Source organism: Rhinolophus sinicus, chromosome 5 (assembly GCF_057876585.1).
Source record: "Rhinolophus sinicus isolate RSI-liver-muscle chromosome 5, RSI-T2T, whole genome shotgun sequence".
Lineage (NCBI taxonomy): Eukaryota > Metazoa > Chordata > Mammalia > Chiroptera > Rhinolophidae > Rhinolophus > Rhinolophus sinicus.
Window position 1 is genome coordinate 52,007,542 of NC_142505.1, and position 144,179 is coordinate 52,151,720.

General features: G+C 37.3%; 1 protein-coding gene and 1 pseudogene across 36 annotated transcripts; one reads left to right on the forward strand and one right to left on the reverse strand.

Moving 5' to 3' along the window:
* The first annotated feature begins 243 nt into the window (after positions 1-243).
* Positions 244-120,445, forward strand: SLMAP (sarcolemma associated protein). Of its 36 annotated transcripts, none has more exons than XM_074313170.2 (25): positions 244-379; positions 582-1,869; positions 46,742-46,812; positions 48,113-48,260; positions 58,147-58,219; positions 61,992-62,028; positions 63,739-63,801; positions 68,209-68,304; positions 68,563-68,634; positions 69,907-70,047; positions 70,996-71,133; positions 72,225-72,393; positions 72,481-72,531; positions 73,024-73,074; positions 77,405-77,467; positions 89,102-89,161; positions 94,629-94,709; positions 95,003-95,062; positions 103,408-103,530; positions 104,716-104,790; positions 107,025-107,345; positions 107,796-107,913; positions 110,908-111,079; positions 115,024-115,158; positions 118,559-120,445. In XM_074313170.2, the coding sequence occupies exons 5-25, from the start codon at positions 58,197-58,199 to the stop codon at positions 118,649-118,651; spliced, it is 2,142 nt and encodes a 713-aa protein (XP_074169271.1). In that variant the 5' UTR covers positions 244-379; positions 582-1,869; positions 46,742-46,812; positions 48,113-48,260; positions 58,147-58,196; the 3' UTR covers positions 118,652-120,445. The 36 variants fall into 36 exon arrangements, with proteins under 36 accessions (XP_074169271.1, XP_019579726.1, XP_074169253.1 ...); XM_019724167.3 differs by lacking the exon at positions 46,742-46,812 and adding an exon at positions 117,092-117,181 and having other exon boundaries at positions 48,113-48,266; XM_074313152.2 differs by lacking the exon at positions 46,742-46,812 and adding an exon at positions 117,092-117,181.
* Positions 24,910-25,686, reverse strand: LOC109443569 (pyruvate dehydrogenase E1 component subunit alpha, somatic form, mitochondrial pseudogene; annotated as a pseudogene).
* Positions 120,446-144,179: the final 23,734 nt, after the last annotated feature.

Here is a 144,179-nt window from a genome sequence, read left to right on the forward strand (position 1 = left end):
ACGAGGAAGGTAGTGAATAAAATGTAATAAAAGTTCGTACCGTATTACTAAGATGATAAAGTAGGAAGTTGGCACGCTTTGTTTATAAACCTGCAAAGAGTCAAAGTCCTTCTTGCCCTTAACCAAAATGACCGTAGAGGTCGTCCCATGGTTTGAAGCGTTCGGCCCTTAACTAAGATGGCTTCCGGAGACTAGTTGAAAATTAGCTTGCCCTCTTTCCTGCCCCTGACAAGCATGGCTTCGGCGGCGTCGATCACGTGACATCCCCGGACTACGGCGCGGGAGAGGGAATAGGAGGGCCCTTGAAGGGTGCGCGTTCCCGTGGCTGTGCACCCGGTAGGTTTCAGTCAGAGTCACTATGGCGGCCGGCGCTGGCAAGGTAAGCTGAGGCGGCGGCGCCGAGGGAGGCTAGACTTGTCGTGGCGTCTGGCCTTCAAATCCCCGCAGCCCGTCCGCGGAGAGGTCGGCCGAGGTTGCAGCCAGTCGTGGGGGTTTGGTGGGGGCCGGGTTGAGGAGCGCGAAAGCTGAGGCGGGCGGGCACCGGCGCCTGACGGCCGTTTGTTTTGATGTTTCCCTACCAGGTCGGAAAGTTTCCTGCCTCGTCTGGCATAGCCTGAGCGTGTCCCACCCGCCAAGAGTGGTGGAGGCTGCGGGCGGACTCAGCCCGGGGCCTCCAGGCCTCTCCCCCAACCTCCGGGCCAGCCTCCCTCCCCCACCTCCTCGTCCTCCGGGAGCTGCGGCTGCGGTCCCTGAGATGCGACCCTCGCGGGGGCGACCCTGAAAGGAGGCGGCCGGTGTGTTGAGCAGCAGCCAGGAGTCCAGGCGTCCAGGGACCAACTTCCTGCTAGCGGAGACCCCCGGGGTCGCGCCTCGCTCTGTCCGCACCGGCCTGCGGAGCCGGATCCCCGCCCTGGTCGCGGGGGACGCCCGCCAGGTGCCTGGGAGTCCCCACTTGGCCACTGCCCGCGCCCCCGCGGGTTCCTGCTCCTCGTGCCGAGGACCCCATCCACCGCCCCCTCGGCTTGTGCCGGCCGGGGTCCCCGTGCCACCTCCCGGCGGCCTCCGCGCGTCAGGGGCAATGCAGACTGTCCCGCTGGCGGTCTAGACCCCTCGCCGCCCCTCTCGCCCATCCACTTCCGAGGCCCTTGGGGACAGGCGGTGGCTACCCAGAGGTGCTCGGCTACACCTTCCTTCGCCCCGAAAGGACCTTCCTGGCCGCATCAAACCGACCCTTCCTTCATGCTGCAGTGCTGCAACGTTTCCGCCACCGAGGGGGAAAAACGGCCGCGATCCCAAACAAAACACAAGAATTGGTGTGTGACTCATCTGCTTGGATACCTCCAGTCCCCAAACTGTGTTCCAGGAGTTTTCTTGGCTGAAGCTGTCCGATGTTTGAGGCTTTTCTTCCCGAGGAAGATGATGGACTAAAAGCTGCCAGTTGGGGACTTTTTGTGAGCTGGCTGTTAGAAGAGGTGATGGGGCTTGCGCTGGCTTGTCTTCCTACTCAAGAGAAGAGTTGTTGATGTTCACTGGTTATGCTTAGACAATGCGCAGTTTGTTTTAATTTAAAATTTTGGGGGGGATAGGGGGCGAGGCTTGCGAAGGGCAGTCCGGATCCGGTGGAACTCCTCTTTATCCCTTGATAGGAGAGACACCCCCCGTCTGTCCTCGATGCCGTCAGCCTTGGCCATCTTCACTTGCCGTCCGAACTCTCACCCGTTTCAGGAGCGTCATGTCTACCTGGACGAACCCATTAAAATCGGCCGCTCAGTGGCCCGCTGTCGACCCGCGCAAAATAATGCTACCTTTGATTGCAAGGTGCTGTCAAGGAACCATGCTCTCGTCTGGTTTGATCACAAGACGGGCAAGGTAATGTCACCACATTGTCTAACAATCATTACTTTTTGTTTCTCTTTGCCCTTTCCTTATAATGTATGCGGGATCCCAGGGTTTGCACCCAGAGACTTTCAGCAAGGCCACAGAATCAACTTTTTGTATTTCTGGTTCTAGTGGAAATTTAATTGAGGTGGTTGAATGGAAAACAGAGAAGGTATTGTAATTAAATGCCTAGGGAGGGCGATGGCATCTTGATAATGTGGTCATTCCCAGTGAAATCCCAAACCCTAATTCGTTTCGGAAAACTAGATAGTGAAGCTTGGCTTCTTACTTTCAGTCTTTTTAGAAAGGTGAATTTGCAGTTCAGTGCTTGGTTAAGCTAGCAGCAGTTCCCAAAGCAATGCAGGGAATCTGTGGCCATTATTACACTGGGGCTCAAGTGTCTCAGCGGTGAGATGTAGTATACACATAGCTCTTAGTTGAGTTCAGATCAGGGCCTGTCTAGTAAGGACAATAGTTTGTGTAAAGTTAGTTTTTGAAAGATTTGATACGTATATGCCCATGAAGGGAGTAATTTCCAATTATCAAAGGCAATTTAGGCATGAATAATTACAACTATATTTTTAGAGTTTTGTTTGCAAGTTGAGGGAACATATATCTATTGCTTTTGGAAATCACTTTTTGATGTTCCCGGCAGCACTTATTTAAAAATACTGAATGCATTCTTCCAGAGGTGATATTTCAAAAGCAGTGTTAGAAATTAACTTATTTTCTGAAATTATATCCAGTTCTATCAATGAGTGCATTACCTAGATGCCATAGGATGAATTTAGTGCTCTTCACTTTGAATGTGACCATTTTTACTTTTATATGTTGGCACCCTAATTTGCCATACATGCGGGTGCTTGTATTTTAAGAATACAAGGAAAAAAATTAAGTTAAGACCCTTCCACTTTTTAAAACTCTTTATGTGTGTGAAGAATATACTGATCTCATCTTTGCTTAAACCTCGGGTTTTAGTTGAGCTACTGAATCAATTCCAACTTAGAGTAAGTTATGTAAGACTAATAAGAATATCTCGGATTTCACCTCCTGACTTTTTGCTCCCTCTTTTTGAGTTAAATGATTAAGTCTTTTTTAAAAGAAGAATTTAAGTCTTCAAGAGTAGTGTTTTGAAATGAAAGAAACCTGAAAGTAAGAAAGTAATACTGTGTTGTTACTGAATTAAGGAATTATTATATACATTTTTCAAAGAAAGGAGGAAAAGATTGCCCGAGTGCTGTGTGCTTGCATAATACCTATACCCTACTCTGTGTAGAATGAGAACTGAAAAGGATGTTAATTTTTTTGTATAACACCACATGCTCATTTACCTGTGAAACAGACCCTTTCTTTCCTCCCTGGAAGCTAAAGTTTGGGTGCCTGAAAGACCTTATAGATTACCCATAATAACTTAAAGTGAATATTCATAAAACCCATCTTTCCAGCAATCAGATTCAAACATCATTTAATTGCTAGTGCCTTAACCAGCTTTTGCATTTTTGTCTCTGTGTCCCTGGGCAACAATTAAGGTCCAACTTAATCAGATGATAGGTTTGCTTAAAGTACATACTCTGCAAATGTACATTCTTTAGTTCGATTAAATACTGAAAGGAGACTCAAATTTTTTCTCTTACTTATTTGAAAAACAGTGATTACATGAACAGTGCTTTTCATGGCTATACTAAAACCCCCACAATAGGTTATTTTGAGATGACTAAGAATAATAGATTAATAGTGTGTATTATATAAATTTTGATGACATGTTAAAATTTTAAATGGAATTTGTTATTAGACAAACTTATATTTAAAGGATACACAACTTCTTCCTGCCATTTTTCTCCCCTGCTTTATTAGCTAAAACACACTCAGGATATGAGGCCATTACTTTAGGTGTAGATATAATTATTGGTTATTGTACCACCAATCTAGTTAAAACAATTAACCTATCAGATTTTGCCATGTGCTCAAAGTGTTTTAGGAATTAACTACTTAAAATTTAAATTTGAGCACAGATTTTTACTGAACATCTGTTATGTGCCAGGTATCATTAGTTCCAAAGAAAACCTACAATTTGACCAGATATCATTTATTGTTTTCTCTGTGAAATATCCAGTTTGAAGATTTCTGCTATAATTGTCCCAACAAAAGTCCCCCATCTATTCCCAGTAAATTTCTTTATACAGCACAAGAATCCCCTCCTATAAGCATCTCCTCGTGCAAGTTTTTCTTTCCCCCCAAACATCAATAAGCCTCAGTTTTCTCTTGGGATAATAAGAGTACCTACTTTTGTTTTGAGGATTGAGATAACCATGTAAGTAATTTAGCACCCTTTTCCTGACCCTTATTAAATAGGGCTCAGTACTTATGGAGGAGAGTGTTTAGGGTTGGGGGAAGAGGGAACTATCTAGGACGCTCTGCAATTTGCTGTAGTGCTGTGGAGTCTTAGGAAGGTAATGAGAAATTTTTTTCCTGTATGTGATGGCATATGTAGAAGTAATTTTTTAAATTGAAACATACGAAGTTGAGAACTTTGTCCAAATTGGCACTTTACCTGGGAGGTAGAAAGTTGGGGTAATATGCCCTTTGGTTGACTTTCAACTTGTGATTGTTGCATTTAGCATTGGCCATTAAGAGAGACCCATTAAAATCTGGAGGAAATAGTAAACACTTGAAAGTTTTTGATTATTCAAGTAATACATGTTCGTTGTAGAAAATTTGCAAATTGTGGGCACATGGAAATCCAGGTGACACTTTTTCATGCTAAGTTCATGGAATATGTTATGGTACTTAAAACCTGTATGTTGGAGGGTGACAGGTTTGCCATTAAGTGGAATTTAACAAGTTTTCTCAAATCATCTCCTCAGGGATGTAGCACTTGGATTATCCTGCTTGGATGCCGGCTCTGCCTGTATCATCCTTTTTGGAGGTCCAGCTTTTCAAATTAGGTGGTAGATAATAGAATGGTTATTAATCCTTCTATTGATTCAAGGTGCCACTGAACAAGCAAATCTACCCATATATATGATGCTTATTAAATAGAAGGGACTGAGTGGACTGCCTCTTTCTGATTTGGATGGCCCTGTCTGATTGAGGCTTTGTGGACAGGTGATCGTCTAGTGGTCGACCCAGTATGTAGTCTGTTCCAGTCTCACTGGAGCTTACTTCATAGTAAGTAGTTATAGTAGTAGTTTACTTCCAGTTTCACTTTTTTACTCAAATCAATGCATAATTTTAAGCACCTGTCCTAGTATGATTTGTTTCAGTGGAGGGCATAGTGGTGAGGGTGGGGAGGAAATGACAAGAACTGGTAAGAAATTCTTTTTCTTTCTAGGAGCTTATATTTTGGATGGAGAGGGTGACTATGCACTTTGAGAACAGTTGATTGAGATAAGACAGTTTATATAAGTTTAAATGGCAAGAGAGTGATAGTGTTTGAATTAGACTTTAAAATAAGGGGTGGATGGATACAAGTTGAGAGAAAGTGTTTTGGGGGTTGTTTTTGTGTGTTTTGAGAGGATGAGAGTGAAATAAAACAGACAAAAGCAGACAATTTTGAGTGACTTTGGCATCTTGCAAACACTGAGGAAACTGATTTTGTTGGATTTCAGAGTTCTTTTGGAGAGTAGCTATGGGTGAACATCCATTCTTTGTGATGGTTTTGTTTGTGCCTTGTTTCTGTAATTAGTAGTCAGATCCTGGAAGAGAGAGTCTCTGCCTTGTATGTCTGTTTCCTTTTATTTTGTATAAAGTGGATGTTGAGTAACTGAACCTGAGTAGATAGTGTGGTGCCAGATTGTGGAGTACCTTGATTACCAGACTAAGGACATGAACCCATGAGCTAAATGGAAGGCGAGGGAGATTTTGTGCAGAATCGCCACCACTTAAGAGCTATACAACAGTATGTAGAGAGGCCTGGAGCAAAGCAAAATGGGGACCAGCTTAACTAACACTTGTGCACAGGTACCATGCCCGCCTGTTCTACATGCTTTACATGTTAATTTATTTAATCCTTAAATAACTTTAAGATAAGTGCTTATTTTCCCCATATTAACCTATGAGGAAATTAAGGGACAGAGAGATTCGATTAGGCTAACTTGCCTAAGTTTCCATATCTAATAAATGGTAGAGCTGGTATTTGAACTGAGGTAGTCTGACTCTTTAATTGTGGAGTCTAGAACTCAAGCTCTTATCCACTCTGCTATTGCAAGGCTTTGTAACAGTCAGATATGATGTCATTTTGTAAGAGTATCGGCTGGGTTCACAATAGGAATGAAAATGATGAAAGGCTGGAAAGTGAGAAAAGACAAGTGTATTAAGAGGTTCTGTATGGACTGGAGACTTTAGGGAAGGTTTCATGGTTGAAATGCAACTTGAGCTAGACCTTAGGACTTTTTAAGTAGGCAGAATGTAGGTAGAGTCAGTCAGGGAAAGGAGTTATAGGGGAGAAGAACTACTCAAATAAAGGCACAGAGGCAGGAATGGTGTGGCATGTTCCAAGGATACTACAAGGTAGTCATTGCAAAGGAAGAATCACCAGAACTCTATAACAAGACTGTTTCTTCCTTTTTCCTCTGCATGTCTAAACATGACAGCGAAGATCTGGCCTCAGCTTTCGGGAGAATGGCAGATCATACATTCATTGATTTTGTTTATTTCTTTCTGTGTTGTTTGAACAGGTACCTGTTTTGTTGACAGAAGTAGAAAGGTCATTAACAGGTGCTGCTTTTTGTGAGAAAGTCACATATTTGATACATGTTACGTTTAAGGCACATTAATGTAAGCATGTTCAGAAGGCCATGTTGTATATCCAAAGCATATATTTATTTCCTTCTGTGTAACTTTTCACAGTAGTGGAAAGCTAATGAAATATTTTATCTATTTCAAATTGTAAAAAATATGGAAGGTAGATACACTTAAAACATTTTTTTCCTACTTGTTGACTTTCTCCTTAGGATAAATTTACTTTTTACCTTCTCAAGCTCCTATTTGGTTTTCTCAAGTGGTATTTATGTTAGAGCTTAGTATCTATTCTCTTTGATAAGTAGGGATGAGGGTGTCAGTCATTTAGAGTTTTAAGTGCAAAGATTGTGAGATTGGTTCTTAATGTATGTCAGTTACTTGAATCAAGAAAAAGGGTGACATTTGTTAGCTGAGGAAATGTTTTAAGGACTCTTGCCCGCGCTTCTCTCACTGCCACTGCAGATAAATGAACAGTTTAGACCACTACTCAAAGTCTTGGTTGTTGCCCCATTAATTTTTGCCATGATATATGAGCCCCTTCAAAATCTGTCTCTCATTTCCTTTTTTTCAGCTCCATCTTCTATTACTCTTTTTTCTTTGCCCCAAACACTGTACGGTAGCTATGTGACAGTGCTGCCTGTTCCGAGAACAAGTGCCTTTTTTGCTGTTTTGTCTTCCAGAATGACCTTTTCCCTTCATCCCTTGAGGCCCAGTTCCAATGTGAAAACTTCCCGGACTCCCACTAACTGAAGAATTAATTGCTTCTTCCTTTATTCTCCCATAGAATTTTGTATATAATTTCATTATGGGACACAGACAACAAAATAACCATGATGCAAATATCCTATTGCCCTGCCAGATGTGAGCTCTTGAGAACAAGGGAATAGGCACTACATAAATGTTTGAATGAGTACAATGTGAACAATGGAGCAGTCTGTAATTCTGCAAACCCTGAGGAGGGTCAAAGGGCAGGTCATTGGAGTTAGCTCTCAATTGGAGAGCATGGACTCAATTACCAATAGGTAGTCTTTGTGTAAATCAGTACTTATTACTAATTTGTAGTGTGCAAGACACTTTAAGTGTTTCGGGATCTTAGATAATCTGTGGTTGGTTATACTAATTTGAGCTATTCCATATGTATCTATTCTCATACAAAATAATACTTTTAAGGATTTTATAATATTCAGAGTGCTTTCTTATTTCACTTGATCTGTATAACACTCTTAGGAGGTAAGTAGAGCAGCGACAGGCTGGCCCCCTTTTACCCGAAAAGAGTTTGGTGTTTATAGGTTATTTACCACAAAGTCATCTGTTAGGAACTATGGGAGTTGGAACCAGAATCTAGATTCCCCCCCGAAATAAAAGCCAACTGCTAGACATTTATTCTGAACTATCTTACGATGGACTGAACAATTACTATAATGAAAGTCTGTCTTTTGCTCTCTTAAAAGGTAATCTAAGCTATTATTTTCTGGGTTCCTACCTAAAATGCTTGTCATATGACAGACTTTCAAAGACTGAGAGAACCTGAGTTAATTATTTCTCTGGGTTAGCTAGCATTTTAAAATCGTATCTCTACTACTCCTAGCGATAAATTTATTTTTCTTAGGCTTGCATTCAGACAACTGATTTGGATTTGGGTGTTTATGCAAATGAATGAAACAGTCTTGGAAAAACTTGTTTGCCATGTAAATTTTTTATCCTTCAGAGAGAATAGCTGATAGATGTAAAGTTTATATAGGTACTTGAAAACATGAACACTTGTGGTGATTTGTACTGTATCCTTTGTCAAATATCCAATTTGGGTTAGATTTTAATTTAAAAACATAAGAAATTTGTTTCCTTATTTATTTATATTAAGGCTTTGTCAATACTTTCAGGCTTATAGTTTTGTCTACATTTATAACTATTGATTTGTTCTAGCTGAGCTGAGCAGAAATGAATTTCCAATACAGACTTTCAAGCTATTATTCATCTTATTTTTTACTTATACAATAACAGGAATACATTCTCATGCAAATTTAAGCAATAAGGAAGTATAATTAGTCTATATATATATGTCCTCCTTCACATAGCCACGTCCCGTCCTCTTCCCCTCCTCCAGAAGTGATGCTTGTATGTAATTAGTTTGGTATGTAATTTTCAGAACTTTTCCGTGCATTAACCTACTTGGGTATGTAGGTAAAGAAACATAGTTTTTTGTTGTTACTTTTTTCATAAGTGATTAAATCATAATTTAAAATGTACTTTTAAACTGATGATATCAAGTGAATTGTGCTATCTGAAATGTGTTAATATGCTCTAAGTTCTGACCAGCATCCAGAATGCTGTGGTATTAATAGCTATCATTAATTGAGCACTTACTAGGTGGTGTGCTAAGAGTTCTATGTGCTTTTAAGAGTTCTATGTGCTCATTTAATTCTCACAACAAACTTTTGCAGTAGGTAGTATTATCTTCAAGCTGTTGAAGTAAGTAATTTACAGATGGGAAAGCTGAGGTTCAGAGAGGTGAAGAAACTTGTTCAGGTAACACAGTGGTGGAGTTGGGATTTGGAACATCTGATTGCAAAATGCACCCTCTATTGCTCGCTGCCTCTCAGCACTGTTAGTCATAATCTCATCACCTATCTGTTAGTGAACAGTAGATTAAAAGAAAAAATATATTGAAATAAATACCTTATTTTCTATTAACTCTTAGATATGTTGGTAATAAATCAGTTTAGAGTTTTAGTTGAAGATCACTTCCTCAGACAGTGTTTATAGACAGTATTTATTCATCACTTAACATTTTACAAGTTGAATAAAAACAGTTCTTTACATGTAAATATAGTGGCGTATCCCTGTTTAGACAGTATACTATACTAAAAAATATACTTTTTTCTTTCATTGGATAATTTCTAAGTTTAGTATGTATGGAGTTTGTATTTTATATGGAATATGTGTGTATACACACACACTCGCACTCTCTCTCACACACACACACACACACACACACACACACATCCCACCCCATAAGTAAATCTAAAAGAAGCGAGTATATTTGGTTTTTAAACTGTTTAACCATAGAAATACTAGCTATATTAGATGCTGGTTAAAAGATTCCGTCTATTTCAAAAATTCAGGGATAGGAAATAAAATCAAGCTGTATGTTATGAGCATAGATAGGTATGGTAGTCATGCTTGCAGAATAGACAAAATTTGTAGTTTTGAATTTTTTCAAAAAGTTTGCACGGTAAAATGGAATGTTACAGAGTTACCATGTAACCCAGCAATTCTATTCCTAGGTGTAAACCCAAGAGAAATGAGAACATATGTCCACACGAAACCTTGTATGAATGTTCATAGCAGCATTTTTCATAATAGTAAAAAACCAAAAAGTAGGAAGAACCCAAATGTCCATCAGGTGATGAATAGATAAGTAAAATATGGTGTACCATACAATGGAATATTATTCTGCAATAAAAAGGAGTGAAGTGCTGATACATGCCACATGGATGAACCTTGAAAACACTGTGCTAAGTGAAAGAGGCCAGACACAAAAGGCCACATATGGTATAATCCTGTTTGTATGACATGTGTGAGACAGGCAAATCCATAGAGACAGAAAGTGGGTTAGTGGTTGCCAGTGACTGGGAGTAATGGAGTGATGGTTAATTTTATATGACAGCTTGGTCTGGCCATGGTGTTCAGTTTTTGGTCAAATACCAGTCTAGATGTTGCTGTGAAGGCATTTTTAAAAATGTGATTAATATTTAAATCAGTAGACTTTGAGTAAAGCAGATTACCCTCCAGAATGCAGTGGACCTCATCCAATCAGTTGAAGGCCTTTAGAGAAAAGACAGGTTCCCCTGAAGGAATTGTGCCTCCGAGAGCCATCATACTCAAACTGCACCAGCAAGCCTACTCTGTGTGTCTAGCCTGCGGGCCTGCCCTGCAGGTTTCAGATTTGGCAGCCCTCACAGTCACATGAGCCTATTCCTTAAAATAATTCTCTCTCTCTGTATATGTACACATTCTCTTAGTTCTGTTTCTCTGGAGATCCCTGACTAATACAGGGAGTGGCTGCTAAATGGGTATGTGTTTCTTTTTGGGATGATGAAAATGTTATAAAATTGATTGCAGGACGGTTGCACAACTCCGAACTGTACACTTTAAATCAGTGAATTGTGTGGTATGTAAGTTCTATCTCAAAAAAGCTTTGATAAAAAAGAAATGTTAGCTGGAGTAATACCTTAGTGAAAGCAGATTAGTGTGTAGGAGGTGGAAGAGCGAGTGTTCACATGTAGGTAGGATTAGCAGAGCAGCTTTTGAGGTACCTTGTAGCTTAATTTTTGTCACTACTTCCCTAGTGTGAATGTCTTACTCTTGGTTAGACTCTTGTTTTAACACGTTGTGTCCGGCGGGGTTTAAATCCCTCGTGAAGATTCTCGTGATCCGTACGCAACGTGTTAACAAATTTAGTAAATGGAGAGTGTGTTTCCAATTCTGAAATATTTGTTAATAGCACAATTTGGTTATGACAGAGAAGACGTCGTGCCAAAGTCTTAATCTGGGAGTTGAGAAATGGTTGGAAAAATAGTTTCAAAGTCTCAGTCTGGACCTGGGAAGCTTAAGATACTAATTTTACTCACCAGTGAGTCTTTGGTGTATGCAGGCACATGGAAGGTGGTAAAATATTGTTAGAATGAATGATGTTGCTTGGACTAGAAGAACGTATTCATTTAAATTATAGTTGAGCTTAAACTGGGACCATTATGCATTCCTCGTCTTTAACAAATACCTGCGTGTCTCATGCTTGTTGTGCAGTATAATGTCCACTAGGTACATAGTACTGAAAAATATAGTTACAGTACAAATAAGTCCAACAATAGAAGTACCTGTGAATCATTGTTTCCGAGGAGCTAAGGGAATGATGTATTTCTTCTCCTCAGGATTAGAGGCAGAAAATGTGGAAGGAATGAAGAGGGCTGTTTTTAAGCCACTGTTTGGAGAGTGAGTAGGGCTTTGCTAGCTGGATAAAAAAGAGCAGGGCATTCCAGCTGGGGGAACAATATTATGTTTAAGGCAGAAAAGCCTGAAAGAGAATGATGCGTTCTGGGAAATGCAAACCCAGAAGTTAACAGAATTGGGGAAGGGAAAATAGCTGCTACCAAATCTTTGGGAGGGTCTAGGGGAGGCAAGTGTGGCTAAAAGCTTAAAGGTTTTGGAGTTGGAATCCTGGTTCCACTGCTTGCCAGTGTGTGACCTTGGGGAGTCTCTGTGCCTCGATTTTTCTCATCTCTAAAAGGAGGCTGATAGTGGGATTTACCTCATAAGATTGTTGTAGAGATTTCATGAGAATTCATGTATAGCAGTTAGCAGAATGCTTGGCACAGACTAAGTACTCAATAACTTGTGGCTCTTACACTTTTTCTTTATTGTTTTTGTGGTTGTGCTTGCACAGTAAGACCTGTGTGCTTATTTTCCGTAAGTGTGCTTGCTTTTTCATTATTAAAAAAGTTTTCTCCTTTAATATCTGTCTTTGGAGTTATCTAATAATTTTTTGATACCGTGGTACTTTTTAGAATGTGTTAAAGAATTAGTGTGACATAATAAAAAATAAATATTTGGTCTTTGTCCCAGGTTCCTGGCATACAGTCTCTAAAACTCTTGGACTCTCCTGAGTTATAAGAATGTCTTTTGTATGCTAATAAGATGACAGGTGGCTGGGGGCTCCCGGATACCTCCAGGATGGGGCTGGTCACCAGAAAGACCAAGAGATTAGACTTAGAGGGTTGAAACTTTGGCCCCATTTACCAACCTCCAGGAAGGTGGGTACTGACAGGTTGAAGATTAAGCTCTATAAAAACTCTTAAACATTGAGATTCAGTGAGCTTTGGCTTTGGTGAACACATTAAGGTGCTGGGGGGTGGCTCCCCCAGAGAGGGTATGGAAAGTTGGAGCCATTTCCCCCATACCTGGCCCATGCATCGCTTCCATTTGGCTCTTCCTGAGTGGTATCCTTTATAATAAACTGGTAATAGTAAGTAAAGCAGTTTCCTGAGATCTGGGAGTCATTTTAGTGAATTATTAAACCTGAAGAGCAAATTAGGAACTCCCTGAATTTATAGATGGTTGGTTGCACGTATCAGTGGCAACCTGGGACATTTGGACTAGCACCTGAAGTGGGGCGATCTTGTGGGACTGAGCCCTTAACTAGTGGAATCTGACATTAACTACAGGTAGATAGTGTCAGAATTAAATTAAATTGAATTGTGGGACACCCAGCTTGTACAGGAGAGTTGGAAAAGTGGTGTTGGAAAAGACACCACACATTTGGGGTCAGAAGTGTTGAGTAAAAACAGTTCAAATAGTCTTATAATTAATATCCGTTATCCAGCACTACCAAGTATGTATAGTTTCCCTGTTAAAAGCAATAAAAATCAAAAGCATACTTGGCTTGCGTTACTTGATGATTTGAAATTAAAGGAGTTGAGTAAGTTATATGACGAGAATCTAGTCAGTCAATCAGGAAACACATAAAAGAGTGTATATGCTACATTAGGGGCATAATGAGGGTATTAAGATGTTACTTCAGTCTCCAAGGAGCTGCTAGTTCATTTGGGGAGTCAAGACTAACGGCCCTAAACACTTAGGGAAGAATTAAGTTCTAAATGGAATTAAGAACTCTATGTGATTAAGGTAAGGAAGGTTTATTTGTCTGGGAAGGGGGACTTGGATTGGACCCTGAAGATTTAGGGAAGAAAATAACGTATCCTTGGGGCGTAGAGGTCTGCATAAAAAGGCATAAGCTAGAAGGCATAAGCTATAAGGAGCACTACTACTGGATTGATCAGATGGAGATGAAATGATAGAGGTGAACCTAGTAAGGTTCCATTTCAGGAAGGCTGTGCAAGGGTTGAGGTACCTGGGTGAATGGGTAGAAACCTTTAAGGAATCACAGCACAAACCTTGGGGCTAAGAATCTTGGATTTGCAACTTTGAGGAAAGCCATGCCTCCCCTTAATTCGTTCACATAACCCTAACGCGGAATTGGTATGTTCTGTAGTGGATTATGAAACACCCATCTGCTTCAATATGCTGACTTCCTATGAGGGTGATCCGAAAATGATGATGATTGGATTCATAGGTATAGTGAGTAGACAAGATTTGAAGTTTCCAAAGTATAATTTTTTATTTTCAAGATTATTTTTCTTTGGGCATATTAAAAGATTGTGCTGTGTGTGTTATTTTAAGGTGTATTTTTTTCCAGTTATTTTTAATTCTGGAACAAATTCATTTAAGTACCATTTTGATATGGCCAGAAATATAGATTTAATGTTTTCAATGAAAAATGAAAGGGCAATGATAAAGTATTGCATGTGAATGGCCAAGTCAGAGGCAGTTGTTAACTGACAGAACCTACATCAGAATTTCAGTAGAAATATATTGTAACACACAAGAGTTATATAGTAATACATAACATAAATTGGTATTCTAAGCTGAGGTTTTTGTTCATAATTGTTCATTGTGTGGAGGCAGAGTTTTCAGTTAAGTTTATTAGCATTATATTTGGTTTTAATAGTCCCCCCACCCCTTGCGGGTGACCTGATTTGAGAATTATATCAAAATTTTACCCTTTATTTTAGCTGCAGCTATAATGCAAGGTGATATAACAATAGGTAAACTATTTGAAAAATGTGTGAGAAAATAATTAAAAAGCACTTTCATATATTAGGTTGTTGTATCCTAAAAATTAGTCATTATTGTTTCTTTTACTAATATTTATTATTACTGCTTTGCCATCATAGCGATATGGAGGCTTAGGTGTGCTAGTAAAGTATAGACTTTAATAGAGAATTATTTTCTGAAATGACTGCTTTGTTGTAGGCCTGCTAATTGACTGTTACCTTCTGGGTTTCATATATAAAATATTTAATTCTGATGTTTAAGTCCTGCTGCCAAAATACTGCTCACCAAAACAAAACATTTGAAGTGTTGGTATCTGAATGTTGGGGCTGGAGGAAAAAATTGAATGTTTTTAAGTTCAGTCACTATTAAAAAGACTTGCGCAAAGAGGGTACTCTTACTCTTTTCTGGAATCAATGTCATAACCGTGTTTCCCTGAAAATAAGACCTAGCAGGACCATCAGCTCTAATGCATCTTTTGGAGCAAAAATTAATATAAGACCTGGTCTTACTTTACCATAATATAAGACCCGGTCTTATTTTACTATAATATAAGACCCGGTCTTATATAATGTAATGTAATATAATATAATATAATATAATATAATATAATATAATATAATACTGGGTCTTGTGTTAATTTTTGCTCTGAAAAATGCATTCGAGCTGATGGTCCGGCTAGGTCTTATTTTCGGGGAAACATGGTAGCTCCAGTTTTATGATTATGTAATATTTTAATACTAATAGTTAATTCTGTTTTCCGTCTCACCTAATCTGTCGACTTCCTTTTGCTTTTGAATTTCCTGGTTGTTGCAGAGTTGGGCTGGGTTTATCTGTTATGTATAGCCCTGAGCAATGCAGGCACACAAAATAGAAATTTATATATTTATGTATAAGTTGTTACTTTTTAAATATTTTCCATTTTCTGTTGCTGTCCCATGCAAGTTTTGCATTAATTCAGACTGGTTTTGATCTGTTGGCAGGCTATGTTTTTGGTAAATTCTGGATTTTGTTGTTACTCTAAATCAGAATTAAGTGGAGGTTTAATGCTTTTCTTCATGGAATTTTATTGATTGCCACAGATTTATTCCTTCTCTTAATATTTTGAACTTTGATCATGTTTATCACAAAACTTAACCCTTGGTTATATGTTATTTTGGGTTAGCTGTTTAATTACCATGACCCTAATTAGTTTATAATAATCTTAAACTCCACTGTAATAGCCTGTGCTTCCTTGTAGCCCTAGAACATAGATGCGGTGCATAGGATTTAGTAGGTAGTTAAAACATTGTTGCCAACACAGTACCTTTCTCCAAAGAAGTTACAGAAGGACTAACTTCAGAAATTTGCCTTTTTTAAAAAAAGCCTCTTAGAAGAGAGTATAGATTATGTTTATGACCTTGAGGTAAAAAGCACACATTGAAGTAAAAGACTAATAAATTCAGATACATTAAAATTAATTTTTTTATTGAAATAAATGAGAAATGAAGAATAAAAAGAACTGTGGAAAGGGATTTATAATACATATCACTTGCAAAGGATTAGTATCCAGAATATAGAAAGGGCTTGTCCAAATTAATTAAAAAATACAACTTAGAAGAAAATGTTCAAAAGACACACAAATAAGAATTTCACAGAAGAAAAAAGGAATGGGCAGTAAACAAAATTTTCAACGTAACTAGGGAACTGTAAACAAACTTTGAGATATCATTTATACTCATTTACAAAGTTGAATAATATCAAGTGTGAGGGACACTATAGAGCAATAGGAATTCTTATATTTTGTTGTTGATATTGATTGATTTTTTTTGAATGTTACACCAACTCTGCATTCCCAGGATAAATTCCACTTGATTGAACTGTATTACTGTGTTTCCCCGACAATAAGACCTAGCCAGACCATCAGCTTTAATGTGTCTTTCAGAGCAAAAATTAATATAAGACCTGGTCTTATTTTTGGGGAAACACGGTAGTAGAAATAAATTCCTGGAGTCCAATCAAATCTGAATGGAGAAAGACAGATTTGGGAGTCATCAACCAGTGTAGTGAAGGCTGTAGGAAATACACTCCCAGGGACGTTTGTTTAATACAGCTATAGAAAAGTAGTGACTAGGGAAGAGCCCTGGGGGTAGTCGGTGTTTGAACAGCTGGCAGGGAAAAAGAAAACAATCGGAAGAACAGCCAGAGAAGTAAGTGGACCAGGAAAGATTGGATCTGTGAGGTAGAAGGTAGGGAGAGTTTTTGAGAAGGTAATTGTTAGTAGCAGCACTCAAATGTCACCTGATAAGACCTGAAAGTGTGAAAGTTGTCCTTGGGTTTGGCAGATAGGAGTCTCATTAGTGACTTGTAGGCTATTCAGTAGTGGTGGGTATGGCAGCTCACTGGCAATGGGGGAAGAAGGCTGTGAGTGTAACAGCCCTGCAAGTGCTTTAATTAAGGGCATTTCCATATAAGAGAGATGTGTGTGTATACTTCAGTGATGGTAATTTGGTTTTTTTCCCCCTCCAGCTTCAATTGTTGCTACTTTCGAGGAGACTGTGATGGCTCCCCACATGCATGGGTGGGGTGTGGGGGAAGTAGAATGAGAAAAGCCATATAGTTTTGGCACTCTCTATCCAGATTAATTCTCAATACATTTAAATGTGAGTTGAAATCTTACCGAGTTGAATATAATTTGTACAAATGGGACATGAATCACAGATGTCAAAAATAGATAGGAAAGTTAAAACTTTGTAATTCCACACACATTATTAGGTTGGTGCAAAAGTAATTGCGGTTTTTGCAATTATTTTTAACCTTTTAAACCACAATTACTTTTGCACCAACCTAATAGAAATTCAGTAGCCATAGATGGTATTTTCTAGTACTTGTTTGATCTTCTGAATTTTTAAAGCTAGGAATTTATCTTTTGCATCCCTGTTGGTAAAAAAATAAAGTACTTCTTTCTGTGCAAAGTGTGTGGGTGTGTGTGTGTCTCCAAAGAATGTGAAGGAGAGACTCTCTGAGGACTGCTAATCTGAGGATGATGGTTATTTTACATTTGACCAAAATTAAATTTTTAGCATAAATCCTGTAATACTCAACAAAAGAGTTAATTGTTTTAGTATCCATCCTGACAAACACTTAATTATTGAAAATGGTTTTAGGAACTTACAAACCATGGGTTTTTTTAAAAAAGTAAAACACCATCGTAAAATTTGAATATTTTTGCAGTGAGCGATCCAATTTGTGAATTATCAAATTCTGTCACTTAATTCTATGTTACTAAGTGTATTTTCTATTTATATAACTTTATAGTAGTTTCTCAGTTTTGCATTTTTGTAGTAGGTGCTGAATATGTATGTGACTGTTAAAGTGTACTTTCAGCATTAAGTATATATGAGGATATCAAGCAATTTCTAATTAAATATATAAGACTAATAATTCCTCTGAATTTATACTATATAAAATGAGGCCATGTATATGGAACTGTTTTACAAACTAGGTATAAATATAGGAGAAATATTTAAAATTCACTCTAAATTTAATAGAAAAACATAATTAAGTTACTTTGGAGCATAGGGGGCAAATAAAATACTTTTAATTTCAGAGTTATATCCAAGAGTAAAGATAATAAAGATGTAATGAAATATATATTTTAAATGCATTTTATGAATTTTAGGATGGAAAAAGTTATTTTGAACATGGAGGTAGGGGAAGAAGATTTTGGAGTAACTGCTTTTTATGCACTCTGGCCCAGTATAAGTACATATCAGTAGTCTTACTTTGAAAAAATGTACCATTTTATTTAGCATGTGTTGCAGTTCTGAACCTTAGTGTTTTTTCCCTTGCACAATGTTTTCTATTGTAAAGCATGCATGTCAAAACCCAGAATCTGCAATGTCACTTCCTTATTGTAAATTGGGCTCTGCTACTAAGATAACATGCCTGAAACAGTGTAAATTTCTCAGGATCTTGAAAAACAATTTGAGAACGAAAAAAAAGTAAGGTATGATTAAATTTCTAAGGTATAAATGTTTAAAAGTTCATTTCAATATTTTTCTATGTAATTTTCAAAAAATTACCAAATGAACGCTTGCTTGTTTTTGGCATTGCATCTAAAGTCACTCAGATTAAGTACTCAAAAATTATAATTTTAGTGAGTAATAGAGATCTCTCATATTTGAACCAATTTATGTTCTTTACTAAACTTTAGAGGAGGTGAAGCTGATCCATATAAAGACATATTTATTTATTAATAGAAAGCAAAACATTTCATTTCAAATCCTGCTTGATAGTGAAGTCCTTAATAGAGGTAAATCTAAAACAGTTTTCAAATGTGAGAAGTGTAACAGGAAGTTTTAGTGGGCTATCTTTTTAGTGTATTCAAAGGGAATTGTTTGAACTTGAACTACAGCTTTAATTGCATGTCCATTGCCTGCAGGTATCTTGTTTAAAAAGAAAAGTGAGGTAAAATGACCTAACTAGTAACATCTGTCTTTATCCTAACAATAGAGTACTGTGCTTTAAAGAACAAAATTTTGTATTAATTGTGTTGATTAAATATTTAAATGAAACCCTATTACTCGTATTTTTATATAAAATACCTCCTGTTTTGTGCTATTGATTTCACTATTTATCTGACAGGTAGAGAAACTTCTTAGACATGTATTAACGCTTTAAAATAAGATGTGTCTTTTTTTTATTCTCCATGTAACCTTACAAGTAAATTAGCTGAATCAGTCATTGTTAGAAATTGTCCTTATCTTGTCTGATATCCTGAATTGAATTCCTTTAAAGTGGGGGACGTTGTCCTACTTCTGTGTTCATTGTTCTAGGTTTAGTTAATATTGAATAGATTTTAACAGTTAGGTTTTATATTTTCTTAGATCTTTAGATACTGATTTTGTTATGTTTTACTTATGTCATATCTTTAGGGGATTTTATCTCCTATACTTTGTGTTCCTTTAACTTGACCATAATTAATTCTAAGTGTATGTAGTTATTTTTACCATTTAAATAGTTAACCCTTTAGAAGTGTATGGATTCATTTATATATTTTTTTATACTGACAATGTGAAAAAATAAGGGAAATTTATTAATATGTTTAAACATTTAACAACACAAGAAAGTTACGAGGTCTGACAATTAAGTTTGCGAACTTGTTGCAACAATGTTGCTAACCTCTTTTTGATATCAGAGGGATTATTCATTATGAATTTGTACCAACTGGACAAACAGTTAACCAAGTTTACTATTTGGAAGTGCTGAAAAGGCTGTGTGAAAAAGTTGGACGACCTGAACTTTTCACCAACAATTTATGGCTCTTGCATCACAATGCACCAGCTCATGGCACTGTCTGTGAGGGGGATTTTAGCCAGTAAACAAGTAACTGCATTGGAACACGCTCTCTACTCACCTGATCTGGCCTCCAATGACTTCTTCCTTTACCAGAAAATAAAGGAAATATTGAAAGGAAGACATTTTAATGACATTCAGGACATCAAGGGTAATCTGACGACAGCTCTGATGGCCATTCCAGAAAAAGAGTTCCAAAACTGCTTTGAAGGGTGGACTAGGTACTAGCGTCGTTAGTACATAGCTTCCCAAGGGGAGCACTTCGAAGGTGACTGTAGTGATATTCAGCAGTGAGGTGTGTAGTATTTTTTCTAGGACGAGTTTGTGAACTTAATTGTCAGAACTCGTATGTAGGCTTATCTGCCTCTAGCCTGTGTGGTATTTGGAGGGAAATTCTTCTTCCCTTAAACTGTAGTTTTAGATCTCAGATATGTCTGGCTTTTCACCCATTAAAATTTCATTTCTAGATGTGCAGAATTCCCTAATCTGGATGTGAATATCAGCATATGCACAGTAATCTATAGATTTTGAAGTGCTGTCGATTCATTTAGCCATTATTATTGAACATTTCCTATGTGCCAAGCACTGTTCTAGTTAAACAAAACCAAGTCTCTGCCCCCATGGAGCTGACATTCTAGCGTATAGTGTGCCACCTTTCATCACCACTTAGCCTATTTAGGACAAGTGAGAGTGCTTCTGATTTATTGACAGAGAATCCAACATACTTCAGTTTATTAAATTTGCTGTGTAAAAGCAATACCCCAACATATTCTGGTTAAATTTCAGTTTTGCCCTCAATTACTAGTGCTCTGCATTTGGTGAACTCGGACCTTATCTTCTTTAATGTTATAAATTTAGATCATATATGTATCTTCTTGACCTTGTTCTTTACTAACAGATTAACCTTCACTTAAATTATTTTTTAAGTGAACTTCTTAGATAAGTCATTGAGTGATTTTGTTTTGGTGGTTATTCCTTTTGTTCTCTCCCTGCTTGGAAACTCACTTTTCCATCTTCCTCAGTGTGAATTTTAATAGAACTTTTCAAACTTGTTTGCATGACACTGTACTTTCCTAGTTCTTAATTTTTGACAGTTTTGACATCTCCATCTTTGTTTCCATTGTCTATGGTTTCCGTAAAGACTTTTCTAAGCACTTTATTTCAGAATTTATGTCCTTATCATGAATTTCTTAACCGTATTTTTAACTTTTAAAATGTGCACTTCAGTGGTTTTTAATATATTCACAGAATTGTGCAGCTATTACCACTGTTCAATTCCAGAACATTTTGATTACCACACAAACTGTACCCATTAGCAATCATTCCCCATTTCCTCCTCTCCAGGCCCTCACAACCACTAATCTCCTTTTTGTCTCTATAGATTTGTCTATCTGAATATTTCACATAAGTGGAATCATATAACATGTGGCCTTTTTTATCTGGCTTTTTCATCATAGTGTTTCAAGGATTATCCATGTTGTAGCTTGTATCAGTATTTCATACCTTTTATTGCCAAATAATATCCCATTGTGTGGGTATACCATCCTTCATTTATGTATTCATCAGTTGATGGACATTTTGGTTGTTTCTACTTTTTGGCTATTACGAATAATGCCGCTGTGAACATACATATAAAAGTTTTTGTGTGGACATGTTTTTAATTCTCTTGGTAATATACCTAGGAGTAGAATCGCTGGGTTATATCGTAACCTTATTTTTAACATTTGGAGGAACTGCCAAACCATTTTCCAAAGTTGTTGTACTATTATATATTCCTACCAGCAGTGTATAAAGATTCAATTTCTCTGCTTCCTGGTCAACACTTCTTATTGTCTGTCTTTTTTATTGTAGCCATGTAGTGAGTATGAAGTTGTATCTCATTTCATTTTTTATTTGTATTTCCCTAATAACTAATAATATTGAGCATCTTTTCGTGTGCTTATTGGCCATTTATATATATTTTTTGAGAAATGTCTGTTCACATCTTTTCCTCGTTTTAAAAATTAGTTTATCTTTTTTAGCATTGTATGTTTTGGATACAATTCCCTTACCAGATGAATGATTTGCAAATATTTTTTTCTCATTCTATAGATTGTCTTCATGGTGACTTTTTATTATTATTATGGTAAAATACATATAGCATAAAATTTACTATTTTTACCATTTAAGTGTACAGTTCAGTGACATTAATATACTTAAATATGTTCACAATGTGGTGTAACCATCACCTTCATCCATTTCCAGAACTTTTCCATCATTCCAAACAGAAACTCTGTACCCACTAAACAATAACTTACTTTCTTCTCCTTTCCCATCCCCTGATAACCACAATTTCTACTTTTTAGCTCTATAAATTTGCCTATTTTATAGAGCCTCATATAAGTGGAATAAAATAGTATATGTACTGATGGTGTCTTTTATAGCACAAAATTTTAAAATTTTGATGAAGCTCAAGTTATAATTTTAAAAATAATTTTTAATGATCTTAAATTCATATTGTCACTTGTGTTTGTGGTGTCATATCTAAGAAGCCATTGCCTAATACAGGATCATGGAGATTCACTTTAACCATTTTTGAGTAGTCTCCTTACACTTGAGACACCAATGTAACTTATCAGCTCAAAGGTTTTATGGGTAGGGTTTATTAAATGTTCACTTTTTACATTTTCAGATCAGGATAGTGGGTTTCACACTTTAGAATCTCCTGGGATGCTCATTGAAATACAGGTTCCTCAGATGATTTTTATGTATTTGTAGTAAACTTCTAGGAGACTTCATATGGTTGCAAAGTTTAGAAGTAAGGTAGTCCAGCATGGTGATTAAGAGCAGGGCTCCTGGAGCCTGACTGCCTGGTGTGAAACGGCTGTGTCACTTTCTAGTAGTGTGATCTTGGGCAAGTCACTCTTTCTTGCAATGCATATAAAGAAATATTTTAAACCGTTGAGAGTGGTTGTCCTTAGGGCTGGGAGGAGTGATTGTAACTTCTTCTATACTTTATTGTACTCTCTTGATTTCAACAATAAGTATTTTATACTCAGAAAAACAAACTAATTTTGAAAAACACTAAATGGGAGGAGGAAAGCCCTCTGTGAAACAGGAAAGCATAATGTGAATAGGAAACCTGAGTTTTAGTCCTAGTCCTGCTATTAAATAATTTTGAGTCTTGAATGAATTTTATCTCTTCCTCAGGGGACATACTTTCCTCGTCTGCAAAATGAATTGGACTAAAATGTAGAAGGCAGTGTGTAGAGTGGTTAAAAGCTGGGAGGTCAGAATTTGAGAGTTAGGAACTACAGCTGAGGCGATCACTGCGTGGGTTCATATCCTGGCTGCTCTTTGCTTGGTGGCTTCTGGCAAGTAATTTATTCTCTCTGTGCCTCAGTTTTCTTGTTTATAAAGTGGGAATAATATTACCTCACAGAGGGGTTGTGAGAAGTAAATGAGTTAAGATGTGTAAAGGACTTAATAAAAAAGGCACACAGTGAGGACTAAAATCCTTTCTAATACAGTCATTAATTGCCAATAATATTTTTATTTAAGTGAGTGATTCTTAAATGTGTCTGTCATTCGAAACTTTAGCTAATTTTTTATTTGGATATTTTTGAGATTGTGGAGGCTATTAGTAATTTGTGAAATAGAATATTTTGGAGTCCCTCTCCCCCTCCCCCAGCTTTGCTTTTTTTTGTCGTGTTCTTATGCAGGCAGCTTCTTTGGGGCCCTAAGTTATCTCATTGATGAGGGTATTTTGTTAAACCTTTTCATCAGTAAAAATCTCATACTTGATTTTCTAGAGTTTTTCTGAATTTTTGTTCTGAAGCTAATGGGTACAGGTTAATCTGTAATTAAGTTGCCTAGACTGTTAGGTTGTACCTATATTCAACTGATGTTTCAATTTTAAACTTAGGAAATGGCATAAAGCCCAAGGGAATGCTATACCTCAATTAACTGGCCTATTCTAGGAAAAGCTAACATTGTAACAGAAACTCAGCTAGAAGTTGGTAGAGCATGACCAAGTGCTTTAAGAGGTGAATCTGAGTATGTGAAAATCACTTTCAGTCAGCATCCATGTTGAAATTCATTTTGGAATTCCGAGCAAAGAATCTAGAAATAGATGACTTTCATAATACATCATTTTCTCACTGACTGTATGAGATAATGAAGTCTTCAGTGAATAAGTGACTCAGCTATTCCATTGTTTTGGAAATTTTTGCCTATGAGCATGTCACTCTATGATACCTCCATTTATAATCGCATTCATTCTCATTAGGGGCAAGAATGAAAGTTGTATTTATATATATTTATTCTTAGATCTTCAGAAGCTCTCCCCTTTTCTGCATTGTGTAGTTGCAGTAGGCAGCCCACTCAGGGGGACTTTATTTCTGTGTAGAAAATAAATTTAATGGAGTAACATTGCCAGGAAGGAAAAGGTAGGAGTTTGATGGCCACAGTGAGGGCTATAATTTATTACAGTGAGGGATATAACTTATTACTTATATTGAATTGTAGAGGATAGTTTCCTCTAATCATAACAACTTTTGTTTATAAAACATACCTAGCTGATCTTAACAGGAGAGAGAGAGGTGGTGTGTCTTCTGGCTTGATGTGCAAACTCACCCCAAGAAAGCTTTGTGACTCAATGACAGAAGAGGGGAGAGCTCTGCTTACCTTGGGGATTGGATTTTATTTTAGGATGAGTTATTTGTGTAAATATAGATATGAGAGAGTTCCTACCCTACATGTCCTCCTTGTCATATATGTTATTCTATCTTCCCCGAGACGTAATTCAATGCCTCCAAATGCCCCAAGTATATACTTTTTGTATCTTCTACTACTTGGGTCATGTTAATTACATAGTGTTTATATTTCTCCAACTGTGTTTTTCTTTCTGAATGTAAGAATTTATGAGTTTTTCCTTTAAACGTTTTGAGCAGTCTTTTTGTGTTGGTTTGTTTCAGTTTTAAAAAATTCCATATTTTTTTAAAATGTAGAATGGACTGGTAACATGTTTGCTTCTGTGGAAGGAAATTGGGAAACTGTAAGACATAGGAAAGAAGATGTACTTTTCACTGCCCCACTGGACCTTTGGAATCCATTACATTTTTTTTCAACTTTTTAAACTTAATTTTATAGCATAGTTTTATAGCATAGTTTATAGCATAAACACATTCATAATTCTTTTGTGTGTTTTTTTATGGGTTTTATCCCTTTTAAAGTTGAGACCACAGTTTCTTAAAGTTGACTGTGAATGTCCCAGTGAAGGCATAATAATAAATTTACAGTCTTCCTTTAAATGATTTGCTTAAACTTGATTCCCTGATTGGCACCATAAACTTCAAAAGGTGGGTTGCTGCTGTAGATGGAATGGCTTATTTTTTCTAAAGATGGTTTGAAATCAACTGTAGCAAACGAAACCCTATTCTCAATTTCTTTCTGTACTTCAACATCGGTTTCCTTTCATTCTTCAACACTGGCAGTGCTGTGTGCTGTTCTGTTTTAGAGAAGCATAGTAAGTTCACTCTTCCTTGAATTTCTTCTCGTGTGTGGTAACTGACTCTGGGCTCACTCCCACGTGCCCTTGATGATGGTAAGTCTGCAGCTCCATCAGCACACTCTCCTTTACAAATCTGTCATAAGCAGCTGAAATCTTTGTTGCCTCCTGGACACATAGAGCATCCATTCCATCTTCCCTCAGCTCAGGAATAAAATTACCTCTCTTGTCAGCAGATGTTCCCATTGCATTGTGGTTATTCTTGCAAATGAAAATAAACAGTGATTGTAACAAAGCTGCCATATTGTAAGCTTCAAATATAGAGTCAAGCAGACCTGCTCTTTTTCATCATACTTACAGGCCAGACCAGTACCAGCTCCCAGGGGGACCTGAGCTCTGACAGTGCCGCTGTCCCAGTACACGCTTGTGGCGTACATGTGCATCGATCCTACTTTTCCTTCAGGGCAACCTTCTCTTTCTCCTGTAAAATCTGCACATTTCTGACTCAGAAGGTCTATAAGTATTAATATAAAGCTAAAGCCATGAGCCCAATAGGCTGTGATGAGATGATCCATGATATTTATCCTGACCACAAGTCCCCCTGAAGCTTTTTGACATTACACAATGACCGAAACCACGAATAATTTTCTGTTTAACTCCACTGGCGAACAGTCTGTATCAACTTGTATTGAGTCCCTTTTTCTGCTGAGCACTGTTGTGATGGGAAGACCCTCTTCCAACCCATGAAGGTCACATTTCTTCATTTTAAATGTAGTATCGTTTGCAGAGTTACGGGATATAACACCAGCACTCGCTAGCCATGACGTGCAGGAAACGGTATCTTTCTCTTAGAGCATCTTCCTCCTGAGTGCAGGTGCCCTGACCTGGGTGGCGGGCCCACAAACAGTTTTTAAGGCTGTGTAATATTCATTCATGGGTGGGCTGTAATTTCTTTAACCATTCTTCCATTGTTGAATATTTACATAGTTCCCATTTTTAAAAACTATTATAAATTTTGCTTTGCTGAATACCTTTATACCTAGATCTTTATTCATACTTTTTATTACTTAATATGTGTGTATATACTTATATATTCTTTTCCTCTGTTCATTGTCTTTTCAAAAACAGCTTTATTGAGGTATAATTTATGTTGTATAACATTCCCCCATTGTAAATTAAATTGAGTTTAATTAAATTAAATTGAGTAAATTAAATTGAGTTTAATTAAAGTTAATGATTTTTAGTAAATCTGTGGTTTTGTAACCATCACCACAATCCAGCTGTAAAACATTCCCATCACCCCCCAAAATTTCCTTGTGCATCATTTACGTTCAGTCCTTGATCCCACACCTAGCCGTAGGCAACCACCGATGTGCTTTCTGTCACTGTAGGTTTCCGTATTCTAGAAATATCAAGTAAACAAAGTCATACTATATGCAGTCATTTGTGAGTGGCTTTCAATTGGCATTATGTTTTTGAGGTTCATCTATGTTGTAGAATATCAATAATTAATTTACTTTTATTGCTAATATATCTTATTTATTCAGTGATTAATGGACATTTGGATTGCTTCCAACTTTTGGTTATTATGAAAAATGCTGTTAGGAACATTTGTGTACAGTTCTTTGTATCTTTCATTTATCTTGGGTAAATACTTAAGAGTAAAATTGCTTGGAACCCATTAAATTTCCTATCATTACTTAGCCACAAAAAACGTTTCTTTTAAAGAATGGATGATAGCATTATACTTGAGAAAAAACAATTAAATGATATAAAGGAGTTAAAGTGGAATGATTAGACCAGGCAAGTGAAAAGTTCTGAGATATGTACTATAACTGTAGTAATGGAAACCATTTCAGGATTTGTTGGTAGATGAATAACTACTACAGCCTAAAACCAAGTGAAGGCAAATAAAATCAATGAACATCTAAATAAACATTAAAAACTTTTGTTCCAAGAAAAATGAGAAAAATGGAAATGGGGCATCATGTGCATCCATTATGACAAAAATGAATATACACGGTGTGACAATTAAGTTCATGAACTCATCCTAGAAAAGTGCTACATACCTCATTGCTGAATATCACTATGGTCAACTTCAAAGTACCCCCCTTGGGAAGCTATGTACTGATGCCAGTACCTAGTCCACCCTTCAAAGCAATTTTGGAGCTCTTTTCTGGAATGGCCATCAGAGCTGTCATTGTATTACCCTTGATGTCCTGAATGTCATCAAAATGTCTTCCTTTCAATATTTCCTTTATCTTCGTGTAAAGAAAGAAGTCATTGGGGGCTAAGTCAGGTGAGTAGGGAGGGTGTTCCAATACAGTTATTTGTTTACTGGCCAAAAACTCCCTCACAGACAGTGCCCTGTGAGCTGGTGCATTGTTGTGATGCAAGAGCCATGAATTGTTGGCAAAAGTTCGGGTTGTTCAACTTTTTCACGCAGCCTTTTCAGCACTTCCAAATAGTAAACTTGGTTAACTGTTTGTCCATTTGGTACAAATTCATAATGAATAATCCCTCTTGTATCAAACAAAGGTTAGCAACATTGTTGCAACAAGTTCCCAAACCTGTCAGACCTTGTATATAACAAAATGCCCTGTCCAAAATAAAAGAAGGCCATCAAAATTATTGTAGATAAACATATGGCCAAAGAAACAAGCAGTTAGTTTGTTCATGATGAATTTATGTAGTAAATAACCATTCAGCCAACTAGTAACCATAGAAATAAATATTTTACAAATTGGTTGTTATGTTAACAGAATCAAAATAGTGCTAGAAAATAGTGCTAGTGATGATGGCTTTGTGTGGTGGTCTAGTCTGTATGCAGAGCAATGGGGCAGAGCCTGTCCAGATCCTTGGAGAAGTCAGATTCTGAGGTAACTTTCATTTTAGTTTCCTTAGATGTAATTAAACTGTTTTAATAGTAGATTAATAAGGGAGGGAATAAACCAAAAGGTAAGAAGACAACGGCACGTTTTTCCCATGTGCTGAAGTTGAATCTGGTTGCGCTTTCTTCTCCATTCTGTCTCTGACTCACCCAAACTCTAGAGGCACTAACCCAACACGGCTTTTTTTCTTTCTGGCCTAAAAAGCTGCATGTTTGCTCTGCTGAGGTATGAATCCTGCTTTTCCAGCTTTGCCTAAATCCTGAACCCAGTTGTTCTTTAATCCGATGACGCACACCTTGGGAGTTTCCCCCAACCCCACTCCAAGAAAATGCTATTACCTTTCCCATTCGGAGTAAATAATTCTGTTATGTTCTTTCTATGTTTTACTGATTTTTCTTTAGGTGCTCATCTGAAAATATGCTTCCTGTTGATTTTTTAAAAATTTCCTTGTGGAGTTCTTCTGTGTGGGTGGGATCGAACACTTGGGAGTCGCTCCCAGTTAGTACACACAGTACAGTATAGCTGTCCAAGAGGGATTTTTTAGTTTGACAAATGCTCTACGAAAAAGGGATAAAGTAGATAAAGTAGACCTAACGTCAAGAAATGGAATTAACCCGTGCTGTATTTCCCCCTTATATCTATCAAGTTATCGTTTCTCTTTCAACATCAAAAATTCTTTCCATTTCTGATGTTTATTGTACTGGTAATATTTTTCCCTAATTACTAGCATTACATGTTTCTACATCATTCATGCTTAAATACTTTTCCTTGTTATAAAAGGCTATAAGATTTTTATATTGTTATTTGGTTTATGTGAAGTCATAGGTGAGGAAATGTGTAACAAGAAGTACGAAGATAAAAAGTAAACATTTTCCTATTCATTTTATTATGCTTGACAATTTTCGGCTTATTAAGAAATATATTACCGATTTTTTTTGTATAGAGCAACCATACTCTTCTACTAAAACCGTAAATTATCTTCTACTATAGATAGTGTACAATTGTGTTTAATCCCTTTAGTTTTTTCTACTCAGATTGGCTTCACTACTTAAAAGAACCTCAGGAAGAGATAGCCCTGATTGCTGAAAAATTTATACACCAGACTTGGAAAGTCCAGACCGTTGTGTGATTTGACTTTTCTTGATCTCCTCTGATCTCTGCCAGTTTATTTAGGTCACTACAGCATCGTCTTTTTTACACTGACTGGTAGAGGTATTCGCCCTTGGCTGTTTCCCTGGCCTTTTGGATGTTTCTTTTCCTGATTTTTCTTGTACCTTTCTGACTGTTCTATCTGAAATTCCTTCAAGCATTTTCTCTACTAATTTCTCCTTAAATGTTAGTGTTTCTAAAGTTCAGGCATTGTTTCCCTGTACATGTTATTTTTGGATCATCTCATATATTACAATAACTTTAATAACCACCCAAATACTGTTGCCTTTCAGGTGTCTTGAGCCCTAAGGTCTGAGTTTTCTACCCAACTGCCTTCTTACATTTACTCACATGGATGTTCTATAGAGATTCCAAGTGCAATATACTCAAAACTGAACTGAATCATTCACTACCCCCCATTAATGTTTCCAAAAACAGGTAATGGCATTCTCATCCTCCCAGTAGCCCACATTCCAAACTGTTGCCTTCGACACTGAGCACATATGATGTGTCACTAAGCCCCTCTCACTACTTTAACACTGTCCTACTTTAGGACCTTATTTCCCTATTTCACTAGCCTCATAAGTGGTCTCCCTGCCTTGTGATACCCCTCAAGTCGTTCCCTCCCTCCCTCAGTGACATGTCCGTTTGATCTCAGTACTTCCCTGCCTAAAACCCCTAGAGTGGCAAGTCCCCTATCCACCTACGTGATAATAGTCATACTGCTTGGTTCTTCTTAAAAGGCTTGGCGACTGTTTGCCTTACCTTCACCTCCTGTCGTTACTGGTTTTATACTTCACATGTCCCCACCCCCCATTCCCACACACTCTGTTGTTTCTTACCCCGTTTGCTCATGCTGTCTCAGTGTCCTCCCCACTCATCGTGACTAAGTCTCGCACTTCATGACTCAGCATGGGACCGTTGCTTCAGGAAGCCTTTCCTGAGTCTTCAGGGTTGGGCCACGTGCCCCTCCTTTTACTGGATCATTCTTGTTAGTGTATGAAAGAGTGTGATTTTTTTTTCTTTTATTAAAAAACGATGTATATTTTGATCCCTTTCCCTTCTAGCTATTGCTCATTTCTTTCTTTTTGGGGGGGAGATTAAAAATTTTGAGGTATAATTGATATACATTAGTTTCAGGTTTACAATATAATGATTTGATATTTATGTATGTTGTAATATGATCCCCACAATAAGTCTAATTAATATGCATCACCATACATAGTTACAGAACTTTTTTTCTTGTGATGAGAACTTTGAAGATCTATTTTCAGCAACTTTCAGATATGCAGTACAGTATTACTAATTATAGTCACTATGCTGTATGTCACATCCTCATGACTTATTTGTTTTATAATTGGAGCTTGTACCTTTTGACTTCCTTCACCCATTCAGCCCACCCCCAGCCCCTCCTCTAGCAACCACCAGTCTGTTCTCTGTATGGATGGGTTTTTTTGTTTGTTTAAGATTCCACATATAAGTGAGATCATATGGTATTTATCTTTCTCTCACTTATTTCACTTAGCATAATGCCCTCAAGGTCCACCCATGTTGTCGCAAAGAGAAAGATTTCATTCTTTTTAATAGCAAATAACATTCCATTGTATATCTGTCCAGTCGATAGACATTTTCTTTATCCATTTGTCTAGTCAATAGACATTTAGGTTGTGTCTGTACCTTGACTATTGTAAATATGCTGCAATGAACATGGGGATGCATATATCTTTTTGAGTTAGTGTTTTCTTCGATTAAATACTCCAAAGTGGAGTTGGTGGATCATTAGATAGTTCTATCTTTAGTTTTTCCATACTGTTTGCCATAGTGTCTGTATCTATTTACATTCCTGCACAAAAATTGTCTTTTTTCCCCGTCCTAGCCAACAGTTATTTCTTGTCTTTTTGACAGTAGCCATTCTAATAGGTGTCAGGTGATACCTCATTGTGGTTTTGGTTTGTTCTTGTTCCTTACCTTACTTGATCTTTCAGCATCATATGACACAGTTGATCTCTGCTACCTACTTGGAAAACATCACTCACATGCCTTCCCAGGACACAGCACTTTGCCTCGGTTCTCCTCATACTTCACTGACCATCTTTTAAATTTCCTTTGCTTAGTCTTCATCTCCCTGACCTGTAAATTTTAGACTGCTCCAAATCTCTGTCCTTGGTCCTCTTTTCTATCTGTACTTGCTCCCTTGGTCTATAGATTGTACATATATGCTGATGACAACCAAATTTCTATCTCAAGTCCAGACTTCTTTCCTGAACTCTAGGCTCATATCCAATTGCCTTTTTGACATCTCCACCTGATATCTAACGAATGCCTCAAAGTTCCTATGTCCAAAGCTAAATTCCTGGTACCTCCCCGAACCTCAATAAAAAAGCTTCCAACCTTCAGCCCTCCCAGCTCACATAGAGGCAGCTACATCCTTCGAAGTTACTTGGGTCAAAAACTTTTGTATCTTTCTTGACTCCTTTCTTTTATTTTTGTACATTCAATCTGTCAGGAAATCTTGTGCTGAGCAAATATTATCATTTTCTCTGTGTGCTATGTTGTGCATACAGTTAATACTATGCTTTTTCAGTCTTACAACGTTGTTTTATTTTAAGGGCAGAGATCCTAAAGACCGTAGTTAAACCAAGTCCTTAGGTTTGAATTACCAGCCCCCCTCCCTCCAGGTAAAGAACTCTGGTGGGTTGCTGAAGCTATTCCATTCAGAATGAAGTCCTGTCATCTGAAAGAACCAAGAGGAAGGGAGCTGTGAAAACTCTTTTAAGTACATTTCAAAAGTCAGTGATTTTGCTTCTGAAGTCTGTTCACATGTGCAAGGTGATGACTATTTTATTAAGCCTTTTGAATTTATTGGACTTCTTTCCTCTTTGCTCCCTTGATGTTTACCTCTTTTCTTTCTGGAAAATTCTGTTTTTAATATTTTTCTCTCGTGTAGTCTGCCTGTAGTCTTGTGTAGTCTCTCATGTAGACATTTGTCTCCCTGTTTTTGTTGTTCTTGTTATTTTCCTTCCTTTCATGTTCCTTCTACTCAATTCCGTTTAATGACCATAATATAGAATTGAAGATTTGTTAGGCTTATTGAATAAAGTTTATAGTTTTCTTAATTTTAAAGTTTAACTCTTGCATATTCTTTTTGTGTGAATATAAGCACTGTGAACAGTTTGTATACATTCAGATTTTTGTTTTCTAATGGTGTATTAGAATGTATCATTCTTTTTTTTTTTTTTAAGGGATCACTGTATATTTAATTTCAGGGACGGTAACTCTGCCTCATTATTTTTGATGATTGTGGTATTGTGATTGTGATGTCTGATATTTCATCAGGTGAGCATAGTACAGTTTGGGTGGGCAGTAATTGTTACCAGTTTTTAACTTCTATTAACCTTGCTTCGGTCAACATGCTTATGCGTTTGCCATTGTACATGTGTCTGAGTATTTCAGTGTTTCTATAGATTAGATTCCTGGGTGTGGAATTACTCAGTCAAGAGTATAAGCATTTAAAATTTTAATAGATATTGCTGAATCATTTTCCAAAAAGATTTTAGCAGTTCACACTCTCATGCCTAGAGTATGGGAGTGCTGTTTCTCCAATTCTTGCCAGAGCCAAATATCACTAGTCTTCATCTTTGCCAAACTGATATTGACCACTTTATTAATTGCTCATCTTCCTGAGCCTTTAGGTCTCTTGAGAGTATTAGAGTTAGGTGCTTATTTGCTCCTTCCCATATAGATCTCTGTCTCTCTTAAACCTAAAATTCAAATAGGACAGGAAGGTATAATTGGAAAACTTGATTTAACTTTGATAGGGTATCCCAAGTAAGCATTATGAGTGTTGAACTGAGTGAGTTAGGGCCTTCAGTTTGCATTATTCCATGAATTGACTGGGTTTCCAGCCCTGTCACGCAGGCCCAGGAGTACATTAGGGTTTCGGTTTAGAAATGGAATTATGAGATCTGCTAAGTATCAATTGGCTTAATTTATTCATAAGCTGCTTCACACTATAATTGAGCTGTAGGTTGCTAATCTGTGTAATACATACTAACTATTTACATGTACCTAAGAGTAGTAATTTTCTTTTGATTTACCTTTGATTAGGGAATTCCCTGATCCATATTGTGATATGTGTTTCACGTTTTTCATAAAAGGTTTTCGGTCTATGCTATGAGACAAAAGCTTAGCTGCTTTCCTGCTGTGCGCAGGTTGTGGTTACTTGTGGTGATATTCACGTGTTATGGGGACAATGGCATACTACTGTGAGTATTTTTAATACCTGTAAATGTTAGAGCTCAGCTGTTACTGATATATTTATATCTGCATCAACTGCTTACTGTTTAAGTAAATAATTGGCAAAGAACTTTATTTTTAAGAACCTTAACCAATAAAGGAAAGTCTTACATTAGTTCCCTGACTGAAGAAAGTCAAAGTGATTACATTTTTATGCATATTCTATGAATTTAATAATAGCTGCTATTTGTTTAATAGTTACTATGTACATATACTATGCTGAACGCTTAACATATTTTAACCTTTATCACAAACACTCTGAGGTAGGTACTGATATTATCCTCAATTTATACGTAGGGGTTTATAAATATCTCTTTATAACTAGGGGAATGCTCAGAGAAGTTAAGAAATATGCTCAAGGTCACACGGTAAATTAGAAGGTGATAGGGCTGGAATTCAAACCTTCGTATGCGCTCTGTTACCTACAGCGTATTATTTAGATGTAATACAGTTTGGCCTATCCTGTGGTAAATCAAAACTCGATAGCTTCCATTCTAGAGTATGAATTCTTTCATTTATTCATTCTACATTAAAAAAAATCATTTGCGACTTGTGCCTATCAGAACTTTCTGACAGGGAATGAATGTTATAGATGAGAAAAGATGGGATTGTAAGTGCTGCTCAAAGTGTGATTTGGATGTAGAGGTTTGAGAGTTAGCTGCTTAACTTGGAATAAAGCCTTGAGTCTCTGTTTTAGGTGTTTGTTTAGTGAGAAATGTTATCTGAGAGAGAAATCTTACTAAGATGTTTAAACTGGGCTTCAGAAAGAAAAGAAGGCTTTTAACAAGTAAAGAGTGTGCGTGGATGGAAGCAAGGGCTTTTCAGGTCCCAGAACAGCATAAGCAAACAGAGGCCTGGGGCTTGTGCACAGAATTGCTAGTAGTTAAGCAGGGAAGGAATGGCTGGTCCGTGCTTTCAGGAAGAGTGGACGATCAGGTTAGGTAGGGTGACGGTGTCATTTTGAAAGATTTTAAAAGTTACCACAGCTCTCAGATCTGATTTTGAAGGCAGCAGAGGGTCGATAGCCCTTTTATAAAGAGAAACAAAGGGATCAGGGAATCAGTATTTCAGGGAGTAACTAGCATCAGTGTGGAGGGTGCAGAGTGTGGAATGATAGTCATCGTCTTGGCAACGGTTATGGGCCTGGCTTAGAGGAACAGTAAGGGGAAGGGAAAAGCAGTGTGCATGGAGAGACTGTTCTGAATCAGAATTTGTAGGAATTGGTGGCATATATTAGATACCTAGGGGGGGTTCTATAATATTACTATTACTGCTACGATTTGTTATTACTACTGTTTTGCATTTGTTCTAAGTGGCTTCTGGTACTCACCTATTCATTCTATTAGTAGAATGTGGCTGATGGCTGAATTCCTGTCCAGGGGTGCTCAGGAAATGGTGGGTAAATGATGGAATGAGTCAGGGCTGTAAATATTATATTCATGAAATATTTATTTCAAATACTTATTTGGTACCTATTCATAGTAGGCATTTTCTTAAGGTCTAGGGACATCACTCATCCTGATCTTCACGAACTTGCCATAGTCACGAGGAGTCCGACAGGCCTTCTTTGCTGTTCTTGCTTGCTGTGTGATCTTTGGGTATGTGCTTTAACTCCCGGCCCTGTCTGTTCGTGTGGGATACTGCTTATTTCATAGCGTTCCGAAGCTTAGATGAAGTAAGGTATGTAATGTGCCTCGCGTAGTTCCTGGCATAAGCAAAGGCATGTTCCCTTTAAACCTGCCATGGACACAGAAACTGGGAAACCCAAATTTATTAGGATTGTGTGTCAAGTAGGTGGCAGCAGGTAATGAAGGCATTTTTGAATGAAATTTAAAAAGTTTACCTTTCCTGATGCTTTGGCATCATAAAGCATGATTGTTGTTCCATTTTCTCCATTGTGACTCTAGGTAGGCCACTTGGCGTGGTCAGCCTCAATTTTCTGATCCTCAAAATCATTCCTATCTCACAGGGTAGTTGGGAGAAACATTAGAGATAGTGGATATGAAATTGCCAGATAAACGTAAGGAGCACAGCAGAATGGTTGAGATCAGAAAGATTAAAATGTATATCTATCTCCATTACTAGCTTGGGAGGCCCTTTGGCAAGTTATTTAACCTCTTTTAGTCCTAATTTCTTTATCTGTGGTACAGGGATAGTGAAACATCTTCTCTCATAGGATAGTTGTAAAGATTAAGTGAAAGAGTGAATGGAAAGTTGTTTATCCAAGCACATAGTAAGCACTCAAAAACTTGTGATTATTGTGAATTATGTGGTATCCTTTTGACACTATTGAACAATGAATGAACTCTTCTTTATTTGGCCTTGCTCTGTTGTTAAAATTTCTGTATAGCTGAATTCTGGAAATAAGTGATGTTACCTTTCATGGTAGAGAAAGAAATCAGTGATCCTTTTAAAAGAAAACTTCACTTTGGCCCTAAAAGTTTTCTAGGGAAAAATGTTCAAGTCCTTGTGTTTAAGCCATAAATGGAGGTGGAATTTGAAATGTGATACATTTTTTCCTAGCTTATCTAAGCCAGTTTCCATGCCTATAAATAAGGATTGAAATACTCTATTTAGTCAACCATATAGGATCTTTGTAATAATTAAATGAGAGTAAAGTATATTAAAATGGCTTTGTAATTGCAAATCACTCTATAACTCTATAGGATGATTTATACAGCATTATATAAGTAGGAAACTAGCCAATTTATTGTTTTTCACCCCATCCCCCCACCTCCACGAATGTGATACTTCCTATTATTAAATTTCAGTTCAAAATGAGAAAAAAGAATTGGTGACTCTTAACTCTTACCCACCCATCCTGAGAAGCAGTGGATGTCATGGGGATATTGGAAGTAGACTGTGTTTAACATTCTAAATCATGTGGCAGCCGAAAAATGAGGGCTTCTGCACTATACTCAACCCTGTAAGGGCTTTATTTTCTTTGGTCCCAATAGTCATTTCCCATCTCAGTCGAAATTATTGTTTCGTAAGTTACATTGTTATTATTTCTATTCACGTATAGTCCCGAGTTAGTGACTTTGTTTCCTTTTCTCATTCAAAGTAGAATTATAATTTTTAAAGAACTCAACTAAAACTATGGATGTGTGAATTGTCAAAGTCTTGAGGAGATAAATCTCTTGAAGAATTAATTATCACTAAAAGAAGAGACATGAGTAAAGACCAAGTTGTTTTAAACATTAAAATTATATGCTAACCTGAGTGGTTGTGCCTGAAGAACGGGAAAAGCCATCATGATTATTTTCATGATCTTATTAAGCAAGCATCTTACAAATCTATCCAATGTTCCTTTTTGGGGCAGATGTATATTTGCATCTTTTAACATTTACATTGAATTTGTTTGTCAAATGAATTGTTTTCTGTATGGGCAGTCTTTTCCCCCCTAAATAAGATCTAGATTCCTATGTTTTGCCAATTTTGCCTATGTTTAATGGAAAATGTTTTTAAAAGTTTCTCCCTCTTCCCTGCCTCTTAATGGCTATATAATCACTATCAACTGCCCTTAGATCAAGCCCATTGTGTGCGTTATTAAACAATATGTAAGGCTACATCTTTTTTTTTTTTTAAAGATTTTATTGGGGAAGGGGAACAGGACTTTATTGGGGAACAGTGTGTACTTCCAGGACTTTTTTTCCAAGTCAAGTTGTTGTCCTTTCAATCTTAGTTGTGGAGGGCGCAGCTCAGTTCCAGGTCCAGTTGCCGTTGCTAGTTGCAGGGGGCGCTGCCCACCATCCCTTGCGGGAGTCGAGGAATTGAACTGGCAACCTTGTGGCTGAGAGCCCACTGGCCCATGTGGGAATCGAACTGGCAGCCCTCGGAGCTAGGAGCACAGAGCTCCAAACACCTGAGCCACCGGGCCGGCCCCATGGCTACATCTTTTAAACATAGTGACCTTGTTCTATATTTCCCACAAATGTGATCACAATGATTTCCTTTTGTGGCAAATAAGGCTATTATTCTATGGGTGAGGTTTTTTTGTGTGTGTGTTTTTTTTAACTATCAGAGATAGAGTGGTGGTGCAATTAGTTTGTTGTTTCAGCTGATCTCAGGATGGTTTAAGCTAACATTTGGTGAGGAAAATAATGACCTATAAAATATAGTCAGAGTATTGTGTATTTAAAATATCATAGTACCCCTTTTTCTATCCTTAATATGCTAAAATACATGACATTTTAATAAGTACATATGTATTTTAAATATTGGAATTACGTTTTTGACATTCTTTGAAGTAATTAGAGACTTCTTGGGCTCTAAAAGATTGAGTTTGGAATCGATACCTGTTCTTTAATTCTAGTTAACTACCAAAGTAGGAGGCTCAGAGACAAAGGTGAATGCATCGTGCTGTGAGGAGCACATCATTAGAGGAGAAAATGATCAGGATCTGCGTGTCAGGATCCGCTTTGGGACGTGGGAATTTAGGTTAATCTCCTCCAAATTAGAGGTTGGTGTCGGCTTTCAATAGTCTCACCTCTCAGAACTGTAATGTTCTGATGCCATTTACTTTGTATCTTGCTGAGCTTCAGAAATCTAATTTGTCCTAAATTTCCGTGAAGGATTGTCACAATTTGATTACACATTTTTAAAAGACGTAATCATTCTAGCTGTGGTTTGTATATTTTGTAATGTTCTCGTTAATTTTAAAAAATTTTTCCTTTCTACCTTCTCTTTTCCTGTCCTTCATAATCTTATCTCTGTTCCTATGTAGAGAGTTAGAAATACTTTTTCTCTTGTGAGCTAACTCCACACACACACAAATCACTGCACATTGAATGTGTCTGGAATGTCACTTGGAGATGGAAAATATCTTGGCAAATTCATAACATTTGCAAGCCCTTTGGGTATATGTTGGTAGGTACCGTCTAGTTTACATGTGACATTTCATTTTGGCAAGAACATTTTACCACTTTTCTATGTGTTTTCCTATAGCATATGAATAAAACTTGGTATTTCCCTCGTCAGTGGCACAACTTAAAAAGTCCAGCCCCTGAAACATGTGGTGCTTTGCTAGTCAGGAATCTTGGAAGGTTATATAAACAATTAATTTGCATATAACATGCATATATGGACTTTTGTGTCCTGTAAGAAATAACTCTATTGGTGGCAAAAATGTACAAATCATGGATTTCCCTATTTCTGGTGACTCACTGCAGTTCATCCTACACACAGCTGCTCACTTATCAGAGCTGTTAGAATAATCCCCCTAAAACAATCTTTTCTTTAAATCCTTTGGTAGTAGCTTCTCTCTTAAGAAATCTCAAGTTCAAAGCCCTCTCTTACAGCTTCAGTCTATCACTTCTTCCGTTGTTTTTGTTACCCTCTGGCCGGGCTTTAACTGTATATATAAATGTTCCGCAGTAACCTGTCCCTCTCCCCCTCCTCCTCCTCACCTTTCGTTCAAATCACCGCCCTCACTCCTGAGTGCATCCTTAGCAACTGGCTGTGTAACTGTATTTCTCACCAGCCTCTCAAGATTTGGGTGTTTAGTTCAGACTCTCTTAATTTATTGTCAGTGTAGAGTTACTCTGTATTTGATTTTACAGACATGCGATTTCTCTGAGACAGGCACTAAGTGATGTTAGACCACGGAATGATTTGCCTAAAGGTGAATGGAGTCAGAGTGGAAATTGGCTCTTCCTATTCAAATTGCTTTAGGAAAACTTCATAACAGGTGGGATTTTGTAAGTTTGGACTCAAAGAGCGGAGAGTGTTTAGTTGAAGTTGGATAGGAGGAAAGCAATGTGGAGTTTTTGAAGGAATAACCAGTGTCAAATCTGCAGTAGCTGTGAGACAAAGGCAATCTACTTAATATACCTGAGCCTCAGTTTCTTAACCTATAAAATGGGGATGGTAATAGCTACTTGGTAGGATTGTTTTGAGGATCAGAAGTGCCTGCACATAGCAGGCAGTCAATAAATGGTAGCTATTATTATAGATTAGGTACCAGTTTGGCCCAAGAAAAGATTTGTAGGTTGGAATATGGCTCATGGGAGTGATGTTATGGAAAATGGCAGAGAGGGGAGCTTCAAAAATTGGTTCCTTCACCAAGACTGCTAAGCTAGTATGAACTGTCTGAAGCAATTAATTTGGAAATCTGGAGTCTTGCGGTATACAGCGAGTGCTTAAAGAGGAAAAGCTGGTAAATTTCCAAGAATTTAGGTGTTTTGCATAGTGGCCACCATCTTCCATCCTCCATCCCTGCGGTAGGCAGCTGTGAGTCTGGTGGCCTATGGTGCCTGGTGTGACCTTGCTTGTCCTTCATAAATCGGTGTTGTATGTTTTGATTGGTGCTTCTTATGGCTGAGGAGCTAGCACAGAGGTTGGCCATTGTTTTAAACCCCTAGACCTAGTGGCTTCTCTGGCATCTGCCAAGGGGTTTTAAAAAGACAACCCCTTTGCCCCCTTTTTTTCCTCATTGGATCCTGGCATTTAAGGAAATCTCTGTTGGGTCACTGGCTGACCATGGAGATAACAGAACAGAGACTTCAGTGACAACACACAACAAGGAATATAGTTTTTGTGTGTGTGTGGGGGGAAGTTTGGAAAAACCACTAAAGAGACAACTGCAGCCTTCATCAAGAAACAAAAGCAAATCCCTGGAGAATGGAGAGAGCCTAATTTCTAGAGTTATCATAGAACAATATTCAAAATGTCCAATTCTCAACAAAAAATTACAAAACATTCAAAGAATTAGCGAATTATGGCCCATTCACAGGAAAAAAAGAAATTGGTAGAAATCATTCCCAAGGAAGCACAGACATTGGATTTATTAGACAAAGACTTTATGCTCAGAATGCTGAAGGCAACCCTGGAAAAAGAACTAAACGTGGGGAATTTCACTAGAGAGAGAAATTGTAAAAAGTACAATAGCTGAAATAAAAATTCAGTGGAAGTTACAGTAGCAGATTTGAGCAGGCAGGAGTCAAAAAACCCTATCAGGACGAGAAAGAGAAAAGATGAAGAAAAATGAAGTACCTAAGGGATCTATGGGACAACGTCAAATGTCCCAATATATACATTATGGAAATCCCAGAAGAGTGAGAGAAAGAAGCAGGAAAAAATATTTGAAGAAATAACAACTGAAAAGAATTGTGTATTTTTAGATCTTATATTTAGGTCTTAGATCCATCTTAGGTATTTGGAGTGAGGTTAAGGTTCCAGTTTCATTATTTTTTTATTTTTTATTTTTAAAAAAGATTTGATTGGGGAAGGGGAACAGGACTCTATTGGGGAACAGTGTGTACTTCCAGGACTTTTTCCTAGTCAAGTTGTTGTCTTTCAATCTTAGTTGTGGAGGGCACCATTCAGCTTCAGGTCCAGTGTCCAGTTGCCGTTGTTAGTTGCAGGGGGCGCAGCCCACCATCCCTTGCGGGAGTTGAACCCACAGCCTTGTGGTTGAGAGGACACACTCCAACCAACTGAGCCATCTGGGAGGTCAGCAGCAGCTCAGCTCAAGGTGCCGTGTTCAATCTTAGTTGGAGGGGGCAGAGCCCACCATCCCTTGTGGGAGTCGAGGAATCGAACCCGGCAACCTTGTGGTTGAGAGTCCACTGGCCCATGTGGGAATCGAACCGGCAGCCTTCGGAGTTAGGAGCACGGAGCTCCAACCACCTGAGCCACCAGGCTAGCCCCAGTTTCATTCTTTTGCATGTGTTTATCCAGTTGTCCAGCACCATTTGTTGGAGAAACTATTCTTATCTCATTGGATGGATTTGGCACATTTGTTGAAGTTCAGTTGGCTGTAGATGCCCAGGTTTATTTCTGGACTCTTATTCTATCCCTTACACCAATACCACACTGTTTTGATTACTGTAGTTTTGTAGTAAGTTTTTAGTTCAGGAAGTATGCATCCTCCAATTTTGTTCTTTTTCAAGATTGTTTTGCCTATTCACAGTTCCTTGCAATTCCCTGTGAATTTGAGGATCAACTTTTCCATTTCTGCAAAAAAAAAGGTTGTTCGAATTTGGTAAGGGTTGTGTTGAATCTATAGATCACTTTGGTTACTGTTGACACCTTAACATTATTAAGCCTTCCAATCCATGTACATGAGATGCTTTTCTATATAAATCTTGTTTAGTTTCTTTCAGCAGTATTTTGTAGTTTTCAGTGTACAAGTCTTCTACCTCTTTGGTTAAATTTTTCCTAGATATTTTAGTTAGATGCTATTGTAAATGCTATTGCTTCCTTAATTTCCTTTTTGGATTGTTTGTTGCTGATGTATAAAAACACAACTGATTTTTGTGTTTATCTTGTATGCTGCAATGTTGCTAAATTTGTATATTAGCTCTAATCACTTTCTTATGGGTTCTATGGGATTTCCATGTACAGAATCATGTCATCTGTGAATACATATAATTGACTTGTTCCTTTCCAGTTTGTTTTTTTTCCTTTTCAACTTTTATTTCTAGCAGTTCCTTACACAGTCGTTAAAAATTTTTTTTAGTTTTCAATTACAGTTGACATTCAATATTATATTAATTTCAGGTGTACAGCATAGTGGTTAGACATTTATGTAACTTATGAAGTGATCCCCCTGGTAAATCTAGTACCCACCTGGCACCGTACATAGTTATTACAATATTATTGACTATATTCTCTATGCTGTACTTTACATCCCCGTGACTGTTTTGTAACTACCAATTTTACTTCTTAATCCCTTCACCTTTTTTCATTCAGCCCCAACCCCCTCCCAAACCATCAGTTTGTTCTCTGTATCTGTGAGTTTGTTTCTCTTTTATTTGTTCATTTTGTTTTTTAAATTCCACATATAAATGAAATCATATGGTATTTGTCTCTCTCAGTCTGACTTATTTCACTTAGCATAATACTCTTTAGGTCCATCCATGTTGTCACAAATAGTAAGATTTCATTCTTTTTTATGGCTGAGTAATATTCCTGTGTATATATGTGTCCCATCTTCTTTATCTAATAGTCCACTGACGGACACTTAGGGTGCTTCCATATCTTGGCTATTGTAAATAATACTGCAGTAATCATAGGGCTGCATATATCTTTTTGAATTAGTGTTTTGGATTTCTTCTGTTTTTTTCCAATTTGGATGCCTTTTCTTTCTTTTTCTTTTGCCTGGCTAGAACTTCCAGTACAGTATTACGCATCCGTTGTGAAGCAGGTTTCCTTGTTGTGTTCCTGATCTTAGGAAGAAAACTTTCAGTCTTTCACCTTTGAGTGTTATGTTACCTGTGGACTTTTCATAAATGTTCTTTATCACATTAAGGAAGTTTCCTTCTAATCCTAGCTTTCTGATTTTTTTTTTTTTTATCATGAAAGGGTGTTGGATTTTGTCACATGCCTTTTCTGCATCAACTGAGATACTCGTGTGGGTTTTCATTCTCTTTTTTCTATTAATGTACAATGATCGACTTTTTTATGTTGAACAAGTTGGGATAAATCCCACTTTTTTATTTAGCCAGTTGCTTTTTTTTTTTTTTTTTTTTTTTTTTTTTAGCTTGAGTGAGTTCGAAGGTAGGCTAAACAGAGATAAGAGCCTTGCATCAGTCCGTTGGGTAGCCCCCAAACAGGTTAGAACAGATAGTCATGATCATTTGAAATTTAGGCCTGCTCTACTTGCTGTGGGACCAGGTACCAGGATCCCATGCTGGGAATGCAGGCTCACTCCGTTGTACTGGAGAAGGGGGTGGGACGTGGGTAAGTAATGCTGCAGAGGTTTCCTACCATTTTTAAGTGTCCTTTTTCTTGATTCAGAGTTCACTTGGCTGCTATAAAAGTTTTCCAGAGTTCTAACAAAGTTGGTTCTCAGGGTTTCTGCTTGTTTTTCAATGTTTCTGAAGGGGGCTGGGAACTTAGAGTTGCTTACTCCACCATTTTGCTGATGTCACTTTCTTAATTTCTTTTTGATTTTTAAAAGTTTCCTCCTTTTTGTCTTTTATTTCTCGTAATGCATTATTATATTTACCCACTCGTGTCCTTCTAATTTTGTGTTCGTTTCTGAAATGTTTTCCTTTTATTTCTATTCCTTTTTTAGTTCTTTCACCTTTTCTAGAATTTTGTAATTGTGAGTTATATTTGTCTTGAATTAGTTTCTCAATGCCTTTTAGCTTGTTTTGAAATAGTATAATTTTGATCTGTGCCCAAGATCTGTCTTTCATTATCTGTAGAGCTGTTATTCTACTCTTAAGTCTCTTTTTTCTTAAAATAACTGTATGGGATGGGACCTTGACATTTTTCTTAGTCATTTTTATGCGAAATTTGTTTTCCTGAACTTTTTAGAAGGGGTCATGATTCAGGATAACTTTTCTAATGGCACAGAGCTCCCTCTTCTGGTTTTTAATTTTTTTTGTAAATTTTTTTTTTTTAAATATGGTGACTTTCCCCTTCTCTACTTTTATCTGGACCTTTTCTTTCCTTATCTCTGTTGTTCCTGCTTTGCTCAATTTTGGTTCCACACCTAGGAGCTTCCCTCAGGGAGGAGCCCTGTTCTGGAAAGCAACTTTGGTTGTCAGGTTGATTTTAAGAATTTATCTGACTCAAGACTGCTCCAGCCATTTCCAGAACTTACCTGGCACTCACTTGTTATTGGATTGGGCTAAACCTTTCCAGTTTTCTGCTTTTCTTCTCAAAAACTGACCATCACACTGTCCTGAAATACCGAGGAACTATTTTGATGTTCTCCTCAAGTCCCTCAAACGCCCCATTGCTTCCCTGTGCATCCTCCTGCACAGATGCTGGTTTCATGCAGGTTCTGGAGTTGTTGATAGTTTTCCTTTCTCACTTGTATTTTGAGGTTCATGTGGATACCTTTCACCTGCTTTTGTTAAAATGTTGTATATGGGATTTTGGTTTTTCTATCTTAGTCACTGTTTAATTTTAGGTGGTGATTCAAGTAGATTAAAAACATACGATACAGCATCTGGCATCTAGAATCCATAATCCACATTTTTAAAACTTCCCTGTATGGACTTAGAGTTTCTGACCTCTGGCCTATGGCGCGTCTGCTATGTCTGTGCTTTGTTTTGAAGCTTCAGTTCAAATGTTATTAATTTATTGGTGTTTGGATATTTCAAAACCAATCAATGTAGAAAGGACTAGAAAAAAGCAGTTTAGCGTTATAGTGGAAATGAAAATATTTACTATTTGTAACAAAGTTGAAAGTGATTCAAAATGTATTTTTTTATGGAATGAACAGCAGAAACTTGCTGTTCATTCTGAACTTCTGTTCTGAAGGCCAAAGAACAAATTATGCAACCCGTCAAGTGCTGTCCTTAAGTCATTCGAGGTCATCGTGATCAGCAAGAGACAAGGAAAGGTGACTGATGGGGCAGGGACAGCCCTTCAGTTCAAGGATCATCGTCACTGCCTGACTGAATTCCAGGAGCTTAACATTCATTCATGGGAAAGAAAGCAAAGGGTTAATTCAAGATAAAGCCCAAACAGAGTGAAAGTTGAACTTCGGCCACCAGCTACAGAAGGTTTTATCAGAGTAAATGGCCAGTGGCTCTTGCAAGCCCTTGGAGCTGCTTGGGCATTCCTTAGGCTATTAGGAAATAAAGATAGTTAAAGCTCCAACAGGACTTTGTTTTTTTTAGAGTTGCCCGAACTGATTTATTTTACAGATCGGGGAGGGGTAAACCTGATGGAGGTTTATCAGCAGAGAGGAGAAAGATATTTCTGGTTTGAAAGTGACAAAGAACCAACTAACATACCTACTTACAGGAAATACATCCAGGGACTGTAAGCACAGTCCTTTCTCACTCCCTTGCAAACAAGTTGATTTCTTTATACGTACCTTGAGGATTCTAACTTGATTTTAAATAGAATAGCTTCTGTTCAGTGTAGGCTGAATAATGACAGATTGTTTCACAGGAGGTGCAGAAACATTTTTTATATCGATCTTTCAAAACAGCCTTGGGCAGAAGATTAAATCATATCAATGAAAATATTTCTGCAGGGAAGTAAACAAATGTCTAGCTATACAGAAGCGCAGAGACACATGAGTGGAGGTTAGTGTGGCTGAGAGAATAGTGGAAGTAAATGAGTTTGGAGAGCGAACCAGGAGTCAGATCATGTAAGGCTTTATAGGCTGTAATGGTGAGAATTTCGGATTTTATTCAAAGGTGTGTGGAAGCCATTAGTTTGAGAGCAAAGGCAGAATGAGCAACTAATGTAAATGATAAAGCTAAGTGGATGCCCAAAGAACCATGGAATACTTTGGACAGTAATATAGACATGTCAGAATAAGAAGAACCTGGGTTAACATTGATTATTTTTTATTTGAAATATTTTTAATATGAAGTATTTTAATTTGAACATTTGTGGGTTTAGAGTTATGTAAGAGTTACAAACATGAGGTGTTCACACACACACACACACACACACACACACACACACACACCCCGACCTTTTGTTTTCTAAACAAAGTTTGCTAAACAGTAGCGAACCTTATTTCATATATTCTTATTTCTGTTCTGTTCTCTTTAATGTTTAAAACGAAATGCTGGTTGCAGCCCACTACGTTGACATAGTACCACTAATGGATCAGAACTTGAAGTTTGAAAACCACTGTAAATCTAGTATAGTCCCTTTATTTGGTTTGCCAAGGCATACATTACCGAAAATGACCAAACCAGAATCCAGATATTGCCACGTTTCCCAAGAATATATTAAAAAATGAAAACCAAGCTCGCTTATACAGTGTAACAGCAGGTTGCAGCATAGAAGACATTTTGAGGATAAATGTTCCTACTTGAGTGTATTGCCTGTGCTCTTCTCCCTGGTATAAAATGTTAAGGCCTGTAAATTTCAAATGGACTTGTAAAATAACACAATTTTCTTTATTATGGTGTGTAATTAAATACACAAACTGCTAGCCAAAGTAACAGTTGGTCTGTTTTGAATTATAAACAGAGAATAAGCCATTTATAGACAGCCTGGTGACCTTTAAGTTGTCACCTAGGAATTAATGAAAAGAAATGTCATTTTCATATTTTCTGCAAATTTCTTATTCTTTTGTTGTGTTTCATTTTGGAAGAGAGCTTGTGGGAGGAGTGAAGGATAAATGAAACATAAATGTCAGTGTGAAATAATGGGAAAAATGGTCCGTTTAATTCTGTTATTAGAATCCTTGCTCCTATGTTCCATAGCTCTGTGACCTTTGGAAAGAAACTTGCCTGTGCCTCACTTTTCTCACTTATAAATGGAAGTAATATCTGTATCACAGCTTTAATGTTAAGGTTAATTGAGGACCGGTGGTGTTACATGTATTTTAATAAATATTAGTTTTTTCTTCTTTCTTCTTTAGGGAGGAATTCAGTGAAAATATGTTGCTAGAATAAGCAGGGCTGGAGAGTGTAGAAAAATTCAAAAAGAAAGGTACATCTTTTTTTATTGGTTGTTCCCTTCCTAGTAAGTCTGTTGTGTGTGATCCCAGTTGTTCCTAATTTTTTTTTAGGATAGGTAGGTGATAAACAGGTAGGCTTCCTGTACTTCCTCCTATCCCTTCCCTTTTTAAAGAGGGAAGATTACTACCTAAGTGATGAAAGGCAAGTTTGGGAGGCCAGGAAGCAGTACTTTCATAGTTGATTCTAGTATTTCAGTTTCTAGCGTCTCCAGTCTGCTTTATCACAAAGAATTTACTGATGATGTGTTGGTCCTGATACTGAGTATATTAGCTAACTGATAGCTATTAATTTTGTTACCTAAAATCAATTGTCCTTGCCAGTAGAATAAACAATACTTCCTTTGATGTAACCCAGACAGCTTAGGAAAATTACAAAATCAGAGTGAGAAGGAAAGATAGAATTTTGTCTAGCTGGCTTTAAAAAAAAAAAATAGCTTTATTGAAATATAATTCATATACCATGAAATTCACCCTTTTAAAGTATACAGTTTAGAGGTTTTTCGTATATTCATAGAGTTATGAACCCCCGTCACCACTATGTAATTTTAGAACATTTTAATCTCTCCGAAAAGAAACCTTGTACCCATTAGCAATAATTTTCACCCCCAACCCCCTGCTCCCTGGCACCTCAGCCCCTTGCAATAATTAATGTACTTTTTGTTTCTATGGATTTACTTATTCTGGATATTTCATATAAATGGAATTGCATAATGTGTGGTCTTTTGTGACTGACTTCATTTACTTAGTGTAATATTTTAAAGTTTCATCCATATGGTAGCATGAATCAATACTTCATTCTTTTTTATTGCCAAATGATATAATATCACATGGATATACTACATTTTGCTAATCCATTCATTAGTTGATGCTCACTTGGGTTTCCACTTTTTGGCTGTTATGGATAATGCGGCCGTGGACATTTGTGTACGAGTTTTTGTGAGGACATCCATTTGCAGTTCTCTTGAGTGTATACCTTGGAGTGGAATTTCTGCGTCATATGCTAACTTTATGTTTAACATTTTGAGGACCTTATAAACTGTTTTCCAAAATAATTGTACTATTTTTGTCTTGCTGGATTTTAAATCACCTAGTTTTAAGGTTCTAATTTTATACATATTGAAGGAGAACCTTAGCTGAAACAAGTGGTTTGAATTGATAGGGGGAAAAAATCCACCTGCAGTAGTTTGCAAAGTTGTAAGTACTTTTTTTAAAGATGATTTGGAATTATTACTGTTAATCTTTGACTTTTTTTTTTCAATTTTATTTTTGCAGTTTTATCTCCAAGACACTAAAAGTAGTAACGGTACCTTTATAAATAGCCAGAGATTGAGTCGAGGCTCTGAAGAAAGTCCACCATGTGAAATTCTTTCTGGTGACATTATCCAGTTTGGAGTAGATGTGACAGAGAACACACGGAAAGGTACGGGTATGGATCAATTTTTCCTATTACTTGTTTTTTTAAGTTTTTTTATTTTTTAATTCTATCATTAAACGATACAGAACATGTCATGCTAATAAAAGCAATTTAAATATGGCATTATGAAGTGAAAGTTAAAAATCTCTCGTATCCCCTATTTCTCTTATAAAATTTTAAATTCTGAAATGTTAATAAGTAATTTATACTCTTCATCACAGTATGAAAACATAGGACACTACTGTATCAGTTAGGAAACAATTGGATGCAATGACTCCATACCCAGTAGGAGCTTAAACCATAAGGATATTTATTGTTAACTTAACAAGAAATCTGGAGACAGGTAGGTCCAGACTTTGTTCCCTTGAATTAACGATGTTATCGGGAATCGGGGTCTTACTCTCCTCCCATTCTGTTATCCTTGACATTGTTGGTGTCTGAGGCTTTTGCTTGTGCCGCATGGTCAAAGGGTGATGGCTGCAGCCCCAGGCATTATTTTCCTCACACCAGTGTTCTAGGCAGAAAAGGATGAGGTGGGGACAAAATGCCTTCCTGTGTGGCTCTTTTTATGTTGAAAGAACAATCTTTCATAGAACCTTGCCAGCAGATTTCTCCTTTTGTCTCACTAGCCACGTGGGTAAGTCACGTACATAGCTACATATAGCTACAAATGGGAAGCTACTTACCTGGCATTGGTGAGAAGGAGATCCATGATTGGCATAGATCAGTTATGATGTATCCCTCCCAGTTGTGTGTGCATTGTTGCTCCAAACAAAATTAGAGCTCTCAAGGCAGCTAATGGTACCTATCACGGATATAAAATTTCACATCTCAATTTTTGAAAGTGGAAGTTCTCTAGCCAAATAAATGGACATTGTCCATATTTTTACAATTCTGAAGCTTCCTTGCTCTACCTCGTCACTGTCTACTTTATGACCATTAAATTATGTGGCTGAATCATAAGACTAAATGAATAGGAACCCAACGCATGCAGTTCCACTCTCTTAGTTTAATATGGACAGTGGAACCAATTGGCAAGTTTCTTTTTTCATTTTTCTGAACATACTCTGGTCTGGTGATACCCTAAGGCATCAGTCTCTGACGTTTTATACAGAATACATGGAGATCGGTGGTGGTGTGTGTGTGTGCGTGTGTATGTGCTTTTCATACTCCATTGGTGTTGCAACTGCAGTATTATTTTTACCGGGTTTTGTTGGCCTCCTCAGGGTGTTAGGTTTTGATATTTGAATTTGGATAGGGACAAAGTTTTATGAATTTCCATTTACAATTGTAAAACAGAAAAGAAAGTGTATATTTTGATGCAAAATATTTAGTGTTTCTTAGTAAGAGAACACAATTTATGTATGAGCATACTCAGAACAGCTGCAGTGGACTCTCTAACATCTGCTGTTGCCACATCATATCTCCTCTGGTACCAAGTCATTCAGCAAACATTTACTGAGCCCCAGGTGTGAGTAACCCACAGAGGAGACAAAGAACTTGCTTCCACTGTCTCTCTCTCCAAGGAATGTCTGTCTTCTTGGCTTGCATTTCCCAAAGAGTTAATAGGCATTAATTGATAAGAGAATAAGGTAGTCAGATACATTTAGGAAATCTTAGTTAACCAAAGGTAAGCAGGACTTCTCAGATTTTTTAATATGCTAACACATATGCAGATCTCCAAGGGGGTGACTGTATAGAATGCAGCTCTTTCCCAACTCCTTCCCACACTTCTTCCCTGTCTAGCTGTGAGGGTCACTCTAGAAAATTCTATAAAAAGCTAAGAGAACAATACTGAGACAGTGTTACTAATGTGTTAGTACAGTATTATTTCAGCAAGAGATTCTTATAGGTTTCTTTGAAAATTTAACTATCATGAAGCCAACTTGAAGGAAATTAAGTAAAGACAAATTTCTTCATTTAAAGTGTTGTTTCTTTCGGTATTTGTTGACTTCAGCAAGTTGACTTATGTTAAGCCTGGGCTCTTGGGATACAGCTGTGTCACAAGTTGAGTGACACAAGTTGAGTACTACTTCTTTAAGCATATGCCAGAAAAAATAGACTTTGTCCTATGCTAAAAAGTACTAATACAAACTTTATATCACGTGGAAAATCCTACTGAAATTATACAACACTGCTGGATAACCCCTGAATCAAAGAAATCAAAAGGGGAATTTCAAACTATGAAGAAATACAGTAAATCCTTAATGCATATAAAAATTTTTAATCTTACATTCCTTCAATAGTAAAGGAGAAAGACAATGAAGAAACTTGGCATTTAGAAGAAATTATAAAAAGAACAAGAAAAAAGAAGAAATAAAAAGCAGAAATTAATGAAATAAACAAAAAACCCAAGAAGGGATAAACAAACCCAAATGCTGCTTCTTTAAAAAACAAACAATAAAATAGGAAATTCGTAAGCCTTGATTGCTTTATTAGGTTAAAAAAACACTAGCAAAAATATACAAGATAAGGAATGAGAAAGGAGACATAAATACAGATACTGGATATACTAAGAGAATTCTACGAGTATTACATGCTAACTTATGCAAAAAAAAACTAGAGTAATTTAATGTTTTTCTAGCAAAACTATCCCAACATGTGGAAAACTTGAATAAGTCAATTTCCTTAAACAAGATTAAAACGTTATTAAAAAGTCACCAGAATCAGAGGCATTCACAGCTGAATTTGATCTTATTCTTAAAAAACAGATAAATATAATTTAAATGCTCTAAACATAGATAAAAGTAGAAAGCTCTCAAAATCCTTTAAAGAGGCCAGCAACATATCATTAATGCCAAATTCAGATAAGGATATAAAAAAAAGCCCCATAATTTCACTTGACAATAGATGAAAATTTCTGATTAAGATATTAGTAAATTAAAATCAAAAGTAAAGCTAGAAAGAACAACAAAGCAGGATTTGTTCTAGCATTGCAAAGGTGATTCAGTTTGGGGGAAATCTATCAACATCATCCACAAACTAAAGCTGAAAAACATGTAACTCTATAACCTGTAGAAAAGGCATTTGACCAAGTTCAGCAGTTATTCCTTATAAAAATTATACATAAATAGGATGAAAAGAATAAGTAAAATAAAATTTATAATTAAAATAGAATAAAAATGGCAAAAACACTATACAGTTGTTAAAATGAATGAACTGAATTTGCATGTATCAATAAGGATAAATCTCAAGCAAATCACAGAAGGATGTGTATGGTGTAATACATTTACATAAAGCATGAATTCATGCAAAACAATACTATATAGTGCTTTTGAATATATTTACAGTAAGGATATAAAATTAGACACTTGAAATGATAAAAAATAGTTTCTGTGAGAATCTATGAAAGGATTTTTTTTGCATCTGTGCACAGTATAAAAAACAATGGAAGTATAATTTTAAAATTGCTCAGTATGCAGCTTTAAAAAGAATAAATTAGGATTATATGAATTGCAGGGATTTCCATAAGCTATATTGTTGAGTGAGGAAAAAAATTAGTAATTTTATTATTTTTTAAAAGTCTCACCAATCTGTATATATGTACGATATATGTATGTGTTTGTGTACGATTATATGGACATGGAGGGAAAACCTGGAAGTGCGTACTGAGTCATTAACAGGAGTCGTCCTGGAGTGTGGGCCTGGTGGGGGAGGAGTAAAGGAGAAGAGGGAACCAAATTAAAAGGGGTGGGGCTAATAAAACTGCAATAAAAACTCTAGTGTATGACATTTATGTAATAGAGTATATAAAAGTGTGTGTGTGTGTGAGTGTGTGTGTTTGTGTGTGTGTGCAATCGGGATTTTGTTAAAAGGTGATACGAGCCTGAAGCCTGATGTTATTGAACATACCAGTTCATGTTAGTGTCTCTTCCATTCCCAGCTTGAAAACAAGCTGATTTTGATATTTGGCTTTCCATATATTGTGGCCCCAGGGAGAAAAGTCACCGGTTAGCACTGTACTAATAACCTCTGTAGATAAAAATAATCATTGTAAACATATAGGATGGCGTTCTAATAGATTGATTTTTTTTTTTAAAGGAAGGGAGGGAGAGAGAAAGCCAACCTATCAGAGCCTCCTGGAATGGGAGCCTTAATAAACCAACTGCTGCGCACTACTTTGTTCCCAAACCTACAACTTCTCAGACAGTTTTCTGGGTTGCACAGCATTACAGTAACCCTCTGGTTGCAAAGTTTGGGACCAGTTAGTTCTATAAACTTCACATGTAACTCCAATCAGCTCATCAGCTCAGGTCCACTTCACCAATATCTGTTCCTAGGTTAAGCCCCTAGGAACAAAGGGTCTATTACGAGCAATAGACTTTTGCTTTATGCTCCAGCTGCACTGAATGACTTGTACTCCCCACACTAGACCTTGCCTTTTCTGGCCTTCAGGCCATCACACACACTTTTTCCTTCCTTCGCCTAGAAACCTTCCTAAGCTGGAAAAGGTGCCCCCCACCCCCACGTCCCTGTTGCACGCGGCACTCGTCTGCTCTGTGTGTTTGTCTCCCTCATTAACCTGTAACCTGAGAGCAGGCAATGTGTGTCTCCATTGTAGAAACTCCACACTCAGCCTGGCACTAATATTGGTTGAATAAATTTTAAAATGTGCTATGACTCTTCACCCACCATTTTACAAAAGTTCTTTCTACCATCTTAACTAAGACTTTGACACCCTTCCTCCTAAGATGAGAATTGGGAATTGGCAACCTTCTTGTTACCCACTGCCTTTTTTATTCTGCTGTGACTCAATTACGTGACCTTAACTGGCCTAAGCATTTATTTCCTCCTCTTATGAAATGGGACTCATGATATTACATCACAAGGTTTTTGGTGCAGTGTTCAGTGTTCACAATGTGGCACAATGTTCAGTGCGAACACTGGAAGAGCATTACTTGCTCAGCTCAGAGCCACGAGCTTTTATTATTACTAAAATCCTTGCCAGTCGTTTCTATCACCTTTTTTTCAGCCATTAAGTTTGCCCTTCTTTCTCAGTAGCCTTCAGTCTCCGGCTCCTTTACCTGTCTGTCATTCTCCCGAACATCATTCTCCCAAACACTCTAGCTCAGAATCTTGGCATCTTTTCGGAATGCTGTCTCTTTCTTACCTCTAGCAGTTGTGTCATCTAGACCATTTGCCCTTTTTCTCTGCGACTGCTAGTTGTTCCTGTTGCCAACCTAGAGTGTTACAGTAGCTCTCCACTTCTGGCCACCATACTCTGTCAGCTCACTGCCCCCGGAATATTCTTCTGTTACAGACCTGTTTATGTCATTCTGCTTTCAGAAGCCTTAGTGACTGGGCATATTGCAGAATTAAGTCTGAAATGCTTCATGGTACACTTGAGGACCTCAAAAATGTGCACTCAATTCAACCTTTTGATTTTATTTCCCATTACTTCCTTAATATATGTTAAGCTATTAAACTAGATTATGCAGAGGTAAGATGGCATATGGAAAAGATTCTTTTGAATCCTAGCACTGCCACTTGCCAAATCAATCTCCTCCAGCGGCCCTCCTTAGATGTGCACTCTCATCCTTCTTTTTCTCTTTCTTTGCTCATGCCATTTTCTGTGCCTTTCCTTCTATTTTCAGCTTTTGAAATCCTATTCCTTTTTCTTTACACTTTTCATAAATCCTTCTCCTGCCCTTGTCCATTCCAAATTCCCACAGTGTTTTGTATCTCTTATAGCATTTGTGAAAATTTCCCCCTTTTGTTGTATTAGATATTTTCAGTTCTCGCTACAAACTAAATTGAAATCTCAAGAACAAGGACCTAGTCATAATCATCTTGTTTTTTCCCATCATTCCCAACATACTGCTTTGTTGCCAGCAGGTTCTCAATGAATATTAAGTGACCAAGTAAAGCCAAAGAACTATTAACTCCTCATGATGAGTCAAAAAATAAGCCAAGAATCAATATCACTCCACAGTATGCTAGAGAAAGTGGTAACTGAATCCACATACCTAGAGAAAGGACACCTCCCACCAAATAAATAGATAGAAACAGGATTCCTGGGAGAGATAGTAACTGATTCTGGGTCTACGGTAGAAAATGTACAAATTGAGCCTAGAAGATTTTGTCATACCAGAAAGCAATGAAGTTATCTAAGGCTGCTGGGGTTCTGTCAGAAGGACTCAGGAATTAACATGGAGTTCTGGGTGATCAAAGATGGGACAATTTGAACATCAAATAATAACAGCAGTAGATTGAAATATATCCAATTTGTTTAAATCCACAAACTTACAAAGATTCTAAAAAAATAAAAAGATTTGATCGTCTTTGGAAGAACTTAGGAAACCCATTTATCATTCTGAAAACAGGTAAATAAAGAGAAAGAATAAAGCATTGTTGTTACTTTTCCTATAAAGTTTTGAGATAAAGTTTTTTATTACTGAACTCCTGTTCACAAATGAAGACAGAATGATACAATATCAATCCAAAAAATATTTTTTAGAATTAAAAGAGTACTTATCTTTTCAGCTAATTGTCCCTGCCTCTTTTCTAACATAAAAAAAAAAAAAAAAAAGTCTTTGAACCAGAAGCTTTATGAAGCAAAAATTCCGGAGTAAAAGTTCAGTAACTCTTTTATCTTAGATTGCAGTCAAAAGGCAATTAAGCAAATAATTCCCCAGTTTGGAGAATTATTAACACCTCTAAGGGAAATGTTAACACCCCTCATTTAGGTTTTGGCTTTTTAAATGTTTCTTGAGCTTTTATGGTCTTACTCGTTGTATTTCCTGTTATTGCCAATCATTTCAAGAGATCCTTCAAACTCCTCAAGTATGGATTGTGTTGACCTTCCTACGCGGCGCAGGAATGGAGATAGACTACAACATGCTTCAGAGGTTTTAGTCTCCAGTCGAGGGCCTTAAACAGATTTTAAATATATCAAAGTGAACATGGGTCCTTTAAGTGGTGTTTGTGTGAAGAGGCAATAGGCAAGGTGGACTGCATATCATAAAGTAAACATATAACTCAAAAGCAAAATAAATAATCTGTGTAAGATAACAGAGAAAAACCCCACACAGCTTGTGTAGTCTTAATTCTGATTTTCAACAATCTCATCACTATAGCAGGTAATTGCAGATTTTTCTTCCACAGATACCGTGTTGCCCTGATTCAGACATACCTGTTTTTCATGTTTTAACAGTTCGGAAATTTGCATGTAGCCTATGTTTTACAATCAATTTGTCTTTGAATCTTAGAAATGCAGTAATAATGTTTCTGGGTAAATTTTGAGAGCATTTTTCAAAGAATCTTCTTCATAATACTATATATACCATATACATATATATAATACCATAATTACATAGTTCCCATTTAAGTGTTAACTAAAAAGGGGTCAGGGATGCTCAGTGATCAAATAAGTTTGAAAAATGCATCATGATAGACAGAAAGTCCATTAAGCTCAGAGAAAATCTTTGGATTAAGAAATTTAAAACTCTTCCAACCTCTTTTTTTTAAATATCTTTTGTTTTTTTGCTTTTTTCCCCTTTCAAACTCTTTTAACCAAGTATTTTCTAAACTCATCTGATCCCCAAATTCTTTTTTGTTAACACCTGCTAGGAATCCATTTTGGGAAGTGCTGCTATATAGAATTGATTCATACAAGTTTTAAAACAAAATGTTTTCATCATGGTTGCTTTAAATACTTGCCTGTTGCGCATTAAAGAGTTAACTGACATTTCTGTGCATCTAGTTGTCCCAAGACCCTTTCGAAGGCAGGGTTGGTTAGCCTAGACCGTCAGTGTAGTCAGTTAGACGTGGTCTTTAACTGCCTTCAGTAACATAGGAACCCTGCATTGCCCAGTCACTATTAGTCCTGGGTGCATCTCACAGGCTGCACGTGAGTCCCGTTGCTGGGCTTCTGGATGATACATATATCTGAGCAACAGAAATGCCGATGTAACATCACAGGTTGTCAGCTTGGCACTGTAAGTCGCTATACCCATTTCTTTAAAAAACAACTTTATTATCAATTTAAATATATTGGTAAAGTGTCAATATTGCTGGATCTTCTTGCATTATGCTCCTGTATTTATTGTAGCCTGTTTATAGTAAATCTCTGGGGAACTGTAAAGGGGGGAGTTAGGTGGTTCTTGTAAGTGGAGATGAACCCCATCATTCTCAAAGTAAGAGACATCTTCACCCCTGAGTAATGGAAGCTATAAAATATTTGTCAGAGAGGTTCTTTGACATAGTCGATAAACATTTTTAAAAGCCTGCTTTGTACCAGAAACAACCAATCCTTGCTGCCCTCAAAGACTTGAATCTAATTGGTGAGACAATGGTTGTATAAATGATAAATATTCAAAACACAGTGTGCTTAGTGTTATAATAAGTAGACATGGGAAGCTCTGTGGACACCTACCTCAGATACTGAGCTTTGGTGAAAGAAGCGGGAAGTCTGAGCCTGGAGGATAAGGTCATGCAGGCCAGGGGATAACGGACATCACTGATGGAGAGGACAGCTTGTAGAAAAGGCGTGGGGTTGTGAAAAGTAAGATACTTGGCGATGCAGGTAGCTTTGGTTTTGTAAGGGTATTTGTGGTAGCAGGATGGAGGATGAGGCCTGAAAGGAAGGAAGGAACCCAGTGGTTCATGGCCGTAATTGTTGTGTTAGGGAGAGAGTTTAGAAGACTGTCCCATGGATGGTTCTTGATCTGTGTTAGCACTTTTCATGTACTAAATTAGTTAATGAAAATTAATATTGAGTAAACTGTGCTAAATCACTTAAATTTCATGTGCATTTCCAGAAGACAGAGTAATGATATTACTTCATATTTATAATACCATCTGATTCATGGTCCTGAGTACTTAGTAAGTTACCCTCCTATTAGTGCATTAGCTCTATTCTTTAAAATCAGTTTTTTTGAGATATAATTTACATACAACTTTACATGTATAATTCAGTGAGTTTTGACAAATATAGAGTCACATAACCACCACTCTGTTAATCATGATATAGTTTACTTTTATCGCCCTGCACTAACTTTTAATTAGAATTTGGTAACCTAAATAAATTAACTCTTTGAACCCTGGCAGATGTAATATCTGAAGAGTAGAGAAATAAAAAACTGTCAACCTTTAAACCAGCCCCCCGGCCAATTTATTTTTCTGTGAAACCCACACACAAAGAGAAGCTCTCTGTACAGGTGCTCCTTTTGGGGAGTTTTGTCCGTTGATATCTTCAGAAGTTCAAGGAGGAAGTAAGAAGCAACAACAGTAAGACGTTGTCTACATAGCGACTGGTGTAATTTTACATCAAGATGTTTCGTGTTGGAAGAAGAAACAACCACCAAGAAAACAAAACCAAGATTTTAAAATGGAAACCTCAGACTTGAATTCTAGCAAACAGCTCTGATACTTAACAGCAGAGAGTTGTGGAAGCAATTTCACTTGTCAGAAGTCTCATTTTCTCACTCCGGGAATTGAATGGCATAGTCCATGCTGTATTATGCAGAACTTCAGAGTTTTGAGAGGTGTGGGTAGGAGTTACAGGTTGGGAATTTTAGGTATAAGGGCTAATTGTTAAACTGGGAAATAGCTGGGCTTAAGTTTGATATAGGCAGATAGGGGAGAAAGTGCTTTTTCTCCCCTCAGTTGTATTTCCATATATTCAGTTGACCTTTTTTTATTGTTATATAGCATTGGAGGTTAGGACACTTTGAGACAATTCTGTCTGTAATTTGACCTTGTAATTGTGATTCATTATGGATAAGGATGAGTTTCTCCAGGGGAATGAATATTGTCATTAAACCACCAGATTTATTTTCTTTCCCAGAAGTCATTACATATAAGAATAAAATACATGTTTAGATGTGAGAGGTATGAAAATATATATTTTTAAACAATTATTTTATCCATCTTATTTGTTTGTTTTAACCAGTTACCCATGGGTGTATTGTTTCCACAATAAAACTTTTTCTACCAGATGGTATGGAAGCCCGACTCCGCTCAGAGTGAGTATAATGTAGTGCTGTGAAGTTTTTGTATTACCTTGGTTAATAATATTCTAGATGATGGTGTACTGTTAATACTTCAGATTATTCTAATAATGTTCGAAAATTCATGTAGTACTTTGGAATATAATACACTTCAGTTTAATTGCTTTTCATATTAGTTATAATTCTAGTAAATAATAATGGAGGCACAGGTTATTTTGTTTCCAAATTTAACTTTACAGTTTATATTTTGATGGGTAATTGTTTTCCAAACTATTTGGGGTATATAAGTTATCAGTGAGTGATAACTATTCATTTTTATCTGCATTTAATGTAGGACTTCTTAGACTATGATCGCCTCTGAGGTTCATGCTAGTGTCACTGTCTTACGGGACCTTGAGGATGTTGATGTAATTGGTAGCATATTTTGGTGGGAGTTTCTGAAGGGATTTTTCCAACGCTGTAAATTTTTTTATGAAGCAGTAGAAAGACCACTTTGGGAAGGCAAACTCGAAAGGGAAAGATTAGTCAAAATGTAAATGTTAAAATGTCAACATAAGTACATTTTCATTTGTGCTTTTCACAGATTATTATTATGAAGTGTTGAAGGGAGCTAAACAGTCTTTAAACTTCAGTATTTTTTTTTTATTTTGAGGGAAACCTTGATTATGCAAGAAGCTTGTTTCTGTACCAAGCATAATATTTTCTATTTTTCAAAAGCAGAGAAAAAAGTCTGAGAGTGGTTGGTTGAGAGAAGCAATAAGTTGAAGGCAAATAGAGTAGTGAGTAGGAAAGAGAGAAGAAAAAAAAGCAAAGGGAGGCCCTCCAATTACTATGATTATGCTTTCAATGGAATTATTATATATTATGCTTCAGTTAGAAGCTACCATTTTTTTTTCAGCTTCAAGGATAGCTGCAGCGAAGTAGACATTTTAAAACATTCTAAATTTGAAACATTAATGTTTCCTATTCTAAATTATTGTTTAGTTATTAAAAATAAAATTAATTTTGGGAACTTTAATGTGTTTCAGCTTTGATGAGTCAAGAGTTAAGATTTAAAAAGTAAGAGTAACTATCAATCAACTAATGAAGTATGGCTTCTTAAAGACCTTGGTGTTTGCATTTGATAATGAAATTTTTCTTTCATGGAGTCAAAAGCTTTGAGCAGTTACATAAAGGGTCATCTGTGTTCTCAGGTTTCACCGAGGAGGGCATGTGAATTTTTTCTAAGTCTTGTATCAGTGAATTGTGTCTCTATCCCTCTTGTTTCCCTAATGCTTTTCATCTTTGCCCCTGTTTCCTTCTCATTGTTTGGTTTTCCTTATGTGTTTAAATATTAGTTGGCATTATTTAGAATTTACTTTGCCAGTTTCTTTGTATATAATCTGGCTGACTTTCTGGATAAAATGAATTTTGAACAGGCAAGTCTCTAGAGCTGGAGGAAGATCAAAATGGTTTTAGAGGTGGATAGTCCAGTTCAAAGCCTGACTCCACCTGTTTCGTGACTTGATCAGACCTCCCTTTTCTCAGTTGAAAATGAAGATAGTAATAGTACCTGTTGTACAGGAATTTTATGAGGCGGATTAAGTAAGATTGTGCACTAAAAGAGCTTGGTGTAATACCTGGCATATAATAAGCACATGATGTTTCTGTATTATAATCTAATATTTTTTAGCAATCAAGATGCATTTAGGTATGCCAGAATGCTTAAAATTTAAGGTACATTATATACATAGCATTTAATATGTTTAAGATATTCAGTAATTAATTCTCAAAAAGTTGACTTTTTTTCTTTAACTTTTATTATATTGTACAAATCATTCTAAAATGATAAGAAACAAACCCCACCACCGTAATACTAAATAACAATTTTCCTTTTCTATGTTCCTTGTTACATATGACCTTTTTCCATAATTAAAACAAAATATACCCAAGACAGTTTTTGTAAAATACAAATATACATCACTTATGGAATGTTTTGCTGGATTTTTATAGCCTTTTGTTTGTTAACCAAATTTTCCTAAGAACAGAAAATTTTGTACTTGGGTCAGTGAGAAAACTGGATTTTAAAAAAAAAACTTCATTAATACCATTTGATTCTATTTAGACTTTAAGTTCATTTCCCTATATGTGCATATCTGCAGATAAAAGCATATGTAAGCAAAATGGTTTTCTCTGGGTACTGGCATTGGCTAATTTTTATTTATTTCCCCATGCTTTACTTCACACATTTTCCATAATAAATATGTATTAACTTGTATAGTCAAGAAAAAGAAACTTGTGTTTAAAATGCCTGTTCCATTTCTATGGGGTAGACAAGAAAAACTGAAGTTGTACATAATTTTGTAAACCTTCATTTAGGCAAACACCAGCTGTGTTAGGGCCTTGTGATAGGTTCTGGGGATGCAGAGGTGAATTGGTCTGTGCTGGGGAACACAGGCATGAAATCAAAGAAGTAAAGGGTTATATGGTCTCAGTGGAAGTCTCTACAGGATATCAGGGGTGCTCAGAAGGGCGGTAGGTGCTGCTACTTAATATTCTGTTTTACTCAGCATTCTGGTGTATTTGTGATTGATTGAATTGGAACAGGTCTTAGTATGTTTGCAGTTACTACAGTGAGATCAGAACTGTCATTCTAAATATTAAGTCCTGCAAGATGAGTTTCTTAGCAGCTTATGCATGCTTAACCAGTTGAATCTGGGAACTATACCCAGTCAACCTTCAAGCTGACCATCGCCAGAGTGACCTTTAAGATATGGTGTGATTAGCAACTGGTAGGGGACATAGGTGACATCTTTGATTTTCACTCCCTCTATTCATCCCCAACCCACATGCAGTATCTTACAGGGAATTGTAAGGTAGGAACCCTAGCTTTCTTAGCTGCTGTGTTCTCATGGGAGTGGTAGTAGCGATCAGGTGCTACTATGGCCTAGGTACTGTTTTAAACTATTTATATTAACACATTTAATACTCACGATAACCCTAGGGGATTGGTTTTATGATTATTCCCATTTTGTGGATGAGGAAGCTGAGACCTATGATTAGGTAACTTGCCCAAAATTACACAACTGGTAAGTAGAACCAGAATTTAGACCCAGTCAGTATAGCTTCTGAGCCTGCATGCTTAGCTGTTGTACTACCCTGCCTCTCTGGCAGTAGTGCTTCAAAAGGCCAAAAGACAGTTAGTACAAATTAGTACTATCTGTTTACTGTTTGGTTTTAAAGTGATACACTGAGTTTAGTTTCATACCTACATCTAAGCTTTCAGTTGTTAGTTGTGAAGTGGCTGGGGGGAGAAGAGTTGTACTACTGTTTTGATCAGCTAAAGTTCTCCACAAGAACAAGTTTCCAAATCATACATTCTTTCCAGTAGAACTTTGCTTTTTAAGACTTTCTGTATAGGAATATTTAATTTTAAAAGATCTTAATTAACATATTCTGAAATTGAAAATGGATAATTTAAGGAGTGCTTCTTTTCCGTGTAGAAGTTCTTACAACTAAGTAATTCACTATAGCCCATACTAAGTAATGGATCCTTAAAAGGACATTTAATACATTTTGGATTTTGAATTTGTTTTTAGAAATATGTGTAAAAGGTAGATTTATATGTTTATTACCTTGTTTTCTAAGAATTCTATACACTTATGAAGGATTGGAAAGTAATTCACATTGTTTGAATTATGTGAAGGCAATTATATATCAACTTTGGGGTTTAAGCTATTCTGGTACCGTCATACCATTTCCTCTATTGTCAGGAAATTAGATAAAAATTCTAAATTTTATTTTTCAGTGTCATCCATGCTCCATTACCAAGTCCTGTTGACAAAGTAAGTTGTTAATGATTATTTTTTTCAAACTAACTGAGCTATGTGGCTTTGGAAAATGTTTGTTTATTTTTAATATGCTTTATCTTGAAAATTATTTCTCTTTTGTAACAAAATCTGTGGAGTTCATATAGCTATATAGTTACTGTGGTCCTCTGATCTTCAGTATCTGGAGAATTTAAGATGAATGTTTCTTAGGAAAAAGCCTTTGTTACCACAAGTAAATGGCTGACTGTGTAGACTAGGAGAACTTGTTTTGTGCCCAACCAGAGGTAAGAAGTCTTTAGTTACTACTGTTTATTCTGGATTACAGTTCTGTCTAGAAATGTTTATTAAAGCTTTCTGCCCAGATAGTTCATTCAACATATACTGACACATGGAAATATCCCAGAAGTATGGGCTTATACAAATTGCTCTTTTATTGTCCTTGCAGATCAGTTTTAGCCAGATTTCGTCAGAAACTTTGCAATAATTACTTGTTAGAAAATATTTTTCTTTTGTTCAAAAATAATGGTGTATTAAACCATAGATATCATTGCTAAATAGCAAACAAGCAAACAAACAAAAACCAAACAACTTTTGTATCTTTTGACATTAATGTGGATGTTGAGTTTTCTTAGCACAGTAACTGAAGTATTGGGGAAAATATTTTACCTTTTTTCCTTCCATTTGCAAAAAGAATGAAAGCCTGCTTAAAACTGAAGTTCTCTGTTTTTAGAAGTAAAAATGGTTAATCATCAACTTCAGCAATACCAAGAATTATTTCAGAAGTGAATGATGGCCTTGCTGATTGAGGACTAACTAAAAAATAATGCCACCTCTCTGTCTTCTAGTTAGCATATTAATAAAGATATGCTTTCTGAGCTTGATCAAGAATGATGCTATTAATGATCATTAGTAACTAACAGTAATGATGTGATCATGAATACGTTACGTTACAAGGCTTGATAGTGTTGAGGATGTGGGTAAATGTACAGCACCCTATTAGTGCCCTTCTTTTCGTTGTTGTTGGTTTTTGTTTGTTTTTGTTTTTTTCTTTTTTCTTTTTTAATACCATGGTTTTATATTCCACCCCTTATAAAAGGTACTTGTTCTGTACTCTTGAGGTCTAAGCATTTGACTATGATTTGTAATGTTTAAACACCATTATTTCCCATCTTTTTCTTCTTAAAACCTACCTATAGTTGAAAGGGGGGAAAAAAGGACAAAACTATTTTCATTGCCCCTGGCCGTTGGACACAGTGTTATATTTCATGTCCTGCCTCTCCCCACTGCCCCACATACAAATACCATTTGAAGATGGCTACTTCTAAGTGAATTGTGACTTGTTGACATATTGAAGAACTATTTAAATATAAATTTGAAAGGGAGACAATGTAGATCTGTTGATTTAGGAGGTATTATTTCTGGATTAAGGAAAGACTGTATAGCCTTTGTGCTATCAATTTGTGTTTTGGTTTATTAAGGAATGTTTTCATGAGTAGCACTTGTTGCATCACTCTGCTTATAAATCTCAAACTGGTCACATAATATACCATTTACAAATTCTAGACATGGGACAGAAATATTTTTAAAACTGAAGGGATTGGTTAATTTGAGAACTAATTTTTTATTTTGCGTATTTCAGTAAATAGGCATTTCAAGGACTTGGTTTGGCTTTAATGTTTTCTATAAATATTTTGGGTGACTATTGACATGTCATTTTGTTTCTAGGTTGCTGCTAACACTCCAAGTATGTACTCTCAGGAATTATTCCAGCTTTCTCAATATCTACAGGTAAAAGTAGATCTTAAAAATTCTTAGTCTTTAAAAGCAAAATTAAACAACTTAGATTTTTGGTTTTGCTAGTTCACAGATACAGGCTATTACTAACAATTGTCACCCCAATAAACTTTAATTTAAAGAAAAAAATATATATCATAGGGAAGTAATCACACACACACACACACACACACACACACACACACACACACACTGTTTATTGTAGCACTGTTTATAATAGTATATAAAGTGAAATGACTTAGTATCTATCCATTGGGATGAGTTACATAAATTATGACACATCCCTGCAATGTGATACTATGTAGCTATTAAAAAGAATTTATTCATTCAATTATCCATTCATCAAATATTTATTGAACGGCAGGCATATTACTAGTTACTGGGGTTAGATTAGTGTACAAGACTGACTATAGATTTAGTCTCATGCAGCTACTATCTATATAGAAAGTAAATTAAATAGAAAACAGACCAATAAAATAACTGTAATGTGTAATAAGAACTTGGTGAAATAAACAAGAAGTTGAGGGTTAATAGAAGGACCTAGATCCATACTAATTTATATAATTTGTATGCAGGCCTTAACTCGCCCCCCCACCCCCATCCCCAAGTAGACACGAATCAAGGATTCAACTACATGGAATATTCAGATTTGTTTCAAGCCATGTTTAATGTGTGCTAAAATCAATCGAACTTTTTATGACCTTTCTTAGAGTCTAGAGAGCAAAGCATACATACCAGTCAAAAGGTGTCTTTCCAAAAGGGTAGAGAATTCAGACTTCATCCTGTAATCAATAGAGGTATCACCACCACTCTGTTGAATATTCGGACCATGTGAGGTCTGCTCTAGTACAGCTCTCTCTGGATTATGACATGGACCACCCGCTCAGGCTCTTCACCTTGTCTCTCCCTCTATATTGATCTCTGATTACTTGCAGGGAATCCCCTTGTAGTATATTGAAACGTGAAATTGCTGATACCGAAATATTTTTGATTGACTAAAATGACAATTTCACATGTTCAACTTACTATAAAAGAAATTCTTCCATATCTATATCATGAACTACTTTTTTAAATTTAAAAATTTTTATTTTTTAATAATTACAGTTGACATAAAATGTTTTATTACTCTCAGGTGTTCAACATAATGATTAGACATTTGTATAATTTATGAAGTGATCACCCTGATGAATCTAGTACCCATCTGACACCATACATAGTTATTACAATATATTGATTGTATTCCTAATGCTATACTTTACATCCCCATCACTCTTTTGTAACTACCAATTTGTACTTCTTAATCCCTTCTCCTTTTTCACCCACCCCAAAACCCCTCCCAGCTGGCTACCATCAAAATGTTTTCTGTATCTATGAGTTTGTTTCTGTTTTGTTTGTTTATTTATTTTGTTCTTTAGATTCTACATATAAGTGAAATCATAAAAAAAAAAGAAAACAAATACAAGCTAAAGAAATATTGGTTGGATACAAGTACAAAATATCTTTTCAAAATAATAAAAGGATTAAAAATAGGTCTTATGAAGAAAGGATAAAAAAAATCAGGATTGTTAAGGCTAGAGAAAACAAGATTCTGTACAAGAAAAGTTTTTTTCCTTCATATATGAGGAAGTTCAAAAATACTTGTTTATCTGTAGATGACTTTTAAATAAAATTAAACCTGGAGAGATTTTGGTTGCTTACTATGATAGGATTAGCAAATAATTAAATAGCACTTGTTATATGCCCAGTTTCTAGCCTAGCACTTTACCTATATTAATTCATTTAATCCTCACAACAATTCTATAAGGTATGTATTTTATTCTCATTTTTACAGATGGAATAACTGAGGGACAGGAAGGTTAAATGATTTATACACTATCACACGTAGTATGTGGTACAGCTGGAATCTGAACCCAGTTAGACTGCAGAGTCTCTGACTGACTATGCTGTGCTGTTGGATCTATGAAAAGATTTCTTGATAGGATGGATCCTTGGACTGGAAATTAATACCATGCTTAAAGGGCCGTACAGATCTCGAATACGGAAACAAATGTTTTTGTTTTTGTTTTTCTGGTTTTGATAGATTTGGGTTGGATTATGATTATTATTCTGGTGAGGGAGCATGGTTAAGGAAACCCTGAATCAGAAATTTAGAAGTTGAGGTTTTTATCTTCGCTCTGCTGCTCAAATGAGTTTTGTGACCTTGGGTGAGTCATTTTATACGTGTAGGTCTTCAGTTGCCTTTTATTTAAAACTATAGGGCCAAACCAGTGATCCTGGGTCCCTACATTCTTTCATAGTAATCGTTCAGTAAAAGCAGTTCTACCTCAGTTAAGAATGTACACATCTGTGAAAATAAACAAAAAATTATCCGTGCATTAATCAGATCTTAATCTTCCACGGGGCATAATGTAATGGTGCATAGTAAAGCAGCTTTATATACTTGCAGTTTAGTAGAATGTTTAAAAGCAAAGACTCGAGCCATAATTCTCTAGACTTGATCTGTGGCTTTAACTTCTGACCCTTTTGTGCCTCATTTTCCTCATCTGTAATATGGATATAGTCATAATACTTACCTCACAGAGCTGTGAAGAATAAATGAATTAATATGTGTCAAACACAACAGTGCTTTGTCCATGGAATGTATGCCGTAAATGTTAGTAGTTGTTTACCATTCACTAGGAAAGCACATTAATTGACCTAGATCTCTTATATTTAGAGGTGGAGATAAACTTTGAGATTAATTTAGTCTAACCTTCATTTTTCATAAGAGAATATGGGGCTCATTTCCCAAGGCTATATACTGTAGTTACTAGTGTGTATGGACTATGAATCTATCACCCATCTGACTTACTCCAGTGCGCTTTCTGACTTTCTTGTCAATTCTTTGAATATTCATAGTAGGCATAATCTTTCATTGTTCTTTTTCATTCTTTGAGAGAAAATTATACTGCATTGTCTTCTCTGTATACATCTTTTTGAATGGATAAAGTTCTAATGTAAATTGTAAATCTTCTGAATAAAAACTGTGATAGATGCATTTCATGCCTTAGAACTAAAAACCCATTCCTGGAAGTATTAGATTTCTGTTAAGATGTGGTTCATGGAGTTATGAAACCCTAAGTGGAATTGAGTAAAAAAAAGTGAAATTACACCATCTAGTGGAAGTAATGGTTATTGCATGGTTTGTTTTTAAATAAAACTTTTTGCAGCATGAGTGTAATTTTCTAAATATTAGGAATATTCTAGAAGTTTAAAATAAACTTGACAACTAGTCTCTTGTAAGTATAAGCTGTATTTTAATGTGGGTTCTGAGGCAGTATGGCTTTTATTAGATTCCTAATCTATACTTTTAGAGTTATATTAAAAAACAGTACCTCCAACTCTAATTAGAACAGATTTTCCCTAATCATTATTTATCAAGGATGTGGAGAGCAGTAAGTGCATGCTTTAAATCTCAAGTACTGTGTTTGAGGCATATACTTCTTTGTTGAAGTGGCTCATAGGTATTAGTGTAGTAAGTGTTCTTCTTTAGATAATGACAGAAGTAGAAGAAAGAAATGTAAAGATGTGCCAAAACCACAACTGAAGGCCGTGTGAGCATTTTCACCTTGACTTCCAGTGAAGGAGAGCCTCTTGACAGCTATCAAATATTAATAAGTGACCTAGAGAGATAAGGCTTTACTTGCCAAAGTTTTTCTCTATAAAAATATTCCTTGGCAGCTGCCAAGTAGTTACATAACTCTGACCCCTTAATTACCCTGAACCAGCAGTTGGTGAACTCTTATTTACTTTTGGCATATTCAATTCCTGCTAAGTAGTATACACTCCCAGAGCGAATCAGAACACTTGAAAGGCTTTGTGAATGAAGCAGTCTCTCTTTTAAAAAAAAATGTATATACGTTTATATATATAATATTTTAAAAAGGAAAAATTAAGTGATGTTTTTATTTTAGCTTTCATACCCATGCAGCTAAGCCATCAAGATGTATTTGCTACTGACCAGATTGTTTGGGCTCAATTTGGAATGAGTTTGTTCTGAGATTGATTGATTTCTATAAAATGCAGGGTTAAAAAACATTTGTTGGATTCTTCTACTGTAGGCTTTGTTGTTTTTTTTAACTCTTGTGAATTATGCGTAAAAAGGAAACAAGGTGACATGTTTTCTGTTATAGGGGACGTTGCAGCTAGAACACCCCTAACAGAAGTACTTACAGCCCAAGAAATGAGGTTGAAATGATGTGGCCTATATATATTTTTACAAACTAGATTTATCAAGTTTGAAAGTAAGATACAAAGTGGGATGTAATATGAGAATATTTTCAGAATGTGCTAAAAATTGATTACTCTTCAAAGGAATCATGCTGAATTCATTAGAATCTCTTCTGTGATTTGTAATATTAGGAGGCCTTACATCGGGAACAGATGTTGGAACAGAAGTTAGCCACGCTTCAGCGGCTACTAGCCATCACCCAAGAGGCTTCCGATACCAGTTGGCAGGTATTCCAGTTGCCTTTATATTCAAGAAGCATTTAAGCATAGTTTGATATCCTTTACATGTTGATTCAACTAAAACTAAAATTTTGTAGCAAACGAAGGCAAAGTTATTTCCTAATGAACAAATATTGAAAATTTAGCATTTTATACTGGATGTTAGTCAGTTTTATGATTTTCTATCTTTTTTTTAGCCGTAGCAACCTTTTTGATATATGTTATTTACTCTAAGATTTTTATTTATGTTTAATTTTTCTTCAACAGGCTTTAATAGATGAAGATAGACTCTTATCACGGTTAGAAGTTATGGGAAACCAATTACAAGCATGCTCCAAAGTAGGTATTAATCTCAAGTACATGAAGAAAAATGCAGTTTTTTTATGTAGCTTCATTTCTTTGACTGTCATTTTGAGTACATGCAAAAACATTTATACATTTTTACCATTCTTTTGAATTTTTGTCATAATGGGAGATTTCAATCATTAGTAGAAAGAATTGTATTGTGAATACCCGTGTGCAACTCTTTGTCTCTCAAATCTGGATTGTTATTTATAAACATTCTTCTAGTTCTCCATCCCACACCATAAATTGGTAGTTTGATCTAGAGATTTGATCTGATTTAGGTTCAATTTTTTTTTATAACACACTTCATGGGTGGTATTGTGTACTTTCACCAGGAGGCACCATGATGTCTAGTTTTCTTTCTTTTGAGATATTAGTAATTGTTGATGATTTTTGCCTAGATCCATTACTTTATTAAGGGTTGCAAAAATGGTGATGTTGTAATTCTATCATTCCTTAATTTATTAGCTGGATTACTTCTATAAAGAGAAACTTCTCATAAACTATTTGGTTACCTTGAGGTACATTTTCTTTAGGAAAATTAGGATTAGTGATTTTCTCCCTTTATTCACTAAATTTCAAAATATTGAATTGGTTCTTTCTCATCCACCAAAGAACAACCGTAGACTGTTTTTTCCCCAACTTACAATTAAATATTTTTGATGTGTTTTGACCTATTACATTTGTTTTTCTTATTGATACTTAGATTACCCCATCTTTGATCCATGGGAACTTCTTCCTGTTGGCACCTGACCCCTTTTAATAGAACCCTAGCTGACTTTGATAGCTTCCTGCTGTCTTATCAGGCAAGATGTTCCAGGCTTGTCTTGTACATTTCCTGCCTCAGACTTGGAATCAATTTTTTCCCCATGGTGTTCTTACGCCTTTTGGTTTAACCATTGTTTTAAAATGCTTGGGCCCTTTGAAAGTAATAGATTATTTTTGCCCACAAATGTTAAGTATTGTGGCTTACAGAGCATATGAAAAATAGAAGAGTTTTTAATTAATTTTGTATATTTGGGAGAAATTCTCAATTTCCTTTGATTTTTTTTTTTTTCTTTCTATTGGAAGTGTGAATTATTTGTGAAGGCATAATTTACTAATGCACCTTTTAAATACAGCTTCAATTAATACAGGGCCAACATCATTTGTGTTTGGAGTTATCTTAATATAGAATTCAAAGAGTTCATAATGTGTTATTTTTTTTCAAATGGTAAGTACATTTTAAAAAATAACTTGGCTATAATTATAAATATTTAATCCTAGAATCAAACAGAAGATAGTTTACGGAAGGAGCTCATAGCATTACAGGAAGATAAACACAACTATGAGACGACAGCCAAAGAGTCCCTGAGGCGGGTTCTTCAGGAGAAAATTGAAGTGGTCAGAAAACTTTCAGAAGTTGAGGTATTTCAGTCTAATAAATATTATATATAGTATGATTTTAAAATTTTAGCCTGAAATTGCTAACATTTTAGGACATTTTGAACTTGGATATTATTGTATAGAAAATACAGGAAATACTTCCTGTCTATCAGGTGGGAAGGATCAGTATGCTTTTTCATTGTCAGGAATTCTCAGCATAACCATGTGAGTTCTAGTACTTAGAATCCCTAGTCGGTGATTGAAGAAATAAAAGCCTAATAATCAGAGAATCTTAATATTTGTACTCTGCTTAGGATTCCTCCTCCACAGAGTGGACTGTAATATGCACCAGGGAATTGATCTGTCACCTAATTTTGCTTTTCTTCCAGTTGAGGATAGTTAGTATAAGGCAGAGAATTTACGCCAATTGTTCATACTTTACCCATCCTCCAATGCAAAATTACAGAAGTTATCTGTTCCTAGATTTAATTAAAATCTTCATTGTAAACTAAGTTGTAAACATACCTTAGTATAAGGATAGTTTTTATAATAGCCCCATCCCATAGTGACTGATTCACTGTCATGTCATTAATTTGACATGTAAGGAAAGAAAATTGCTTGCTCATAATTTTCTTATTAAATTGATTGCTGCATATTATTAAACTTACTTTCAAGAATGAACAGGCTTAAAATATTTTCAAGACTAAATGAAAGTCGTACTCAATGGACTTTTAAAAGTGTAATTATATAAAGGAAGCATCCTCTCTGCCGTGTCGCTGTTTTTCTTTGTTTTGTTTTGAATTCTTAGTTGTATTTTCTGTTTTAGCATATACCTGAAGTAAATTGAAATCCTTTTGTTATTTAACTCAGACTTATATGAAGTCCAGGGCAGATGTTGATTTAGAACAGCCCATAGAGTTACACTTTTTATAAATTGAATTTAGAATGTGTATTTATTCTCAATCAATTGTCTGTAAACTTGAATTGCAGCGAAGTCTGAGTAATACAGAAGATGAATGTACCCACCTGAAAGAAATGAATGAACGGACTCAGGAAGAATTAAGAGAATTAGCCAATAAATATAATGGAGCAGTTAATGAGATTAAGGATTTATCTGATAAATTAAAGGTATGTATTTACTCAACCTGAAAGTATATTAAGTTAATTGTCCCTAACATACTGGATAGCTTAAGAGTTTAGGTATTGCCAAATAATTGTTGATGTAAAATTTGGAAATGGTTGAAATTTATAGTAAAAATAAGGTGCTTGTATTCCATTTAGCCCAAACCCCATTGCCATAAATAGTTGAGAGTCTATAAAAGCTGACATATTTCCTCTGGGTGGAAATAGTCAGTACTTGACAATAGGCATCTTTTGATATATAATAGGAAGTAGATGAAAATCAGCAAAACCCAAGATATTCATACTTTTATAAAATGTGAATCTACTTAGCTTTAGGCAGTCCCCAAATCAGGGCCCAGCTATGTTAGTGCGGGAACAAGCCCCAAAGGAAGGAACGTTGAAGTGGTCTGCTGGAGCCCTGGAGCCTCCAGGGATGCTGTTGATTCTGCTTCAGCTGCAGCTCCCTGTAGCTACAGGACGTTTAGGATAAGGACAGACCAGACCATAGGTAATGACAAGTTGGTCCTTTCAAATGTTATAACTGAGTTTGTGAAGACCCATCTTTATATAATTCAAATCATAGATTGAGTAGCTAGAAGATACACATTTGTTAGAAAAGACGAGAGCATTCTTCCCCTCTGTGTGGTTGGTTAACCTATGGTGGTTTTAAAGGTCTTGTTAAAATGAAGTCGTTTTGAAAAGTGCTTATAAACCATCATTCCTTTCGCTAAATGTAATTTTTTAAAAAATTTCAGAATAAGTTACATTTTAAAACTTAAAAAATGAATTGAAACAATAGTAATTTCAGAGGAAAACCTTATTTCCCTTTTTGAAAATGTGGCATCTTTCATTATGACTGCTTTATTTCGGTGTGTATTGAGCCTGCTTGCTTGTTCCAAGTTCTTCTCTCTGAGGTGATATGGAGGCATGACCCAGTGCAGATCACTTTTGACATCATTTTGATATTTACAAATATGTTCTATAATATTACATCTCCCTCTTAGAAGTTTTATGAATAAAAACAGTCCTGCTTTAGGCCTCTTAAAACAAGGTCAGGTTTTATTAAATAACTGAATTGTCTATTTCTTTCTCAACAGGTTGCAGAAGGAAAACAAGAGGAAATCCAACAGAAAGGACAAGCTGAGAAAAAAGAATTACAACATAAAATAGATGAAATGGAAGAAAAAGAACAGGAGCTCCAGGCAAAAATAGAAGCTTTGCAAGCTGATAATGACTTCACCAATGAAAGGCTAACAGCTTTACAAGGTAAGTTAGCTAATCCAGAAATTGATTTGACTTGATTTTTTTTCTTTTTATCTGTGAAATACCTTTTTCTTGGACTTTTATTTACAGTACGGTTAGAACATCTTCAGGAGAAAACTCTTAAAGAATGCAGCAGCTTAGGTAGGTGTCATCAAATTTCTTATTTAAAGCTGAACTTTATCATTAAACTTATGATGTTTACTACCTCATATTGGGTACTTATTTACTTTAAGAGTAATGTTTTACATGTTAGGTAGAAAGTATTTACACTCTTTCAGAAAATTCCCTTTGAAAATATGTTTGATTACCACCAGTGGGCACCATTGTTTAGTCCTTGAGATGAATGAAATTTCTGCATCTGAGACATTCTACAGAGATATTTAAATTAGAAAAATACATGAACAGCAGGATACTTTTTTTTTTTGAAGTTCATTGGAAGGCTACTGTTGTAGCAGCTGTAGTCTTGTCTCTGAATTGATTGAACATGACAAGTTGAACCCTTGTAAAAATAAATTTAAAGTGTTGTATACAGTCAATGTTAAGTAGGAGTACAAAATGCCATCGTTACACTTGAGACCAGTTTTAAAGTAATACTTTCTTTGATCAGGCAATGATACACTGTCTTAATCCTAGGAATACAAGTTGATGACTTCTTACCTAAAATAAATGGGAACACAGAAAAAGGTAGCGTAAAAAACTTAAATATTTTTCTTTCATGATATCCTTTTACTATTTAAGCAGAATAGAGAGGTCAGGGTTTTAAGGTTTTAAGTGTTTTGAATGAAAAACATGCTGTTCATAGACCATTGGATCCCTTTGTTTTGTAATTCTCAATGTTATATCTATGGTTAGATATCCTTGGTTAGATGGAAATTCCAATTATTCAAATAATAAGAAAATCATATAGCTTTTCCCCCACTATATTTTTCAAAGAACTATACTATAATTTTCTTCTATCAAGTAATGCTTCCTGGGAATAATTGGCCCCAGTTTTTAATATTTGTTTCCTGCCCATGAGTTTACTTAACAGCCCACTGAGCCCTTGAACTTGTCAGAAACTGCTTTCTTATCCATCTGTTTCATAGATCAGAGAAAACAGGGTCAGTGATTTCTGCCATCTGAAAAATCAATTATTAGTTCTTGGTACTATAACCCTTCCTTCTGGATAGCTGAGGTTATCTCTTGCCAAAAATCTATATATAGCCACTATTGGTTTTCTTACTACTGCATGGGGTACTTTTTACCCAATGGCTTCTAAATGCCTTCAGTCACAAAGATCCCTACACACCCGTCCCCTCCCCATCCATCCAATATTAATTGAGCACTAGCTATGTGCCAGATTCTGCATTAAATGCTTAAAGTACAGAATGAATAAAACTGTTTTCCGTGTTTGCAAATCTGTGTGCCTCTCTTCTCAGTTTTTATACAGAAGTTAGTGGAAGATATCAAGGTCAATACCCAGAACTTCTTATTAAATATTTTTTCCATGTATCACTGGATATCTTTATAGTTCTTGAGCAGCAACCAAACTCTGATACAGTTAGGAGGTACTTTTTTTGTTTTGTTTTTGTTTGGTTGGTTTGTTTTTAATCAAGTACTGGCAAAATAGGCTCAGGTAGTCATACATATATAAGCTGCAAGGTCAAGACCTAATACTGAATGTATAATAAAATTTGAAACTAAATTTTTTAAAAGTTTCATTAACCATTGTTATTTGACTAGTCTATATATGTATAGTAAAATATATTGACATTTTAAATTCCAGTTTGAGTTTCAATTTCAGAATTTTTAAAGGTGTAGTTTATATTCATTGTACCAATATTACTAATTTCTGTTTATTAAATATATGTAGCATACATATATAAAATGTCTTAATCCTTATCTTCTAAAAGCTTGTCATCCTTAAATGAATTTAAGTTTTCTGTTGTTATATTTTGACTTTTTTGTCTTTCTGGCATGTACACTTTTTATTCAAATCTATCACCCTTTTGTTTTGAGCATACATTAATGTTAATGTTAACTCAAGCTGGAAATATGCTATTGCTTCAGTTAAGAGAATCTTTTTCTATATACTGAACCATCTTTATCCTATTTAGAGTTGTCAAATTACTGCTTAAAATATTTTGCCAGTTCTAATAGATATATATGAGAATAGTTGTAGACACTGCTTGATTTAAGACTAAATAAGATATTTTGGGTACTTTAAGGCACTCCTTGCTATAATTATTTTTCCTTTGCTGGTCTGTATTTTTTTAGTGGTGATAAATTGAGTAGTGTGAGAGTGACTAATAGAATATCTTTAAAGAAACTGAGTGGTAAATATCTACATAGGCACAAAAGCTTCTTTATACTAGATTTAGTTACAGAGTGGATTTTGGAATAAGATGGATCTATTCTGAATCATTTGTTATTGTGGCATAATAACAAACCAATTATCAACTGTTCCACTATTACCAAAGTCCATAGCCATAATGGGTTTTCAGATATGATTTTAACTAAAATTATTATTTAATTAGTAGAAAAAGAACCGAGTATAGTTGTAAGAGAATATTTCAAAAATGTCTGGAGATGTTAAGATTAAACTTCTCCAATAAACCGCATTTTTGAAATTATTTAAATCTAACATAACTCCTGTAAGCACAGGTTTGACTGTAATTTTTTTTTGTATCTTATCTAATAAGTGTAATTTGAATATATCTTATAGGATATAGAAAAGTGTCCTCTAATAGAAATAGTATGAGAACAACATATATAATTTTAAATTTTTTGGTCACTACATTAGAAATATAAAAAGAAATAGGTAAAATTTTAATAATTTATTTTAATCATTTAATCCACTATATCCAAAATATTGTTTTAACATGTAGTCAATATTAAATGATTGTAAATGAAGTATTTCACATTCTTTTTTCCTTAGCAAGTCTTTGAAATCCATGTATATTTATTTTACACTTAGCACATCTCACTTTTTAAGAGCTTAGTAGCCATATGTGGTTCATGCTTACTGTATTGGACAACACAGGTATAGAAAATCAAAATTCATAGGAAACTCATATGTATAAATAAAACAAATTTTAATTGTTGTGGCTCTTTGTTATGTTTCTGTATCTTTTTCCTCACATTTCCTACAACCCTATTGAGTATCATAGGCACGCTATTCCCCCACATAAGTATCAGATTCCTTTTGCAGTGACATCTTTTATAGTTTTGGCAAAGTGAGTTCCCAAGGGCCAGAATTCAAGTAATGGAATATTAAAAGTGTCATGATCCAAATTCTTTACATATATTATCTGAAAGACTTTTCTGTCCTGTGTCTTAGATGCCTTTGTGGAAGGCATCTTTTATAGTAATCTTGCATTGTATCTAAAGTAGTATAGTAAATATTTTAATGTAGTGTCCAGATATTAAAATCAGAGTAGATAAAAGGGTGATTTTGGGCTTGTTGAGTGATGTTGGCATGTCCCACATTAATAAATGTCATCTAAAGTCCTGTGATAGCCTGAAATTTGGTTTCAAATAAGTTTTATCAAGTCCTTTAATTAGGTTAAAATTTGGTTTCAAATGAGTTTTCATATTTAACAGTGATGTTTGTATAGTTTGAGTTATGAAAATGTCATAGCTTAAATGGAATTTATGTTAAACAACTTTTTACCTTGGTAATTACCATTTAACTGAGGGCTCCTGTTTTGGGTTTTGGGTTCCAATTGGCAAAAGCTATATATTAAATTTTTTTGTTTAATTTCATATTTTTATTGCAGTTAGCCTTTTTTTTCCCCCTATTTGGGGCTATATTGTATCTATTCTAAGTATGTAATGCATTGGTCTCTAAAACATGAGTTTTTATCCACCTTTTCCCCCATGTTTTTGTCTTTACTGATGGTGACAGTAGACTGCAGGCTCTGTACACATGTAACTAAATAAAGGATAATGACAGATTTGAGTATGAAGGTAAAAAAGGCTGTCAGTAAGGACGCCAAGAGAGGTTGAGGAGCGGTCAGAGTAGATGCCTGCCTTTCAAGCAAAGTTCAGATGAGGAGGGGTGAAGTGGGTTGAAATGGAGAAGAGAAAAAAAGGCTTTTACAGTCAGAGTGGTACTAACTCATTGTCCTCTTTGACAGGTTTAAAATTTGACAGGTTTAAGTGTTTCCAGATAGTCATCATGGAGTATTTTTTTAACACTTGAGATTCCAAAGTCTGTTTCGTGGTTTTGAAAGATACAAATATGTAACTGAAGGATGTTATCCAGAGTTAGAAGTTGACTCTTTAAATCAGAGTAAAGATTATAGTAAGACAAGGGCTGAAACTTTTATTAAACTACTATATTCGATTCTGATTCTCTACACCCATTAAAAAAACAAAAACAAATTTTGTTTGACCTGAGCAAAACCATTTACCAAACTCTTATTTAAAAATGTGTAGGCGTTGATTTGGGCAGAGATAAACAATATAATGTTTTGATAGTATATGAAGTACAGATTGAGTGACTTAAAGGGGAAGACTTTGTGAAATGAAAGTGTAAAAATTAAAATAATCCATCAGTTTCTTAAAATTTTTAAGGTATTATTTTATGGTACTTTTAAAATACTTTTCCTCTTACCTAAGATGAATAGCTTTGAAGAGGGACTGTTAGAGAACAGTCATTTGAAAATTAATTCAGTAAGAACAAATGTAAAAATTTGATATTATTTAAGGTTATTCATTTGAGAAAGATATTTTAAGTGGGAGAAACTTTTTAAAGCAATATATTTCTATGGTTTTCTTCAGCTCTTTGGATAGAAACTGCACCTTTAAAAGTAACCATTCAGGGTACAAATTAATGATTATATAATTACAATTTTCAGTCATTTACCTTTAACTCCAAAATATGTCTGCTGTTAGTATTAAAATATGTTAAACGTTTATTAATCTTATTTAGAGTTACCCATGTTAAAACATTTCAGTTTTTCTACCTTTGCTGTTGGTTTTCAAACACAGCAATAAGCTATATCCTTAAAGGTGTTTCTTTCTTTATTAGAGCACTTGCTTTCAAAGAGTGGCGGGGACTGCACTGTTATTCATCAATTCATAGAATGCCAGAGTGAGTACAGAGTATTTTTCACATTGATTTTAATGAAGTCAGGGGCTAAAATGGAAAAATGAGAGGAAAAATGAAGATCTCAATGTATTTGTTATTGTAGCAGTACACAAAGGACCATCTTCAGACAGCAGTGAACCTTTTCCTACTGTGGATGTTTCTCTTTGGAGAAAAATGTTTCTGTTGCATTCACCTTCACAGATGAAGATGAACGTTTCATGGCCCACAAAAAGACAGGAAGTTTCAAGATTGTTAATTAAAAATCATTGAGCAGGGAATAAAATAGAATTTCAAGCACCTAAACTTTCTGTGGGGCTACCTAAGAGATAGTAATAACATTAACCATTTTTACTTAAGCTTTAGTTCTGTGAGAGATTTGGATTCGTTTTCTTTAAGGAGGGCGCAACTCATAGTGGCACATGCGGGGATCGAACCAGCAACCTTGGTTAGCACCATGCTTTAACCAACTGAGCTAACTGGGCAACCCCCAGAGATTTGGATTTTGAGGTTCTTAAGTAAATGATTAAATGAAGCCGTAAAACAATAATTTAGTTTGCATACTCAGATATGAAGATGACCCTTAGGGTAGCAGGAGCTTTCTAGGGAAGGAGAAGCAACAGATTTTCCTATAGTAGCAGTCACAAGGTTGAGATAGTCTCTTGATCTTGTTAGTGACAATGAAAGGTCACTATTATAGTAAAGCTCATAGATGGCATCTATGCTTTTTCCTGTCAGACTCTGTCAGGCATTTTTCTCTTCCTGTTTGCTCTCTTTTTTGCAATGAATGGTTTTCCATATTTTTATGCTCATGAATTCAATTGTTGGGTCTGTCCCCTCCAATCTCAGGAGCACTTGGGGGTTGTAAGGGTCATACCTGGTAATTACAGCAGACACAAACTCAGAGGATCAAATATTATACTCCGTAGAGATGCTTTAGGGAATTTCATTTAATAGTTTTAGGAGAGCTTCTGTTTTTGTACATTTTAGAGACTATAATGTTGCATCTAAAGTTTAATATTACTTTGAGGCAAATTATTTAGTAAATGTGATTTATTTCTTTGTCTTTCAAATATTTTTTTTGAGAAATTTTTCATAAAGCAAAAATTAGTGCATCTTTTTGTTGTCTTTTGATTACTAAATCTCACTTTTACAGGAAATTGGCACAGGGATTTGGGGCAAAGTAATTGGTACCCACTGAAACCAACTAAAAGCAGAATATGTAATCTAAAATATAAATCTTTAGAAGGATTTTATACTTAGTTTTATTACATGTGACCATTTTTTAATGGTTATCTTTATTTTGAACTTTTGGGATTTATATTTTGAGCCCAAATAAATAATAGAAAACTATCAAAAGAATGTTTTACTAAGTTACAATTTGTAAAAAGCACTTAAAATATTATAAAATGTGTAAAATATTTAACTGTAGTTGTAACACAGAACATTTGTTTTAAATAAAGAACAAGATACTTGGAGACTTTTATCAGGTCATAGTTAGAGGAGAAAAATGGACCAAATAAACATTCAGAGGTAGAGCAGAAGTTATATAAATTACAGCAATCCCCTCAATGGGGATATTAGCCAATAAAATGTTTAAGAGGACTATGTAATGGTATGAGAAAATGCTAAATGTAGTGCATAGTGGGGGGAAGTGAGAATATAAAATCCTGCTCTTGTGGGCAAAGAATGAACCAAAGAGCATAAAACATACAAATATTTATAGACACCTGAATCCATTTAGTCCCTAAAAGCAAACAGTGAAAGTTGGGGCTGTGAGTTCAGGTAGCTAGGGAAAGCCCATTATGTGAATCGGGCTCCGGAGTTTCAGTAGCAAGCAGTAAAAGTTTGCTTAATGAGGATACCAGTTTCATCTCAACATTTTCCAGATCTTTATGGCTCCTTAAATTTGGATAGCCAGAGTTGGTGTAGGAAGGGTTACTTCTGGTTTGATTTGTTGTCAGGAGGGACATTTTCATTATTTTATGACAAGCTGCCATTATAGAAATTGTTGTGTTTAATAAGAATTATGGCAAGCAAGGCAATTTCAGCAAAAATCTGACTCAAAATGAACTTTGAAACAATTTTGGATTATTTTTTGACAAACACATACAAACTTCTTTGCCATTATTTTCATTCATAGGCATCTTGAAGTGATTTATGATCTTGAACATAAAGTGCATTATTCTATGAGCAGTGACACTTTCTTGTTTCCAGTCTTTTAAAAAGCAAATGTTAAATACCTAGCTTTTATTATTTACTGTGCTCATATAAATGATAAAGTATAAATTCTCTTTGTGTTTTAAAAATTAGAAAGCAAGTAGTTCACTTCCATAAGATTCTGCATGTATTTTTAATTTATTGAGAGACTTTTTTCAGTTCATGTATGTGAATCCCTAAGTGATGATTTGGTTGTTGGTTCTTTCCATTTTAAGGTGATTTTGAGGAAATTAAATGACTTGGAACACATTTCAATTTGTTTTCCTTTTATGGTAAAACACAGTTTCTTTTGATTCTTTTTTAAGAGAAAAGCTTTTAATCCCAAAGAGACTGGAGTTTGAACAGATTTAAATATAACCTTTTGCATAATTCCAGAACTGTGAAGTAAATTTTCTGTATAAAAATACACCATGTAAAATCTAGAATTAACCAATGACTTTAGTAAAACTTGCTAAAAAGCTGTAGCAATATTTCCTTCTTCAGAGTTTCAGGCATGAAGTTTGGTTTAAAGAGAATTCCGTATTCCATGTTCCCTGCAAATTTTAGTTACCAAGGTTTTCCATAAAACGCAATGAGTACACTGAGACTTTTGTGTTCTGCTAAAGCTGGCTTCTCAGTTAAATTGTGCATCTCTAAATCTGTTTCATACATATTTCTTGAACTCTGTCACTTGATTAACTTGTATGCTAAGTGAGAAGATAAAGAGTAAAAGGTAAAGAATCTAAGGGCATGGAGACCTGCCGTCACCTCGTGGGCAGAGTGAAAGACAGCGTTCTCTGGACTCTGCCTGTCCTTTTGATTTCTCTTGCTACTACTGTCTGTCTGGGCAAGGGTCCAGGCATCGTTGGTGGGTGCCAGAGAAACTTTCCTCTGAGGTCTGCTTTGTAGAGATAAACTGTGCCCTCCCGCAAGGGCATCTCTCTTTTGATGAAGGCATTAATAAGTGCCCTGAAATAAACCTCATGTCTTTGTATTCTTAATCCATGCTTACTAGAAGACTTAATGGTTATTATTATTAGGCAGGAATTTAATTCTCTTAATATTTCGTGCCTAATTGTTTTTTACCTGATTTTAAAAAAAATTCCCCCGTCTCCCTCCCCCATTTTGAAATTACAGTCTTTATCTGTGTTTGCTTCTCTGTTCCCACCTCCTTTCTCTTAGGGCTTTGCCCTCACTTAGAAATTGCCTTATTGGGAGTAATGCACTGAATCGGTGTGGCTCTTGTGACTGTTTATTTTTCACTACTCTGTGAGATCAGCCTCTCTGAACAATCTCTGAATTATTCTGATTATATATTCTACTTGAAACAGATTTAAAATTTTTCATTGTTTTAAAACTTTTATTTCTCTAAGCCAATATAGCTTATAATATTTATGACAAAGAATAGAAAACACTTGGTGTGGTTCCCTCCCTGCTCATAGTAGTTTATGTCCTTTCTCTATTATAGGAAAACTCTTGAGTTTAAACTAGATTACTAATTTTCTGTTTCTTTGTTCCGAGAGTAGTTGTCCAGTCTAGGATATGTGTGAGGGTTTTGGTTTGTTGTTTATTTTTACCAGTCATTTCCCCAGTCAGCTAGCTTTCCAACATTCCTACCAGATTTTCTCCCAATATAACTGCACAGGAGATAGTCTTAAAATTCATGCCAACAGTATTTTGGAATATAGAGTGTTCCTTATTTAAAAAAAGATCTGTTTTTATATCCTTGAAATTGGTCCATATCATTTAGTTTTCAGCCTATCCTTGAATTCCAATTTTTTTTCCCTCTCTGTTCTTCCTTATTCTTAGTTTTTAGGACAAACAGCTTCTGGAACTGTTTTTATGAAAATGTAGAGTATCTTCTATAGTGAGAATTGCTTTAACTAATTGTATTTTGTTGCAGAAATGAATAACCGCGTGAAAGTTTGTATTATTAAAATTAGCAACCTCACAGGACCTCCCCTGTGAGGCTCGAAGCTCTATTTCTACTTCATGAAGTACTACTTACCGAAGGGAAATAAATTGTCAGCTTGGTGTTGAATGCTGATTGTTCATGTTTACTTTGATTGTTTATTGATGTTACTTCTAATCTCACTTTCTTTGCTATATTTCCCTTTAGTGACTTTTTAGGTGACTTTAGCTCATTTTCATTTATGATGTTTCAAATTGGATCAAAAGAATCTTGGTAGGACTTCTGATTTGCTCCCTCACTGGCAGCATGACTCTGGGCAGTATGACCTCTTTAAACCTCAATATCCTCATTGATAAAATGGGATGGTAGTTCCTACTTCATAGGATCATTATGAGAATTGAATGAGATCATATTTCCTAAGCACTCTACGTGATGCCTGGCACACACGTTAACTGGGAGGTAGAAAACTTAGTTGTGGGGGTTGGAGGGCATTGCAGAGGTGGAGAGGATTTTAGGGGGAGCTTTCTTGTTGAAGTAACTTGTTTTCCTCCTTTTTATTCCCAGTCACAAGGTAGTGAAAGTTGATTGATCTGTCTTTATTGTTCCTGTTAAAGTAATATGTTTTGACAATCTAGAAATTAACTTTTTAATTGCCAGTGTGCATGCTATTTAAAAAATCTGGTCTCAAACACATTAGTTTTGTGCCCTAGGCATAACATTATTTTTTTAATAAAACCTAACTTTGAGATTTAGAAATATTTTCCAAGTTGGGAATTACAGCAGCAGGTGATGTAGTTCTTTTATATTCATCTACTCTACTGTCGATTTATTTAAGATACCTAATCAACCGACATCAGTATCTGATAGTCAGTACTGTTTATCTTCTGCTTTCAATTGGTTATAGTTCTCACATGAGGAAAGTGGCTCCTTAAGCTTTAAGAACTTCATCCAGTCTAGGCACGCCCGTGCTCCCTTTGAGTTTCTTTCGAACACATTGTTTGTATTGTATGTATTGTTTTTAATTTTTATTTTGTGTACATAGTAATATAGTTAGTACATAATTTATTTTTATCAACCAAGAAATAAATTTGGTTCTGTTTTATTCAGACTTTGAAAGATGTGATAGTTTTTGCAACTCCATCATATGTTTTCTAGCTAAACTAAGTGCGTAGGTGATGGTTCTCAAATGTTGCCAAACTTATACACCCATCAGTTCTATTCCTTGGTAGGTTCCCTACAGAAATGCCTGCCTCTGTGTGTGTGTGTGTGTGTGTGTGTGTGTGTGTGTGTGTGTGTGTGTACACACATATATGTCAGGTATCAATTTAAGAATGTTCACAGCCTCATTATTCACAGTAGTTCGAAACAACTCAAAAGAACGTCAGCAGTCAAATGGATGAATACGCAGGTATATTGAATGAAAGAATCCTGACACAACAGAATACATACTGTAGAATTCCATTTATGTAAAGTTCAAAGCCACTAAAATTATATTGTGTTATTTAGTCATGCGTATTAGGTAGTGTGACTATAAGGAAATACAAGAAATTAAGTACCATAAAAGTCAGGATCGGAAGGGGGAAGGTGAAATGTGTTGGGGGTGGTGGTTAGGTTCTGTTTCTTGATCTGGGATGTAGGCATATAAACATTTGCTTTAAAAAAATTTATTAACCTGTACTTTTGTGTTTTATGCCTCTTTTTATGTGTTGTTTTTCACAATATGGTTTTAAAATAGGAAAGAATTAGTAATTATGTCTTTGGAATATCCTTCAAACAGAGGGAGTTTTGAAAAAGAAAGAGAATCTTCTTCTTTATTTTTCAGTTGTGCCCAGGCAAATAACTCTTTTAAGATCTGCAGTTACCATTACCTGGAAGTTCCCTTTTGCGTCTCGGAGAAGTCTCTGACATTTACTATGTTTCCCCGAAAATAAGACCAGATCTTATATTAATTTTTGCTCCAAAAGACACATTAGACACATTATGTTTAGGGGATGTCATCCTGAAAAATCATGTTAGGGCTTATTTTCGGGGAAATACAGTAGTACTCCTAGAGAATTGAGGTCTCCACCCCAAGTGTGAGAACCAGTAGTTAGAAACTTTTTTAAAAACAATATTTTTTTCTTCTTTAATCACAGGACACTAATAATTCACTAGAATTGATAATATAACTTTAAATAATTTCAATAGTGATAATAGCAGCAGGTAATTATTATTTAGCACTTATATACTAGTACTATTCAAAACTTTTTATATGTACTTAATCCTTAGTTTTAGAATGAGGAAAACATACAAATATTTTTCCCAAGTTTGGTCCCTTTAAAAATAGATGTACAGTTTATTCATTTCACCAAATAGTTTTTATTTGTGTATATACCATGCATTATTTTAGCTGTTGTGGGTATAAAAATGAACAAGACAAAGAAAACTTTGTCTTCATGGAGTTTACATTTTCTCGAAGAGACAAAAACTAATAAACTAATAATATGTCAGGTAGTGATAAGTCCACTGAAGAAAAGTAAAAGAATATAAGGCAGTAGGGAGCGACAAAGGTAGTATATGGGATTTGAACAGAGAGAAGACAAAGCTGAGTGAGGTGTACATGTATCTGGGGAAAGTATATGAGATAGAAATCGCTTAAAAATGCAAGGTGGATCTGAAATTAGAGTTTTAGAACAATAAAAATGCCTTTGAAAAATAATAAGGGGCCAGATAGTAAATATTTTAGGCTTTTCAGGGTATACTCTCTGCTACAGCCACTAAAGTCTGCCATTGTAGTGGAAAGCAGCCATGGTCCATCCGTAAATGAATGGACCTTGCTGTGTTCCTATAAAACTTTATTTACCAAACAGGCAGCAGGGTGGATTTGGCCCTGTGGGACTGTAGTTGTCCTGACACCTGGGGTAGATCATATAGACTAGACCTTATAGGTCATGGTATGGATTTCAGATTTTGTTCTAAGGGTGAGAGAATTTTAAACAATAAATTACTCCTAATGTGATGTGTGTTTATAATTTTTTAAACAAGGTGGTACTTAGAGCTTCAACATACTAGAGAAAGTTTGGAATGGTTTTCAAAATCTCTGTTTATATTATTTTATTTGCTATATTCATGTAACAAGCATTTGTGGAACAGAGTACTCTGTGTGAACAGAGAATTGTGTTGGGAATTAAATTACTGATAAGATACCTCCCTGCTTTCACTAAACTCTAAATTCCTAGATTTATCACATTTCTCTTGATAATCTATGAGGAGTACCTAGTACTGTGCATGCTGCATAGTAAATATTTGAAGGAATGTATACATTCCTTAAAGAGTTCATAGTTTGTTGGGAAAGGTAGACATAAGTAGGTAGTTGCAATAGCTTGATAGAGATAGGAATGAAAAGCTATGGAAGAGAAGAAGATAGAGATACCAAGTCCATCTAGAGGAAAAAGAAAGAGGAGATAATTCCATTTTAGACGGTGGTGAGATTAAGTTCTTGTGAAATTTCTGGATGAACATGTTTGGAAAGCAGTTAGACAATAGGGTTCTGGACCTAAGAGAGAGAGCTAGACTAGTCATCAACATTTAGAAATTATTCACGTGCAGCAGGTACTTAATGCTATTAAAAATGAAATTTTGTTGTTGACAGAGATCTTGAAGACTATCACATATTTAGATCACAGTCAGATGAAAGGAAAATCAATGAAAGACTGGGAAGGAAGGAATGAGCAAGCACATAAAAGAAGTAGGAATGAATGGTATCTTAGAAGTCAAAGGAAAAGAGTTTTAAAAGGGAGACAATAAAGTTTTGATTTAATATGGTGAATGGATGCACTCATAATAAAAGATTATAAAAGACATACGCTCACAAAGACACAGAATGGGAGTGGAGACTGCCGCAGATCATAGATTGCAACAAAATTTTGGAAGATGTAAAATAAATGGGTGGTAACAGATTTGGGTTTTTATTCTTTTTAAGGGCCTGCAAATGGAGAGGGGGTGAAGGAGGCCCCCCAAAAGCAAGTGAAAATGCTGGCTCAGGTATCAGAGGCACTTAGTACCTGTCAGGCAGGGCAGGAGTGCAAGGTGGTGCTGAAAGCAGGATTGAAAGTTTATATAAGGAATAGTTCGACCCTCATTTTTCTTCCCCCAGTCCCTGCAAACAGACAAGTGTTTCTTTCCTCCCACATAAAGATAGGAGATTTTTCTCTCTGTAGGCTGAGATGGAAACTCTAGACTGGGGTACTTTAGACATGGTTGACGGTGAGGTATGAGCATCTCACTGGAAAACAAAAGAAGGCGGGAGAATTAAATGAAAGTCTATACACTGACAGGTCACCAGGTTTACACTCCCCAGAAAGGAGGTTAGAGGATTCTACTCCAGGGAAACTGATCAGACCAAGAGAAAAGAACACCTATACTGACATTTGAAGGTCTCCAAACAAAATGCCACTGTGTGTAGAGCCCAGCAGGTAACAGGCCCTGCTCATGCACACAGAACTTCGTCAGCTTTTTATTGCTCACCCTGAATGTTGTGAAGAGACAGCCAAGATCACCAGACTTTGAGGAAATTCTCTACTCAGAAAGCCAGAGATCAAAACAAATAAAAAGCAAATAGAAAATGTGACTAGAGAAGAAACATAGAAAATACAGGAAGCAGAAGAAAACTTTTTAAAAAATGTATAATTAATTTCTTCAGAAAAATAAGGTGAAACAAGCTAAAGGTGCTATTTTTAAAAGGGATTAGAGTGCACGTAGAATTCTTGAAAACTAAAAATATGATACCAGATATTTTAAAAATTAAATCAGTGGAAAGATTAGAAGAAAGGAAATATTCTAAAAAAATGTAACAAAAAGGACAAGAGGTTTTTGTTTGTTTTAAGAAAAAAAGGAGGGAAATTTTAAGAAAATTAGGGAATTAATCCTGGAGATCTAATAGCTGAGCAATAAAGATTTCCAGAGTGTGGGAGAGGAGAGAGTGAGAGAAGAGGAGAGAGAAAAGAGAAGAATTTATTAGTGAAATAGAATACAAAAAGAATTCCCCAGAGTTGAAGCTGTATGAGCTTCTAAACTGAAAGGATGCACTGAATGCACAACACAATATATTTTAAAAGCCCATACACAAAAGGTTACATATTGTATGATTCTATTTATATGACATATCCAGGAATTCATGCAGAAAGATGACTGAGGGCCGAGGCTAGGGAGGGAGGATGGGAAGTAAATGCTTCCATGAGTATGAGATTTGGATGATAAAAATGTTTTGGAACTAGATGGAAGTGGTGGGTGCATAACACTGTGAATGTACTAAATGCCACTGGATTGTTCGCTTTAAAAGATTATTTTATATTATGTGTATTTTACCTCAATTCAAAAAAAGAACACCGCATGCTGAGGTATATGAAATTTAAAATATGAGAGATAAAGAGACTCTGAAAACAGCTGGAGAGGAAGAATCTCGTATTATGTTACTCAGAATAAACTAAATTATAGCAAAAAATAAACCCTGGAATTTTAATGACTTGACCTTTTTTCACTCATGTCATGTGTCCATGGTGAGGGAGAACACTGCTCCACATTGTTACTCAGGGTTGTAGGTGGATGGTGGCTTTACCATCTTATGGTGTTGCCACCTCAACACGTGGTTTCTAGACTGGGGCAAGAGAAAGTGTAGAAAACTCCTACTCTCCAGTGCTTTGGCTAGAATCAGTCATGTGGACCTTCCTCAGTGCTAAGGAGTTGGAAGGTACAGTCCTCCCAGGTGCTCAGAAGGGACAGGTGGACCTGGCACTGCTGAGCACAGGAAGTGTCTGCTGTGCATACTCAGGAAGCGGAGTCAGACTAGCATTAGACTCACCATATTTGAAGCTAGAAGACAGTAGAACAAAGCTTTCAGAATTCCGAAGGAAAATTATTTCCTAGAGAATTGTGTATCTAGTCAAACCATCAGTCAAATGTAAGGGTAGAGAATTAACCTTTTCAGAGGAACAAAGTCACAAAGCATTTACCTTCTATTCATCCATTTCAGGAAATTATCAGAAAATATGTTATACTGAAATGAGGGAATAAAGCAGGAAAAGGAAGATTTGAAATCTGGTGCAGGGGATTTTGCACAGGATACAGTCTAGCCTCGAGCAGGAAAATTAAAAGGCTGGGTAAAGGGGGGGACAAGAAAATATAATGTGATAGATTACCTGATATGTTTGACAATATGGAGAGTTTTATGGTTTATAAGAACTGGGGCTGTGTTTGAGAGAGATACATAAAAAAATCAGTAAAACAAAACAAGGCTTTATAAGCTCTAAAAAATACTAAATGGCTACTATACACGTAAGATGAGAAATACGGTCATAGCATGTTACATGACTGAGGTAAAATAATAGTCATTAAGTAGTTATAGATGGACAAAATGTAACTCTTATGAGGATGCTGGAATATAAGAGGGCTTAATCATCTATAAGAGATTGTCAATAAATAATGTCTAAAATGGAAAAGTAAAGAAATAGCGATAAATCATTTAGAAATATAAATGGAAATGCCAGAAGAAATGGCTAAAATTTAAAGCTTGTTGCTCCTGGGAAGTGAATTTTAGGAATGGAGCAGAGTAGGACAGCTTTCGTTATACATATTGTAAGACTAATACCTTTTATAATTATCTAAATCTATTAATTTGACGTTTTTATTTTTTAAGGAGGCGGGGCAAACAGTGCCACATACTGCAAAGAGCCTATATGAAATAAAAATTTGAAAAGGAGCCATAGGCTTTGGCAGATAGAAGGTTATAGTGATCTTGGAGCAGTTTCGGTGGTTGAGTGGTGGGTGTAGACTAAGTTGCAGTGGGTTGAAGAAGGAAAGAATAGAGAAATTATATCACATACTGCAAAAGTGTACATTGAAAGAGACCAACTGACATACAGGATTTAAAAAGGGATATACAGAATAGATATATTATCCTCAGTGAAATGCAGAATATGAAAATCTGACTTGAAATAAATTATAAAGAAGCTACATTATACATTGACACAAATCCCACATAAAACAAAACATAAAATTTCTTTATTTCTTTAATAATTATCTCTTTTAAAATGACTCATTTTACTGAAACATGTAGACCTCTCTACTGAATTGTATCAATCGGGAAAAATAAACTATTGGTGTAACATAATTTGTATTACTTCTTTATTTAAATAAAATACCTTCTCAGAATTCCTTTACTTCAACTTAAATATCCTTGATTTAAAGAGGGTCGCTTTGTTTGTTTATTCTGAGTCCTTTTAAAAAAAGGTCTAGGCTTTTAAAATAAGGTGAAACTAATGAAAATAAAAAGCACATTGTTCCTCCACCCCCAGATTTCTGCATTAATCTGATTGCTCTGTTATAGTTCAGATTCTTTTAGTTCCCCTTACAGGTTCAAGTTTTTGTTCAAGCCTAGTCATGGGAGTCATGTTATCATCTTTAAATTTGGTCATGGAATGTGTTACGCTGCCCCGCTCAGGGAAGTGCTACTGGGTTTGGGCTTGGATGGTAACGTTTATTTTCTTTGGCAGAGAAGCTGATCGTCGAGGGGCATCTAACCAAAGCGGTAGAAGAAACAAGGCTTTCAAAAGGTTCGTTTTCTGGGGGCTTTCCGGGGGGAATTTCTGAGGGTTTTGACAAGTCTTTTTGGATAATGAAGGTTAGTGTACATTTTCAAGGTCATGGTTTGTTAATTAGTTTACTTCTTATAGCTCACAAAGTGGCAGTTTCGTAATAGTTATCAGATAATGATATGAAGTAGCCGGAGTTCTGTTTTAAGAAGACTATCTTAATTGGAAAGTTTTCTTTTTAAAAGGGTATATATGTGTGTGTTTTAAGTGCTTGGAATAGGTTTCTTAGGTATTAAAAAGGTGTTACAGTCTTTCTCACTTCCAGCATTATTTTTCAGCTTTGATCTCAAATTTTTAATCAAGTACAATGTAAATCGTTTTTTAAAACAACAGATGAAAAATGTTTGCAATTCCATTTTGGGGGTTATCGTACCTTTAACATTCCTTATGCTATTTAATATTTTCTTAATTTTTGGCATCTCAATTTGATTTAAACAAAAGTGATTATGTAGAATCTTCTTATATTTTATAATGAATAGTCCTATAATTGCCTGAAGTAGATTATTCTGTTAATTCTTTTCTGTTACAACTGTCAGACTTAGAGAAGAAAAATGAGTTTTAAAGCATCATATTGTCAAGTCACTTTTGTGCATAGGGAAATTGGGCAAATAAATTTGGTGGGATATGTTTATTATTCTAAGGTTTTCATAAGAACATACCAGTATAAAATTTAAAGCCAGATTCCCAATCATTTTGGTCAATTAAAAAATGAGTGATTAAAATTTGGAATACTCAATTTCAGTGTATTCTGTTTTATGAAAGTAATTGGATCTATTTGGCTTTTAAAAATATTTTAAAGGATTCTATTATTTCAAATATCTGGTGGTTTCCATTCTGAATTTTGTGCACGCCAGACACCATATTTGGGGAAAGAATGCACAGAATATGCATCACTAATATTGTTCTGGCAAACAGGCATTGAGTTTCAGAACAGTGAACTATTTTTAGTACATACGGAAATTTATTTCATCTTACTAGAGTGAGATGAGAACAGACTTTAAAATAGCTTTTACTTCACCACCTAAATACCTTTTCAGATTAGTTGGTTGAATAGCCAACACTTTGAAGTGGAAGTAGAGCCGTAGGGAAAAAAAATCAGCACTTATCTTTTTAATGTATTCTCTTTTTTAATGCATTTTAATGCATTTAATTGGAATATACTTGCTTAAAATTATGTGATGTCATTTTTGAAAAATATTTGTGCAGTCTTACTGATTTCCTTTTGAAACCTGGCTATGAAATATGTATTGAAAGCTTTAAAGAGTATTTTTGATCTAGCATTTCCATTTCTGGGTTTTTATCTTAAGGGACAAATTGAACAGATGTGCCAAGGGTATTTGTTTTAGTGCTGTTTTAAGAGCAAAAAGAGAAAAACATAAGTATCCAATAATAAAGGCATTTATTAAATAAATTATAGCAAGTAAGTCCATACGAGTGAATAGAATACACCCTTTAAGAATAATAATACAGATACAAGTTTTATATACCCAGAGATTTTTCTGTTAGTAGTCAGTTAGCCTGCCTTATTTTGCTAACACTTCTCACATTAAACATGCAGAGGTAATCCTTGTAATAAACTAGATGGCTGAAATAAGTTACATTTTAAATTTATATCTGGCTATAAAGTATTTTCTTTTGGATTTGGTTGAATTGTCTTATTTTTAAAATGCTTTCATTGGTGATGTTTTGGTGGAATTTTCTGCATTGAAAATATCAGTTGCTAGAAATGACCAATTACCAGCTATACAAGTCTTAGTATTTTCTTCAGATATTTCACCTAATACAGAGTGTAATCACAGGTTGCATATGCTTTCTGTTTAAGCCCTTACACAACTTGCAGTCATTGTATGTTTACAGTAGCTTTCGGGGTAGAAGTAGAAAGAATATGAGTAGGTAAGACAGCTGGATTTATCTTCAGGTTCTACCACTAACTAGCTATATGCCACTTACTTTAGCTCTTTAAACCTCAGTTTCCTCATTTTGTAAAATGAGATTGACAATGTTTAATTGGTGGGTTTTGTGGGAATTTAGTGAAATATTGCTTATAAAGCAGGGAGTGCCATTCTGGTGTCCAACAATGTTAGTTCTCCTTTTCCTTCCTGATCCTTAACCTTGCTTTCTTTCCAAGTAATGGTTCTGGTGGTCTATGGGCCCGTTTGTTTTGCCCATCCATCATTATGTCTACTCAGAGATACAGTGAAAAGAGTTACCTTGTTGTAGACTTCCCACTTTGGGAACAGTTTTGGTATTGATGTTGGTAGCTATTCTTCCATTTCCTTCTATATATTATTGGTATATATCTTAATGATCAAGTACCACAGAGGAAAATGAACCAATAATGAGGTGTTTCTCCAGAGCCCACCAGCTCCAAGTCATTGTCCTTCAATCTAGTTGTGGAGGATGCAGCTCAGCTCCAAGTCCAGTCGCCGTTTTCAATCTTAGTTGCAGGGGGCATAGCCCACCATCCCATGCGGAAATTGAACCGGCAGCCTTGTTAAGAGCGCATGCTCTAACCACCTGAGCCATCCGGCTGCCCCTCCGGCAGCTTAGCAGCAGCTCAGCGGCAGCTCATTGTCTTCAATCTAGTCATGGAGAGCGCAGCTCACTGGCCCCTGTGGGAATCGAACCGGCAACCCTATTGTTCAGAGCTTGCGCTCTAACCAACTGAGCCATCTGGCCGCCCAGTGATGACTTTTAATATTAGAAAGTTGGGTGCTGCTTCATAGCTGAAGAATAGATGTTTTGAAAAGAAGTAGGTACCACTCATTTGTTGTGTCCTGTGTTTCATTCTCTAATACATTTGGGTTGCCTCTGTGTAATAACTTGTGTCAGGACACAAATATGATGGACCATGACTTGACTTGCTAAAACCTTGCCTTTTTACTTATAGTAGATTTGCGCCTTCAGTCACCTTTTTTTCGGAGCACCGACTATGGACTGTGTACTGTTCTGTGCAATGGGGATATAGCAGTTAACAAAACTGACAAAAATCCCTGCCCTTATGGAGCTTATATTCTAGTAAGATCTTAAAGATTTGGTCCCACTTTTTAGGCAATTTTACCGTCCTGGCTAGTATTCTTAAGTATAAAATAAAAGTTCCGTCTAAGCCAGAAGGATACTTTTGAAAGTATATTCCTATTAGTTTACCTCAATATCTTGATCATAAGATGGCCAAGAATATCAAAGTCACAAGAAAGTTATTTTTCTGTTTTCCTTTCTCTTCCCCCAGAGTGGTTCCTTTTTTAAAATGTATATAGAGATTAGATAACATTAGCCTGCCTTATTTGAGACTGTTTAACTTTGTGATCAAAACTAGAACATTTGGAAATGTCTGATAATAGCATACTATGAATGACCAAAACAGATTTGATTCCCCTGGGCCTCTGTGGTCGGTGACTTTACTTCTAATCTAAGTTCCCTGTCTCTGGTAGATTGGTCTTTGACTGGAAATGGCGGTCAGAAAAGCAAAACACTTTTTGTAATCCATCATCCATTTCACAAGTTAAGCCACAACTTCTAGGGATGTTCATATATGGAAAAGCCATAACAAGTTGTATTTTAATATTGTATTAAATATTTTGACGGTAATGGTTCTAGATATGTTTCTGATTACTTTCAAAACGGAAGTTATCTCTTGACTTAGTTGATTATAAAACAATATATATTCACTATAATTTTTCAAATAATGTATAACTGTGTGAAGTTAGAAAGTAAATGTCCACCATGTCCCTATTTCCAGAAGTAACCATTGTTATCTTGTGTAGCTCCTTCCACACTTGAATAAATACATACAACCAAAAATTCATAACTAGATGTATAGCTATTTTCAATCTAAATGGGGTCACATTATACATACTGTTCTTTAACAGAATATTTTTACTTAATAATAGTGAATATATCTTGAATATTTTCCATTCCATAATAAATGATGCTGCAGTGCCTTATATGTATATAGTCTATTATTTCCTTAGGAAAAGTACTAGAAGTGGATATGCACATTTAAATGTTTAATACATATTACCACAAACAGTCAGTACAGTCAAGGATATAATAATATAAAAATAACCATATGCTTATTGAATTTATAATCTCACTAAGGAAATAAAATATATGTAACGCATACAAACACAGAATGATATAAAATAGAACATGATTAATTGCAAAAATATATGACACAGAGATGATGCAAAAAAAAAAAAGGAGCAGCATGCTGGAGATATGAAGACTTCCCTTAGAGGTGATGGGGCTTAAGCCCTACTTACAGAATAACTAGGCCAAGTAGAGAGAATGGTTATTGAGTTTAGGGAAATTCAACTTAAGCAAAGAATTGCAGGCCATAATGAGCTGACATGCTTCAGCCCTGTAAAGTGCTAGCCCGACTGAAACAGAACTCCTGTGGGAATTAATACAGGGACCAGATTATGGCTAAATTCTGGGATGTAAATCTTGGCCGAGGCCTTGTGGAAAATGGGGAGATGCTATAGGCTTATGGTCCAAGAAATGACCCTCTCTGTGAATGCTATCCTAATGCATGCCATACTATATACACAGATGTGCCATTATAGATGAGGTCTAGAGCCTAATTAATTTCCAGTCACCTATAATAAATCATTGGATTTACACTTAGGATTTTTGAGAGCACTTATTTGAAAACTAGACCTAGGATGTCCTCATTGGATCAGGCAGCACAGCACTTGGAAATAATTTCAAAACTTTAAAAAAATTTTTTCCTCAATGTGGTTCAGGTAGTTATATTTTCTTTAGACATAAAAGGCTGTTAATGTTATTGTTTGTTTGTTTTAATTTTTTTTAACTTTTTATTTTTAGTGTGTTTTTCCAGGACCCATCAACTCCAAGTCAAATCGTTGTTTTCAATATTGTTGTGGAGGGCGCAGCTCACTGGCCCATGTGGGGATCGAACTGGCAACCTTGGTGTTATGAGCACTGCGCTCTAACCAACTGAGCCAACTGGCCACCCGTGATTTTTTTTTTCTTTTTGAGTTTTGTTATGAGTATAAATATTACTAAGGCAACCTGTTTTTATATAATACAGCCATTTCCGCTCATCATCTTCATACAATGTCCACATTGTCCTGGGAATTTTGCTATATTTGTTACAGTTCTCTGAATACTTTAGCAGAGCTTGCTTCATTTTTGTTTGCAGTTGGCCAGTGGATAGCCTTGAACAAAAGTCCCAGCCCTCTGCACAGCAGACATGCTCCACATTATAATTTAATATGAGCTATGTGTAATAACCAGCATTCCATTTTGGACAAGTGTGGTGAAGAAGTAAGAGATTCGGTGACCTCAGTTAATTTTAAAAGTATTTTGCATACCAGTAGATTTAGAACACACATAGCCTGAAGCAGTTTTATTGATAGAAGCTATTTAATTACAATGATATTCTTTTATTTTTTTTTCTTGGTAGAAAACCAGGCAAGAGCAAAGGAATCTGATTTATCAGATACTCTGAGTCCAAGCAAGGAAAAAAGTAGTGACGACACTACAGGTGAGCTTTAACCTAATGTTTACAAATCTGCAGATGTTATTGTTACTGAACAATTTAGGTATGTAGGTTAATGTGGGTGGAAATTTGAAAGTTTGTGTTTGGGGGAAAAGCAGTGCTTCTGTTTATCAAGTCCCATTCTTGAATCTTGGACTTGTTGAAACTATCCAAATGCAATAGTTGTATAAATTTCAACTATCCAAACACAATAGCGGTATAAATGTCAACTGTTTACTTTGAGAATGATAGCTTGCTAATAGAGCTGACTATTGTTTGTAATTATCTTTCCCCCCCAGACGCGCAAATGGATGAGCAAGACCTAAATGAACCTCTTGCTAAAGTATCCCTATTAAAAGGTACTTTAATATGTTTTTTATGACATTTTAAACCAGGGCATCAGATTTGTTTACACTTTGCCACAAAATCAATTCCATGTATGATGTAAATTTTAAGTTTTAGTTAAAATATTAAGACAGAATCTAGAATGTAACAGGAACTAAAATTTAAATAGTTGGTGCTGGTGCCAGTGCTTCAAACAAAACTATTTAAATCGTAAAATAAATTGTTATCAATCAAGGTTATAAAAGGCAAAGCAGTAAGTGGTAGAATTATTAAATGTAGCTGTGGATTTTTTGTGTTTATCTTGATATGTCTCTGGTAGAAACTCATTACCGTTTTGAACCCTAATTAGAAAAAGATGAAAATACTGACTTTCTTGAAAGAACCACCTCTTTGCTCTGTTATCATATGGTAGCCGTTGTAAACTTCCTCATTTTCTGGTCCTCATCCTCCAATAAATATACCCAGGTTCTTAGGATACTGTTCTAGAAATTTGGGATGGGGCTAAAATAAGCAGTGCATGTAATGAATTCTTTCACTTGTCTCACTTCTGAATAAGAAGTACATTTATTTCTTGGTGTTTACTTGTTTAGAATGAAATGGGTAGGAAATAAATCAGCATTTATAAAAGTGTTTTTAAAATAAAGTGCCTTGGGGTGGCTTATTGATAAATCTGTGGTCTCTTTTATATTGCCTAATTGTACCGAGAAAAGTTGACATAAAGTTCAGCGCAATGGGTGAAACTTGTTGGTAGCAGTGGACTAACACTAGGCAGCTCTCTGGAATCAGCAGCAGAAGCAGCCTATGGAAGTTTCTCATTGTAGAAATACTTATGTTTCTGGCTGGACTATTAAGGTGTCTCCCAGTCCAGACCCTGTGTCTTAGATTATATAAGGAACCTGTAGTTTCAACCTCCATGACCCTGCTGCTGGCCTAGTTCTACAGTAATGGGGACTGGGGCTGGTTAACAAAGAAATGACCTCGATTCTCTTAGAGTTCCTCAGTCTGGGCATCCTGGCCCTCTCTTTTCTTCCCCATGGATACTGAAGTTCACATGGCTCTATGAAGCCACCTTTGATGGAATTTCATTATCAAGGGAAGCCCTGAGGATTACTGGCCCAGGCAACCAATTGCCAACCTGTCTTTAAGCATGAGCATGGTTTCCAGCATTCTTACTGATCTGCACTAGTGTTGTAATAATAAATCTAAGTTAATGTTTGCATAGTCCAGAAATCTCATCTTGGAGCATTTCTTATTCTTCTCAGAAATGCAATACTGTTGTTGTATAAAAAGTTGTCACTGATGCTGAACCCCTGGGCCTTTGTGGGAACATAGAGAAACAAGAGGGGAGGTGAATGCGTAATGAAAAGCTGTCATACAAAAGTAGCAATTATTAACTGTCTTTTTAACTATAGAAATCTTCCAGAAATCTTTTCAGCAGCCAAGTTGAGATTGATTTATAAATAGCATTTATGATTGTGTTAATTATATTCAAATGTTATTAGTGCTTTTGTAATTTTATGTGTCTGTCTGTTCTCGATTTTACTTTTATCCCATTGCCTACCACAATGCCAGATGTTTGGTAAAACTCAGATATTTGTTGAATGAATTAATAACAGACCTCTTATAAAACTTATAAAACCACAAGAGCATTAGGAAAGTAACACTCTAGCCAAGAATCTAAGAGCTCTGGGCTCAGTCTCAGCTCTGCCATTTATTTGTAATATGTCCTTGGGCAAATTGCTTAACCCCTCTGTGCTTCCCTTTTTTTCATTTGTCACATTAGGAAAAACTACCTTCATAGGATTATTGTGAGGGTTAAATGAAGTAATGCATGTGGATCACTTACCATGGTGTTGGGAACATAACATGTTAAGCACCATAATGAAGACACTGATAATATTATAATTATGATGACGGTGATTGATAAAAGCAGACCTATGTTAAAGAGTACCTTTTCTTTAATTGACTAAGATTATGGGATTTAAAAAAATGTTTCCTACTTTAATCTTTTAAAGAAAAACAGTTGGTGGTGGTTGATCTTTTCTAGTTAATAATAAGGAGCGCCCTTCTAATTGCTACGTGGGATGCTGCCCAATTCATGAATCACTTAATAAATGCAATTAGATCTTTAAAAAATAATAATGTGTTTGTCACTTTGCCACATGTCAGGGGAAAGATTTTTTGTCGTCCTGTGTACCATTAGGAAAGCTAAATCGTATCTGTAAAAGTGCCCACAATATAGGCTGGAGAATCAGACTCAAGGAAGAGTATTGGAATAAAAGGGAAAGTGGTGGGAGAGAGAAAGAGACTGGAAAATACAAGGTGCCTGTGGGAGGAGGGTGGATGTACTAACACTACTAGTAATTTTTTGGAGGTACCATTGGTGAAGATGGGTCTGAGTTCCCTAACCTTACTTTAAGTTAAAGTGACAAAAACAGAACCCCAAAACTTTCCTTACATTTCTATGTGACTGCCACCTTTTGTTAATGAAATAATATCTTGATCAACACAACCTGTGAAAGATTTTGCAGCTTGTTTTTAAGAACAGTCACTGTTTGGGTATAAAGAAAAATCAGCCATTTAGAAGCAGGATATATTAGAAGAGCAGTCAAGAAACAGTGACCATAGCCCTAAAGAGTTGTTTAATCCATTGTTTTTCTTTTGTGAGGGTTGTATAAATTCTTAAAAATAATGTTTTCACTACCACTTATTTGAAACATTGAGTTATGCTTGATTATATGTGGTTGTGCTTTGTCGTCTATATAATTTGGTTCAGTAGGCTGACAGAATTTTCCTCTTAAATGAAGAGTAAGTTATTAGACCATAGTATTAACCTTTACAGCTACGTGGAAGTAGCCCCTTTATTTTCCTCACTAAAACCCTACAACTTCTTGAACCATTATTTTCAAATTTTATTCTTTCCTTTTGAAAAATAGCCAATCTTTATTTGGAATTATAGTGTGTTACCCTTCATGTCAGTCATCTAGGATTAGGAAAATAATGTAAAGTAGACTAAACATTCACCATAAGATGTAAGTAAAAGGATGATAGCAATAGTACCTTTTTCCTGCAATATTAATCATTTTCAACCAACTTATGTCACTTTTAAAAGAGAAGTAAAGATGTGGCTCGAACCACACGTTTTTATATATACTTGAAATCATTTCCCCAAAATGGTAAAAAGAAAACTGGAATTCAGTCCAGTTAGTATCTAATGCAAGTTTGCTTTCCTTCGGGAACTGTGCCCGGGCCTCTCCTGTTTCCAAGTCTGGTGTGGCTCTCCTTGGGGTTTTCGGAGTTTCTAGTCAAATGGCGATAGGAGAGTTACGGATGATAAGCTGCTGCTTGGTGCTTGTTGCCAGTAGGAATCAAAGAAAGGAGAAAGAATGTCCAGATTGTTTGTTTCTTTTTGTTTATTTTGGAAGATGGGGAGGAAAGGCAGTTTGAGCTTCTTGGAAGAAGTATTATTTGAGATGACCCTGAAAGTGTGTCATACCATATGTCATATATTCAATGATTAAAAAAAAAAAAACTGAACCTAAATCTGGTCTAGATTCTAGATGCAACTGCCAACTTGCAGGACATATAAAGAACTAGGGACATATTCTAAATGATGTGGTGGGGATACAACAGCAAAATCCAGAATGTGGAAAATTCTGTGGGACACACAACCCAGTTTCTTCAAGTAAGTTGCAAGGTTTGGGAAGAAAAGGAAAGAGGAGTAGGTTTCCTTTAAATTAAAAGAGATGTGTCAACTAACTAAATGCAATGTGTGAACCTTGTTTGGATCTTTATTCAAATAGTCCAACAGTAAAAGAAATTTGAAACAATGGGGAAATTTTAATACTAAATCGATACTTGGTATTAAGGAATTATTATTTTCAATGTGATAATAGTATTAGGGTTGTGTTTTTTTTCTTGTCCTTTGGGAAATTATATAGATACATCTTTTAAATGGGTAGAATTATAAGAAGAGAAGCTCGAGCTATCTTCTCAGACAATGGAAATATTATAAAAACTACATACTAGATAATATGGGTTGGTTTTGACAAGTTCAGTATAATTAAAGTTTGTTCACATAATCCTTTGAGTGGTTTATCAGTTAAGGTGATAATTTTGATAGTTATGGCAGAATTCAATTCTGAGCTCAGAAATGTGATCAGACCTGTATTTTTGGGAGATTTGTTGGATGAATTGAAATAGGTAGAGGCTGGAGGTTAGGCAATCAATTTGGAGGCTTAGGGGGTCATTGAGAGTCTGAACTAGGATGACTGTTGTGGAAATTTCAACAAAAGAACAAAATCCAGTCTTGGGCCCCCTTGTTCTCGTTTTTCTCTATCATCTCTCCTTTGGTCATCATCTGGAATCCATAAGCCTGAGAAACAATATGAGAGAGAAATGGAAGTCAGATGTAATTCCAACATTTGACCCTATATGACTGAAAGGATAGTGATGTTATTAAAAGAAGTATTTATTTCTGGAAGAAGCAGTATTCTGGTTAAGAAAGTGATGGTGTTAGTTTGCCACGTGTTGAACAAGAAAGGTGACCATAGTCTCTTGTTTGCCTAGAGCCATTTGTGCCTGTTGTCCCAGCATAATTGTTAAAAGCGCTCCCTTTTATATGCTAAGGTGTCACAGTTTCATATTGTCACCCTGGGAATGAGAAATGCAGTTGGAAGTACAAGGCAGAAGCTAGGATTAGAAAGTCATTGTCATTTATTTCTGAGACACTTATTGACCTGAGAGATACAGAGATAAGACACAGGCGGAGGCTGCAGTCTGAGGGAGGGTAGTATTAATAGTGTAATTGTGTTTTACATAGGTGTGGTGGGAACTTTGGAGAGCACAGCTAACCATGTTTGGTGAATTCTCTGCATAGGGGTGGACTGTAGTAGCAGGGGGGCAATGCAGAGAAAGAAGAGGACAGTGGAGGGGACAAAGGAGCCAATGAAAAGATCCAATTGTGAAGAAGGAACCTAGCTGGTTAGAAGGAATGGCAAAGGAGTGAGGATCAACAAACGATAAGAGGCTTTTGCCAAGATTAAATTCATAGTTAGGCTGCTACTTAGGACTGTCTCATACGGCTGCACATACCCATGACAGAAAAATGGTCTTTCTCCATTGTGAAGGTTATTTTCATCAGCCAAGCCTGAAGCTACCAGACCTTCCAGAAGGAAGAGTGCTGGTAGTTGAAAAAGAATACACCCACCTGGCCAGCTGCCTCAGTCACATTATTTCTATCAGTTGATGAGTTAACAGATGTGGCTACACCAGCCTTCAACAAATACGCACATGCAGAATAGAACTTGGGAAAAAAATGCTTTGATTTGGTCCTTTACCAAGTGGTTCATAGTATCTCAACCATGTTTAGAGCTAAGAGCAGAGTTTAAGTTAAATTTCCAGTCACTCTTCTGAAGAAGTAATGACACCCAATTTAATTTAGGATCTCACGTAGGTATTCTTTGTGCCAAGACTGGTTTATTCAGTGGGTTCTTGTGTGGTGTGGATCTCTTTACAGGATTTAGCCTTAGTCTGAGGAAACTTAGCCCCTAGCCCATAATACACCATGCAATTCTAAATATATACCATTTGTGTTAAAGGGAAAACAGATTCTACTAATCTTCCCACATCATCATACTGTATTTCCTAAAAAACAGTTATTTCCATTTGACTTGCACATCTAAATACAATGGATTTGGCTCAGTAAGGCTTTCGTTTATCTTCATCTAAGAACTTTCCACTAATACTCATCACAACACTTCCCAAGGTTGAGAAGTAGATTGATATAAAAAGTCCCTTTCTGTTGCAAAAGTAAGGCCCCATGAGAGTAGACTCAAGCCACAGTAAACTAATAGTGCATTTTCCCCACACAACTACATGAAATGCAATGAACTTTTAATCAACCTTAGCACAAAAAGATTTGCTCATTTGTCTTTGGTAAAAAAAAAATTCTTGGTACTTGGCTTCCTGAAAAGAGCATCTGCACACTAACTACTTGATTAGTTTGAATATAGTCATTTGTTTTTATTATTAATTTGTAAAGATTTGGGTCAGTATCCACTTCTATGATCAAACACTATGTAGAGTTTGTAGTTTATGTGATACATGTCATCTCATTTGCTCTAGTTAAATGCTGAACCTTTTCATCATGTGATACAGAGAATTTGCAAATAGTAGATCCCTGTGTTAGTGGAACTCATTATTGCCCAGATTATATTTTGTCCCCCAAAACATAATTACTTAACATAAAATCTGTCCCGTTATTTTTAGTTTGAAAAGCAAGTATTAGTTTTGTTTCACATCACTGATCAAGAAAATTGTTCTGCTGCAGACAAGAAATGTCTGCTTTAATAAAACTTCAAGATGGATTACATAGTGATTCATCATTAATAAAAGGCTCCCCATCCTCAAAACAGTCCTTTAGTTGTTGCATTAATTTATTTACAATTATCGTGTTTATTTTTTAAATCTGCACATTTTAGATGCAAATCTTTGATTACTTTGTATGTTAATCAGATAGTTAAGTGCCAACTATATGTCTAGCATTGCAGTGGATGGAATATAGTATGTTCCATATAATATGGAGCAGAAATGTGAAACATATGCATTTTACATTTGTTGCTAAAAAGAAAACGATGATAAGAATCCTCTTATTTCTGGAGAAGAAAATACGAGTTGGTTGTTAGGAAAGCATTGCCACTTAATTGCTGTTATATAACTAAGAAAGTACCATGATTTATGGGACAGAAATTGAGCTAGAGTGAGAATTCTGGTCCTATCTCCACCACTTCCCAGAGGTATAAGCCGTTTCAGAACTCTGGACCTTTATTTCCTTGTCAAATAAAAGGAGTAGGTTACTTGATCTTAAAGGTCTCTTCCAAAATCTTTTATATCTATATAGATTCATGCTCTTTTAAAAATGAAATTAAATGCTGTTAAACAATTAGGTAACTTGAAAGTCTTCCTGCTTTGCTTGTGTTTTACTGTCAAACTCTAGAAATCAAGCAAAAGAGACCACTGCATGCTGGGAGTTAGATGCAGTCGCAGGGTCAGACGCAGAGGCCTAAGCCTAGGCTTTAAAGGATGGGCAGGTTTGGAGCAGTAAAGGAGAATAGCATGAGCAAAGATAAACAAGGAAAGTAGTCATGAGCTGGAGCTAGAGCTACAAAGGAGACTATTAGGAACTGAGTATATTAGTGAGTAATGGAAAATAAGTATTGATTATTACGGAGAACTGTAAAACTCAGATAAAGATGTCTGGACTTGATACAATAGGGAGCCAATGTAGGTTCTTGATCTAAGTTAGAGAATGACTAGTGTCACAATGTAGGATAGAATGCAGAAGGGCATGATAGGTTAAGGACACACACACACACACACACACACACACACACCCTTACCAAGAGAACATTTGAAGGAAGACTTGATAGGTTGACTAGGATAGATGAACCCAGAGTCAAATTTTTTAACAGAAAAGTAGGATATAATTTTATGAGTATAAAATGTGTATATGTAACATCTGAGACACACTGTGATCATATTGTGAAATTATATTCTCAGCTATTTTTTGATGGAAAAAAGTTGCTGTTCCTGAGCTACTTGTAAACCAAAGTAATAGTTAAATAGAATGTACTAGAAGGATATGTATGGCCTACCTGATGGTGTTATTTCAGGTGTTCAGTAGTAGAATTTTAATACAATGAAAGATGAACAGAGTGACTAGAGAGGAAAGAGGGTAGAGGATGGGGGATATTTGAGATGTAATGCTGGATCTAATTTATTTCTATAAAACCATTTAAGTTTCATCATTTAATAATTCAGCAAATATTTGTTACGTGTGTAGTGTTGGGGAAACAGTGATGACAAAGTGAGAACGATGCAGCTTACAGCCTAGTTTTTATTTTGTATTCCACAGCTGGGAAAATTATGTTCAATTACCTTTTCTTCAAGAACAGTTTGTTTCTGTTTTTCTATTTCCAGTGAACTTCCAAGTGAAATTTTTCTGACTTGTTATCAACAAATTTCTAAATTGATAAAGGATAGCATGATGCCTGTCTTAACTGAATTTCAAGCCTTACATAAGCTCTACATGAGTGAAATATATCATTTTAGTCTATGTTAATATATATTTTATAGTACCATGCCATGAATTACTAATATATATTTAAATGTACTTGTGTTCTTTCTCCAGGGTAAAAGAACTAAAATGCTTAATATAAGTTGCTTCCAAATGTCATATAACTCAGTTGTGCTATGTTGTTTATGCATGTCTAAAGGTGCAAGAGACTGCTAACCTTTGGTTGTAGAGATTATAGTGTGATACTAACTCTTGCTTTTAAAACAAACATGTTTTTGTCAGATGACTTGCAGGGTGCACAGTCAGAAATTGAGGCAAAACAAGAAATTCAGCATCTTCGAAAGGAATTGGTTGAAGCCCAGGAGCTAGCTAGAGCAAGTAAACAAAAATGCTTTGAACTTCAAGGTGAGATCAAGATTACTTTGATTCTTTAGGGGATGTGGAGGCAACATGACATAACTGAATGGCCCCAAGCTTGGTGTCCAGAGGCACAGAATCTTGTTCCAGGTCCACACCTCTCTTAGATATGTTATCTTGGGACATTCACTTAACCTCTCTGAATTTATATTTCAGATCAGTAAAGTGGGGAGAGTTCAGTTGCTCTACTTCCTTTACGTTGTTGATGTGAAGATCAAGAAAGACATGGACCAATGAAAGATCTTAATAGTTAATTACATGTTAAGAAGAAAAGGAAAAAATCCTAATGTATATAAATTCCAAAGTTTGAGTTACACCTAATGTTAGCTACCTGTCATGAGATAAGGAAAATATGTATTCCCTGTGACTTTATAGTGTATTCATCAGTAAATGGGAGGAATCGGGCTTGGTTAAGGTGTCAAACCGTCTAATGTCCCATCCATTTCTTTTCAATAGCTCACTTATCTAATGTCGTAGGCCAGTGGAGTCTGTGCCATTCCCTGGAGCTTACATTTTCTGTATTATTCATAGTAGCTACCTGGTTGCAGTTGAACCAGGTAATTGTAGTCCTTTCGAAAGTCCTAGAATGAGGAGAAAGTGAATGGCCTGTGGAACCCTCATGTTCCCTAAGATGGCCTTCCTGACCAGGAGGAAAATGCTCAGCGGGCACTGAGAACTTCCTGTTACGGCCTCCTTCCTGTTCTGCTTCTTGAGGAAATTAGAATTGGTCTTCACTTAACTTGAACTTTTTGGAGGGTCCAGGCTAATTTATTTCATTATAATGAAAAAGTATTTAGTGAACCGCAGTTCCTAAGTTAGTACTTACTATGTGCTTGGTAGTAAACATGAGGGTTTTAAGTTTTTTAAGTTTAAGCTCAAAATGCTGATTAACAACTATCAAGATTGCTTGTCCTGTGAAGAATAGCATGTATTATCTTGGTGATAAAAGGTCTAGAAAACTTCACTACTCAGTTGAATAGATTTATTACTTACTACTGTTTTGTGCTCTTAAAATCTTGAAGCTATCTAACTGCTAATACTGGTAATACTTACTGCCTAACTTTTGTTTCCTTCAGTAAACCTTAGGAGAGAATGTTTTAGCAATTTCCAGCTGCTCAATTCTGAATACTTTCATTAACTCACAGAATTAGATATACTGTGTTTTACTTTTAGCTCTATTGGAAGAAGAAAGAAAAGCCTATCGAAATCAAGTTGAGGAATCCACTAAACAAATACAGGTTCTTCAAGGTATGAAACACTCCAGGGTATTTGAGGTTATTATTATTTGCTTGTTTTTAGTGATTCAAAAGGAATGAAAAATAAGTGTGCAGAGGGTTCCCATTTTTCATAGCTTTCGGTCTTCCCTAGATTCTGAGACTATAACAGGGTGAGCTTTTTATTTTTTTAAGAGGATACAAGGGAAGATTTTCCCATACTCCAGTAATAGACATTTGAAAGGCTGAAGATACGGATTTGGTAAGACTGTCACTTTCTGGATTATGTAGTGACTTAGTACAGAGCGGGCCTTCAGACAGCAGATCAACTTGAGTTGCTGTGTGCATCAGCACTTTTAGCTTGTTAGTGGCATTATTTCTAATGCTCATAACACACATGGCACTGCTACAAAAATTATATGCCCCAGGGAATAGAATAATGGCCCCTGAACTGCCTTCACCAGGAAAGGCTGCTCTTTATACCCACTGTTTCGCTATCTCTTTGTGGGCTATCACAAGGGTCACTACAGAAATGGCCAGAAAGACCCCTGCCTGTCAAGGGTTTTCTTGGAACCAGAGCTCCTAGTCCTGTGAGGCTGGAATTATGAGGTACCCCAAGAGAGGTCTTTCTTTTCTACGCCATTATAAAATTCCTAAAATAAATTTAATTCTCCTTCATTGTCAAAGAAGGAACCAATGTTATTTTAAAAATTTATTCTGAGAGATGAGAAGAAATTAAATGGACAAGTAATCTCATTTCAAAAGAAATGGGGAGTCATTGTATGAGGCCTATGGTATTTGCCCTGAAATATCCCAGAGAAAAACCAGTCTCTTTGGGTTTTCTTTTCTTATTTTTGAGTGGGACATTTGAGTTATTTAATTTAAAAAAAATTTTTATGGTCAAATTAGAATTTCTGGGGTAAGTTGTATGTCTTTTTAATTTGAAAACTCTTTAAAGTGTTATTGTAGCTTAATTCCATTATCTATGAGCTTCCATAAATCTGATTTGAAACTATATTTCCATCCTATACTATGTATGGGCAGGTTCTCGGACCGTGTGCTGCTTTTCGTCTTAAAGCTGTCTTACCTGGGCATCATTGAGTGCCCCCTAGTGCCAGCATGTGTATTTCAGGACTTTAGCCACAAATCCATGGTTGTGTTAGCATTGTATCTTTTCAGATTTTCAACTTGTTACCTCTCAATACTTCCTACAAACTTATAAGGCCTAATATTTAATGTTTATAGAGCCACCTCCCCCCTCTCTCCTGGCCTTAATTCTCTTAATTATTTTAATTATTCTTTTCTTCTACTTGAGGAACTTTTTCTATCTATGATTTACTTGTGTTATGGTAACCAAGACTAGTATTCTAGCTCTGAACCAAATATGATTTTATACAGGTTATTTTCAGTTTGACCATGAGGACATAAGACCAGATCTTTTAAAAATGTACCTCTTTGATTAGGCAGTATTCATTAGCTTTATTCAACCAATAATTCTTGATTGTTTACTTTGCTAGTACTTGGGATAGAGCACACATGAGATGTACAGTCTAGTGTAAAAGACAAACAGCAAACACATAAATGTATAATGTGACGTCCAATAAGGGCAAAGTAAAGGGTTAGAGAATGACAGAGAGCTGTTTTTAGATGAGTCATCACAGAAGGCCTCTTTAAAGAATTGATATTTGGTGCTCGCTTCGGCAGCACGTATACTAAAAAAATAGGAATTGATATTTGAACAGAAAATTGAATCAGGAACATCAAAGGTTTTTCTAATGCTTACCATTTGACCAAGCAGTCTATGTCTAGGAATTCACCCTAAGAAAAAAATCATTCAGAAGCAATATTGTCTATAGTAATTAAAAACTAAACAGCCTGCAATGTCTAAAATAAAGGATTGGTCAAAACATGCTACAGCGTGATGATTGTTTTGTCATGAAAAGAAGTTCATTACCAGCAGGATAGAGAATTACTACATATATTATCATCCCTCCCTCTTGTTGTTCTTATATGTGTATAAATGCATAGACAATATCTAGAAGAATAAGCACCAAATGTTAAAGGCAATATTCTCCATGTGGGGGAAATAAAGATCACTTTGGTTTTTTTCTCTTTGTGTTTCTGTATTTTGACATTTTCTGCATTATACATAGGTTGCTTGTACAGTTAATCAAAAGCAACAAACAGCTCTGACAGCCCCAAATAGGCTGTTCTTTTATTCCTAATTACTATGGATTAAGGAAATGATGGCTAAATATACTTTTGTAGCCCAACTGCAGAGGTTACACATCAATATTGAGAATCTCCGGGAAGAGAAGGACAGTGAAATCACAAGCACTCGAGATGAATTGCTTAGTGCCCGAGATGAAATTCTGCTGCTTCATCAAGCAGCAGCAAAGGCTGCCTCTGAGAGGGACACTGACATTACTTCTTTACAAGAAGAGCTTAAGAAGGTGCGAGCTGAGCTTGAGCGGTGGCGGAAAGCAGCATCTGAATATGAGAAAGAAATCACGAGTCTCCAAAACAGTTTTCAGCTTCGATGTCAACAGTGTGAGGACCAGCAGAGAGAGGAAGCAACGCGGCTACAAGGTGGATAAGTGTAGTTTACATAAAGCCCTGAACTCTTAGCAATGATAACTTTATAACTTGTACAAAATAACCACTCGGGCTATATTTCTCTTTGATAGCAACTGGTTGTGTAAAGCAGTGCTCTTATATTGGGGCTATAAACATTCTTCAGGTCTGCAAGTTTTATAGTAAACTAAAATTTTTTTATACTTTTACATTTTATTTCAATACTATTAAAAATTATTTGTCTTATGAAGTGAAGTTGGGGGGGGGGGGATTACAAAAGTTAAAGTGGATGGAACTTCCCTGAGGTATAGATGCAAAGTAACAGGAATTTAAGAATAACCATGTAAAATCTACATGTTTTTACCTGGGAAAAAAGTGTGTTCTCTGAAATATTTCCCTTTATTCTCTGAATTATTATGGGAGTGATGTTCCTATGTTAACAAATATGTTTTGGGACTCTTTTAGGTGAACTAGAGAAGTTGAGAAAGGAATGGAATGTATTGGAAACCGAATGCCGTTCCCTAAAAAAGGAAAATGTTTTGCTATCATCAGAACTGCAGCGGCAAGAAAAAGAATTGCACAAGTATGCAAGAACTCTTGTTTAGCTTCAAAATATTTCTTTATCTTAAATTTTCATCTAAATTTAATTTTGGTACTTAAATATCTTTTTGAAGCAAAATGTTCAGCCAGACTCTTTTTTGGATATTTGGTAGGTTAACCATGTTAAACGAATACTTAAGCATTTTTTTTTTTTCTAGTTTTACCACCACCATCATCATACATGTCCTTTCCTTTTGATGTACTCATGGAATACAGATGCATTAAATGCTCCCTCCCCCAAAAAAATTCCTAAGCAAATAAATAGCAAAGATCTATAATTAGTGATTGAACTTGCCCTATAAATGAAACAATAATAAATTCCAAATACAAGTTTCCTTTTCTTTTCATACCAGTGATCCTTTCTTTTAATCAGTGTTATCAGGAGATGATTATAATAAAGAATTTATACTATTGGAAGATACAGATTCAGCTTCTGAATTTCAAACAGGGTTATTTATATAAAGAATAATATATAAGATCAAGAATTCTCTAAAACCAGTTAAATCTTCCTAATATCCAGTGCCTCACAGGCAAGGCAATGGATGCAACAGATTTATTTCACCAAATTTAGTAGAGTCCTGTTTTCCCACCAACATTTGCTTCATAGTTTAAAATTAATTTCTTCCTTAAAAATTTGATCTGTATTTCTAAGCACTGTTTCAGAACATGACAGTAGTACATGTTTATTATTGAAGCCACTATTGATCCATCTCCCTCCCCCCAGTACAACAAAAATGGGAGTCATTGCTCTCTTTTTAACCTTGTTACACTCCTCAACAGCACTAAGGTTAGCAAAAAAGTCATTGGTCAAGGTCAGTTCCTGTAGAAAACAATAAAGAAAGGACTAGATACCTCAGAAAATAGTAAGCCTCTTTATCTGCTTAGAAAAACAAAAACAAGTGTAGTGTTGATTATACATTTAAAAAAATCAAGAACTATTTGTAGGAACAAGATGTAGTGATTTATTCTCTAAGTGTCCTTCTTACCATACCATGTGTTCTCAATATCAATATCTATAAAGCACTTTTTTCTCTTCCAATGTCATATCTTTACATAGTCTTTTCATATATTTGTGTATTAGTGTGTTTTTTTCAATTACTCTTTATTGGGGTGGCAATTGTTAGTAAAGTTACATTGGTTTCAAATGTGTATTTTTAATGTTTAGAGATAATTAATAAAGAATACAACAAATGTTTGTTTATAACATACAAAAGTTTGTACAAGCAATTCCAAGATACAGAAAGGACATAATATAGGGCCCAAGCACGACTATACACACACACACACACACACACACACACACAACACTATATATAAAATATGAATGTACCAACTTCTGTGTGACAATACATTTAGGCAAATTGTTTGGTATAAAGTATGTGTAAGATGATGTAGACACTCACGTTCTTCATACTTGGAATACTTTTGGATCTTAGTCCATTTAGTTTGGTATTCTAACAAGAAAGAAATACCGATGTCTGATTACCAGTGGTGATTATTTTAAATTATTCTTAGTTTGGAAGTACTGATATTTTAAAGATTCAGACTTGGTCCCTCATTTTTGAGATGTGATTAATTGGAATCTGACAGATTGTTAAATGTTATTTTTTTACTTCACATTTTGTTTAAGTGTTGAAAAGTAAGCCAACAAACTCCCTATGAGTGAGAAGCATAAGGTTTAAAAATATTAGGTCCCAGAGGGTGGAATATATTAATAGATTGTTGGTCAAGTTGTCTGCCTAAACTCACATAAACTATTTAAGACATATTAATCCTGTTTCTTAAACTTTTCTAGTTTAGAGGTTCTCCATATTTTACTTGGTAAACCTCCCCAGCACACTGGTATTTAGAAGCTAGTCTTTCTTTACAAGGTCTTACCTGGCACTTAATTCCTAGTTATATTGGCCTGCCAACATCAGACCTGTCCCCTGAGAAACTGCCAAGCATACAATTGGAATGGGATTTATTCTGTGTAGTACCTTGCTTACAATACTGAGTCTGAGTCTTATGATTCATCCTGAGAGGCATAAAACTGTCATTTTGAAAACTTATCCTCCTCCAGCTATTTCAGTTTTAGATGGGAGCCAAATTCTTTAACACAGCTATGCTATACAGGTCTTTTGCTCTTTGTATCTGTGAGGTAGAAGGAATGGAACAAAGAATTTATATTTATGCCTATCAGGCTGTTTTGCTAGTGTGTAAATCGGGTTTTTTGGGTTTTTTTCCCATCAAGTTATAAAAGTAATCATAGAATTTTACGGCAGAAAACAGCCTCAGAAATTGAGTTCAATCTTCTTGTTTGACAGTGGGGGGCACTGAGACTCTCCTTGTGTTATTTGTGTCTGTATAACATGGTGCCTGGCACAGATCTAAGAGCTCAAGAAAAGCTGACTCAGAGAATGACGTTACACCAGTTATATGACTTGCTGAACATCCCACAACTAGGGGCCGAGCTGGGGTCTAGAACCCAACCTCCTGGTTTTTTGCCCCGTGCTTTTCCCTAGTTTGGTGTGTCTTCTCATTTGAGTAGGTTTATCTTGATTTGGCAGTGGCTTCTAAATTTTAGGTTTCTGTCCCCCATCCTATTTGTCAAGTACTTAAACTTACAAGAAAATAGTTGAAATACATGCTGAAATGTAATATATTCTTCTATCAATGCTGTAGAAGACCTACCCTGAATCTTTATGATACAGTTAGTACAATGTGATGTAACAAAATATACATTAGTCACCTCCTCCTTCTGTTTTTAAAATTTCAACCTCTGCATATATTTGACTATCTGAAAATAGGACAGAGCTTTAAACGTACATTTTTTGGTGTTTTAACACTTTTTATTTACTGAAAATATCTTATTCTTTTTACACTTTCCTTTCTTCCTCTGAAATCCACTGCACCCCTCCTAGTGAAATGTATAAGGAATTGGACTTCCTGCTGTGTCTAGTGTCTACATGAATAACTGTCAATATTTATTTTACAGTTCTCAGAAGCAGAGTTCAGAGCTTACCAGTGATCTCAGCATCCTTCAGATGACTAGGAAAGAGCTTGAGAATCAAATGGGATCCTTGAAAGAACAGCATCTTCGGGATTCAGCTGATTTAAAAACCCTTCTCAGTAAGGCTGAAAACCAAGCAAAGGATGTACAGAAAGAGGTAAAGCAAAAAGACATTATGAGCCCAATATTGGTTGGACTTAAAGCCAAAAGCAAATCAGATATTCATGCTAGTTAGAAATAAAGTCACATTACCTGTCACAAAGTTAATACTTGGAGCATCTCTTCTTGGTTATTTCTAGCAGTATATCATGGTCCATATATAGAGAATCCATCAGTAGAGTTTGGCCTCAAAAATATAAATATATAAAATTATGTTAAAAATTTTTCTCTACCAGTTAGTTAACCTGTATGAAAAGTCCTTTGTACCAGATCACGCAATTCATTGTTTCTCTTTCAAAGACAGTATTTTATTTAACTTAGACTATCTGGGAGAGCAAACTGAGGGCACACCATAAGGCTCTTTACGCCCCTCAGGTGAAACTGGCCTGAAAAGTTCCTTAAAATTAATCTCATAGCCGGCCAGCCAAACACTTGTTCTATGATCTTTTACTTTCTTCCCACCCACCCACTATCCTTTTTCCCCTTTCTTCACAAATATGCATGCTGCCTTTTCATGTCATTTTGCTTAAAACCTTAACTTAGTGGCTTTTTTAAAAAAATTATGTTAAAAATGGTGAGGGTTGACTTTAGAGCAGAGACCCCACCCAGCCTCTTCCTGAGCAAAGCCTTGAGGTTGACAGCAGGGCCCTAAGAGCTGTGTTCAGTCCTGCTGGCCTTGTACTTCTCCCTGAATTGACTCCCGACCAGCTCTGGGTATGGAGAAGGCTCATGATGCATCTTGACCTCCTGGTCAGGGCCCACCCCAGTTGTAGAGTCTTGCTATAAACAGAAAGAAGGATTCGTTATAAACAGAAAGAAGCTGAAGACTGTTCTTTGTCTTTAATAACAAATTTTCCCAATATTGTTTTTAGAAGATATGTTTAATCAATGCATTTTTTCTTTGCACTTTTTCCTTTCCTTGTAGTATCCTGAACTTGGAAATGATTATTGTTCTTCTGTCTTCATGTTTGTTCCTACAGAGAAAAAAAAACAACAAAAAAAACCTGTAACATTCTTTATTTATATGTGGCCATATTGATTTTGTAATATGTTCATTTTTATCCTCTTGCTAAGGATATGTGTTTTGGGAGAAATCTCATTTTATTTAGTTGGAACACAAATTTTGTGCCAAAGTAAATATCCTAGTATTTCACACTGTAAGCACTTTGTGTCCTTCCAGTCCATATGCCATCATGCTTTCAAAATCTGGGAAGAATGCTGTGGTTGGAGGATGATTCTGTTGTATGTTACTATGAATGCATTAACCGTTTTGTTGCATTATTTGTTTGCCTGTTTTTGGTCACTGAGCAATCAGTGCGAGATGCTTTTTAACTGTTTCACAAATGGCAGTGGTGTGTTGCCACAGCATCTAAATTGTTGATAGCCTTTGGATTGCATTAAATGCAGCACATTTAAAAATATGTCTGATCTTGTCAATATGTTCTTTTCTATTGTTCAGTGTTTTCCATTGTGAAATGATATGTAGTCTTCACACTCCTTTGTAATGTAAAATTGCTTCTCTTTCTGTTTGTCCTGATGTCAACTATTGGATGCTAGTCTGTAACTAAAATGTTCTTTAATGAGGTTCTTATATATCTGTGTAATCCACTGCAAATTAATTACTACATTTGTTAATGCACATATATTCCCTTTCAGTATTTCCCTTGTTCTCCTTTCTCTCATAGAATCATGCTTACTGTACACAGTATAATAATTATGTATCTTTAGGACTGTAAAAGGATAAAATATTACAAGCTAATAAGCAACCCCAGATATCATTATTTTTATGAAGAAAAAGCAAAGATGTTGGTAATATTGCGTAGTATTTCCCTTTTAATCAGAACTGAGCTTGTTTCTCACCTCCAAGTTAGAAGCAAGGTAGAGCAAAAATGATATCCAAATGAAGTGTGACACTAAGACTGCAAAAGGTGACCTTTGTTCCAACAATTAAATTTCTTATATATGGCAGCTTTTATTTGAACATTTAACAAAGGAAAAGTACACGAGAGCAGTCAATTTTAATCCTCAGTAGTAAGAGAAAAAGAATGGTATAGTATTATCTTTATATGACTTATGAAAACATCTGTATATTTTAATTTAGTAGCAATGTCTATAATTTAAGAATTCATAATACATTGAACACATAAGTCCCCTGCAAAGACTGACTCAGGAGAGTTGTTTGGCTTCACCAGCTTGCATGAGGCCAGAGGTCTTCCCACCTCACTCACATGCTGAAGGTAAACAGCCGGAGCTTCCTGACTGAGCTGCTTCCTGTCATTCTGCTTCACAGCTCCTGGAAGGGAGAAGTGATTAAGTGCTTTGATGTAAAGGGCAGGCTGGATGTGAGAAGGTGGAAAGGAAAAGTAAGGGAAAATTTAGGTCAGCAAGGAACTTTTTACTTACTCTTTATTAGTCACTGTTAAGAATCAGATCATTGAGAATTGATTATGTTCTTCTTAGGGGCAGAGACTAGTAGTCTGGATACACCGAATTTGCCGTGGTAGCCCGCCCGTGACCTTCTGCTTCTGGAAGGAAGTCACAGACCCCACCAAAAAGCTCTCATAAAGTCCATGAGTCTTACCCCTTAGTTCATTCTCTGGCATACTACCTGGACTTGTCCTGGAAACGTTTATAGGTAACAGGGAGCGCCTTTCACAGAAGGGAGGTAATCTCTCGGCGCCCATCCATACCTTTTTCTGCTTGCTGGTGAGCTCTCTGCTGACCCTTATCCCACTGCCCCCACCTCTTCTGACTAATGTTTTTATACATTTGCATCCTTCTTAGTAATACCTTTGGAGTGCATCTAAGTTCCTAATTAAGCCTGCCTAGGTGTTTGCATCATTCAGAAGCACCGTATAAAGGTATCCTTTATTGAGGAATTTGTAGGATCCAGGCCGAAAAGAACTGGAGACAGACCTTCCAGTCTCATGGGCTGTATTTAGGAAAGAGGAGAAACCTTTCTGGTGTGCCAGACCCATGTTATATTTATTTTATACTCAGCCCTTGTCTTTCTTCCTTCTGAAACCTTCAGAGATGGCAGAGTGGGGCAGCGGAGGCCGAGACAAAGGCACGGCCAGCTACCGAACAGTGTTTGCTCTTTGACTGGGAGCCGAGCTTGCACGTGAGACGCGATGTCTAGAAGGAGAGCCAGTCTAGAAGCCCTGCCTCCAGTAGCGTTTAGGAGGGGCAGGCCGTGCTCTTTCGCACTGAACTCACCTGTGTTCAAGGGATAGCTCCTACCTCTGAAAGTGAAATTATATACAGTGAACTGTTTTCCAGAGCAGGAAGTAGCTGTTTCACTAGAGAAAAAGGTCTGTCAGAAACAGACTTTTAAAACTCCTTTTAATTGATGCTCATAAGTTTAAGCAGAGAGAGAAAAAAGTGACCCCAATCCTAGTGGTTGTTACCTCAGACACATTTCTTTGCTTCATTTGCCTAGAAATTCACTTATCCAGAACACTTTAATACCCTGTGGTGCTGGATAAAGGCAGACCTACTGGGAATTAATACCTCTTACTTTAAGACGAAAATAGCTTGGCTGACATTGCTTACCAGGATATAAACTCATGCTTCCTGACCTTGCCATTTAATTAAGCTATGGAGTTTTTCTTCACTGCTTTCTTTTGCTCAGTTTGAAATTTTACTTTTCTCCTCTAACTCACTTAATGGAAAAAGTGATCCTTTATATTAGAAACAGATGACACAATGGTGACTTCTCTTAATTTTTTTTTAACTCCAGGGCCAGAAAATTCTTACATAGAATCAAGTTAACATTGAAGATTTATTATTAGTGCAAATGATTCTTATCCTCCTTAAAACAAAAAGGCTTGGCTTTGGTGTTACAGGTGACTAAAATAGGGGCTGGTATATAAGCCTAACTAGAACCATAACTTCATACTCATTTTAAGTTGAGTCTGCACACTCTTTTTTCTTTGCCTTTAGTATGAAAAGACACAGACTGTACTCTCAGAACTGAAGTTGAAGTTTGAAATGACTGAGCAGGAAAAACAATCAATCACAGATGAGCTCAAACAATGTAAAGACAACCTGCAGCTGCTCCAAGAGAAAGGAAATAATGTAAGTCTTTGCAAACGTGACTTAGCTTTGATTGAGAGGCAGGTGACACCCCTAAAAGTGATTTTCAGAGGATTTTATTACTGATTTGAGAAACTAAGGCCTGTAATACACATGAACTAAACTTTTCATTATGAAATGCCGTGATGGAGTCATTGTGCTGTCAAACTTTTTAGTAAGAATTTGCCCCTTTAGCCTGAACCCCTTGAAGAGCCTAAGGACTATCTGAAGGAAGAGCCTTGTTTGCAAGAAAATGATTACCTAAGAACTGTCAGCTTTTCTCAGATGAATCTGAAGGTCTGTCACTAAACCATCATCTGGCTTTTGTTTTTCCCTTGCTGGGAAATGAAGCACTGTGCCATCAGAGACCCACCTAAGAAAGAATAGTTCATGTTGACTCCTTAGCATTTGGCTGTATCCAAAAATGGTTTTCAGTTTATGGTTCTTACTAAGGCACATTCCTAAAAAACTGCCTTTTTGGACTCACATAAATGTTAGGAAATTTTTGGTAAGTTTCTGTAGGGGTGTGTAGGTGTGTGTGTGTGTGTGTGTGTGAAGTTGGAACATCTTGGTATAAATTAAGTTAAATAATAATTCATTGCTCATTTGCTAGAAGGCAGATGGTCTTTAAAAAGCTGTTCTACTAAATAAGTGTTGTGTTACATGTTTTGGTGATCATTGCCTTTGTGGGCCCTAACTGATGGATGATGTTCACTGTGGTTGGTTGTGCTCTGACTTATTTCAAACCCTTGTCATGGCTTGGACACTGCAGTGGACATGAGTACACATTTCCTACAGAGGAAGGCACTCTCCTTAACTCGCAGCACCAATACAAAAGAGTGATGTTGCATGGCCATCACAGAACGCTCATGAGTTGTGTCCAACTGTCCTTTGCTAAAGAAAGTCTTAGTTTTTTAGAAAATAAAGGCTTGTTGCTTAGTTGGAATCCCTTTAGAAGTTGATGAATTGGGTCTGGAGGCTTTATGCTAAGCAAAAATCGATTGAATTTATTTTGAAAATGTGGATTACAGAACTCTTCTGAAATCAGATCTTATGGTTTGGGTACTTCTCTCTTTTATGTTAATTCATATCCCTCTGAGAATGGAATTTCAGTCCATCTTCTACTAAATTAACCTATGAAGACATCTAGCATAATCAGAATGGATCCCCCTGTACTATTTAGAACCTGTCAATAGTAACCTTGCTATTATTTATAATTGCACAAATAATTTACCTTAAGGGTGAATTTCCTTTTTTCATGATATTGGACTTGTGGTACTAAAATATTACTCTGTATTAACACTCATTGTGGTAATTCCCTTCTAATTTTAAAAATTGATTGTATTCTGGTAATATAACTGAAAGCCCTGAAACTTAGCTGCCTGTATTCATATACCAAATGTTTATCATACATTGTGTCAGATCTCTTGTTTGGTTTAGGAAGCACACATCATAGGGCATTTATTTTTAAGCTTGAAAGCAATACCACCTCAGGCAAAAGAGCTTTGGTTTTTACAAAAAGGTTTTGATGGAGCGATAAAATAAACTTTAACCATTTCCAATGTACTCATTGTCAAATAATGGATTCCAAGTATGAAACAAAAATAATGTACTGTCAAGCAGAGCATCACTTACTGCGGTGTTGCCATTGCTCAGTTTTAGCCTGCTACATTTCATTAGGATGTTAGGGATACCCACATTGCCCGTTGCCTCCAGCTGTTCCTTTTAACCAGGTAGCCTGCCACTTTACATGCCACAGTCCATTCTGGATTGTATTAGATGTCTTTAAAAATGTTTGAATCAGTGCAAAACCTGAGTGCTATTATTTCTATCACCTTAGTCTTCCTACCCTTCCCCCTACCCTCCTGGGGTCTAAATCATCTTATCTGATTTTTTTATAGCATAAAATGATTTTAATATCCCTTCCCTTCTTTAGCCTTCCATAGTACAACCCGTCCCAGCCGTATTCATCGGCCTATTCCTGGCTTTCCTGTTTTGGTGTTTCGGTCCATTGTGGTAGAGAAAGGTACAAGCACTACTGTTGAGTCCTTGTCTGTTTGTCCCCGTCACCTGTTTGTGCCATATTTGTAATATAGTGCATGGCAAAACCACACAGGTATTTTGTTACCTGAAGCAAACCCTTCATTTAGTATGCCGTGTATTGTGTCACCGGAATGAACTGAACAGTGAACTAATCACATAACATTTTGTCTTGTTTCCTTTGTAATAATGCTAACCTTAAATTAATTCCACCCTAACCAGTTGTTGATATTCTGCCTTTAACTGAGTCTTTGCCTCTAGCAAACTGGAGTAAACTGTAAATTTCCGCAATGTTAGTACCCCCATCCCAATTACATTTTTAATCAAATTTGAATGAGAAATGAAGAGTTTGCCTCTTTGAAGTTTTCAGCCAGCTTTCTCGCCCCTTGCAGCCCTTTCCCTCTTCTTTTCCATAGTGTAGAGTTTCTTTGTTTCAGCCCTTTGCCTATGTTTACACTATGGCTGTGAAGATGATCAAGGATGAGGTTAGCATAATGGACCATTGGCTCACAATCTCAACCCCAATGTGCATTTACTTATGAGAGTAAACCTGTCCCATATCTTTCCAGAGCCCTGATCTGCAACATTAGAATATTTCATTAAAAGCCAACTTTCTCAATAAGATTCTAAGAACATTGGTGAAAATAAAGCTATCAACCAAAGCAAGTTGATATACGAAGCCCACTGAAAATTAACGGAGAATAACCCGCCCATGCTTGCCTCCAACAGACATGCACATTGGTAGATCATGTGAGATGATCACGTGACATTATTACACTGGACATGGTCTTAACCAAAGTATCAAATAGGCAGAGTCCCTAAATAGCATTTCCCCATCTTGAACCCCATCTGATTTTGTCTTATGTGGTTTCAAATTAGAGGAACAAAGCTTAGACCTTTTTTTTTCCTGTCGCCTTACCCACCAGCCCTTTGTATAAAACTACTTTTACCATGTGAGTCTGGTTTTTATCAAGAAATAAACATTTTCGGCAGAAACATATTCCAGGCATCTGTGTACATCAGTTCGCTGTAATATATAAGTACCGGAATAAATATAGCAGGCTGAGCCCAGAGCATTTCTTAGAAGTCACGATTAGGTTTCAACTGTAACAAAATTGAAAACTGCCCAAGACTCCTGAGATGTATCAGGCTTCCACACAATGATCCTCTAAGAGTTCCCACTGTTATGGCTCCTCAACCTGCACTCCCTGACCTTTCTTTCTTTCTTTTTTTAATTTATTCTTATGCAAAGATAAGGTTTTTCTAATATTCTAAGTATTCAGGACTCTGGAACCCAAGGGGTTAATAGGTATGAAAAGAGAGGGGAGAATGTGATATTGACTCTTGGTTTCTTTCCACACAGAAACCCTGGCCCTGGATGCCCATGTTGGCTGCCCTGGTTGCAGTGACAGCCATCGTGCTGTATGTGCCAGGTCTGGCCAGAGCTTCTCCGTGAGAGCGTTTCTTGAGTCCGTACACCGTCCTCCCTCTAGAAGCTGGCATCACACTCATGCTGGGGACAAACAGAACCATTTTCTTCTTTTTTACCTCTTAAAACAGCAGAAGTGCAAGAATACAGCTATAGGGTCATTGCTTTAAATTATATAAAATGTATCTGTCTATAAAGAGGATATAAAATTGTGACTTTATTCTTCTGTGAGCAATAATTTGCTTGCAATTTTTCATGTAATTTTTTAATTAGTATGTTGAGACTCTGAATATTATGGTGGCCTAAAGTAGGCTTCTTGGTACACCAAATTATTTATAACATTAAATTTATGGGTATTTTACTCTGAATTCTAATGGCCAGATAATTCATTTTCCTGATTCGATAACGACCCAAACCAAACAGCCAATACGTACATGGGAAGAGAGGCCCTGTGTGCTCAGTGCCTATCAGTTTGGAATATATACACATATATATATATTTTTTACATATTTACGCCATTTTTACTTGTTATAAAACCACTGAGCTATTGGGAACAAGACTTAGAGACAACACTTTGCGTGGATTTTTTTTTTTTTTTTTTTTTTTTTTTAAGGAGAAATAATCCACTTGGAAAATATTGTGTTCTAGTGATAATTTGGGGCATATGTGCACGCTTGTTCAGCCTTAATGTGACTTGATGTGGAGGACATCAACTTTGAAAAACTTTCCATGAGAGTGTGTATTTTCTTGAGCAAACTGAAGTATTTCTGGCAGCAAAAACAGTAATTATATAATTTCAGTGCAGTAAACCAAACTGTTGAGTCAATTGGAATGTAATTTATTAAACCTCAATCTATTTAAAGAGATATTTTCTTTAAAAGCCAAGTTACTTTCATATACAGCATTTTAGGAAGCATGATTTTTTTTTCTATCACCTCTTCCTCCAAGCATGTGTAATTGAAGAAAGAATTAATATCTCTTTAGATAAGCTTTTACTGACTTAATTTGGTTATAATATTTCAAAGCTAATTCATATTTGAGGTAAACTGTTGTTACCTACCAACAGATTTCCTGATTGGATATGCAAATGGTTATTTTCTTTTTATTGTTGTTAATTGGGACATTCTGTTAATGAGAAGCACTATTCCCAACATTAATAGTGTTCCATGCACAGTGAAGCACCTAAACACTGCTTGATGTTATAAATTTAAACCACAGAAGTGAAAGTTTAGCTATGGTTTTATGTGGCACCAGTTATGTCCATAAAGTTTATTTAGATCATAGAATATCCTAAAGTATCACATAGTTAAATTTTTCAGTCAGTGAAGCCTGGAGGGAATGTCAGTGAATTGGCTTGAATATTCTGTGGCAATCCACTGTCCTAGCCAAATATTGAAATAGAACTTCAGGATCTAATTTGCCTTGTGATGTATGGCAGTCATTGTTTGTACTTTAAAGGTTATATTTTAAGCTATTTGGGATTTGCTGTTGGGAGGATCACTAGATTTATGGAGGAATTAGTCACAAATGACTTGTAGAAAATACTGTCATATAGTTCATTTCATCATTTTCTGTTGCAGGAAGCCACTCCACCACAGAATGCTAATATGCCAGTGGTACCCAGTACCTCTTGTATATAGGTTATTGCAAATATTGTTCTGAAATGCTTAACTTCAGAATTACATTTTTTAAAGTAAATAATTGTTTTAAATCTATTTTGTAAAGATATAAAGTACAATAGAATTTCTGGAGTACAGATTAAACTATTTGCACTAACACACGTGATGTGCATGATTTAATAAAATAACTTTACTCTCCCTATGCATTTTTGAGTTGGATATCATTGAAATTCTTAGTGCTGATCTACTATTGCATTGTTAATAAGTCTTTTCTTGAAATGACTCTTTATGCAACATAATATATGTTTGGTGTTCTTCAGGGTTTAAAAGAAAACACTGAGCTGTTTCCTCCAGGTTTTATTAGCCTCTTATTTAACTTACTGCTCTAATTTTTTTTCCCTTTTACTATGGTTATTGTTAAAACATGACTCACTTGCCAGACAAGTCTCTTTAAATGTAAAGTCTAGTATCAATATTTACTTTATTCAAATTGAATAAATGAGTTTTTGTAGTTACTGCCAGTTTTTCTTAAGAATATAAATGAGCCTATTCATAAGCAATACCTCCAGTTTTGTTCAGTTCACTTCCAGGTTAAATAAAGAGTAGGATTATTCGCTGCTAGTGATAGAGTCATTAAGAAATTTTAACCATAGCATTTAAGAATTGAACAACCCTATAATGATACATTTAAGAATTACTCAAAGGCGCTACATGACTGGGTCAGAAAATGAAAAGAACGTGGCATTTGAAGCTAAACAGAACCGAACTGGCTCCTGGCTCTGCCTTTTTTCAGCTGTGTTGCCTTAGGCAAATCATTCATCTTCTCTGAGTCTCCATTTCCTCATTTATAAAATGGAGAGAATAATATCTATATTGTTAGTGGTGGTATGAAAATTAAAAAGAATGGATGTGAATTGTTACGCAAGTGGCAAATAAGTAGTAATGAGAATGTCATACTAGGAAAAAAAAGCACTGCAAATATTTAAGTTAGGCAAACCATTACAGCTACTTAAAATGAATTGATTCAAATGTTAAAACTTTCTACGTGTGTGAATGAGCTATAACTGCAAAGTAATGAATCCTAAGAAAGCATCTTCACCTAGCTCTGCTGTGTCTTTGGGAAGTAATATGCCTAGTTTGATAATGAGCCAATTGCCTGCAACAAATTGGGATGCCTCTTGTAGCTGCCAAGTCAGAGCTACTTTGAGCTGCATGTGAAACCAGTCACGTTGCTGAATAGTCAGAGGCTTTCAACCAAAAATAGTATTGCCTAGCTTGATCTCTCACTTCAATCACCAAACTTAACCCCAGTGACTTTTGACTGATTCCAGTGATTATATCTACTCTCAAAAGGCTGGAAGTCTGCTACCAAAGAGAAAAAAACTACATACAAATCAACTGTGTTAAAAATGTGCAAGCCTTGCTCCAAAAAATTCACTTCTGGAAATTTATTCTGAGAACCTAATTGTATGCACAAAATTTTAACTATTAGTAGGCCATTGTCATGCGGGAGACCCTGCTCGCTGTGCCATTTGTCGTGCAGGGCGTCCTGCGGGGTCTCTGCTCCCACTCCCCATACAAGAACGCAGGATATGGTGAGGCCAAAAAGGAACACCCACGGAGCCATAGGTAGGGGAGTCATACCACTATATTCTCTCTGGCGGCACTATACTCTCACTGGAGGCTGGATCCACACTGTCCGCAAACCGCCATCCACACTTGCTAGCCCCCATTCTTTCTCTCTTTCCTCTCTCTCCCTCCTCTCTAGCGTAGCCACAGCAGTTATATTGTGGCCAATGGCTCACTGGTTACAGCTGACGGCCAACTAGCCACAGCTGATGGCCATGCAATCACAGTTGGCCATTTACTACCTGAGCCAGCACCTGTCTATGTGAGGCCGAGAGCCTGGAAACTACTCTCTGGGGCTCCGCCCCCACAGCCATTTAGTGTAGTTTTTTTTTTTTCTTTTTTTTTTTGGTAATGCTATAACAACTTTAATATCCAGTAGTGGGTCATTGATTAAATAAATTAATATTAAATTAAATGAATTAGTATTGCCATTCCTTGCTTGCAACGTATGTGGGAAGATATTCATACTGTATTAAGTAAAAGAAAGAAATTGCCAGTATAGAATAACCCTGGCTTTATAAAGAAATAATGTAGACATACAGGATAGGTGTATAGCAGGAGGACTCAAAAGATTTATACCCAGGCTACGTGAGTGCTTCTGTCTGTATGATTGTAGGTCAGTTCTTTTCTCCTTTTATGATTTCTGATTTACTTTTAGTAGTAAATATGTTTTGCTTTTGTAAGGTTTTAAAAAGCTATTTGATTTTCTTTGAGTTAGAAACAAGAATTCTGCTGATTCCGAATTGATTTCCATATTCAGAAATGAATGAGTAAGTAATTTGTCAAACTGCCTCCATTTAAAGGGGTTAATGTTCATTTGCACTGAGAATTGTCCTGTGTTCCTTCAAAAATCAGTCTCATAATTTTCAACATGCTGTGTAGACATGTACATAGAATGCTGGAGGAGGTCTTAGCAATCCTTCCTCACCTTTTTGCCTGTCAGGGAGAAAACCCAGGGAATTCTTGCCTCAGAGTCAGAATAGTAGTTATAAAGGTGAGAATTAAGGTGGTGATTTTTTTTGCTCCTCCACATTGTGTCTCCAGGCTTCGATGGTTTTATATCCATTCATTTAGCAAATATGTACTGAGTGTCTAATATGAGGCGCTGTGCCCGGTCCTGGCAATACTCAGCCCCTCTCCTCATAGAGCTTTTGGTGTAGAGGGGGAAAATGCAGACAAGGAAGCTGAGCATTATGGTACGGTCAAGTAGAGGAGGCCTAGGAGCCTATGGAACCATAGAAATGGGGTGCATTTTTTCTCACCTTTAACCACCCAACTATCCAAGCCAGAGATGTCAGGTTCCCCTTCTAGTTAGTCTGGGGAACAGGACTGGATTCCTTTGAAAGTACCTGGTTTTGCAAACCATTAAGATCTGAAATAGATTTTCCTAGTAAAGGCATTGCGATTGGAAAGCATTTTTAAGGCCTTATGTACTATTTTGGAGTTTTGTCCTATTAAATGGTTTGAACTGTACCTTGCAAGTAACAGATAACTAGTGGAGGATTTTTTTTAAGCCAGAGAAGTGTCTTAGCTGGACTGGCTCTTTGAAAGAAATCTCCCATTGCTGGGCTGGGGTATGGATTGGATGAAGCCAGTAACCCCTTGCACATAGAAGCAAATGTTCACCATCTCTTATTGCACGTGTTTACAATGCTGCTCATTCAGTAGGTTCGGCAACTGTATTTCTTCCTAAAGATTAAGCATGTTTCAGCTCAGATCTTACATGATTTGTTACCCTGTCGTGCAAGGACACTGAGATAAAACCTATGGAAAAGACAAGAACATTGAGAATAAATAAAAGCAAAAGGGACATGGGGTGGGGGAGGGAGAGTACAGGAACTTGTGCTAGTTATACTCCCACCGTCCACAGCTGCTGTTCACTTCATCTTTTCATATTGATCTCTTGCATTGGCCAGAGTACATCCTGGTAGCCCAACTTCATATAGCCAAGGTTTAAACTAATACTCTATGAAATTACATCCAAGAGGGTGGTTTTTTTTTATTTTTTTTTTTTATTTTGTTTTTTTTTATTTTTTAAATTTATTGGGTGACAATTGTTAGTAAAATTACATAGATTTCATGTGTACTGTTCTGTATTACATCACCTATAAATCCCATTGTGTGTTCACCACCCAGGAGAGTGTTGTTTTTTTTAATCCTAAATTAGTATGTATGTATTTGTGCCATCAGTGTGAAGCAAGCATGCCTGCTTAGACAGCATTCCTTTTCCTCTTAAATGACAGGGATCCATTCCTCTGAGAACCCTTCCTCTTCAAACAGACAAGGAAGGAGCCCCAAGGCATTATAAACCTCCACCATTTCCACTTCTTTATCCCAGGTTTCTGCTACATGACTGTATTACTTCCCTGTTCATAAAGTCTCTTTGTAGTTAGGCCATTCTGGTTTTGTTTGAAAACTTGCTCTTGAGAGAATTAGCCTATGCTTATTTAATTAACTGCCCCATAACACACACCACCCCCTCTTCTTCATGGACCCCCAACCAACTTTCAAAGAGTTCATGTGTTTTGGATATTTTTAATCAAATTTTCCTTTTCTTTGTAAAGTTAGTGCATATAGAGCTGATCACATTTTCTTCTACAAACTAAATTTGGTATAGTTTAAAAGATTTTTTTTTTTTTTTTATTGGGGAAGGGGAACAGGACTTTATTGGGGAACAGTGTGTACTTCCAGGACTTTTTTTTTTTCAAGTCAAGTTGTTGTCCTTTCAATCTTAGTTGTGGAGGGTGCCGTTCAGCTCCAGGTCCAGTTGCCATTGTTAGTTGCAGAGGGCACTGCCCACCATCCCTTGCAGGAGTCAAGGAGTCGAAACAGCAACTTTGTTGAGAGCCCGCGCTCCAACCAACTGAGCCATCCGGGAGCTCAGGCCATCCGGGAACTCAGCGACAGCTCAGCTCAACGTGCCATGTTCAATCTTAGTTGCAAGGTGCAGAGCCCATCATCCCTTGCGGGAGTCGAGGAGTTGAACCGGCAGCCTTGTGGTTGAGAGCCCACTGGCCCATGTGGGAATCAAACCGGCAGCCTTCGGAGTTAGGAGCATGGAGCTCTAACCGCCTGAGCCACCAGGCCGGCCCTAGATTCCACTTATAAATGAAATAATATGACATTTGTCTTTCGCTGTTTGACTTACTCCACTCAGCATAATACCCTCTAGGTTCATCCATGTTGTCGCAGATGGCAAGATTTCATTCTTTTTTACTGCTGAGTAATATTCTATTGTATATATGTATCACCTCTTCTTTATCTACCATGTTTCCCCGAAAATAAGAATGTGGGAATCGAACTGCAACCTTCGGCGTTAGGCGCATGGAACTCCAACCACCTGAGCCACTGGGCCAGCCCCTAAAGTTGGACATTCTAATTTAGCTAATAAAATCATATTTTTAAAAATCCATGGGAGGAGTTTATTCAGTCATGCAACTTTAGCAGGAAAAAAAAAAAAAAAAAAGCTTTGTATTTTAAATAGAATTAGCCAAAAATTAGGTGGTGAATTACATGTTTCCATGTAGAGCCCTTTTTATCCGTGAAGGTGACTAAGTACTGTTAGAGCACCTGGAGTAAACAGAACCTTCTAGCTGCTCAAGTCATTGTCATTGAATACCTAAATTTATTTTCCTGGTCTCATTTTATAGCAAAGTCCTCAAAACCTGTTGTTTTAGTTATCCGTTGTATAACAAATAACCCTAAAAATTACCAGCTTAAAATAGGAAACATTTATTATCTCACATAGTTTCTTAAGATCCAGAAGCAGCTTAGCTGGGTGGTACTGGACCAGGGTCTGTCATGACGTTGCAGTCAAGCTATTAGCTGGGGTCTAAAGATTCATGTCTAAGCCCATTCAGGTGGCTGTTAGCCTGAGGCTTCAGTTCCTCACCACGTAGGGCTGCTTGCTGGGACACAGAGCAGCTGACAGAGAGTAGCTGACGTCATCTGCGTAGCAGGTGATTCAAGGGAGAGAACACAAAGGATGGAGGTTTTTTGAATCTCTGCAGTAATATCGCATCGCTCTGCCGTATTCTATTGGTCACAAAGACTGACACAGGTACATTTTCGGGGAGGGGGGGTGGTAACCAAGGGCATGGATACCAAGAGGCAGCAGGGAACATTGGGAGCCAGTTGGGAGTCTGGTTCCTCACTTAACTTCCCATAAGGAAACTTCTGAATTGTTGACTGACTTGATTTTGTGAAATATATCAAAAAGGATAGACTACGGAGATTTCTATAAGAATTACATCCTTCCCTTTGCGGGGTCCAGAGTTTGCCACCCCAAAATATGCCCTTTGGGTTAATGATTTTAAGCTGGTTATTAAGAAACAAAAGACTGAAAAAGAATTCTCCCCCTTTCCTGCCTAAATTAATTCAATTTTTTTTAGAAAAACTGCTTCAGGAAGGAAGCCTTAGCATATTCACCTTGACATATATGAACTAAGTGTGGCAGATAGAACTCTCCCAGCGCTTGTTTGTTGGACTCCCCTCTGTGTCCCCTTGTTTCTGGGTGGTTCAGAGAGTTGGTTTATCACGTGTTTGTTCTTTCTCATCTACCTGTGAATTTCCTGTTTTCCCTTTGAAGTCCCAGACCGCCATCCCCCTTCTCCTAAGTCCAGAATATCGTAGAAACGTTAATGGCCCAATCCCAGCCTCAAGTCTTAGTATCTTATGGAACCCCTGCATGTACCTATGTAATAAATTTTGGACATTTTCTCATGTTAATCTGTCTCATGTTAATTTGGTTATTAGCCCAGCCAGAAGAACTTAGAAAGGTGGGAGGAAAAATTGGGGGGGCCCCAAACCTTGTACCATTCGTTATTACTGATTCTGCACTGTGGAAAGTCCACAACAAGGAAATACACTTAGGAAATGCATTTCTTTGGATGACAAAGTATTATCAAGCTTGTATATCCTCAAGATAATTGTCACATCTACAATTTAAATTTAGAAATTTTTATTAAGATTTATCAAAGTAGACAGTTCTCTTAAAATTATGTCCTTTATCTTCGACCACTGCGTGAAAAGCTAAGGAAACAGTGGTTTTTGGAAACTCTGGGCTAGGTGCATCTCTCCTTCCCTTGGCTGTAATGGCTGGTTTCTTCTCTGTCTCTAAGCTCCCGAGGGGCTGCGACTGGGCCTTTACTTGCTTTGGTATATCCAGAGCCTAGTACAGTGCCTAGCATATAGTACTCAATAAATATTTGTTGAATAAAGGAAGTGGAAGCCAAGTCTTAAGGTGGACTTGAGGCACCACTTTCCAATTAGTGGCAGCCACTGGTCTGGAATAAAACCGGTTAGCAGCAGTGAACATGCTATTACCAGAATGTAAATTTGACTGGAAGAGGAACTTCTTTCTTACAGATTTTTAACCTTATTTAAAGTATACTCGTACACTTAAAGATCACAATGAGAAAATCTGGACCTAGTATTTACCGATTATCATGTAAAAAGTACTGCATAAGCATTTATTTATGCCCTACCTTCTCTTTGTATCTGGCCTACACAAATACATAAAATGTGGAATTGTGTGGTTAAAATGAGCAGAGGAGAGGGAGAAGTGAAATGAGAGGATTACAAAATTGAGAGGGAGAAAAATTACTCTGTGCCACCCTATACATATGGCTCTAAGCTTTCTAGTAACCAAATAAAAAATGTAGTCAGTTACCAAGTCAGTGTTCATAAGATTAATAATATATTATTGAGAAGTACAAAAGCAAGGAATTTCTATCAGCGCGTGTTAAAAAAATGTATGCTATATTCCACTCTTTTGCTTTGAACCTAAAATTGCTCTTTAAAAGCCTGTTTTTCAAAAACCCATGCTATATGGCATAGGGAGTCCTGAGTATCTTCGAAAGTATTCAGAGTAGATGAAAAAGATCACCACCATATGTCAAAACCGGGAAGGGTAAATGAGGATTCATTACACTATTTCCTCTACTTTTGTATGTTTGAAATTCTCCACAGTAGATTTTCTAAGTGTGTTTAAAAATGTACAGCAATCGTCATACTTAATGGGGTAACTTAAGGAGCATTTTTATTAAAGTCAAGAACTGGACATAATACCCATTCTCACTCCAATTTCTCACCATTGTACTAGCTAATGCTATCTGAATAAGAAGTGCAATATAGGGGCTGGAAAGGAAGACACAAATTTGTCATTTTCAGATCTTGTAATGATCTATGTAGAAAACGAGCATTTATTAACTATTAGGACTCACAAGAATTGAATGAAGGTTGCTCAGTGTAAGATCAACATACAAACCTCAGTAGTGTTTCTAAATACCAGTAACAACTAACTTTAAAATGCAGTAGGAAAAAAGAGCTCATGTCTGATAGCAACAGAAACTATGAAGTACCTGGAATCAAGCTTTGAATTAATAGTGAAATGTACTATGTTCATGAAGGGAAAGATCATAAAAAGCTCAGTGTCATAAAGATATCAAGTCTCCCAAAACGAATCTATAAATTTAATGTTATTCCAATCAAAATTCCAGTGGGATTTTTCTTTGACTATATGTAAAAAGGTGATATATTTATGAGAAATTTAAAGTTTCAACAATTGCCAAGAAAGTCTACAAAAGAAAAAGGATAGAGTTGCTCCTTCAAATTTCAAGACTTGTAATAAAGCTATAATGATTTAGAATATAGTATTAAGTTGGAACTAAGCACATATATCAGTGCAACAGAAGAGCTCAGAAATCAATCCAAGCACCTATGGAATCTTGGTACATTTATAATAGAGGTCACATTACATTATAAACCACAGAGAAATAATTCAATGAACAGTTTGAGGAAGTTGGGTTTCCACATGGAAAAAATAAACGCTAATCTCTATACCTTACGCAACAATAGATGCCAGTTGAATTAAAGACTCTTGATGTTGGGTCAACTTGTGAAGGTAAAAATAAGTTCAACTGTATTAACGTTCAAAACTGTTGTACAAAAAAGGTATTTAATAAGTTAAAAGGGAGATGTTATATATGCAACATATATAACAAAGGATTACCATCCCAAATGTATAAGTAACTACAATCTGGTAAGAAAAATCCAAAGGAAAAATGATCAAAGGATATGAACTAGCAGCAAGTCAAGAAAAGAATCCAGATGGCCAATAAAATATTAAAAAATCAGAGAAATGCAAACTAAAACACCAATGAGATATAAAAATTGCCATCTTTATTTTGCTTTTAATTGTGCCCTTTTTTAGATGTTTTAAATGAATCTTCACATTTTAAAAATGGAAGGTCTGACAATGCTAAATGTTAGTAAAGGTGTAGAAAAACAAATTAATTATTTCAAGCAAGAATGTAACTTGATATGGCCACTTGGGAGAGCAATTGAGCAATATTTAGTAAAGCTGAAAATGTATAATTTATGACCAACAATCCTTCTTCTAATTTTATATATTAGAGAATCTTAGATGTGTGTGTACAAGGATCTTTGTTCATAGAAGCAGTCTATATATCAGCAAAAATTTGGAAACAACCTAAATGTGCATCGATAAGGGAAGAGATGAATTGTGGTTTCCATAAAGGCTATGTGATGGAACACTATGCAACAGTTAAACTTAATGAATGGGATTATGTGTATCAGCTCTGCTAGAACTCAAACAATATTAGATGAAAGACAAAAACCACTCTATGTTTTCTATGTAAGAAAATTGTAACTAGTGACAATAGAAATACTAACTTTGTATATTTGCTTCTGGGGTGGTGATACAAGGAATATGAGATTTAGAGAAGTGAAGGAGAAACAGGGAAGGGACATCAGTTTTAACTGAGATGAATGTTTTATTCCTTATTTTTAAAAAGGCACAGATGGCAGAATCTAACATTTGTTCTTTTGGGATGACAGGTACATGGGTGTTTCTTATGTTGTCTTCCATGCCTTTGTATTTGAAGAAAAGAGTTCTGTTTCCACTAAACAGACTGTCTCTGTAAGAGGGGCGTGTTTTAACTATCCAGTAGTCCCCTCTTATCCATGGGGGATACATTCCAAGACCCCCAATGGATGCCTGTAACTGAGGTTAGTACCAAACCCTGTCTATATATGTTTTTTCCTGTACAAACATACCTAAGATAAAGTTTAATTTATCAATTAGGTACAGGAAGAGATTAACAGCAATAAATAATAATAAAATAGCAATTATAACAATATACTGTAATAAAAGTTATGTGACTGGCTTTAACGGCCATTATTAAGTAAAATGAGCATGACTGGAACAGAAGTACTGCAATTCCATGACAGTGGACCTGATAACCAAGACTACTACTAAGTGACTGACGGGCAGGGAGCAAATACAGTGTAGAGATGCTGGACCAAGCGGTGATTCACATCCCGGGCGGGACAGGGTGGGACTGCTCGAGATTTCATCATGCCACTCAGAACGGCATGCAATTGATAACTTATGGATTGTTTACTTCTGGAATTTCCCATGTAATATTTTCAGACTGCAGTTGAGCTTGGGTAACTGAAGCCATGGAACGCGCAACCGTGGATAAAGGAAAACTACTTACTATACAAGCCCCTCTGTGACCCGTGTTAGCGCTGGTCTGACAGGTATAGATGGTGTAACCAAAAAAATCACTGCTTTTATTTTGCTTTTTGTATTGCGCCTTTAAAAAAAGAAAGATGTCTTAAATACACGAATACCATCTTCTGAAACTTTTCCCTCAGAATACAGCACTGCCACCCTTGTGGACAAAGGACCATATGGCATGCAGGCTTTTAGCAGCTGAGCCTCAGGCAGGCTGTGACAATATTCCTGACAATTGCAGCTTCTGCAGGAGTGTCTGTGAAAGTGGCAAAGAATTCCTAAGCAAGTGAGTTCTTCTTTCACCTCCTGTGGAGGTCACTGAGTCCAGCAAATTGCTCCTGGCCTCCTAGCCTTTCAGGACCCTGTGCACCAGGCCTTCCTGGAGCAGCAGCCTTCTGGTTTTGTGTGGAGGTATCGGCGTGGGCACCGTCCCTAGGTTTAGCTGGTGACCAGCAATCCTAACCTGGGAGAGGCCGTCCCTCTAGTCTCTTGGTAGTGAAGCCAACTGGGCGTCCCAGTCTACAGAGAGGGGTCAGCTGGGAAGCAGAGAGGCCACCTACCCCTGGGCTCCCACTGATCGTGTGCCAGGCAGGACTGTTGTCAATATCTTCTGAATTTTCCAGAGACCCGGGAAACAAGACTTTATGTTCACTTTCCAGATAAAAGAGGAGGGGAGAATGCACTGTGTGAGGCAAATAAAACATGTCTGCAAGCTCAGTTTGGCCAGTGGGGCTACCAGCTGGCAACCTCTGTTCTAATCAAGCCTAAATTTGTGAAGTACCAGAAGTGCCGTATGCCAGAGTTGGACTTCACAGAACAATAAAATGTTCCAGAAACTTTGGAGCTAGACATCGGGCTGCCAGCTTTTTATTTTACCAAGCAATAACATTTTTTACTTAAAAAAAATAATACCACAGTGCTACTATTTATTTTCACTATTTCATCAAAGAAAGGCCATTTATACACCTAAAAGTAGGATGTATCTAATAGTGGTCTAGAATTCCTTATGAAATCCTGGAAGCCAGCTTTGTTTTGGAATTGAAAGATTTTTACATTTTTGAAAGGTAATAGGGTGCATATAACACTCCATAATAAAATGTAAAATTTCTGCAGTGAGCCATATGAATATTCAACTAAGTGGAATAAGGAAAGGCTATAAATAACTGTATGTCAGTTCAAAACAGGATTTTCTGCCAAATGAGTTTTGGTGCCAAACCAAAAAACCTTGTTTTCAGACTTTTTTGGATTGTGGACCTATATCAAAAAAGCAAGTCCTTTACATGGACTAGTTTTATGAAAACACCTCAGCTTGTTGCCCTTATTTTTCTCAGGTCACTCTAGACCACTGGAGACTGCCCTCATGGTGGGACGTTTGAGAGCTTTTGATGTAGGCGGAGACAAACCTTTATATGCTTCCCCACTTCACCTGGCTCCCTCTTGCAACAGGGAGTGTACACCGCACGTGGCAGCATTTCAGAGCGTAAAGTACCCTAAGTCCTTGTATCTCCAACCTGCACTTGTCCTGGTTCTGATCTCTTTGCTACCCAGAACTCAGCTGCACCTTTCATGACAACTCTTCCGTTACTGGAATGCCCCTCTCCAAGCCTAAGGAGCTCGGCTCTGTCATGTGACAAGGTTGCCCTCCATGCTAAGGCAGCACTGGTTTGTCAGGGGTTTCAAGAATGGCTTCCATAATGCAGAAGGATCTGAATTATGAAGAGTTTGGTAGGACTGGTCAGTTCAAAATAGCATTTGCTCCATGCATCCTGAGGGAGCAGTAAATGTTTGAACAACGAAGTCATACTACTGGTTCCAGAATCAAATGAATTCTCCAGGAAGCAGCTTGAGAAATTGGAAGGAGGCAAGATTTTGCAGACAGGGCTTGAAGGGCAAGAAAGATTTGGGCTTATTGGGGATATATCAGGAAGACATTGCAGGGAAGTTAGGAAAGCGAAGGTTGTGTGTAAGTGGTTTCATGCAGATGAGTGGGCCTGGGGGAAGAGCAGGGTTTGGGAGGAGACTGGGAGGAGACAATTTCCAACCATTTCAGGTGGAAGAAATGGTTGCGACAGACGGAGCTGGGTGTGTCTCGAGACCTTGAACCTGCAAAGGCTGCCCCACTCACTGAGGTGGAGAACTCATGCTTGTGGTTGTGAGGAGCCAGCAGGCTGGCTTAAGCAAGAAGGGAATTTATCAGGAGGCCACACCACAGGGCATTTCTGTTTCTGTCTCTGTGTCCCTCCAATTCTCCTTAGAAAATTCCCCAAGCAGCCTCCCTGCTTTTAGCCCCTGGAGGACTTTTTCTGTCCCCCACCCCCTTCTGTCCCAGCACTTTCCAGGAGTCGGCTGTGTGTAGCTTCTCTACCCTATTAAACTGTGGTCTCCTAATGGCCGATCTGTGTCTCACTCGTCTGTGCTGCCCTCCAGCCCCCTCAACCCCACCACCACCACCACGGCCACCACCACCACCACCGCCACCACTGCCACCACCACCACCACCATCGCCACCGCCACCGTCCTGGAAGGCACATCCTGCAAGTTTTTAGATTGTCTCCACGTTGACCTTGCCTGGGCCTCTTCATGGGGAGGTACCCAAGTTTCCCCTTCCATGTAATCTACAGCCCCTTGCAAAGATTTCAATCTCAGGTTCCAAACATTTATTGCATTTTTATGATCAAAGCTCTTGTCCAAGCAGGATGTTTTCCATACCAGGGAACTTAAGAGGATCCAGAGTGACCCATGGGAGAGGAATGAGGTGATCACAATTTTCTCCACACATTTAGCACACGAAAATGAATTGGACTCCTCACTCAGCTTCTCTGAACATGAAGCTGAGCACCTTAGTTAATTCAGCCCACTTATACTTTGTTTTCTGTGTAACTTTTTATTTTGAAGTGATTTCAAACTTACAGAAACAATGGAAGACTAGGACAAGGAACTCACATTTACCCTTCCTTCAGCTTCACTAATTGTTTACATTTTGTCCAATTTACTCCCTTTGTGTGTGCACACACAGACACACACAAACACACTTTTTTTCTGAACTGTTTGAGAATGTCAACTCGTTCATCGTGTGCCTTTGCTTTACTGTGTATTCCCTAAGAACAAGGACATTCTCTTGGTTTTTCACTTCTTACTGGGAGTGCTGCTTTCTTGGCCCTGATACGGTGTTTACTGAGAATTGGGGGGTGAGGAGAGGGGTAGTGTCATGGATCTGAGGGATTTAGTCACGCATGTCACTCCTGACTAGACCCTGTAGAAACAGAAACACACACCAAGAAGGGGTGGGGCTGGGTCATCTTGGAAAAGTCTGCCTGTTGCTTCTGGGTGAAAATGTGAGCCTTGTCACAGTTCCAAAGCCGAGCACAGTGTAGGGAAGGTGGCATCACTTAGGTGAGCCAGTCTTGAAGCACTTGTACAGTCCATGCGGTGCCAGAATTCAGAAGGGAAAGAAGTCGCACCGTCGCACTCGTGGAGGAAGGTTTCTCTTCCATCTTCGCCCTCGCTGCCTCTGGTAATAGTTGCAGTCCTCACAGCCTGCCTGGGACTTGTCTTCCTGTTATCATCATCTGAAGCAGGGGTCCTCACATCCCTCCTGCTCTTAACCAGGTTCCCAGGGATGCTGAGAGAGAGGCTTCCAGAAGAGCCATGGGCAGCCTCCCTCTTTAGGGTCCCCACTTTTTGGTGATGGCTGGTAGATAGATGGATTAGTATGATCAAGCTTTTCCTTTTTCCAATTATAAAATGAATACCTGCTTCGTGGGGGAAATGCATAAATTTAGAAAAATATGAAGGATACAGATCACCTCTAGCTTCCTATAGCTCTGGTGTGCATCCTTTCAGATCCCTGCTTCATCGGGGGTAAGCACTGTCTGTAGCTGGGAGCCCACACTCGGGGGTCCTCAGAACTAGACATACGAGGAGTTCTGGTTCTGCCATTACTGCCTGAGTAAGGGACTAAACTTTGAGATCCAGTTCCCTCATTTGTAATAATAGTACTTGCTTAAAGAAGCTAATTCATGTCAAGGGCTTAGTCCAATGGCTGGTATGAAGCAGTTGCCTGCGAATGTTAATTCCAGACAACAGAAGGGGACTCATGCCCTACTATTGTACAGCAGCCTGCTGTGTTCTCGTGACAGAGGTTTATTCATCCATCAGATATTTTTGAGTACCCATTGCATGCCAGGAATAGTCCTAGCAAGCCAACTACACAAAATCCTTGCCTTCATGGAACTTGCATTCTAGTGGAGAGAGAGGCATAACAAACTTGTGTATCTTACAACGTATGTCATGGTCTGATAAGTGATCCGGAGGGAAATTTAGCATGCTACAGCAGCTAGGGACACGATTGGCAGGTTGCTATTTTATAGAAGGTGGTCAAAGAAGGCCTCTTTGGAAACGTGGCATTTGGAGCAGCCATCTGAAGGAAACGAGGGAGCTGTGTGACAATCTGAAGGAAGAACACATCTGGCAGAGGGAACAGCATGTGCAAGGGCCCTGAGGCAGGAGCATGCTTGTCATGTTTGAGGGCGAGCGAGGAGGCCAGTGTGGCCAGGGCAGAGTGAGTAAGGAAGAGAGTGGTAGGAGTGGAGGTCAGAGAGGTAGTGGGACCCCAACTGTGTCAGACCCAACAGGCCACTGTAAGGATTGTAACTATTCCTGTGAATGAGATGAGAAGTCCGGAGAGTGGAGGGAGAGGACTGATGTAATCTGACCCTCGTTAGATCTCAGTACTTCCTGGTGAGTTGTAGTTAAAATGCAAAGCTGTACAGCTTCTCTAGCTCTGTCAACCCACACCCCACTTGCAGCATCGTTCAGTCCATAATCTGCTTGACATGATACCCCCCCCCGCCACATACACACACATACCCCCTGTTTTTCTGGATGAGACTTAACATCCAGGTGACATATGACATACCAGATGCTTCCAGGCTAGACCATACTCCCAGCCTTACTGTAAACCTCTCACTAGCCATGATAAGCTAATGGCCACCATTCATTGAGGTCTTGCCATAAGCCAGACCCCTTACCCCAAGAGCTTGTTCAGTCCTCACAGCCATTCCTGCCAGGCAGCCATTATCATTCTCCCTTTTGCAGCTGGTACCACGATCCATGAACTCGCACAAAGTACCGAAGGCGCAGAAGCCAGGACCTCGGCCAGTCTGTCAGATTCCCAAGGATGGGGACAGTGATGGACAAAGCAGTGTACCCTTAGTAGCTGACACACTATGGCCACCCAGACAGCAAGAGAGAAGAAGGCTGAAGGAATGATGTTCATTGTCACTCTGCTGATAAAATGTCTGAGAAAGCATTTTGCAATTTTGGGTAACGCATCACACAAACATAAGAGCAGTTAGGAAGATGATTAGAGTCTGAAATGCCAGGTTTGGGTTTGAAATCCCTGATTTTCCTGATAGCTGCCTCCTCCTAGGATTGGCATATCAGCCCAAACACCTGAACTCTCCAAATCTCAGCATATTTCCCAGCTTCTCCTTTGCTTGGAACAAAGCAGGTCTTTTATAAAGCGGGGAGTGAGGGGGGTTGGCCTTGCTTTGGGGAACATGCTTTCACCTCCTTCCAGTTCATTGTTTTCATACAAAATTCCAGACGCACAGGGCAGGCAAACAGAGGTCCCATTCATAGCCGGCAGGCCCCCAGGCTGGTGTGTTTCCCCGCCTCCTTCCCCTTGCCTCTCATTTCAGTCTTCTGTTGGAGTGTGATCCACAGGAGGCCGTGGAGATAGACTCAGAGCAAAGAAAATCTTGTGCACAGCTGATGGGGGCGGGAGGGGCCCCCTGGGAGGAAAGAGCCCCAGACTTGTTTGCCAAGAGACTAGACTGGATTCCAGACTGGTTCCACTGCTCACTAGTCAAATGACTTTGGACAAGTCACTTTCCCCTTCTCTGAAAAATGTGGTTCTCAGAATCTTTCAGTCCAGTGCTCCTGACAGCAGCTCCCTGTGCATCGGAGTTGACATGTGATTATTATGAAACTTGGGGCCTCCTTCTTCCCAGTTTGGTTACGTTGGCATAGAGCTGAGTGGGAGCACTCTTTGGTGGTTCTGCTAAATCCTATCATGGGTTAAAAAAAAAGCGCCTACCTTTGCATAAGACACACATTTCTGATTTCCCACTGCTTTCCTTCTCTGGGCCCAGATTTTTTGTCACTTGAAAGTAGTGAAACTACAAACCACACTGCACATGTTTTCAAAGCCTGCAGTCATTGCCTCCCTCCGCCCTACATCTGGTCTGCACAGGACACTGGCAGCAGGGGAGAGGCCCGCCACGTGGGTGGGGTGCACGTGGGGAAAGTGATCAGAAATCCGAATCTGTAACGTGTTGCTGTCGTTAGATGAGCATTAATTTGGCTCTGATGCACTGAAGGAGGTCTGGGCGACTGCCCTGAGATTTGCTGGGCAATTAAAGAGAATAAAAACAGAAACGTGCACTTTCACACAGAGCAGGCTGTCTGTAGGGTGGCAGTGTTCTGGAATTCGGGAAACTTTACCATGTATGAGCAGTGATCAATAAATACAGTGACTATGTAAATTTAAGAAAAAAATTTTATTACAGTAAATGACACATTGCCATTAATCCCCCTCAAAATACTCGCCCTCACTTTGAACTCACTTATCCCATCGTTCTTGCCACTTTCTGAAGCAGTTCTGGAAGTCCTCTTTTGTGAGTGTCTATGAGCATTTAAGCAACGGCCTGCATACAAAATGGCCTGAGAAATGGGCAAACGGTTTCATCCTCTATCATGACAATGATCCGTGTCACACATCGCTTCTGGTACAGCAATTTCTGTCAAATAAAAATATTACGGTGTGTCCTCATCCACCTTATTCACTGGATCTGGCACCGTGCGACTTCTGGCTCTTCCCCAAAGTCAAAATGATTCAGGACATCAAGGCAGCCACGACAGCGCAACTAAAGACACTCATGAAAAAGGACTTCCAGAACTGCTTCAGAAAGTGGCAAGAATGATGGGATAAGTGTGTTCGAAGCAAGGGGAGTATTTTGGGGGGGATTAATGGCAATGTGTTTTTTACTGTAATAATTTTTTTATTTAAACATTCACTTTTTTTTTATCACACCTCATATGCTTCTCTGTGTCTGAACTTGATGCAATGAGCTTGTATCAATTTTAGACCACATTTCATAAGTCTAAAATGCCACTGATTGCAAGACACCATTATTTTATATGCTACCTTGAAGGGAAACTGCTACCAATTGAACTACAACATGTCACCAATTAGTAAGATACATCTGGGTTTTTGAGATGTTAAAATATGCAAAAAATGTGCACCCTAGTGGAATGCAGTAATTGTTTTACATTGAAAGTTATTTTCCATTTTTGGAAAAGAAATTACTTAAGTTGTCTTTACCTCCCACCCTCCTGTTCAGTGATTTCCTCAAAAAAAGCCAAAAGAGTATTTGAGGATGACAATTTATTTTTTATTTATTTTTTATTTTTTTGCCTTTCTGTGTCAGTTTCATGCCAGGGCCTGTCCTAGGTGCTTTCCCATCCCTGAGTGCATCACGGCCTCCTGGGAACTAGTGGGAAAGGTGGTCATTTTCCCAGTAAGGAAACTGATTCCTGATCACACAGCAAGTACGTGAGGGAAATGAGATTCAAGCCCAGCTTGCTGCCCCACTCACGTCTCACGACATGCCTCAGTTCTGAGGGTGTCCTGAGAGAAGAGACCAGTTACCACCGGGCCTTCTACCAGAAGCCTTGGTAAGTGCCCTGCTCCCAGGCCCACCCTGGGCACCCCGCTTGTTTCAGGTTCAGGGAGAGCTGACTTCCTCCTTTCACTGCCCATCTAAGACAACCTCCAAATGACCTCACTGTCCTCAGCGGGCTGTTTGGCCATCTGCTTCATGTCACCGAGCCCTGGGCCCTAGCACCTCCGGCATGGGCTTGTAAGTATTTTCTCTGCCCCACTTAGATGTGACTAGGTTTGAAAAGGTCACCCGTCCCCAGCCGTCTACCTCTCAGCTTTGTCACCATGCTGGCCTGCCTTCCACCTGCTGAAAAAGACCAAAGCTGAGAGGGCTTTTTTCCTCCTGACACCGTCTGGATGGACTGCCATCCGTGGGGGGCTGGGGGCTTAGCCTGGCTTTTCCCAATGCCTGGGACCGAGGAGTGGGCCCTGGGGGACATTGTTTATCAGACAGTGGACAGAGTAAGTTGAAGTAACAGCTCTGGATCTATGCTGTAGCAAAGTATACTTTTCAAAAGGGTTCTCATACAAGTATATAGTAACCACGTGTTAAAGTTTATTTGCCTCATTAATGAGGGAACCAGCAAAATGACAAAGCTGATTGAAGAGATTTGAGGAGGGGAAAAAGTTTGCTGTGGCTGCCATAATTACCCCCAACTGAGTAGCTTAAAACAACAGAAACGTATTCTCTTACAGTTTATTAAGCCAAAAGCCCTAAATCGAGGTGTAGGCAGGGTGGTTCCTGCTGGAGGCGCTGAGGGAGAATCTGTTCCATGACTCTCTCTCCCAGCAGCTAGTAGTGGCTGGCAATCCTTGGCGGTCCTTGGCTTGCAGACACAGCACTCTGTAATCATGTGGCCTTCTTCCTTGTGTGTGTGTGTGTGTGTGTGTGTGTGTGTGTGTGTGTGTGTGTGTGTCTGTAGTTTCCAAATCGCCCTCTCCTTATAAGGACACCAGTCATTGGATTTAGAGCCATCCTAATTCAGTATGACCTCATCCTAACTTGATTACATCTACAAGAACCCTATTTCCAAATAAGGTCACTTTCTCAGGTTTGGGGTTAGGACTTAAACATCTTCTTTGGGGAGACAGTTCAATTTTTAACAACCACCTTACCTAACTTATTTCTCATTACCCAGCATCACAGACCCCTGGCTTCATAGGGGTAATTTGGGGTGCTGGAAAGAGCAGAGGCATGGACACCTTTGGTGTCAGCTTTGGTGGGTTTCTGCTGTTCTAGGATTGAGTGTTGGCCTACTAACAAGGCTCAGGGGAAGGCAAGGCATCTCTGTGGCAGAAGTCAGTACTGCACGGGCATAAATGGAGTCAACTTCAGGGTTCAGCTGCCATCTCCACTCCCCAGCGTGTGTGACTCCTGACTTTTCTTCACCTCTCTGGGCCTCAGTTTCCTCATCTGTGACATAGGGGTGATAATGGTACATACTCCATAGGCGGTACTTAGAACAGTACATAAGAAGCTCTGAAGAAATGTTCCCTGTTACTAACATTATTATTATCTTCGGTATGCCTGCTCACAGACTCCCAGCTTTCGGGGTGGAAAAGGCTGTTCTACTGGAAGCACTGGAAAGTTTCCCTCCCCTCCTGGGCCTGGTCATGGCAAAAAAAAAAAAAAAAAAAAAAAAAAAAAAAAGACGAAGAGAAAAAAAAGAAAGAAAGAAATTTATAGTCTGGCTCCAGCCTCCAGAAAACATGGCGAGTTCCTGATTAGGACAGAGGAGGCCTGTCTGATTTTCACCTGCCCAGGGAGGCCAAGGCCAGCCCAGCCCCCAGCCCCCAGCCTTGCTCCCAAACGTACCCTGCTTTTGTGAATGAGCTCTTTTATGGCTGCTTGCTCTGGGTCTAGTTTCAAAGGTGATTTCCCTAGCCGTTTATAAGTCCATGCAGTTGGCAAATTTCTTTTTGAACACTTGTAACCCATGTTGAGCTTATCAGGGCCCAGAGGCAAAAATTTGGAACAAGAGCCTTTCCAGCCAGAACTAGAAGTGGCCGGCCCCAGAGACCAGGCCTCCCTGGGTCCAACAGGGCACGTTAGAGGCCTAGCAGACGCCAGGTCTGCATACACCATCCACGCTGGGTAAGACAAGACCAATCTGAACCTCATGAGCACCTCACACACTGGTCCTTGGGAAGTGAGGACCTCCTGCCGTTGTATCCAGACCTAGTCTCCCTTCTCAGGTGGTTGCCAGGGGTAGCTGACACATGGCCAGGCCAGGCCCTGGGTGGTAAACATTGTGCTGCCATTTTGATTATTATCTGTGGCATGAAGGCCCCTCTCCCCCCACCCAGGCCTCTCACCCTAAGTTTACCTGGGAGTTCTCTGAGTCGAACCTGGAGGAGTCAGGCCCCCACACCCTCTAGGCCGCTCACGGACACATCCTTTTTGCCCTTAAAGTTTTCCCCTTTACAGGTCTGGAGAGTTTTCCCCTTCCTGAGTTTTTCACTTTTTTTTTTTAAGAGGGTGGGGATTTCTAGAAAAGGCAAAATTGCAGACAGAAGGCTGTCCAGTCACTGCCTGAGGCTGGGGGTAGAATTGACTGCAAATGAGCAAACAGGGTCATGGAAGTGTTTGAAACTGGTTTGTTGGTGGTGGTTGAACTGCTGTGTAAATTCACTCATCAAATAGTATACTTACTATGGCTGAATTGTATGGCATGTGAATTACTCTTCAATAAAGTTATTTAAAATGTGTATATATATGTATGTATAAAGTGAATTCTCTGAAAACCACAGTTGGTGAGGGATTACCGTCTTCTAGGTACTTGATAGCATGTCCTCAGTCAATGATTGTGAATTTGACAAAAAGTCGAGGAGCTGAATTGGAAGCCTTTACGTGACTTAGAGCAGGTCCAAACTCAGTCTGGGTCTGTTCTCCCCTGCGTGGCATCCTGAGGTGACGCCTGAGAGCAGGTGAGTGCTGCCTGGGTGACTGAGCCGCTGCTGTGATTCTCCTGCCGGCTCTCTAGGTGCTGCAGACCCTTGGATTGTACCAGGCGCCACTGTTAGCTTTGCCTTCCTGTCTTTGTGCAGAGAATTTCCTCCTGCGAGCCCCAAGGAGCAAACACACAGCGGGGAACAATTGGCAAATCCGGGTTGGCCTGGCCTCGTTTCCCCCTAACCCTGGCCCTTTACTTGACCTGGACCAGAGAAGCAACCAAGACACTGCCGTGGAAAAAACCCCCTCACAGACCAAATGGCTCAAGCACTTAGTGGGCATTGATACACGTTGCAGGCTTTCCTCTCCCCTGGCAGCCCTGATAGGTGGCTTCAGCCTGGTTTACAGAAGAGATCAGAGGTAGAGAGACACTTGTCCAAGGTCACACAGCCAAGTGCTGAGCTTCCCATTCTTTCCACTAGAAGCCCCCGCCTGGGAAGAGGGCCCTGCAGGCTCCTTGCTCAGGAGGAAGCTGGGTGAATTGGAATTGTTGGCTTCTGGGAATCACCTGCCTTCCTCTCCTTCTGCCTCTCATTCTGTTAGAATAGCAGGACAGCTCAAATGCTACCTCATCCAGGAAGCCTTCCATCAAACCTCCACCCACTCACTAAGAAAGTTCCTGGACCCACCTCCTCTGGATATGAGAAGTTCCTTTCTAGGAAGGAATGAGGCCTTGGGAGTCAGAAGAAAACCCGGCCTCTCCCCCAAGGGCAATGGGTGGAACAAGCAGATGTGGCTTAAAAGCAGGTGGCACAAGGTGCTGGGTGGAGGACAGTCAGACCAGAGTGGGGCTGGTTGGGAGGCTGGGGGACTGAGGCGGCTGCAGCCCCAGCTCCTCCTGTGGAGAGCTTCAACCAGATGGTGAGGTGCAGCCCACCCCTCCCTTCACCTTTCCCCCCTGCCTCCCGTGTCCCAGTCCCTGCCTCACTCCCTGGGCTCCAGAAGAGCCTGCCTATCTGATAAACCCCAGGGAGCATGCCCCTGTATGGCTGCTGCTCCTCCAGAGAGGTTTTATCTGGTTTCTTCCAGAGACGATGCCGGAGGGCTGAATGGTAGGCCTGCAGGGCAGCATGAGTGGAGGAGAGGGGAGAAGCAGCAGCATCTGAACGCTCAGGCTGGGCGGGGAGCAGGCTCAGGGAGAGTCATGAAGCAGCCAGTCACTCCTGGCTGACTCAGAACCTGCTGCCCTTCTTATCAGGCCTGAGAAGTGATAAGGGGTCAGTTCCTGCACTGCAGGTTCTAGGCTTTTGTTTGGGGCCAGCCAGGAAGTGACTTGTGGGTTTTGCTGTGCCTTAAGGAGTGGAGCTGACTCACGGGGGTGGGGGGCTGGGTGTGCCCGGGGTGTGGGGAGCCTGCAAACGCCAGACCCTGCACCACCAAGCACCAACTGTCCAAGGGAGGAAGGTCCCGTGGGAGTGTGTCCAGCCTCCACACCCACCTCCTGACTAAGACCACAGAGAGGATTCCTTGCCTTGCAGGCTTGGGAGGGGAGGGGTGGCCCAGGGCGTCTCCTCTTTATTTTTCAAACAGAAATTATTTCCAGAATATTATTCCCCCAAAGTGATGACTGCCTGCTAAGCACCAGACACTAGACTAAGGGTTTCTGCCTATGTGGTCTCCTCTAATCTCCACCCCAGTAACAACCCTGGGGGGTTGGTGTTATCGCTCTCCACATTTTGCAGGTGAGGAAACTGAGGCTCAGAGAGAGGAAGTGAATTGCTCAGCTTTACTCATCCAGGAAGCAGCAGATTCAGGATTCAAGCCCAGTACAACATTCAAACTCCCTTGAAAAACCCAAATAGAGAGATGGTGGACAGGGCAGGGTACGGACATCAGGAGTTTTAGGAACCCGCTTGTCCCCCCGCCCCCCATAGCTTACATCAGGTTCTCAAAGGGGCCCAAACAGACCACTGTTTCAGGGTCTCCTACCAAGGAGGCCATGGTGCTTTTCCAGCCTCAGTTCCCTCTTCTGTGTGATGTCATGAGAGATTGGATCAGGCTTTCTCCGAGGGCCAGACAGTCGGTGAGTAACCCATAAATGATCCGTTGGCTGGCCCTGCGGTAGAAGGGCTTCTCTTCTAGGCTCTTGGAAGGAGGAGGAGGCGCGGTGCTTGAAAATGAGATAAAAAACAGGAAATTCCCAACCCAATGCGAGAGATAGGGCCCTATTAGTCAAGACAGAAGAGTCATTCCAAAAAAGGGAAGGTTCTGATTCACGTCACTGAACCATCTATTAGTCCTCCGGACTCTGCCCTCTCAGCGTTTGTCAGCCAGGTCTGACGTTGCTCTGTGCATGCCTGCCGGATGCTGCAGGCTCATGTCCTGCCAGCTCACTGGTCCTAGTGGAAAGAGACAGGCTCTGGCAGAAAAGTCCCAGAGAAAATTCTGATCGGCTTATCTTAAGTCACGTCTTCCCTGAACAAATCACCATGATCTGGGGAGGGGGTTTTCGGATTGGCCAAGCCTTGCCTTGCACTGGATCTTGTTGTGGGGCCAGGACAGCAGAGTAGCGGAACCACACAGAATGGGTAGGAGATGGTAGTGGAAGAGATAGAGGCAGGCAACTCCCCATCCATGGAGCCTTTACATACATACCCAGGCTTTGCTGGGCCATTCCTATCAGGCCAAGGATGCTAGAGGGTTATCACCAGGAAGGGGCCACTCAGTGTCTTATTTTGGTCAGGGATATTCAACCTCCACAACATTGACATTTTGGGCCAGGTAATTCTTTGTTGCTGGGGACTGTTCTGTGCATGGTGGGATGTTTAGCAGCATCTCTGGCCCCTACTTACTAGAAGCCAGTAACATCTTCCCTCTCTTTCACTGTAACAATCAAAACTGTCTCTGGACCTTGCCTAATGTCCCTGGTGGCAAAATCACCCTATGTTGAGATGATCCCAGAAGCAGATCTTGAGATGAGGACTCTCTGGAAGCATAAGTCGAGGAATGGGGAAATGAGACAGGGAGAAGGCAGCTGATACCAGGTGTGTTAGTGAGCAGGTTATCACTGTGGGCAACTGGGGCTTGGCCCCGCCACCCTGAGAAGTGGTATGGCAGGCGGCCTGAGGAACCAGGGAGCTGGTGTA

Bases quoted from the DNA above. Each gene is read 5' to 3' on its own strand.
- SLMAP (XM_019724164.3), top strand. From the start codon at position 1,672: ATGCCGTCAGCCTTGGCCATCTTCACTTGCCGTCCGAACTCTCACCCG. The intron at 48,267-58,146 runs GTATGGATCAAT...TGTTTTAACCAG, and splicing joins GAACACACGGAAAGGTACGG to TTACCCATGGGTGTATTGTT. The intron at 72,532-73,023 runs GTAGGTGTCATC...TCTTAATCCTAG, and splicing joins TAAAGAATGCAGCAGCTTAG to GAATACAAGTTGATGACTTC.